The 140,841-nt window shown below is 52.1% G+C and overlaps 1 protein-coding gene and 2 long non-coding RNA genes across 3 annotated transcripts in view; 2 read left to right on the forward strand and 1 right to left on the reverse strand.

Moving 5' to 3' along the window:
• LOC144371188 (uncharacterized) overlaps nucleotides 1–11,391 on the reverse strand; it is an 11,701-nt gene extending 310 nt beyond the window's left edge. Inside the window, exons 1-5 of the long non-coding RNA XR_013431354.1 lie at nucleotides 11,023–11,391; nucleotides 10,692–10,913; nucleotides 7,921–8,645; nucleotides 1,139–5,960; nucleotides 1–59 (exon numbers count right to left, since the gene is read on the reverse strand). The exon at nucleotides 1–59 is cut by the window's left edge and continues 310 nt beyond it. This is a non-coding gene — a long non-coding RNA (uncharacterized LOC144371188). The remainder of the gene's footprint in view (nucleotides 60–1,138; nucleotides 5,961–7,920; nucleotides 8,646–10,691; nucleotides 10,914–11,022) is intronic.
• On the forward strand, nucleotides 11,362–12,163 carry LOC144371189 (uncharacterized). Its single transcript, XR_013431355.1, has 2 exons — nucleotides 11,362–11,496; nucleotides 11,618–12,163. It is a non-coding gene; the product is annotated as an uncharacterized LOC144371189 (long non-coding RNA).
• A 23,178-nt stretch (nucleotides 12,164–35,341) lies between these two features.
• Nucleotides 35,342–105,785, forward strand: Rybp (RING1 and YY1 binding protein). Its single transcript, XM_078033588.1, has 5 exons — nucleotides 35,342–35,470; nucleotides 35,965–36,090; nucleotides 101,351–101,527; nucleotides 101,615–101,713; nucleotides 102,005–105,785. Exons 1-5 carry the CDS (start codon nucleotides 35,439–35,441, stop codon nucleotides 102,255–102,257), a joined length of 687 nt encoding a protein of 228 aa, XP_077889714.1. The 5' UTR covers nucleotides 35,342–35,438; the 3' UTR covers nucleotides 102,258–105,785.
• Nucleotides 105,786–140,841: the final 35,056 nt, after the last annotated feature.

The following is a 140,841-nucleotide window of genomic DNA, read 5'->3' on the forward strand; positions in this document are numbered from 1 at the left end:
AATTTGGAAGCAATGAAAATTCAGTTCGACGAGTGGTGGACAGCCAGTTCAACCTGTTCCTGTATTTGCAGAGATGGAGGAATTCTAGGTGTTGGAGTGATACCATCCGGATCCCTCCCTTTTATTTTGTTTGTTTGTTTATTTTGGAACTGGGGATTGCACCTAGGGATGCTTTACCACGGAGCCCCATCCCCAGCCCTTTTTATATTTCATTTTATTTAGAGACAGGGTCCCGCTGAGTAGTTTCGGGCCTCACTAAGTTGCTGAGGCTGGCTTTGAACCCATGATCCTCCTGCCTCAGCCTCCTGAGCTGCTGGGATGACAGGCATGAGCCACTGCGCTCTGCTGTATAGACATTTTTAATAGATCAGATTAGATCATTTGATGATATGGTAGATATTTTTTGGTCTTAGTCATGTTAGTTTTTGTTTGGCTTCTGTTTCTATTACTTTTGGATATGGTTCTGTGTGGCTTTTCTGTGTTTTTTTATAGGAGCCTATGTTTCTTCAGATAAGTCTTAAGGTCTGTACCTTTCTTGTCCTGGCTTATCATTAGAACACTTTTTCATAATTCCCTTTATCCCTCACTTCTTTTGGCATGGCCCGTTAGTTTTCTACCATGAATCAAAATAAAATGTCCTAAAATTTCTCCTACTTCCCCCTCTTTCCCTCTCTCTGACGACCTACTTTGATTTATCTTGTTTTGGGAGGAATTGGGGATTGAACCCAGAGCGTTACAGAGGCTACCCGGTTTCAGATAAGCATCTTATTTTTTTATGACTATCTTTGTAACAAAAAATTAAGCGTCTGCTAGTTGTGGTAGCAAAAGCCTGTCATCCCAGGGGCTCAGGAGGCTGAGGCCGGAGGATCACAAGTTCAAAGCCAGCCTCAGCAATTTAGCAAGGCCCTAAGGAACTCAGGGAGACCCCGTCTCTAAATAAAATACAATATAGGGCTGGGGATGGGGCTCAGGGGTCGAGTGCCCCCGAGTTCAATCCCCAGTCAACCCCCCACCCCCAAAACCAGTTAAGGTTCCATTTCTTCCCCACGACACGTGGACATGTCAGCTTTGACTGGCTTTCTCTGGTCTCCGTCTAGTCAAAGGAGAGAATCACCCTATTGAAATGTTTCTGTCCTACCTTCTCCACGCTTCCGCTGGTCACATTTCCAATTTCCCAGGTTTCTCTCGGGAGAGTCCCTTCCGGAACCTCATCGTGTACTTGCTTTAATCTCGAGTGGACGCGGGGTTCACCAATGGTCTCGCCACAATTCACTCCAGTTATTTCTTCATTGGACTCTGGGTCACTCGGCTTTGGGTTGCTGGGACTCAAATGCCTCACGAGAACGACTCAGAGGAAGAAAGGTCTCTTTGGGGGTACACTGTATTCAGAGGTCCCAGGCCAAGGCCCAGGGGCTCCCACTGCTCTGGGCCGAGGTGAGGCAGGACAACACGGCGGAAGGCGGGCAGAGCAGAGCTGCGTGGCACAGGGCCACCAGAAGCTCTGCCACAGCACGTGGCACAGGGAGCTCCCTCGGCCTCTCTCTCCACGTACGTGAGCGGTCGAAGCTCTGGCTCCCGAAGCCAAGGCTCACATGCTCACAGCCAACTCGCCCAGGCACAGGGTGAGAGGCGGAGGCCGGGCTGAGCCTCCTCCCTCCATAGCGTCAGCATGATGACAAAGGTTGGCGACCTTCACCTCCTGAGCACAGAGGGCACGGCTGGAGGAGCCGGGGAGCACGTGACCCAGGGGACAGGTGGAGGGAGGTCCCCCACTTGAAGAATCTCAACCTGGTCCCCGGGAACGCGGACCCCAGGTCGGATCTGACTTTCCAAACGAAGCCAGAGCTCCGGACTGGGATGTGACAGGCTTTGCCTTTTTGATTTTGACAGATCCCTTCTGTATTTTTAAGAAGTGTCGGGGCTGCACCCGTGGATGGGGCCTGGGGACAGTGGCCATGTCCCGTGGTCTTTGCACGTCGGTTAGCTGGAATAGTCCAAAAATAATCAGGAAGGGAGGGAGGGAGGGAGCTGGACCCCTGGACTCCCAGCAGTGACCACGGTGCAGACACGGCCTTCGAGGGGGGGGGGGGAAGGGGAGGAAGGGGTCCTCGGTGGCTAATTGTCCCCCGGGGCCTCAGCCTTCCCTGGGGAGTCCCTGGAGCCTCCGGATTCCACCGAGGGCCTACCCTGCTAATCAACTTTTTATTCCATTTTTCCAAATCACCTTGGAGGCCCGCTCGGTCTTTGTGCAGCTGTAATCTTTCTTAATTAGATAATTGAAATAATCATCCCATTAAGCCCTTCCCTGCCCCTTCCCCCCCCCCCCCCCAGTGCGGCTGGATGCAGCTGGCCTCTCTCTCGTTTCCGCTGACTCTGGCCTCGGCCTCCCGCAGGCCCCGGCAGGTTCCACGCTGCTGCTTTCTTCCCTCTTCCTGAGCTCAGAGCGGCGGGAGCTCCACTTCAGGTCTGCTAACGCCCAGACGGACTCCACAGGCCACTGACTGTCAGTCCCGAGTCGCAGCCCGCGCCACGTCCTGGTGGAGGAGAGTCTCAGATGCTGAGGACCTGAGTCCCAGACCTACCCGTTAGGAAGCCCATGACCTTGGATGTACCACAGTGGCTAGGAACATGGGCCCTCGATGTACCGTGACCACCTGGGACGTGGGCCCTTGGCCGTGACATGGCCACCTGGGACATGGGCCCTTGGGCGTACCATGATCACCTTGAACAGGGGTCCTGTGGCTCCCACTATGACCTTGAACAGGGGTCCTTGGGCTCCCACTAAGACCTTGGACAGGGGTCCTGTGGCTCCCACTATGACCTTGAACAGGGGTCCTTGGGCTCCCACTATGACCTTGAACAGGGGTCCTGTGGTTCCCACTATGACCTTGAACAGGGGTCCTTGGGCTCCCACTATGACCTTGAACAGGGGTCCTTGGGCTCCCACTATGACCTTGAACAGGGATCCTTGGGCTCCCACTATGACCTTGAACAGGGGTCCTTGGGCTCCCACTATGACCTTGAACAGGGATCCTTGGGCTCCCACTATGACCTTGAACAGGGGTCCTTGGGCTGCCACTATGACCTTGAACATAAGGCCTGACTCTTGTTTTTTTTTTTTAATACTTTTTCTTTTCTTTTTACTTGTTGATAGACCTTCATTTTATGCATTTATATGTGATGCCGAGGATGGACTCCAGGGCCTCGCACAGGCCAGGCAAGTGGGCTCCTGCTGAGCCCCAGCCCCAGCCCAAGACCTGACTCTTTGGAGCTGCGGTTTCCTCATCTGTGAAGGGTGTCAAAGGAGGGGCTACCTCCAATTAAGTAGTTGCCATGAACTTAATTGAGATAATTAAGTGAGGCTGTTGGCCCGGTGCCAGGCACCGAGGGCGCCCTCCCTGGGCCAGTCTGTGGAACATGGAGACGATGGATCCTTGAGCAGTCACACTCGGATGAGTGGCCCGTGGCTCCGGGCCCCCATTAGCCGTCGGGTGCCACGACGCGGTGTTTCACCCCACCTGGTGTCTTGACGATCCAGTCCTCCTCCTAGTTCATTCTAAAACTGCGCCCCTCCCTGGTGCTGGGGATGGAACCCAGGGCGCTCTACCCCTGAGCTGCGGACCCTCGTCCTTTCTATGTTTGAGACCGGGTCTTGCTAAGTTGTCCAAGTTGGTCTGAAACTTGAGATCCTCCTGCCTCAGCCTCCCGAGTAGATGGGATGATGGGCGTGGGCACTGCACTCCCCTGGCCTAAAACCACTTCAGAGAATGCACCCTCAGGTGCGTTTTCCATAAGTGATACTTCAAATCAGCTCTGCCTGCACCAGGCATCGAAGAAGCATCCCCAGGGATTTACCGAGAAATAAGCTGTTAAATAAACAAGCATCCCACATGGGGGAGTATATATATATATATATATTTTTTTTTAATTTAATTTTGGTACTAGGGACTGAGCCCAGGAGTGCTCTACCACGGAGTTGCATCCCCAGCCCTTTTTAATTTTTTATTTTGAGACAGGGTTTCACTAAGTTGCTGGGAGCCTTGCTAAATTGCTGAGGCTATCTATCCTCCAACTGGCGATCCTCCTGCCTCAGCCTCTCAGGTCGCTGGGATGACATGTTCTAAAAGGAGATCCAAACCAGTTTCAAGTAATGACACACACACAAAAAAAAAAAAAAAAAAAAAAAATTAAAACAGGAATACAAGGTGTCCTTGATACGCTAACTAAGGATGGACAAGAATCCAGGAAAGCCTACTATTCCCAGGATTGCAGAGGAGAACAAAGGTCAGCTGTGATTCCAGAATCCAAATCCCCAGTCCCTTCCCTATCTGCTTAAAATTCCCACGGGCTCTGGCCCGGGACCCCTCCTGACTCAGCCTGGGCCACCCTCCTTCCTCCACGGTCCCACCCACCCCCAGAATTTCAGCTCCATCCTCTTATTTCCAGAAGCGTCCGGGATTGAATGTCAGCGGTAGCGGACTCTGCGGAGAGGATATTTTCTGTGTGCTTTTTAATCTTTTAAGAATTATGCAAGTCATACATCACTTTTTTTAATGCCTACCAAAAGGAAAGAAAAATGCCTAAATATATATATATATATATATATATTTTTTTTTAAAAAAGAAATCGTTTCTCAGTGGTGTTTTCCTTTCTGGAATGTGCTTTTGAAAAGCGGGAACCTTCACCCCCTGGGCGAGGAAACAAGTGCTTCAGAAGCAGTGCCTTTCTCAGGGTGGAAAAACAAAGCGTTGAGAGGCGCGGTGGTGGCACACACCTGCGATGATCCTGGTGACTCGGGAGGCTGGGGCAGGAGGATGGCAGCTGAGGTCGGCCTGGGCAACTCGGCAAAAACCTGCCTCAGAATAAAAAGTAAATGGGGCTCAGGGTGCAGCTCAGTGGTAGAGCACCCCGGGGTTCAATCCCCTAATATGCAGGCTGGGGATGCGGCTCAGTTGGCAGAGTGCTTGCCTCGCATTCACAAGGCCCTGGGTTCAATCCCCAGCGCCACCAAAAAAAATAAAAAAACATCAAATGCACAGAGGCTCCCGGCTCCCCAGCCCTGCGGGGTTGGACTTTCCTAGAGAGGCCGGTCCTTGGGTGCAGAAGGAAGTCAGAGCTCCGGGCAGGTTTCCAGCACCTGCTGAGCCATCTGGGCCTCTGCTTTAGTGCACACTAGTGGCCCCGAGATGCCACCCCTCTCAGTGGCAGACTTGGGACACTGGTGAGGGAACTCACAGAGAGGGAGTGGGACTTCAAAGCTGTCACTATGTCCTTGCTGACTCTATCCTGCTGTCGCATGGGCTGCTCTGGGATCTGGGGAGGCCACAGCCCTGCCAAGGTCCACCTGGGAGCAGCTCCTGTCCCCAGCCACCCCAGTGCGCCCTCCTGCACACAGATGGGACCACCAGCTCGGGGGAAAGACCCCCTGCCCGTCACCTTCCAATTCCTGAACCACAGAAACCTGGGAGATCGGGTTGACTTTCATTGTAAGCCGCTAAGTTTTGCAGCGGTTTGTTATGCAGAAATAGACCATTCCCAGACCGGCCTGGCCCTCCCATCTCCTGCTTGGCTTTGCAGCCCAGAGGGGTCTCTCCCGCCCACCCCGCCCCGTCCCGTCCCTCTCAGGCATCCACTGGAGCTAGAGGGAAGGACAGCTCCCCAGAGCTGGCCTGTGCTGTGACCATGCCGTTCATCATCCACCCTGATCCCCGCCCCAAAAGGGAAGCAGGTGCTGTCCGCAGAGATCCTGGGGATGAGTGAATCCAGGACAGTTCCAGGTCCCACTGCCACCCCGTCGTCACCCGTCTAGGAGCCGTGCCAACCCCGCCCCAGGGCCGCCAGAGGCAGCAGGCTGCTCCTGGCGTCCAGCTTTGCCTGCCTGGCGCGGCCGCCCGCCCAGGGAAGAGGTGGCTTCTCGCTTTTCTTATCATAGATCTCTCTCCAGGCACGTCTGCACCCAGCTGGGGAGGAAAAGGCAGAAAGGATATTTTTGCCCGTCTGGTAATTTCAACAGTCTTCCGTTACGACGTGGCTGAGGAGGGGGAGGGGCTCCCAGCTCTAAGCCCACCTCCCACCCTCCCCCAACCCACCCGCAGCCCCTAGGATGGTCCCTGGGGAGATGGGGACACACACACACACACACACACACACACACACACACACACACACTCAGTGGGGATACCAGGAAGTGGACTGGGACCCCCTGAGGCACTCCTGCTGCACACAGCTCGGTGCCTCGTGTTCTGGAACTACGGCCGTCTCTCATCACCTGGGTGGGGCTAAGGCTCGGGTCAGGTGCGGCCACTGAGGAGCCCGTGGACTGTAAGCGTGAGTCACCAAGTGATCCTTTCTCTAATTTGTGCCAAGGCGGCCCTGGGCTGGCACGGGCCCTGGCAGCAGCCGGGTGCCAGGTTATCTGCCCCTGCGTTGTATCCCTCACCTGCCGCAGCAGCCCGTGGGTCCTGACCACAGACTGCAGCTCTTTTGGCCTCTCCCTGGTCCTGTGCCAGGCCCAGGGGCGATTCCGGGTACCTCACGGCTCTGCAGAGGCCACAGAGGGCCGGGCATCGTCCTACCTGCCCACCACCAACACCACCCGTGCCAGCCAGCCACTAGGTCCCCTCCGGGGGCTAGAGACTCCCTCAGATTTCCTGGGGGGAGGGGTCCTCTTCCCCGGTGGCCTCCCCCCTCCCCACCACTTCCAGCTCGATTCTGAATCCCCTCCCCTCCAGAGAGACCCCCCCCAGCTGTGGGTGGGTGGCCTGCAGGAATTTCAGAATTCCACGCCCCTCCCCCAGCTTGCAGCCTCCCTGCAGAGGAGGACACTGACCATCTACATGGTCACTTTCCCGCCTGTTTCGTGGGGTGGCACCTACAGAAAAAGCCACGTTTACGATAGCTGTCGGTCCTGGAGGGGGCCTGGTACCCCAGAGGCGGCCGCCCACTCTGAGAGTAGAGGGGGCCGATCTCCCTAGAGTGGACCTGTCGTGGTGAGCTGGGAATGGGTCACTCGAAACACCTCTTCTGCCTCCTGGAGCCTGCTTTCAAGGCCCGTGTCCCTCTGCGGAGGTCAAGAGCGGCCGCTTGGCTGATCAATGGCCCCTTTCTTCTCTGCTATTTCTCCTTCCAGGGACAATAAGCTCCTGGCTCAGTCCTGGGGCTGGAAGGAGGGCAGGGCAGTTTGAAGTGGGAAGGGGAAGCCCACAGGCGTGACTTGGGTGAAAGGGGACCCTCCTGCCGTTGGAATGATGACACTCCCTGGGGGAGGGGGGTGGGTGGGCTTGCTGGCCAGTCCCCCAAGAAGCCACACGCTCTAAGACCTGCAGCAGCGGCGGTGCTTGGTGGCCCAACAGCCCTCCACAAAGGCAGGATCCGGTTACCTCCAGGGCTTTTCTTTTGCTGAGTGGCTTATGCAAATGTGGGGCCAGCCTGGTGACTCTGGGCAGGAAGAGGAGAGGGCACCGCCCCGCCTTTCCAGCCACCCTGAAGGCTCCTCGCTAATCTCCAGGGATTAACTCAGCTTGTTCTTGAACTTGATGTAAATACAATAATGCAGGATGCCCCCCACCAGCGTCAGGTCCCTGGGGTCACCCGCGGTGTGGCGGACAGCGGCCACACACCTGTAATGGATGAAAGTGCTCGTCTGGGGTCCTGGGGGTTGAACCCAAGGCCTTGTGCGTGCAAGGGCCAGCGCTCTGAGCCACCGAGCCCCATCCACAGTCCTTTCTTTTTTGGGGGATTGAACCCAGGAGCGCTCTACCACTGAGCTAAACCCCGGCCCTTTGTATTTTTTATTTTGAGGTCGGATCTCCCTAACCTGCCCAGGCTGGGTTTAAACCTGTCATGTTCCCACCTGGGCATCCGTCAAGTGGTGGGGGATGTGGGTGTGCTCCGCCCCCCCCCGCCCCCCCTCCAGCTTACCTGAAATTTACTTGGCTCTCCCAGGCTCCACCTGGACCATGCCCATTTTGGCTGTTGCCCACAAGGAAGCTGCTAGAACTTTCTATCCAAGCCTTTTCGTGGACATCCTTCCTGTCTCCTGCTACGTGGGGATTTTTTTTTTCTTTTATACTCTCATTAAAGTATTCTTTGCTTCTCGTGAAAGTAGCACAGGTTCCTTTGGGAAATGGAATGTCTAAAAGTGCAGTTTCTAAAACCCCATCATCCGCGGACACCCGGTTTGGCCTCCTTCCTTGTCTTGGGAGGTTTTACCCAGGACGGACAAAGAGGCCACTGGCCCCCATCCTCTTCTTCAGCCCACACAGATGCAGCCTGACGAAGAAGTGCTGGACGGTTGGTCGGAGGGCAGTGGGTCCCCCCATGGCCGGCCGACCGTCACCAGCCACAGATTGAGTGTGTGGGGGGTGGGAAATTGGAAAGCAGATGTGGTGAGGGTAAGGAAGAGGTGGGCGGGAAGCGGCCTCAGGACGCACAGGCCGCTGTCCAGGAGGGACTAAGCAAGGCCCTCTCTCTAAGTAAAATATAAAAAGGGCTGAGGATGTGGCTCAGTAGGTGAGCACCCCTGGGTTCAATGGCAGGTACCCCCCCAAAAAGATCACTGCTGTGGAGACACCGTGGGTATCACGTGAGATGAGACATGGAAGGAGCTCCATAAACCTCTGCCATCGCCATCTCTGAGGAGGTCCCTGCTGAAGGAAATGGAAACTTACAAAACCCTCAGGGAAACAGGGAGCTCAGGACTCTGACCTGTTGCAGTCTCCCTCATCTGCCCCAATCCCCCTGCCTGCCCCCAAGGTAATGGCCAAATGGTCCCCTGACCTGGCCCTGCTAAACCTGTAGAACTCAGACCTGTGTCACCCACCGCCATTTCCCTCTTGAAAACGTGCCCCTCTCCTGCTTGATAAAGCAATACTGATCGGATGAGGTCTGTCTGTTTCTGTTTCTTTTTCTTTTCTCCTTCATTGGCTTCTACCTGAATGGCATGGACTTGTGGCCAGGGTCCTCCTCTTTCTTTCTTTCTTTCTTTCTTTCTTTCTTTCTTTCTTTCTTTCTTTCTTTCTTTCTTTCTTTCTTTCCTTCTTTCCTTCTTTCTTTCTTTCTTTCTTTCTTTCTTAACAACAAAAAAAGGAGGAGCCCTTCTCTGTAGGTACAAGTATCAGAAATGCAGCTCAGAACTCCCGGCATTCACAAGTGCCTTTTGAAAGTGGAGAATGTCAAAGACATGTAAATCATACTCTGTGACACCAGAGCCAGTCTTTCTGAAAGCTTTTGCAACCGGTAACTCATTGGCTGCTGACCAAGAGTCCCAGCAGTTCCCAAACCCAGTCGTGAGCCCAGTGTTTGCAGAAGGTCTGGATGGTGAGACCACACAGTTGGAATGCTCGGGGGCGGGGGGGGGGGGTTGTGGTTCGGGTACGTGGTGTCCCCCAAAAGTTCGTGCGTGGGACCACGCAAGGACATTCAGAGGCGAAATGATTGGGCTAGGAGAGCTGACCTTGAGCCAGTGGATGAATCCACTGATGTGGATTAATGGGGTGGTAACTGTAGTCAGGTGGGGTGTGGACATGGGTCACTGGGGTTTCCACCGGTGAGTGGAGAGCGCTGTCTGCTTCCTGGTGGCCATGTCCTGGGCTGCTTTTCTCTGCCACGCCCTTTGCCATGATGGTCTGCCTCACCTTGGGTCCAGGCCTACAGAACTGGCTGACTGGGGTCCAAACCTCTGAAACCAGGAGCAAAATGAACCTTTCTTCATCTTCGTTGTTCTTGTCGCGTCTTTTGATCAGGAGACCATTCTGTGAACAGGAAACCCTGGGAAGGGCCCCTGAGCAGGGGGCGCCTGCTGGGGGAAGGACCTTCCTGTTGCTAGAGGGCCCAGCTGCAGAGCCAGGGGGGGCCAGGGGCGGTCCTCACACCCCACTCCTGCCCTCCGCTACAGACAGGCAGCTGGCTGCCCCCGCCCAGGTCTCCTCCAGACAGAGGTGGTTCCAGGTCGCCCTCATGCATGACCACCAGCAGCCACAGAGAACACCACTGTGTGTGACCGGGACTTGGTCCCTGACTTCTTCCCAGGCTGCTCAGGGCTCTGGGCCCAGGTAGATGCTCTCGCTGTCTTTGGCTCAGTTTTTGCCCTGAGTCTACCTGGAGTCCTCGCCGTGCTGGGGAACAGGGACTTCAGATCTTTGGGTCCTGGCTAAGTGTCACTGCGATGAAACCAGTCAGTAGTTCATCCAGGGGTTAGCACTGCAGAGGTGAGGCTGGCAGCCACGCCCACGGGCCACAGCCACGCCCACACGTCTGGCTACAGCCCTCCCATGGTCCAAAGCCACGCCCACGACCCAAGCCACGCCCACACTCCTGACTACAGCCACGCCCACACGCCTGACTACAGCCCTCCCATGGTCCAAAGCCACGCCCACATGCCTGACTAAAGCCATCCTATGGCCCAAAGCCACGCCCACCTGCATTCCCAAGCCACGCCCACATGCCTGACCACAGCCACGCCCATGGCCCACAGCCACGCCCACACGCTAAGTGCAGTCTTCTCAAGGTCCAAAGCCACGCCCACAGACCTAGCCTCAGCCACGCCCCGCCACCCAGCCAAGGCCACAGTCTCTGGCTGCTCTGAGGCCCCCGCGGCCACACCCTCTGCCGCTGCCACCCCGCAAGGACATTCCTTCTCACAGCTGCCCTCCGCTGAGTGGCTGCCACCACGTTCCAGAGAAATGACTCACCGAGACTGTAGCTTTTGGGGAAATGTGCTGCTAGTCTGTTTGGATGTCCCCAAGGCCGGTGTGGCCAGAGGCCAACAGATTGGCACCTGGACTCCAGAGCGCTCAAAACTCCACATTCAAGCCGGGCAGGGTGGCCACGCCCTGTACCCCCAGGCACTTGGGGAGCAGGGCTGGGGCAGGAGGATCACAAGTCCCAGTGGCCAGCCTCGGCAACTTAAGACCCTGTCTCAAAATAAAAAAGGGCCCAGTGGTCAAGCACCCCTGGGTTCCATCCCAGGTACAGCCAAAGGGACAAAGAAAAGGAAACTCTACATTCAACTCAAAACCGTACCCTCAGGGACACGGAGCCACGCTGGGTGACCTCTGGGCCTGGAGCCCTGCGCCTCCCCCAGCTGCCGGGCACTGCAGTGGGTCCATCTCAGCAGGACATTGGAATGGCCCTCCACGTTTTCCTGTGCAGCCTAATAAAGCCTCATTTTCTCTCCTGTCCCTCTGCCACTAGGGTTCTTCACTCAGGGAAGCCGAGCAGGGGCCCCATGCCCCTCGGCCGCTTTCCGTGTCCCTCTGGACTGGCCGTCCGGCTCCTCCCTCTAGAACGTGGGCTCACCAAGGTCACAGCCTGCGTCTGCCCCTTCCTTGTTTACAGGACAAAAACCATTCGTCTGGTAATGTCCTCATTTCTTCTCTCTCACCCCACCACGCTCAGCCTCGTGATTGACAGCCGTCCCCTCCCCCTGGCTGCCGAGGAGGGGTGGATCCGGATCACGGAGGGACGGAGGAGGGGGAGCGAGGGGAGTGAATCAGAGTGAGTCTTCCACTTCAAGTGTGCGGAGCCACCTGGGATCCCTTTGAAATGCAGATGGATTGGAGGGTCTGGGCTGTAGCCCGAGGTCCTGCATTTCTAACCAGTTCTTCTGGGAGGCCAGCACCCCTGGTCCCCAGGCCACGCTTGGCTCCGCAGGGCTGTGAAGGACGTGAGCCTGGAGCTGGGTTCTGTGGAGCAGCTTCGGCCCTGAGAGAAACGGAAGAGGAAGGGGGACGTTTCTGATGGGTGTTGTCACAGTCTCAGGATTTGGTTGTCCTCCTTCGGGGAACGTGAGCCTGTTGGCTGTCTGTCAGCGCCCAGCCGCCAGCCCGGCTTCTGCTACCCGCTTTCCGCTCCCGTTTGGTCGAGTGGGAGCGGCTGAGTCCCCCTCCCCTGCGTGTGACACTGCAAGGCCTGAGGGAGCTCCCTCCCTGAAGCTGAGTCAGGCACTCCGTCCAAAACGGAGCTGCCGGAGATTGTCCAAGAACCTTCTGGAGCTTCTGGGTGCCTGGTGGCTTCCAGCCCGACTCTCCGCCTTCCCTTTGCTGGGCTGAGCTCACCCGAAGCCTTCCAGGAATCCTGTTCTTGCCTAGATGGGCCCGAGTCAATTTCTGATGCTTGTAATCAAATCAACCAGCGTAACATCTTGACCTGTTTTGAAACAGTGTTTCATTTCCAGATTCTGTGTGTGTGTGAGAGAGGGAAAGAGAGAGAATCATCAAACTCCTGCACTATTCTGAAGATGGGGCTGGCTTTATAGAGGTTGCACATGGTATCACTGCCTAGCACTGTGCCTGGCAGACAGACAGTAGGTGCTCAATTAATGGTCACAGAAAGAACATTTGACCTCCAGCATCTGTCAGCTGCCCCTGTGCCTAGGGACACATGAGTTGGCCTATCTGTCCCTAAGCACTAAAATAGCAACAGTTTCTAGGCAAGTGGAGACAGGCTCACGGAACTGAACCCAGCGACTCTCTGCCACTAAGCTGCGTCCCCAGCGCTTTTTGAGACAAAGCTCTCACTAAGTAGCTCAGGGGCCTCATTCAGTTGCTGAGGCTGGCTTTCCCTGTGCTTCTAAAAAAACCAAACGCGGCACAAGGGTCAGAACGCAGAAGCGTGAAGTGTGTTCCCGTGAGTCTGTCCTGGTGGGATTCCTACTCCCACCCAGCCTAGCGGGTGGTGCATGCCTGTAGAGCCAGCTATTCCTCCAGAGGCCAAGGCGGGAGAATCACTTGAACCCGCCGCATGTTCAGGATCCGCCCAGGCAACGTAGCAGGACCCTGCTTTAAATCAAATCCCGTTGTAACACGGTGGCGTTTCTAGTGGACTATGGAGATCAATACCCCAAACTGTGGGGTAGTTCAAATCCATCTTGGCCGCCGGATGACCTCACTGTGCTCGGTCATGTTCTCAGAGCCTCGGGGTCCACATCTGGGAAATGGGATTGGTTTTAACATCTCCCTCAAGGGGGGCTTCTGTGCAGATTCAATAGGACGCTGCAAATGAAGGGCAGCACACACCCCCACCCCCCCCACCCTCGCCGCACTTAACAGGGTGCATAGAGCTTTCCGGCAGCTGACAAAGTCAGAATCTCGTTTCTTTTTCCCACTCCCCAATAGAAGATGTTTAGAAAGCATTTGGTCTAACGGGGATGAAAAATAGATGCACAAACGGAGAGAAAACATACTACAGTCTTTGAGGCTGGTCTCTGTGACGTCATCTATAGCTTTAAATTTCTACCTGGGCCTCTCTTTATTTCCCAGGTTCTTTTGCAGTGACCTTGCACGTTATTTTTATGACCAGAAGACAGCCCTGACAGACGCTATCTTTAAAGAGATGAAAAGCTGGATGGGATGGCGCTCCACCGCCATCCCAGCGGATCCGGAGGCTGAGGCAGGAGGATTGCGAGTTGAAAGCCAGCCTCAGCGACTGGAGGCTGAGGCAGGAAGGTGGTGAGTTCAAAACCAGCCTCAGCCACTTAGCGAGGCCCTGAGCAACTTAGCGAGGCCCTGTTTCTAAACAAAAATATATATATATAAAAAAATGGCTGGGGATGTGGTTCAATGGTGAAGCACCCTGGGTTCAATCCCTGGTATCAAAAAAAGATTTTAAAAAAAAATGAAAGATATTGAAACAAACTGGCAAACCTGCAGCATAATTTTGTAGGGACTGAATTTTTTAAAAAAATCCCAGTTAGATGAAGAAATAGATGTTTTCTGGTCAAGAGCATGTGGGGAGGGAAATGACATCAAAACGGGTTTGTGTCAGCTCGGTGACAAATCATAGCGAAAACCGAAAGTCTACTGGGGGGGGGGGAGGGTGGGGCTGACCCCACGGCGGCAGCATTTGCCTGATGAATCATCACGTTGGAAATGACCCAGGAGGGCATGTCCCCCGCCACCCCGGGAAGGTGCCCTGTGACAGATGAGCACGGCCCTATTTCTCAGCCCTCTAGGGACTCAGTGCCCACCGTGGCCTTCCTCCTACACTCCTGGGCAGCTGCAGCTGACCCCCACTGGCCTTCTGTCTGGAGGAGCCTGCAGTTATCCTCCAAGGTTTCCACTCACCCGGGGCCTTGGACAAAATCGAATGCACCTGGAAGGCAGCGTGGTCAACTGCCAAATCAGGGCAGGACTGGCCGAGCCCGAGGAGGGCTGGGACTTACAGGGTGGGGGGCACGTGCCAACTTGGGCCTGCCACCCTGGTGTGAAAGGGGGGAACAGGCAGAGGGACCCCGTCTATGTGGAGTCAGAGGCTGTGGCCAAGCGAGGATCGTAGGTTTGGGAAGCAGGGAGGGACGGAGAGGTGGCCTCCGAGCAGTGGTCAGCCAGGGTGGCCCCGGGCAAGCCAGAAGCCAAGAGCCCGGAGGCCACGTTGAGTTTCGATTCACCTGCTCTGCAGGACCCTTGCGGCCCTTGCAGTTGTGCACAGGGACTCCAGGGAGCAAGCCTTGTGCTCGCAACCGGGTGGAATATGGGAGCCAGGGGACGGCTGAGGGCCAGGGGCTGCAGCCCCCACTGACCAGGAGAAGGGACGGCTGCTTTCTGGAATTCAGTGCTGTTTTGAAGCTGATGTGCAGACAGGGCCAGCCCCGCGTTCTCTGTGGATGGAGGGAAAGGCTGCCCGCTGAACTCGGGGGACGGCGGGACTCCCCGAGGGGGCGGTGCGTAACTGTCAGTGCAGTGTGACACCTCTGGATGCGACGGCGCTGGTGTTGGGATTTGCCTTTCTGCGTTTGTATTGCTGTAACGAAATACCACAAACCCGGTGATTTATAAATAAGAGGACTTTAGTTCTCACACTTCTCAGTTCTGGGAAGCCCAACGTCAAGGGGCCAGCAGGTGCATGACCAGGTTTCTGCTTCCAATAGGGCACCTTGAAGGCCCCGGTTCACTGGGCAGACGTGAAGCCCTTCCCGGGACACAGCCTGCACACCTTCTAGAAAGTTCCACCTCCCCACACCTGGATTGCTTTTCCAATCCAGGAATGTTGGGGACACGGTCAGATCACTCAGTGTCCTCTTCTCCCCCTCCCTCAAGGCCTGGAAAGCTCTTGCACCCCCCCTGGGGGCCGGATCAATGAACCACTGCTCAGCGCCCCCACCCCCCCTGGGCCTGGGAGAGAGTGGCATGTGGTATCAAATTAAAAGCCCTCCCGGGGCGCGGAGACTCTTATTGCTTCCTCGCCCACAGGCCAGGCCACTTCATCACGGGAGGAAATTAAATCGGCGTAGAGTGAACTGTTCCTTCCCCCACACCGTGCTGGTCCCTAAGCCTTCCTAGATGGCTACCGAAGCCCAGGGGCCGCCCACGGGTGGTGGCATAGCACGTGGGCCCCACACTGACTGGCAGCACGGTTTCTGCAGGTCCGCGTAGGGGGTGGCTGGCTGGGTGCCTCCAGTTGCTCCTGAGGTTGAGTCCTGGTGCCACCCGGGCCACCATCTTCTAGAGGTCTGGAGGTGGCCTCCAGGTGGCTCGTTCACGGGACGGGCACGCTGGCTCCACAGATCCCTCCGTAAGGTCACTGGAGTGTCCCTGTGACATGTCAGCTGGCTTCTCCAGAATGAGGGGTCCCAGAGGCAGGATCCTGTGCCCGGTGGCCCAGCCTCAGGGGACACGCTGTCCCCTTCTGCAATATCCTACTGGTCACCCAGGCCAGCCTCACTCACGCTGGGCAGGGCCACCCAGAAAGGGCTCAAGAAGAGTCACCAAGAAGAAATGATCAAGGAGGACGGAAATAGAAGGAGGGACGTGGCTTCGAACTCCATTACTCTAACGGCAGCTGCAGGGCAGGCCTCACCCGCAGGGAGGAAGGCTGTGAAGCATGGTGGTCTCCTGAGTGTGTGCAGGTGTGCGCAGGTGTGTGCAGGTGTGCGCAGGTGTGCATGCCGCGTACCTGGACGCTCCCAGAGCTTCCTGGCCCAGATGCAGAGGCCAGCAGGGCAGCAGTCAGCCCCGTTGGCGGGGAAGGTATTAGGAGCTTGGTGGGGTGTTTCTGCTCTGGCCCCAGGTGACAGACACCGCCCGCCCTCTGGTCTGGCTCCAGCTCCCTGCAGGTGGAGGCTGAGGGAGTTTCATTCCCTCCATCTGGCATCCTGAGTCCCAGTGGAGCGTGGGTCCCTGTGTGCTCCCAGGGCACCCCGAGGCCCCCTTTGATCAGGTGCAATGTCACATCTGTGGCTGCCTCTCCTGCTGCTCGTCCGACCAGAACCTCAGCCCAGAGATGAGGAGGCTCTTCTGCCTGCTCACCTGTAGCTGCCTCTCAGCACCCGCCCCGTGTCTAGAAGTTTGTGTTTGTGAAAAGCTGTTTGAAGTAGGAAATTCACTGCACGGTTTGGGGTGCTCATCTAGGAGCCAGACCCCCACTGAAGCAGGGAGGTCAGAGGCCAAGGCACCTCCTCTGATATCTAAAGGTAAGTCGGGACCCTGGTGCTGGGCCCCCCCTGTGTGCTGATAGAGGGAGTGAGGTTCCATGGAGCTCAGCTTCCGTGTCTGAGACAGAGTGTTAGGTGCGTCAGACTTGGAGTTGGGAGAACTGAGAACCGTGTGCCAGGTCACCTGAGGTCCAGTGGGGTGAGCCGGGGGACTTTTGTCGCTGCCTCTGAGCCTCCGTTTCCTCATCGGGAACATGGGAGTCCTGGCATGCCCCTTGCAGAATGGTGGTGTTTAAGTGAGGCGGGAGAGTCTTCCAGAGCCCCTGCATGTCTGTGCCCTTCCCCTTGGAAGAACCTCTCCCTTCCCCCTGGAAATCAGAGAGCAGTGCCGGCGAGCGAGCGGCCCCAGGGTCCTTGTCCGTGGTGCCTGGGAACAGCTCTCGTGGACCGGCCTCCCTCGTCAGTGGTGCCCCTGTGAGATCAGGACAGGTGGACGCACCTCCAGGCTCTGGACAGTCCCAGGGACACACTCCTGCTGCACCAGGCTGGAGAGACTCCCGGGGTGCAGGTCACACCTCCACGCTCTGCCCTCCCGTTTCCTTTCTTCTTCAGCTTGGCCCGGGCCACGGGGTCCTTCCACAGCCGGGGTCCCTGTTCTTGGAGCCACAGCTGAAGCCGCAGGGAGGCCGAGGTTTTCGGAGGGTGAGGAAGAGGGTGGCGCTGTGCCCGGTGGCCGGCTGGCCCTCCTGCTGCCCTGGGTGGTTCCTCCCCTGTTCGGGAGGCTCCCTGTGCTGGGGCTGTCCCCCCCCCGCGGGGACTTCTTCCCCATCAGAACCGCCCGCCCGCCCGCCGTCTGGATCCTGGAACCCTAACCGCTTTGCCAGCCAGCCCCGTGTTACGGGGACACCCCATGCTCTGTGTGACAGCTGACAGCTACTCAGGTGCTTTCAGAAGGATCCACCTGCATTTTCTGGGCTGAAGGTCTAGAAATCATTCCTGTCCCGACTCCGGGGTCCTGTGTCTCCCCGAGGAACAACCACAGGCTTCAGGTGGTGCCATCTCTGACCCCGGGGCCCCTTTGATGGATGAGCCACCTAAAGTTCTAAGGGGTGAAGGGACTTTCTCAAAGTCTCAGGGTGACTTGGCGGCAGAACCTGGGGAGGGGGGGCCAGATATTCTGTCCTCTGTCCTGTGGCCCATCCCCAATTCCGGAACCTCCGGAGGCTGAGGCAGGAGGATCGGGAGTTCAAAGCCAGCCTCGGCAACTTAGCGAGGCCCTAAGCACCTCAGTGAGACCCTGTCTCTAAATAAAATACAGAACAGGGCTGGGGAGGTGGCTCAGGGGTCCAGTGCCCCTGAGTTCAATCCCTGGTACAAAAAACAAAACCCCAACCAAGGCAGCGCAGCGGAACTGAAGAGCCTGCTGTTTCTCAGACGCTGAGTGTGGGCCGTTGTCGGGGCTGCAGTAGGAGACTGATCAAGCGTCTGCCTCTGCTGGTTTCCAGAACCCTCCTCCCACGGCCACGGCCGGCCGTGCAGATGTTGCTCAGAGCCGTCGGCCACCCCACCCGCCCTGCAGGGGCCGTCGCTCGGGATCTGGGAGCCTCTGTGTCCAGCCGCGGGCTGAGGGCTCGCTGCTCTGCCTCGGGGGCTCTCTGGGACAGGCGGTCCTGCCCTGGGAGCCTGGCCTGGAGCTGAGCAGGCCCCAGGGTCCGCTGCCTGCTTCTGCCGGCTGTTGGGACGCGTCACTGAGCCCCACGCACCGCTGCACTCTGAGCCCTGTGCCCCGCAGCAGTCCCGGGTGCCAGCGGAAGCCAGGCAGAGCGCGTCCTCCAGACACCGGCCCCCTCCTCGGGCTTCCCCCGGTGGCCGGGCAGGGGCCTTGGCGATGGCCACACAGTGCTGCCGACGACCCCCCTGCAGGGCCCCTGTGTCGGACGCGTCCGGGCTTCACAGAGGCCGCTGGGCGAGGCTGGCCTTGCAAGGTTGAGCAGATGTCCCTGTGGTCTTCAGCACTGACATCAAGTGTCCCTTAAGCCACCGTGAAAGCGTGCCCCTGGCTGTAGGTCCAAGACCCAGGAGCAGGCAGGTGTCCCCGGCAAGCACAAAGCAGGCCTCCAAGCAGTCGGCCTCCACCCGGGAAGGCCGGGACTCCACTCCCACAGGCAGGTGTCTGTCAGGGGGCGCTGTTCTCGGCGTCCAGCTTCGCATGACCTCCTGGCCTTTCCAGGACAAGGTCGTGACTCTCCAGTTCTCCTCGGTAGGGTCACATGGGACCAAGGGACCAAAGGACAGTTGGAGTGAGACCAAATGGGCCGTTCACTCAGGCGTTGGAGAGGCACGTATTTGATTAAAGGGACCGGGTCTAAGTGGCCTTTGCTGGTTTCCTATGTCCAATCAGGGCCGACCGCACGCTCGGCCTGGGTGGACGCAGGGGCCATGGCTGGTCCAGGGAAGAAGGGGGTTAGCAGAGGAGAAGACCCGTGGAACCCACTGAGGAAAGAGTGACCAGGACTCACAACTAAACAGCCACGGGGAAGGCGGGCACCGTGGGGCACACCTGTGCTTGGGAGGCCGAGGCAGGAGGTGGTCTGGGTAGGCTCAAGTCTCATTTTGAGGATGGTTTGAGGCCGTCCTCAGCAAATTAATGAGACCCGATCTCAAAAGAACCAATTAAAAGGTCCGAGGACAGGACGTAGCTCAGTGGTAACGGGGGTGAAGCACCCTGGGTTCTATCCCAGCACCCAGAAGGAAAGGAAATCGGAGCCTGGGAAATGAGAAGCCTGGAGCTGTCCACTTCCTAACGTCCACTTCCTAATTACTGGCATGTCTACACTTGCAGGCTCCACCCCCCAGAGGCTCCGGACTTCATCGGTTTGATAGGAGAGACTTTGAGAGAGGCCTGGTGCTGGGTGCTGAGGGCCGGGGCGGCCTTTCGGGTTGACCCCGCCGTCCGTGTTGAGGACGGCTCCTGGTCATCCCCTTGTGGCGGATCACGGCTGCAAATTCTGTAAGTCGCTCCCATGGGACCTTCATCCCCTCCCCGGCCACAGGCCCCGCCCCCCCGTCCCACCTGCAGGGCCCACCTTGGAAATGGCAGGGGAAGAAGTGGGAGCTGGTGGTGAAACGCACTGGGAAGACCGCGGTAGCCCTGGCTGGTCTCCGGGCCTCCTCCATAAGGAGGCAGGGCCTCCACCCAGCCCAGAGCCCTGCGGCCGGCCGAGGAGCAGGACTGTTGGTGGCCTCTTTACTGCGACTGCCCAACACGTGACGGTGGTTTCAGTGGTGCTCGGGTGGAATGCAGCCGAGGTGTATTTGGAATCCATGCTTTGGACCAGATTTGGAACAGAATTAGGACTTGAAAGAGAGAGAAAGGTTGTGAGTGTCCGAATCTCCTTCTTCCTGCTTCTCCAGGGATAGAGTGAACACCCGGGTGCTCACGCGGTCCCTGGAGAGGTTTGTGGGTGACGGCACCTGGGTGCACCTGGGCGGGATACAGGGCGCTGTTTAGAAATGACCCATCTGGAGGGACTGGCTGGGTGGGCCCAAGTCTCATCTCTGCCACTCACTGACCGAGGGACCTTAAACAAATTGCTTAAATAGTCCCAAGTCTCAGTTTTTTTTTTTTTTTCCCCCTGGTACTGGGAATTGAACCCAGGGGCACTTAACTACGGAGCCACATCTTCAGTCCTTTTTATTTTATTGTTTTTAATTTTGAGGCAGGGTCTTGCTCCGTTGCTGAGTCTGGCCTCCAATTTGCAATCCTCCCACCTCAGCCTCCCGAGTCTCTGGGAGGACAGGTGTGCACCACTATGCCCCGCTCAAAGCCTCCCGGGAGGGCTGGTGACCTTGGCGATTGGACACCTGTGAGCACACTTAGCAGTCCCCTTCTCCGGGTCCCAGGGACACTGGGTTGGAGAGGCCAGCTTGGTAACAAAGGTGCAGAGCTGCAGCCGCTTTGTTCGCAAATTTGTGTGGGGAAATGAAATATCGAAAGGCAGGACAGAGGACCCCCCGGCAGCCGGACCCCAGGGCCCCAGCGAGGAGGTGGAACGTGGCCCACGTGTTCGCAGACGCGGGGTTTGGGGCTGCCCAAGAGACGCTGGGCAAGTTAGGGAACCTCCGTGCGCCTTGGCTTTCTTCTACATCAAATGGGGACATAGGGGACACCTCCCTGTGTTCGGGGGATTGAGCCGACGAGGGTAAAGTGCCCGGCAACGGTAAGCCTGTGTCCCGTGCGCCTTATCACCAGCACCATCGCCACCATCATGAGCAGCCTGTGGTGCTGCTGAGCGAGAGGCGGAAGATCTGAGGCCAGCCAGCGCGGGAGCGTGTGCCCGTCGAGGCTGGGGGGTACAGGGTTTCTATTTGGGGGTGGGGTGGGGGTGGTAGTGAGATACCAGGGATTGGACCCAGGGGCACCTGGCCACTGGGCCACAGCCCCAGGCCTGGTTTGTATTTTAGAGACAGAGTCTCACTGAGTTGCTTAGGGCCTTGCCATTACTAGCTCTGAACCTGCGATCCTCCTGCCTCAGCCTCCCGGAGCCGCTGAGATTATAGGTGTGCGCCACTGCGCCCGACTGGCACAAGGGTTCTGTCCTGCGTGTCAACTCCGGAAGCCGACTCTCCTCTTCAGAGCCCTCTCTGGTTCTGGGAGGCCTCTGCTTTCCCCCGGGGCTGCTGCCACCCCGTGAACGGCGGGATTCTCCACGCAGACGCTGGTGGTGCCCTAGCAATGCCGCTCCTCTTCTTCCTTGTGGGCAGAGCGTGGGTTTGGCTCTGACAGCCCTGTGCCTAGCCCCAGGGCAGGAGTCATGATCAGTGCCAGCCACTGGTGACAGACTCACTTTCCCGTTCCTTAATCGGCCTCCGGGAAGGCCAGTGGATTAGTCATGACCCGTGAGAGAGAATGTGCCCTGAGAAAAGGAGGAGGAGCCTGAGATGAGCCTCCTTTTGGTCGTGACCCTCTTCCTTCCTGCTTTAGGTACTGTCCTGGGAGGATGTGATGCGTGGATCTGCAGCTGCTATTTTGTGACCATGAGGACATGTGTGTTCGAGGACAAAACCCAACACATTTAAGATGGCAGAAGTGAAAAATAAGAACAAACCCCGGTTCTTAAAGATATGGCTAAGCTGCCAAATCAGCTCCGAGGCTGCTTGTCTCCAGACTTTTCTCTTTTAGGACACCATGACTCTTCTCAGGCTTTGAACTACTGTTAATCAGCTTTTCCGCTACTTAATTGACCTTCTCCTTTTTCTTTTTTGCCGATCCTGGAAAATGACCGTATGCGAATTCTGCCTAGTTATGAAGACATCCCCTTCCCATTTTCTTCCTCTACGCTGGGATAATCAAGAGGCTTTAAGTAAATTCCTCCCTCACCCTTAGAGTGAAACTGGTCTTGAAAAGGTCACCAACCAACTCCTGATTGACACACGCAGCCGCTTCCTGTTCTCATCCATCCTGCTCAGCCTCTGCTCCACTGGACGCCTCGGCCATCTTCTCTGGCTCCCCCCCCCCCCCCCCGCAAGAATTCCTGCTGCCTTTGTCCCTGTCTGGTCCCTGCCCGGGTCCCTTCTCTTTCTGCTCCCTAAGTAGCAACAAGCCCCGACCCCCTGCCCTGTGCCTTCCTGTCTCTGGCTGGACACTTCCTGTGACTGCTGCCTGCATGTCCAAGACTGGTTACCCTCTGGGGCCACGGTGACCTCCCATCGTCACCCCAAGGCCGACCTTCAGAGTGGATGCAGGTTCCCGGGGGCAGGACGCGCTCCCTGCGCCGCCCCCACCGGCCACATCTGCGGGTCCTACAAGTGCCTTCTCTGCCGGAAACCTCAGCGTCGTGCCACGGAGTCCCTTGTCCCCGGCGTGCCATTAATCACCACGCGCAAAACTTTATTCTCAGGACGCGGCTGCTGCGTCCTGTGTCCCCGCGGCAGCCCCCATTTGTCACTTCTCGACTGTGAACGGGAACCTGGCCCAGCCTCGTTGTGCTGCGCTGCTGTCGGGTGGATTTGCTAAATGCTAATGGCACCGTCCCCCAGGGCGGACACGTGCAGGAGGCAGAAGACCACGAGGGGTCAGGTGCCCTCCAGCCCGCCACGCTGAGCCCCCACGTCATGCAACAGCATCCGAGACCCTCCCCTGCTCCTCTCCCGGGTCACCCTCCGTCCCTGCGCTCTGGGGACAGGGGCTCTGAAATGGTGCTGGATGCCAGTTCCCGGCACGGCCACCACCCGATCTCCCATCCAGAGCACTGTGGACCCTCCGATTAGGCCAAGTTCTGACCTTGACACTGGTGGCCTCCAGGACCGGAGGCCGGCAGCCCCTGCCTTGCCCAGTGGGACAGACGCGACGTCTCCATTGCCGAGTGTCCCTGGGGACAGAGCTGCTCCAGTTGAGCTAGACCTCGTCCTCCTCTGACCGTCCCATGCACACGTCGTGGTTTGGACGTGAGGTGTGCCCCCCAATCTCCTGCGAGACCACACGAGAGAGTTTGGAGGTGGAACAGCCGGGTTGACGGGCCTTGGCTCAGGGCCACTGATGCCCTTGCAGGATTTCCTGGGTGGCCCCTGGGGACAGGGCCGGTGGCGGAGGAGTGGTTCCTGGGTGGTGCCTTGGGGTCTCTGTTCTGTCCCTGGTGAGCAGAGCTCTCTGCTTCCTGGTGCCCTGTCCCCCCTCCACACCCTCCGGCCATGGTGACCTGCCTCTCCGGGGCCCAGAGCCGAGCCGTCGGCCCTCTGTGCACTGAGACCTCTGAAACCAGGAGCAAAACACACTTCCCTCCTCGAATGGTTTCTGTCACGTCTTCTGGTCATCGCGACGAAGAAACTGACCCAACCAAGTCGTGACCCGTGGGAGGGTCTCCTCCACCCTGACCGCCTCTAAGAGGCCTGCCCTGGCTCCGTGGGAGTGGGCTCCTGGTCGTGGCCACCTGGTCTGCCGTCTCCGATGTCTTCCCGGGACGCGGCTCGGTGCTGGGGTAGGACTGGGAGCACTAGGCAGCTGGCGGGGAAGGAGTCACAGAAGGTCCCACCTGACACTTTCACGCAGTGTTGACTCTCGGTCTTGGGCCTTGTGTCCTCTTAGCCCCTCCTGCTGTCCCCTGTCCCCCAGCACTCGGAGCCTCCTCTGTCGACGCCCATCGAGGTGACATGTGCGCTGCCATCTGAGCCATCAAACTAGGCTCCACCTTGAGGCCTTTTTCCAGAAGCAGAAAGTCAAGGTCAGGGGCAGGGATCTGGGGGCCTGACCTGTCCCTGTGCTGCCACATCTGCCCAGTCCTGGCCGCTCTGAGCCACACGCACCGTACCCCCTGGCCCAAGAGAAGGGGTCACCCAGACCTGCCAAGCCGAGGGACCATGGCCTCCGCTCCAACTCCCTGGGCCCCGCTGTCCTCTGACTCTGCCCCAGCCCGGCACGGGCTCCTGAGAGGTGCCGGTGACAAGGCACTTTGTCACCAGCCTGTTCTGGTGATGGATACGCCACCTCTGCAGCATGCCACCACCAGATGTGACCAAAGGGGCAACAGGCGGCTGCGGAGCCGAGATGTCATTCAAGTCAACAGCCACTCAGCCTGGTGGGTGGACAGGAGAGCCGCCTGCTTGGGGGACCAAGTCAGCGGGGGCTGAGAGTGACCTGCAGCTCTCTCTGCCCAGCAGGTGGTTAATGTGCACCTTGGTCAGGGGACCCTGTGCATAAATAAAAGCAGAGCCACCGAGTGTTTGGGGTGAGGTCAGCTCCGTGTAAATAGCTGGGCCAGGTGCAGACACATGCTGGGGACCTTTGAACTCTCCGTGTCGCAATCCAGATGTTGGGCAAAGGGGACGCACTCGGGTCCTGGCCGGTGGGAGGGGGTGGGCTGCTGCCTTCTAGCATCTTCCAGGGGGACTCTGGACGGTGGGGCTGGCCCCAGGCCCGCTTTCCTGGCCAGAGTCAAGAAACGGTAGCAGCAGGTTGTTGCCCGGGGTGAGGGACAATCCCCTGGGGGTTGGGAGAGTCGGAGGTCACGGAATTGACCAGCGCTGAGCCGCTGCCCACGCTGGGCTCCCGGGGGGACGTTCTGCCGCGGAAAGACATGGGGCTTTTCATGACAGTCCTGGCCGATCCGATCCGGAGGCCCAGACCAGTCTCAAAATCAACCGCTCTCATTGGCCAAGGGAGGACGTGCCAGATCGCACGGTTCTTCTAGAACTTTCCTGGCCGCACACTTGGCCTCCAACATGCACGCAGGGTGTGGGGTTCAAATGTCTTTCTTTTTCTTTTTTTTCCTTTGCATCGAATGCCAAACGCATATGTTGTTTGGGTTTTGTTTGTTTGGTTGGCTTTTTTTTTTTTATTTATTTCTGCAAACTATGTCGTAGGAAGAAGAACCACACAGCAACGAAACGACAACGTCCACAGAAAGCCCACGAAAAGATGCCACCTATTTCTAACACGGGGACCGCCACCTTGGCCTGACGAAGACTGAAGGACAGGGGCTTCGGCCGCGCGTGGCGGGGTCCCCCTGTGACCGTCCCCGGCCACTCTCAGAACCAGCAGCTCCTGGCGTACAGAGGCACGGCCCGTGCTGGCAGCCGGGCCACTTGGCCCTGCTCCCTGGCTCCCGCCGCCGCAGTGTCACTCAGAGAGCTCTGACAAGGGACCCAGTGACCTTCTAATTGCTAAATGCAAGGGGCCTTCTGCAGCCGTCTGCCCTGACCGCCTTCACTAGAGGACATGACTGTCCACTCTTCCTCCTGGAGGCTGTCTCCCCGCGGCTTTGATGACCCCACCCGCCCCGCCACCTCTGGCTTTCCCCGTCGCTCCTTCTGAGCTCTCTGGGGCTGTCCTGTTTACCTCCCAGAGCTGGGTCACAGCCACCGCGAGGCCACGGGGCCGGTCAGTGTGCGTCTTCACGGCAACCCAGGCACCAAGACCCCGAGGGACGGACAGACGCTCCCGCGAGGTCCTACAGCTACCTGCCCTCGGGTCCTTCTTTCCAGATGTTCTCAGCGTCTTTCCACTGACCACGGGAAGTGGACGCGCCTGCCATCCCAGCCGCTCGGGAGGCTGGGGCGGGAGGACGGCAAGTTTGAGGCCAGCATCAGTGATTTAGCGAGGGGAAGGACGGGGGCGTGGGAGGAGCTGAGGCCTGGGCACTGCAGAGAGACAGGGAGGGGTGGGGTCGGAGCTGGTTCCCCACACCTTGGCTGATGGCCCTCTGGGGGCCGCGATCCTCAACCCCGTTAGACGGCACCTCCCCCGCGGCTGGTGCAGGGCTTTGGTTGACGTGTTCGGTGGCCCCCGTCTCCTGCAGCCAAACGCAACCTGCGCTCGCTCCTGGGCCCCTCCCTCTGCTCACCCGAGTCCCGTCCTGTTCCCTGTTTGGGGTTTTCTTTGCGGGTTTTGGTCTCCCTTTCCTAGCCAGACCCCCAGTCACTGCCATCGACACTAGTCCCAGAGGTTTCTAAATTCATCACAAGCCCCTCCCCTCCCCCGACACCCGGTGACCCGCCTGCCACTTGTCATGCAGGTGAGCCCCGACCACCGCTCTCCTTGGGAGGGCCACGGCTCCCGTGTCCCTGGACCTGCTGTCCCCTGCCCTGGGCTGCCCTCTGGCAGGCCCGCCTGGCGCACCTTGGTCCCTCTTTGCGGGCGGATTCCCAGGTGCCCCAGATCCCCCGGCCCCAAGGTCCCTTTCCTGATTTCCCTGATCCGGCGACTCCCCCTGAGAGCGGGCGGCGTCCACCTGGGGCCAGGGCATCTGCCTCCCACCAGTTGCCATGGAGACGTGCCTGGCGTTCTTCTCGGCCCCCTGAGCCCCAGAGCCATCTTGGCAGTGCCCACACCCGTGGAGCCCCTGGGGGTGGCCGTGGACTTTGTGGGCACAGGAGCCAGGCTGCTGCGCCTGTCCAGGGCCTGGTGGCCGGGTGGGCTCCCTGCTCCCCGCTGAGGCCCTCGGTCCCCCCTGCTCCCCGCTGAGGCCCTCCGTCCCCCTGCTCCGGGCGTCTTCTCTGTGCCTGCAGAAGCCCGGCCTCCCCTTCCGCTGCCTGGCCTCTGGCAGTGTCCCTCTGGGAACGTGGAGTCCAGCTCCAGCACCGGAGACAGCCGGGGCCTTCTCTCCTCCACACACAGAGCGCAACCCAGCTGCCCCAGGGGAGGGGACAGTGCAGATAAGCTCACACGCTGCTTCTCCCAGTTGCAGAGGCCCGCAGCGTCCTGTACCCGGCACCTTTCCGCTCCTGGCCTCTGGTACACAGTAGGGGCCTCATGTGTGCCTGTCGAAACTAAAAACAGAAGTCAGAAGGGAATGCACTCCTCCGGAGTCGGGACCCGGATCCTGAGACTGCCCTGGAGCTGTGTGACCCTGGGCGAGAGTCTTGCCCTCTCTGTGTAGTGGTGCAGCAGCGGGGTGCCGAGGGCCCTGAAGAGGAGGCACGTGCCAGGATGGTCAACACGGTCTCCTCTTCGCCCTCCCAGATCCCGGCCCCCCTCACCAGGTCCTCCCACCCTTCAGGTGGCCCTGTCCCAGTCAGGGACGTGGGTCTCCTGCAAACCACGGCGTGCACCGACAGGGGTTTGCTCTAGTTTCTCCAGGTGGGCTCCCTCCCTTCCTCCAGTGCACGCGGGGTTCTCGGGTTCCGGGGATTTGGTTGGTCGTGAAGCCCAGAGAACCTGAAATTCTGGTTCTGCTACACCTGGCGGCTGCGGGAAGTGGGACGCGCTGTGGGTCCGACTTGCCTCCTCTGGTGCTGGGCGCGGTGCTAGGTACTGAGCTCACTCCTACCCCCAGGCCAGGGCTCCGGAGCCCAGGCTGCTGGGTTCGAGTCCTGGCCCAGGTGCTTTCCAGATGGGTGACTCTGGGCCAGGGACTGACCTTTCTCTTTCTGTCTTAGTTTCTTTATCTACACCGAGCACACCCTAGTAGGATCCATCTCGCAAGGTGATCCCTGAGTGGGAACCCCTCAGGTGCTTAGCACCTGGCCTGAGCAAACGCTCCAGACCTGGGGGTCACTGTTATCCGGGGCAGCCTCTCTTTAGCCCCCACAGACTCATGACACCAGTGTTGGTTTGCGAGGGTTGCTATAACAAAATACCCCAGGTGGGGAAGCTTAAAGAGCAGAAATGTGTTTTCTCCCATCCTGGAGCCGGAAATCCAAGACCACGGCGTGGGCAGGCTGGGTTTCCCCTCAGCCTCTCCCTGGCCTGCAGATGGCTGCCTCTTCCATAGGTACGTTGGCTGTTTCTGTGTATGGGCAAATTTCTTCTTAAATGGGCACTGGGAGGATCCAGCCCACCCCAGAAGCTCATTTTACATTAATCACCTCTTTTTTTTTTTTTTTTTTTCCATAGCAGGGATTCAACCAGGGGCACTTAACCACGGAGCCACATTCCTAGCCCTTTTTGTATTTTATTTAGGGACAGGGTCTCGCCAAGTTGCTTGGGGCCTCGCTGAGTTGCCGAGGCTGGCTTTGAACTTGCGATCCTCTTGCCTCAGCCTCCCAAGCGTCTGGGACTTGAATGACCTCTTTAGAGATCTCCATCTCCAAATACAATCACCTTTTGAAGTAGCAGAAACTCTCTCTTCAACAGAGGGATTTACAGGGGACACAGCTGAGTCCATAACGTGTTAAATAGATCCCAACCCTGGGGTGCCTGCGGGTGAGTCTCCAACAGGTAGGCAGGCCTGGGGGTGGGGGTCGGGGTGGGGTCGGGCTTGGCAGGAAACAGCAAGTTCCCATGGGCCTAGAGCTGAGTTGGGGGCCCAGAAGTGGGTGAAATTCGTGGCCCCTGAGCGCCCAGGTCAAGAGTTCAGATGGTCATCTAAGTATCCAGAGAAGTACTTGGAGAATTTTGAGCCGGGAAGTGACCTGGTCCTAGACATTGTTATTATTATTATTATTATTTTCGGTGCTGGGGATCGAACCTAGGGGCACTGGACCCCTGAGCCCCGTCCCCAGCCCTGTTTTGTGTTTTATTTAGAGACAGGGTCTCACTGAGGTGCTTAGGGCCTCACTTTTGCTGAGGCTGGCTTTGAGCTCGCGATCCTCCTGCCTCAGCCTCCCGAGCTGCTGGGATGACAGGCGAGCGCCACGGTGCGCCTTCTGGTCATAGACATTTTTAAAGGATCCCTCTGGCCATTGTTTGCAAAAGAGACTTTGAAGCGTCGTGGTCATCACTAGCTAATGGCCGAATACTTCTGGCTCTGCACCTTGGAGGCACAAGTGGACACGTGGAATGAACTTCCTGCTGACTGTGACCTTGAGGCCCAGATCCTGGTGCCCACCAAGCCATTCCAGGCCCGGCTGCTCACTGCCCTCAGGAGGCCCTCCAGAGCCCCTTCTCAGTGACCCCCTGGGTTCCAGGTGGACGTGGCTCCGCTGGCTTCCGTCTGGGTCTGTCTGCGAGCCGCTGTAAAACCCCTCTCCGAGAACAGGACCCTGGAGGCTGGGACTCTGGGGTCAAGGTGCTGGCGCGGAGACAGCAGGGGACACCTTCAGACCACAGCGCTCTGGGGCCCAGGGTGAGGAGATTCGGGGTGGAGCTGCGGCGACCTGCAGCGCGTCTTTTCCGACAGAGATCCATCAGAAAATTCTGGAAGCTGTCGCCATGGCATATCTAACAGGTGCAGGGGGCAGGAGGGCACCTGGGGAGGCCACTCGGGGGTTGCTAGGTGAGCCTCGCTCGGAATGGAGTGGCTGCAGCGGAGGCCAGGAGAAGGGGCCAGGTTCAGGACGGACCCTGAAGGTCAAGTGCAGATGGACTTAGGGGGGGGGGGAGGGGGGAGGGAGGAGTCCAGGGCACCTCCCAGGACCGTGGCCCCGGGATGGCCCTTGGGACAGCGCAGGTCGCCCAGGGCCAGGCCCACAGCAAGACCACGCAGTGCCAGTTCTCAGGGCGACCACTTTAAGAGGGAAAGTGAGAGGGAATGTACGGGTTTGGAGAACTTCTCGACCCAGAAGGACTGGAAGTGACAGTTACTGAGGTCCAACTCACGTTCACTGAAACTTAGCCTTTTTGGCGCACGAGGTTCAGTTTTGGCTGATCCATTTCCTTTCGTAAGGAATTCCACCATCCAGTCTGCTGCGCACGCCTGTTATCCCAGCGGCTCGGGAGGCTGAGGCAGGAGGATCTCGAATTCCAAGCCAGCCTCCGCCACGGCGAGGCCCTAAGCACCTCAGTGAGACCCTGTCTCTACATAAAATACAAGAATATAGGGCTGGGGATGGGGCTCCGTGGTCGAGTGCCCCTGAGTTCAAACCCCGGTACCCCCGACCCCCCAAAAAGATTGTGAGTTCAGGGCTAGCCTCAGCAACTCGGTGAGACCCTTTCTCCAAATAAAATATTGAAAAAGGGCTGGGGATGTGGTTCAGTGGTTGACGGCGCCTGGGTTCAATCCCTGGTACCACACACACACACACAGGAAAAAAAAAAATTTCGAATTGAGATGTATTGCATTTCTGTCTCCTTCCCAAATCCTCCTCCCACACCAAGCCCTGCACCGGCCCCGACCTCTTCTCCATCTCCATCGCTTCTCCTGTACCAGAAAGCTACATCGGTGCCATCAGTCCCACGGGTGGCTGTATTCTAAAGCCTGGCTTCCTTCATTTCAGAGAGTGCATTTGGGATCTGTGCGTGTCCCCTGGGGCCAGGCCAGCAGTCGGTCCCTTTTAATCGCTCAGTAGTACTCCATGGCGTGGATGTACCACGATGTGCGGTCGTTCGCCAGCCGGAGGGCATCTGGGTTGTTTCCAAGTTTGGGCGCCCAGGAGGAAAGCCACGGCAAGTGTCTGCCGCGGGGTTCTGCGTGAGCATATGCCTCCGCTTCCCTTGGTGGATCCCGAGGAGTGGGATTGCTGGCTCATATGGTAAGTGTATGTTTAACTTGATAAGAAACTGCCAAAGTGCTTTTCCAGAGGAAATGTACCATATTGCACTCCCCCTCGCCATGTGGGAGGGCTGCCCCACTGCCTCCCCAGCACTTGGCACGGACAGGTTTTTTGATTTCAGCCATTCCAACAGGCAGAGACACCACCTCGCCGCGGTGGTACGCGTGCGCTCCCTACCCAACAGGGGCGCCGGGCCTGGTTTCATGTGGTCACCAGCCACACGTCTATCTTTGGGGGGAAATGTCCGTTCACGACCTTGGCCTGCGTTTCCTGAGGCTGCTTGCCTTCTCCCTGTCCACTTCAAGTTCTTCTGACGTTTTGGACCTATGCTTCCACTTCTCTTGGTGGATCCCTAGGAGTGGGGATTCTGTAAGGTACGTGGTCTGTAAATATTCTGACACCCCCCCACAACAGACTTTGACTTGTCTCTTCATTTTCTTAACACTGTCTTTCAAAGAGAAGTTTTCAGTTCGGATGAAGCCTAAACTTTGTTTTTTTTTCATGCATCAATTTTTTTTGGTGTCATTCTTAAGAAAATCTTTTTTTTTTTTTTTTTGGAGGGGGTGGGCACTGGGTATTGAACCCAGGGGTGCTTAACCACCGAGCCACATCCCCAGCCCTTTTTATTTATTTATTTATTTATTTAAAGACAGGGTCTTGCTAAGTTGCTTAGATCCTTGCTAAGTTCCTGAGGCTGGCTTTGAACTTGCGATCCTCCTGCCTCAGCCTCCCGAGCTGTTGGGACGACAGACAGGTGTGTGCCCCTGTGCCTGGCACCTAAGAAATCTTTGCCTACCCAAGCCCATGAAGGTTTTTCTCTCAATATTTTCTTCTGGAAGTTTTAAGGGTGAACACTTAGGTCTATGATGTCGTTTAAGTTTTGCAAATGGTGGGCGATGGGGCCCAGGACAATTTGGATTGATATTTCCTGCTGCGGAAGAGGCAGGTCCATAAAACTGCACGTTCCGGATGAGCACGTGCACAGGTGACGCTGTAACTGGTTCCCTGACATGCTGGTCACGGAAGCTGGCCTCCTTGCTTCCCTAGGAATCCCTCCAATCTGCAGCGTCCCTCTCCAGAGTCCACCCAGGGCAGCCCGTGTGTGTCCTTAGGGAGGACAACTAACTTAGAAGTGAGATGCTCCAGGAAGCAATTTTCTCTCTTAAACCACCGAAGCAGCGTTCCCGCAAAGCAGCGCGTTAATTCTCACCAATTAGGGTGCAAAGCCTGGCTTCCCCAGCTCCTGCCCTCCGTGGGTGACCTCTCTGGTCATCCCGAGATCCGGTTTTCTCCTCAGTCACACCGGCTCTGAAAGTTCCCTCAAAGTCATTGACATCTTGGTCCCCTGGAAACGTCAAGGATGACGTCGGTGAGGGGAGGGGACCAAGGCACAGCTGTCAACTGTCGATTTGGCTGATTGAGGACATTTTAAGAGAGGCACATGGATTGTGGGGGACACATTCAGACCACAGCGGTGATGAATGCCACCTCTCCATTAAAGACAGGATGTTGTGAACTGGAAGGAGATAACCTCAGAATGAAAAATACTGTTTCCCAGGAATCAGTTGTCAGGTGATTTACTGGGTCAAAGTATTCCTTTATTCGCTCCCGATTTTCCTCCTTTCGCTGCAAACTAGTGAGAGCCTAGTGCACGGTGCAGGGCTCAGACCCTCTGGAGGAGCAGGGGTGCGGCAGGGTGAGCCCTGAAATACCTGAAGAAAGGCTAGCTTTTCTGTCCTAAGGACAGAGTCTCGGGCGTGGTGGGTGAGCAGGGCTCCTGCCTGGGGGTGGCAATGTTCATTTGAAGGCAGGAGGCTGCTGAGCTGGACACTCTGCAAACCCTTCCTCTGGCATGCACAGGGCTCTCTCCTGAGCCAAAGGAAGGAGGGAGGCCCACCCACACTGCCCCTCCTGGCCCAGCTCCCTAGCCATTTCAAAGGACCCTCCCCTATCTCCCGTGTTCCCCCGGGGGTCTGCCTCTCCCAGCTCTGCAGGCAGCCCCAGGTGGAGGTGCCTCTTGGTGAGTCCTGAGTGGTTCCCAGGCACTCAGGGGACAGCTCTCTCACCTCACTCAGGCTCCTTCCCTTGCCACAGGGCCTAGCCGGGGCTGCCCCTCCAGCCTCGCCCCTCTTCCAGAGCCTCAGCCACAGCCGTGAGCCTTAGCTGCCCAGAGCTCTGGCCTGGTCTTCTCCTGGGCAGCCTTCGCTTTTCCAGGGAACCAACACAGCCCTACCCTCCCTCCCTCTGCATCCCCTCATCTGGCATCTGGTTGGCCTCTGTGGCAACTTGGGAGGCTGAGGCAGGAGGGTCGCAGGTTTTGAGGCCAGCCTAAAATGAGAGAGGCCCTGAGCAACTTAGGGAGACTTCTGTCCTAAAATAAAAAAATAAAATACAATAAAATAAAAAAGGGCTGGGATCTGGCTCAGTGTGGTTCAGTGCACCTGAGCTCCATTCCCTGAATGCCCCCTCCACCAAATAGCCCACCAAAAGCAAATGAAAGGTGACAAGGAGAGGCAAGATTGGAGCCCAGAGGAGCTGTCACCTCTTACTTGTCCCCCCCTCCCAACTGGTGCATGGCAACACCTTGGGACAACCTGGGGAATGTGGTTGGTCTCTGAACTTGCCACCAGGCTCATCGTGACATTCCCGTCTGGGCAGCCGTAGGTGTCCTCTGCTATCTCCGGTGGCACACACACTCAGAAGAGTCCCATCGGCCGGCCCCGTAACTAGGTAAACTAGGAGGAGACCATTCACCTCCAACCTCTGAACCCAATCAGGGCCTCTACAGTTCCGGCCGCAGGGTGATCTGTGGACCTGATAAGTTCCTGGTGACTAGCTCTGTATTCTGGAACCTCTCTTTCCCTTGGTATCTATATTTTGAAAGACGGTTTATTTTCTGGAAAGTTAACAGAGACAAAGGAGGGGAGACTGAAAAAAGTCAACGTCCTATGGGCAGATAAATCGTGGTGCAACTGAAACGGGACTCCACACACTTAATTAAGCAAACAAAGAAGAACGCAAGGCGGATGTAGGTGACAGCCAGGATGGATATCACCTTGAGGTGCCGGCCAGATACAAGGGCAGTTCCCTGTGGCTGTGGGTACGGCACTCTGGAGCGGAGGCTGGAACAGTGGGCAGCTCAGGGGGAGGATGAAAACGGCTTCTACCTTCCCCTGGACGGTGGATTCACGGGTGTCACAATACGCACCAAGCCACAGAATGATTTGTGTATTTTACTTTTTTTTTCTTTTCTTTTTTTGGTACTGACACTCCATCCCAGTCCTTCTTATTTTTGAGGCAGGGTCTTGCTAAGTTGCTGAGTCTCCTGGAACCTGCCATCTTCCGGGCTCAGCCTCCCAACTTGCTGGGATGGCCGGCCTGCCCTGCCCCATATCCGGTTTGTGTATTTTACTTTACAAATAATAATAACAAAGTCATTCTCCTTTCCACGAAGGATTGACTCCCAGCAACCGGGGGCATTTCCTCATGCCCAGTACCTTCCCACCAGGGGCATAGTCCTGGGAGCATGCCAGGCAGACGCCAGAGGCCAGGGCGGCAGGCACTGGGCCATGGCTCTGTTCCTTGGCTTCGGTGGCCCCTCTGCCCCAAGGGATCCAGCCTCCCTCTTCCTCCTCTCCTCCTGAGGAGGCCGCTGAGCAGGCGGCCAGGAGGTTGCTGACCCTTGTTAAACAGGCTGCTCCTCCTGGCCCTCCTGGGCGTGCCTGCCTGGAGAGGACATCGCGTGCTGATGAAGCTTATCGTGGTCACACTGCCTCCCTCTTTCATTCTCTCTCTTCTGATCCCTGGACTGATCCTAGGACTTCCTGCTCCCCGGGTTCTTGGCCTCTCGCGGCGTACCCTCCGCAGGCCAGTCTTGATAACCACCCACTCTGTGTGTCCACGGGGCCTAGGCCCGTCTTATCTGGCCCCCACACCGCACCCAGCCGCCACCTCCTGCACGTCCTGTGGTCCTGTGTCTCCCCGACCTGGGGCTTGGGCCCGGCCTGCGCGGCCTCTGCCTCTGGGGTCTGGCCCCCAGCCTCTCCCCAGCGCCCCTGGGCAGACGTCCCTTCCCAAGTCCCGTCGGCCAGGCTGGCGCGATCCGGAGCCGGGCAAAGTGAGGGGCGCGCCCGTTCCCACCCCCCGAGGTGCACGGGCAGGGCCCAGGCGCGTTTCTGCGCGCTTCCCACCCATTGTGTCTCTGAATTTTCGAAACCTCCGTAGGAGGAGGGTTACGAGCCTCATTTTGGAGGCGAGGAGCTGCGGCACCAGGTTGGAAGGCAGGCATGTGGTCGCCGGGATCGGAACGGCAACTTCTCGGGGGAAACGCCCTATTGAGGCTCTGGGGGAGTCGGAGGGGGAGCCGACGGCCCGCAGCCGGGGTCTGGCCTGGGCCATTAGTTGCACCACACCCTCTCGGCAGAGTTCCCTCCCGCGACCCGGCCGGGAGGGCTCGGGGGCTGCCGTCTCCACCCGAGGCCGGGACTTTGGAGGAGGCGGCTCCGGAGCTCCGCGTGGCAGAGGAGCACAAGTGCGTCCGGGCACGCGGGCCAGAGGAGGCCCTGCCCGCCGCCGGGGAGCTGCAAGCCTCGAGGCGCTGCGAGCGGCGCGGCTGTTGCCAGCCCCCGCGGCGCGCGCAAACTGCGCACAACTACTTCTCGGGCGCCGCTCGGGGGGTCGGGGGCTGGGCGGCTGCCCCGCGGGGCGGCCGTGCCAGAGCCCCGCCGCCGGTTGCCCGCCCCCGGGCGCGGCCACGTGCGCCCCGCCGGGCTCGCACGCTCCGCCGCGCCGGGCCGCTCGGGCCCCCGGCAGGCACGCGCGCCCCCCGCGCGCACACGCTCCCGGGCACGCACGCCGCCGGCCGGCCCACGTCCGCCACGCCCCGCCTCCCCCGCGCCCCGCCCCCGCCCCCGCGGCGCCGGCCGCCGCGCTCCCATTGGCCGGCCGGCGCGTGACGCGCGGCGCCGGCCCCGCCCCTCGTCAGTCACTCGGCGGAGGCGGCGCTGGCGGGGACTAGTCTCGTCCGGAGACTGGCGGCGGCGGCGGCGGCGGCCGAGCTCGAGCCCCGGCGGCTGAGGGCGGGCGGGCGGGCGGGCGCGGGGGAGGGAGGGGGGCCGGTCCGCGACGACTCCCGGGCGGCGTTTCTCCTGCGGGCGGCGGCGGCGGCGGCGGCGGCGGCGGGGGGGCTGGGCGCAGCCCGTCCATGACCATGGGCGACAAGAAGAGCCCGACCAGGTACCTGCTCGGCGCCGCGGGCGGAAGGGAGGCCGGGGCGGCGGGGGCCGGCGGCGACTAGGCCCGAGCGGCGCGCGCGGGGAGGCGCGGCTAAGATGGAGACCGGCGGGCGGCGGCGGGCGGCGGCGGCGGCGGCGCTCCGCGCGGGCCGGGGCCGTGCGCGCCGCAGCCATGGCGGCTCCTCCTCAGCCGCCCTCCGCCGCCGCCGCTCCTCCCAGACAAAGGAGATTTGCCCAGGTGGGGAGGAGGCGGCGCGGGCGGGCGGGCGGGCGGCGGCGGCGGCCCGCGCCCCGCCGCGCCGCCCCGCGCCCCCCGGACGCGCCGCCCGCCCGCCGCGGCCTCCGGTCGGCCGCGGGTGCGCGAGGCCCCCGGCCGGGCCGGCGGCCGCGCGGGGTGGGCGGGGGGCGCCGCGAAGTTTGCCGCGCCGGATTCCTGCGGCACCGCGCCGCTCACGCGCGCCTGTGTTTTGCTGTGCCCTGTCCCCGCTCGCGCAGGCCGAAGAGGCAAGCCAAGCCCGCCGCGGACGAGGGCTTCTGGGACTGCAGCGTGTGCACCTTCAGGAACAGCGCCGAAGCCTTCAAATGCAGCATCTGCGACGTGCGGAAAGGCACCTCCACCAGGTACGCGGCGCCCGGCCCCCTTGGTCGGGCACTGGGCTTTAAAAAAATTTTTTTGGGGGGGTGGTGGGGGGAGGGCGGCGAGCTGTACTTTTCTGCCCCGGCTCCAACTTGTTGATCGCGGCTTTTCCTGCGCCCTGGGGGTGGGCGACGGGCGTGGGGTCGTGTGTCTTCGGCGTTGGGTGCAGTGCCTCGTGTTCGCGGGATGATTTATGGGAAGGAATTTTCCCAGGTTTTCGTCTTATTTCATACAGACGCCGGGTTTGACACTTGTATCCTTTTGGCTTATTGGTGTTGGCTCGGAAAGAGAGGAAGCAGTGCTCTTGCTATGGATTGTAGGACACGAGACCTTTTTTTAAAAATTTTTTAAAATTTTTTAAAAAAATTTCTGCCATGTGCAGAATGGTTTTAATTTGCCTGTCTTGAGTTATTTTCTCTTCTCTTTGGGAAATTTAATGGTGGTAGTACAGAAAGGCTGGTTGTGCTTTTCTTGTTGGAGCTGCAAATGTCTGTTATTTTCTTGCACTTGAAAATAGACGTTGGGGGTATGATAAAGAAAGTGCATGTTTTGGAAGGCCGAGCTGTCAGGTTTTTTTTTTTTTTTTCCTCTTTCCCCTGCTTGATTAGCTTATGCAGAGTGGTGATGGGGTTTTGCAAAATGTGAAGTGAATGGGATGACTATTTTGAAGTTTGTGTTTTAAGCTTCATTGTGATGAAAATAATGTTGGTTGAAAGAATTCCTTTTCATGTAAATGAAGGTGGTAGACTCTACCGTACCTAACGGAGTTGAACTACTCTAGATCCACTGGGAGGAAATGTCAAGACTGATTTTGTGGTCTTCTGGTCATCCTTAAACTTTTATCTGGAATTTCAGTCGTGTTTGAAGTGAAACTGTTCTTGGTATCATTTAATGGACAGACGTTGGGGTGTGTGTCAAAGGAAGACATTGAGTTCTTGGTGTATGCTTTAGATCTTAAAGTCGGTGGCCAGGAGTCTCATTGCACTAGCTACCTGTTTTTGATTGGTGGTGTTCCAATGTGTCTGTGTAGTAGTGCTCCAACTGGATGTACTTGTTTGAATGTGTCCTGTTGAGGGTTCCTTGCTGTGTTTATACCTGGGATTAAATAGGATACTGGACAGCCTAAAAGCATGTAAGTGGGGTTATTTGGTCCAATCACCGGTAGAACTATTCTGTGATTTCCACTAACTCTTAAGTAATGAAACCACTCAATAAAAGTAGTATAGAACTTGAGGAAGATATTTCCCCATAAGTAGCTTTCCTAAAAGTAAGTTCATGTCACCTTTTTGTATCATCATAGATTTACTTAAAATTCGTCATAGGCTTACTTAAAATTAAAAAACAAAACCTTTATTCGTGGTTTCATGGATTTTGTTTTGCTATCTAAAATAGGGGATTCCATCAGATGGCATGAAACTTTAGAAACATATGTGTTACTTAAAGCAATAGTGATTGTATATTATTTATGAGTAATGTTTTTTACATGTAGAATCCCTCAGAGGCCAAACCTCTTTATTGTGGTTTTGCTTTGAGTGTTACTGTAGATGGTGTTCAAGTAAATGACTAGGAAACTCCTAAGAACTTGAGAATCTCACTGGTGAATAGAAACTTAAGTCAAACTCAAAAGTTTACATCTGATTTATTGCTGGGAATAATTATCTCATAATGAAATGCATTTCAGTTTCTACAGAAAAGTTTTTTAAAAACCTGACTCATCAAGTTTTTGGAAGCACGTGGAAGGTTTTGACTTTAAAGAATAAGGTTTTTTTAGGGCCACAGATGATGACAGTGAAATTCATTTTTTATTTGTTACTGTGAAATATTTCAGAGTAAGTTCAGGAAAAGTTGCTTGTGTAGTACCTTTATGGATCCTCAGGCAGTTTTTTGATGTCTGTCATTGAGTAGTATTGGAACATACATTTCACAAGTCTGAGAACTTGAACTCTCACCAAGTTGTGATACTCTTATTTGACTGAGATTTCTTTGACTTTGGTTAATTATCACTATTTTAGTGTTTTAGATGTTTGCAGAAGGCATTAATCAGAATTCAGTTAACACCTTGGCTTTCCTCAATTACGGATGGGCGTCATGTGGACAGTGAGTTTTTGACAGGTTTCGTCTTGTCCTTCTGTGCATTAGCTTGGTTAATTTCTCTGTGATACTTGCCACTGCGCTGTTTTTTTCTTGGGTCTTTTTTTTTGGTACCTCACAGGTTTGATATGAACTTGAGGTTTTCTGTCTTGTTTGGTATTAATCAGACTTGGTATTGACGGCCGTACAAAACTTTTTTTTTCTTTTCCAGTCTAGGGGGGATTGAAGCCAGGACCCTGCACATACTAGACAAGTGCCCTACCCCTAAGCTGCAACCTAGCCCTGTTGTTCGGTTTGGGAACTGGGTAGTAGGCAAAAATCAGGGATTTTAGAACAGTTTGTTGACTGACATAGAAATTGTTTTAGCTGTATTTTAACAGTCTAGTCAAGTAAATGACTAGGAAACTCCTAAGAACTTGAGAATCTCACTGGTGAATAGAAACTTAAGCCAAACTCAAAAGTTTACATGGTTATTTTGAAGTTTTTGGTCATTCTTTTCTTTATTGTCACTGTCATCTACCAGTCAGTCCGGGAGAACAGCTTTGAATTAGTGGCAGCCCAGCAGGGAACAGAACTCTATTTGCCCTATGAAGACAGAGTTGATGTTCCTAAATATGATTAGGAAAATACTGCCACTCTTCCTAGGCTGTGGAAGATACTCTTGAAGGCATTGGGTAGGAGAGGGACATGTGTAAAGGATGGCAAGACATGTATCCAGATGACTGTAATTCAAGTTGTAAAGACTCTGAGAGGCAATAAAAAATGGGATTGAAGCAGTCTGGCTTGGGGAATCAATCACATGGTTCCCTTCCCCCCACTTCTTTTGGACAACTAGAATTGATTTCTCTAGAATCACCTGCCAGCTTTACACTGTTATTGCCATGTGCATCAGATGTTTTTAATTCTGTAGGTATAATCATGAAGGTGATTCAGAGTGAGGGCTTCTTTTCTTTTTTTTTCGGGGGAGCAGAATGAAAGGGAGATAAAAAGGTCATAAGGAATATGCTAAGGTCCTAAGGAATTTGTAATAGTCCCCTTGGAAGGCTCAGGGGCAATGGAGATACATGTTTTAGATGTATTATTAATTACGTGTTGGGTCTCTGGTTCTTTTATGAAATTCTTTCCCAAGCACACTATCCCACTCTCTAGCCCTTGGTTGTTATTTGTTTTAAAAACTTTTTTGAGGTTCTGCTTGGTGATGCACACCCATCATCAGTAACTCTGTAGGCTGAGGCAGAAGGGACCAAGTTGGAGGCTAACCTCAGCAACTTTGCTGGATGCTGCCTCATGATAAAAGAACTGAGAATGTGGTTCAGAGGTAAAGCACCCTTGAGTTCAATCCCCAGTATAAAACAACAACAGCGAACCCATAAACTTTTGTTAAGGTGTAATTTACATATAGCATTCGTCCATTGCTTTTGCTGCAATTAATTATTTTTTTTTTTTGGTCATTTTAAAGAGTTGTGATGTCATCACCACAGTGTAGTTTAGAACCTTTCATCACCTAAGCTGGTTACCTTATGCCTATTCTCTGATAGAAAGTCTCTGACCCTGGAGCATGGAGGAGTCAGGGGCTGCCAGAGAGTTGCTTCGTGGTGCTGCTGGATGGAAAATAAAGAGGGGGGTTCAGTGTTAAGAGAGGTAGCAGGTGGGTAGGAAGAGAATCCTATCTCTTCCTATGTGATCGCTGTAGTAGTGCTTCTCTTCCTGCTTTGACAGACACACAAAAAGAAGAGGCTGCCTTAAGAGAGGAAGGGAAGCAAAGCTGAATGTTGGGAACTGCCTAACTGTTCTCTTAAGTTGCACTTGCAGGTGTCTGGTAGGCACTTCCTAGACTGGTGAAGAAGCATTTTGCTTTTGTGGTCTTAAGACTGTGAGTGCAGCGTTGTCTTTAAAATTAAAATTACCAAAACATTGCTCCATGCTCTTATTAATGAGTGTTTCTTTGCTAGTAGGGCTGTAATTTTCGTTTTCAACTGCTGTTTACGTTGCATTCACCTGAAAAATTAGAAAAGTTTTGTTTTGGCTAATTGCCACAGATTTAGAACTTTGCTCTTATAATGTTGAATTGAAATCACGCTTTATTTAATTCCTGATCATTTGACTACTGCACCTCTGAAAAGTTCACTGTTTGGGGATCCTTTATAGACAAGTAGAAGCGAGGAAATGACTTTGGCTAGTGCTGTGGTGTGGGAATAAATAATTTGCTTTAGAAAAAGCTGGTACTCAGGATATTGGAGTGCAGGGAGAGGCAGCAGCAGTGTTGTGTGTGGTTTTTCTTGTTCTAGACTCCCTGATTCTTTGCATTTGTACCTTTGGAATCTTCCCCCCTTAAATGCAGATATCTTGCCAACTCAAAACACCTTAGGTGATTATGAACTGTTGCAGACTTTTTGTGGGAAAACACAACTTAGTTATGACTTTTGCTGGAAGCTTTGTAAGGGTGTCACCTGGTGATGCTTTTTAGGAAAGAAAACCCCCGAAAGAGGAGGAGGTACCTGCACTGGGACAGAGGAAGGCCAGGCTAACAGTGCTTCCTAAGGATCCAAACCGTGGCTTTACACTTTAGGTACTTGGTTTTGTTGTGTTTGTCTTTTACAGGAAATACTCCATAAAATACATGGAAAAATTGCCTCTGTCTTCCAAATCATCAAACCTTATCAAACCTTTCAACCTCAGAGCTGGTACAAAAGCTGGTACAGTTTCAAGGATTACCTTACCAAGAGTGGAGTGACAATTTATTTTGTGTTTGCTGTTGCATTGGACTTAACTGATTTATTGGTACTGACTTGATCCTGTGTGTACTTGATGACCTTAAAGTAAATTACCTGGGTAGTTGTGGTCATTTGACATGTTTTTATTGAGCATACCGCCATCTGGGCTCTGGGTATACAGTGGTGTAAAGACAGACAAGATCTCTATCCTCATGGGATTTGAAATACTGTGGAGAGGAAGAGAAGAAAAGCAAGTGGACAGAAAAATGAGATAACTTCAGCTGGCCACAAGTGCCGTGAAGAAATTGGTAGGATTAGGAACTGTGGAGTGAGGAAGATCAGGCAGAGGCCTCCTTTGGACCAGTGTTGAGGTATGCATTTTCACTGTTAGGAAATGGGCTACTTTTATTTTGATGCTTGAGGATAATTAAGGTGTAGTTTTACCTGTGCAGGTTAGCTCATTTCGTAGAGCTGCAGTATTGGTGCAGAACCTACTAAAGTGAGTTGCATGCTGTAGACTAGGCTCAGACTAACCAGTTTCTATTAGTCATTGAGTTGGGAGGGTGTGAACGGATTCATTTATGTATTATTTACATGGCATACATTGGTTGTGTACTTCAGTAGGTGTGAAGAAACTCTAAGATTTAGAAAATTGTCAAACAACCGTAGTTATTTTTTTTTTTTAAAGTTGTAGATGGACACAATATCTTTGTTTTTATTTGTTTATTTTTATGTGGTGCCGAGATCGTATCCAGGGCCTCACATGTGAGGCAAGTGCTCTACCATAGAGCTAGAACCCCTGCCCCGTAGTTTTATTTTTTATTTTTTTAAAGAGTTGTTTGAATTGAAGGTGCATGTATCGTGAGTTTAAAGATTTGCTGCTCTTTCACAAGGTGATTGTGTGTTTATAACTGGGACCAGATTCTGCATCAGATTCTTAAAGAGAACATTCCCAGAAGCCCTTGTACTCTGCCACCTGCCCCTGCTCTCCTGACTTGTAGCACAGGAGATAAGGCTTTGCTTGTTTTTGAATTCTCTTTGAATAGAATCTTAAAGAGTATACACAGTGTGGTTCTGGCTTCTTTCAGTCATAGTGGTGTTTGCAAGACTCCTATCTGTTGTGTGCAGTTCTGATTTTCCCAGTTTTATCCCTAAGAATCTCTTAAAGCTCACTCTTGGCATGCAGACCCTTGTTTACACATTGTAGCGGGGGTGGGGGGGTGGGGGGCCCCTCCCGCCCTCTTCACTAACCTACCTCCTGGCAGCACAGCACCCAGTGTGAGAGGAGCGGGGCCTGGTGTGTAAGACTTTGCAGTGGTCATAAAGGGAGTCAGTCATGGCCTCTCATCAGTAGTATGTTCATCAGTCACTTCAGTTTTAAGGCATTGGTTAAATAAGTGGGAAACTCCTGCTTTCAGGGAACTTAACAAACTTGTTGGAAAGTTAGTGTGTAAGAAGATGGCCAGTGGTGGATAGCACCCTGGATGAGAGTGGAGCGAATTGAGTCCAACGTAGAGACAGACAGTGCTTTTTTTTTTTTTTTTTTTAAAGTAAGTGCTTTTTGAAAGAGGGCAGAGAGAAACTTTGGGCCTCCCTGATTCTTGCATGTCAGATTTGTTCCGTAGGCAGATACAAGTTACATAGTTCTTTGCCCATTCCTCTCCCGTACCTTCATCACTCTATTCAGATGACATCATCCACACTTTTTACTTCTCCCGTGTTTGCCCAGGTACTACTTACCATCCACCCATCACTACCTCCGCCTGTGTACATAGGGTTAGAAAAGCCACTGCGTCCTGGGTTTCTTACTTGGGCCACTTAAAGACAGTTCTTGCCCCACAGGTTGAAAAGCTGAATTAATGTAAAAGTGTTTTCTCAAGTGCCAACCAGATCATTCCAGTTCCTGGTTAAAATTTTGACCTGGTTCTCATTGTCTTTAGGATAGAATTCAAATCCTGAGTATCACGAAGAGCTTTGGGATTGGGTTCCTATCCTCTGTCTTTGTTTAGAATTTCTGTGAGCAGCCCACCACTACCTCATTTGCCCTCCACATACCTAGTATGGTGTGTTCTGAGTGTGGACTGTGGGGTCTCACTTGCATGTCTTCATGCTCTTCTGTGGTTTCTTTTGAAATGCATGCACGCACTCCCTCCCTCCCTTCCTTCCTGGATTGAACTCAGGGCACTCAACCACTGAGCCACATCCCCAGCCTTATTCTATATTTTATTTAGAGACGGGGTCTCACTGAGTTGCTTAGGGCCTTGCCTTTGCAGAGGCTTGCTTTGAACTTGAGATCCTCCTGCTTCAGCCTCCCTAGCTCCTGGGATTTCAGGCATGCGCCTCCACGCCTGGCCTTTTCCTTTCTTCTTGTGTTCTGACTAGATGTCTCTCTGTCCTCTCTCAGGCCTCAGGAAGCCTTTCTTTCCCCTGCAGTCATGCATACCTCTATCATAACACTTGAACTATATTTATGGGATCTTCAGTGTGCTTCTGTTGTGTTGTCTCATCTTGAGGGCAGGACTTTTCTTTTGTGTTTTTATTTTCCTATGTTTATTACAATGCCTGGCATTTGGTAGGGGTTCAGTAAATACATACTGTACAGAATAAATGAGGACTGGAAGAAAAGAGTTCCAGAAAGAAATCTAATGCTATGGGGGGATGTACCGCCCATCCCAACTTTTGGGGAGGCTGGGGTAGGAGGACACATTGAGCTCACAAATTGGAGCCCTGCTTGGGCAATATAGTGAGACCCTGTGTCTCTCACCCCCCATCCCCCCAAAGTTCTATTAAACGTTCTTATATATCATATATTAGGGCTGTCATTTTGTGTGTTTGTTTAATGTGACTGGGTTAGGCTCAGGTGGTCTTTATGAAGTCTGGGTAGTATTCCTGTTTTTCTGATTTTGTTTTCTAAACAAGTACTTGAAATTAAAACAGGATTACAGATGTGGGGGCTGGAGACTGTGCATTTAACTCACTTCCTGGAGTGGGGTTTTTGAACTTCAGATCATTGGTGTGTTTACTAAGTAACATTAATTGTGAAAAGCCTTATTTCTGGTTGTCCAGTTTGTGGTGTCAGTAGCCAGAAATCACGTTGGAAAGTCTGGTTGGTAATAATGAAGCAAGGGATTGATCGTGTGGTACAAAACCTATTTTGACGGGTACTAAGGAACTGAAGTTGTATTTTTTTTTTTAAAGAACTTTTTAAAAATTTTTTTTTGAGAGAGAGAGAATTTTAATATTTATTCTTTTTTTAGTTTTCGGCAGACACAACATCTTTGTTTGTATGTGGTGCTGAGGATGGAACCCGGGCTGCACACATGCCAGGCGAGCGCGCTACCACTTGAGCCACATCCCCAGCCCTGAAGTTGTATGTTTGTAAACTGTCACCTTAAGGGGACTTAAAAATGTTTACAAAACATACTAAGTAGTGTTGGAAATGTTATGCTCTTGTTCTGCCCTAATAACTTCACTTGATAGCTGGACCCTTTGTGCATGATAGTTGGACCTTGGACACTGTGGACATCTGTCAAGTAATTTGGATTATTTCTGTTAAGTTGAAGTCTTGACTCGTGCAATTCATTCATTTATTTAGCTGTATTTTCATTTCCGTATAGTTAATTGACAAAAACAGTCAAATGTTGCCAAAATGAATTCTGAGTAAAGGTAATGCAGATGTACCATTGTACTACTCAGAAATCATGAGAGTTTGATGCTACTATCTCCTCTGCTTTCCTCCCTCTGTTTAAATTATCTTGTGGTTGGGAAGAGAAACTAGCAGAAGGGATATGTTTAAAAAAAAGTGTCTTAAAACTTTCCAAAATATTTCTCTCTACAATTTAAGAGCACTAGCAATACAGACGAAGAGAAACTTTGGCAGATTTTAGAGGGGACAAGAAATGAAGAGTGGCATCCTCCAGTTTCAGCAGCATATTGGGTCTTCCACTGGGCATGGTGGTTAGTCATGGGCTACAGTGAACCTGGTGACTGCTTTCTTCTAAGAACAGATGAGATGTCACACGAGGGTTTATAGCTACCCTTTTCATGCTTTTACAAAACTAAACCTGATTTAATATCAAAAATGCTGCAAGAATGATCAAAGTCATAAGAAGTAGGAATCCAACTTCTTTCAGCCAAAAGACAAGACAGTTTATGGTGTACATGGCCAGTAATGAGGAGGTCCATATCCATTTGGACTCAGGGAATCAAAGGAAGAACTACAAGAATCAGGTCTGCTGTCACTCGCCCAGTCCCTGGGTCACTCTTTGTTGCCTAGAGGTGGGGATTCTGTGACCAAACCACCTTACTTGTCTTCAGGGTGAGGGAGCTGGGACACTTGCTAGGTGGATGGACATTCCCACCACAGCTGAGCGCAGGTCCTCCAGGGTGGGAGCTGGATTCCTTTTATCTTGTATCAGCCCGGCATCTTTGTGAACTATTTGTATATTTTTATTGTATGGGTAAAGGAAGAAGAAATATCAGTGAAGGCTGGTTAGAACTCAAAGAAGGTAATGTTCCATAGGTCATTTTATTTTGTAGTTACATTTAGTAAATGATTCCTTGTCCTTTGTTTTGGTTATGAAGGTAACACATTTATTTTAGGAAGTATGGGGACAAAACAAAAAAAAATAAACATCACTCATAATCCTGCCATTGATAAGTATTTTTATTTATTGAGTAATTTATTTATTCACGAGACTACAAATATCTGAGTGATGGCAGTTGAGTTTCTAAAGCAGTAGGTATTCCATGTGGGAATGGACGGGTCAGGCTATGTGTGATGTGAAACAAATTAAGTCTGATTTGAAGACTTCTGATCTGGTTCAGTCTGGATTCTTTAAGGAAGAAGAAGTTTGTGAACATTTTACAATTTTAGGATTTCTTATTTGTAGAGAGCAAAGCAGGAATTAATTTTTTTTCAAGATTGTTTCATTTTGGGGGGAAAACTGAATAGTAAATTCTTAATTCAAAGGCATAATAATTTTGTCCAAACCCTTCACTAAAGAACAATTTTGAGTATGCGGATTTAATGTTTTCATTTTAGATGTGTTTAGAGTGCTAGTTCTGGGACCTTCCTGTGCACCACAATCACCTGAAAGCTTTGGGCTTCGTTGTTATGTGTTTGTACATGTGCAGTTGGGCAGTTTCCTTCTCTACATCTCTCTGTTCCCTTCCTCCTTCTTCCCCGCTCCTTTCTTCTATTGGTCCTCTTCTGTTTTCAGGAGGACCCCCCCCTTTTTTCCTCCCTCTCTTCCACATTGTCTCCAAAAAAACATCCACAGCTTGACCTTCTGAGTTTGGCTTATTTCTCATAACATAATGTTTTTAGTTTTCCATCCATTTCCTCGTGAATGACATAATTTCATTCTGTATGGCTAAATAAAACTCCATTCTGAATACCGAATTTTCTTTACCCATTCCTCCATTGACAGACACCTAGACTGGTTCTGTATTTGGTTGTTGTAAATCGTGCTGCTATAAACATGGATATTCGTGTATTGCTATAATAGTATGATGGCTTTAATTCTTTAGGATTAAATATGGAGGAGCGGTGTAGCTGGGTCATATGGTGGTTCCATTCATAGTCTTTTGAGGAACCTCTATACTGATTTTCATAGTGGTTGTACTAATTTATGGTCCCACTAACAGTTGAGTATTCTTTTTGCCCACATCCTCTCCAGTATTATTCTCTGTGTTCTCCATTCTAACAAGACTGAGATGAAATCTCAGTGTTTTGATTTGCATTTCTCTGATTGCTTTGAACATTTTTTCATATTTTTGTTGGCAATTTGTATTTTCTTCTTGTGAGAGGTCTGTTTAATTCATTTGCCCATTTATTGATTGGGTTTTTCTTCCCTTGGTGTGGTAAGTTTTAGAATTCCTTATATATTCTGAGTATTCTCTGTTGGAAGAGAAGCTGGCAAACATTTTCTCCCTTGTTTCGCTCATTTTCTTTGCTGTCAGAAGCTTTTTAATTTGATGCCATCCCATTTATCAATTATTGTATTAATTCCTGAATTTTAGGAGTTCTGTTGAGGAAGTTGATACCTGTGCCTATGTTAGAGTTGACCCTCTGGTTTCTTCTAGCAGTTGCAAAGTTGCAAAGTTTCTAGTCTAATTCTTAGGTCTTTGACCATTTTGAGTTGACTTTTGTGCAGAATGTGAGGGATCTAGTTCATTCTTCTGCATATGAACATCCAGTTTTGCCAGTATCTTTTGCTGTCTTTTCAGAGTCTTGTTGAACAGACATTGCTGAATGTCACCTTGGAATTTACTGGTGTAGGGTCTGAGAATTTGCATTTCTAGTAAGTTTGCAGGTAGTGTTGATTCTGCACTTTGGGAAACTACTGGTTTACATGACCTTAGGCTCTCCTAAAGAGCAGCCGGTTTTTCCAGGGAAGTTTGTTTATTTACTTGTTTATTTTTTTGGTACTGGGGATTGAACTCAGGGGAACTTAACCACTGAGCCACATCCCCAGCCCTTTTTATATTTTATTTAGAGAGACAAGGTCTCACTGAATTGCTTAGGGCCTTGCTAAGATTCTGGGGTTGGTTTTGTATTTGTGATCCTCCTACCTCAGCCTCCCTAGTCGCTGGGATTGCAGGTGTGTGCCACCATTCCCAGCAAAGGTTTTGATTGTATGGAAACATGATGTGTTGGTATTTCAGAGTGAACTTATTTAAGTGGTCAACATTTTAGGACCATATGATTGACCTAGGTTGGCATAGGAGGTGATACCTTAATGAATGAATATTCTGTGCAAAGTATAGGAATATAAATTGGGGGGCCATATCAGTTCTACCCTGGTGTCTTTTCTGCATTGTAGAGTCAACTGTTACCTTACTTTACTAACACTTTGATTTCAGATAAAATATATTTTTTAACAAATCCTGTTTCTAGATGGAACCAGGTTTCATAATCAGTAAACTGACATTCTAGTAAAAATCTGGCAAATAATCTGAACAAGTAACCATTAGGAAAAAAAAATACAAAGTTGAGAAAAATATAACTTCCCCAATTATTCAGAGAGATACAAAATAAGATTAACATTTTGGCCAATCAGATTGTAAAGAGTAAAAAATAATTTTAGTGAGGTTTGGAAATGGGCATTCTCACCTTCAATGGGTACATAAATTGATTAAGTTTTTGGAGGTCTGTATGGCAGTTGGTATCAAATGCTTGTAAAATATTTGTACCCTGTGACCCAACAAAAAATGATTTCTAGGAATTTGTGTGACCACATAAATTCCTCAGTATATAACAACAAATTGAAAATTACCTAAATAAGGATCAGCACAGAGTTGTTAAAAATATGGAATATTCATGATAGAATATTTTGCAGTTGTTAAAAAATGTTTGGAGATTTGTCATACATGGCTGATGAGAATGTAGAACAGTATGCTTTACATTCTGGAAAATAGTCTGGCAGTGTCTTAGAACCAAACAGTACTTACCACGTGACCCAAGTGGTCACACCCCTGGATGTTTATCCCAGAGCAGTGAAAGCCTGGGTTCACACAAAATCTGGTCAATTTTTTTTTTTTTTTTGTCATAGCCCCAAACTAGAAGTGACCTAGGTGTTCTTCAGTAGGTGACTAGAACATCTGTGCTGTGGAATGCTATTGAGCAATACCGAGGGACATGTACTGATTATTAGTATAACTTGGATGGATGGACCTCAGGGGTCTTTTGCAGAGTGAAAAGAGCCAGTCGCAAAGATTTTGTAGGGTGCCATTGCCATTCTTGAAATGATAGAATTCCCAATGCTCCGGGCTGGTGGAGGGACTGGGAGAGGTGGGCATGAGTTAAAAAGGCTGGCGTTCACGTGATATGTGTCTTGGTTGTGGTTGTAGTTTTGTGAATATACAGGTGTGAAGAAATGGCTTGAGTTGGTGAGGACGGTTGAGAGGTTGGATGCAGGTAGCTGAGTAAAGTCGGGAGGCGTGAGCTCTGGTGGTCCACCATGGTAGGGGACTGGTGTTCATCACTGTTATTTCCAGAGAAGTGTAAGAGAGGAGTTCAGAGGTTCTTAGTAAAGAAATGACATAATTTGAGGCGATGGAAATAGTATAATCACACTGACTTGCTCATTGTACATTGCACACAGGTGTCAAATTATCCTCATATCCTGTAAGTCTGTAAAGTTATTGGGTCTAAAATTATTCTTGAGATGGTAAAGCACACATAAAATGGCAGAGAATTATTTACACACATACCATAGTCAGTTTCCTGGTTTTGACATTTTACTATAATCCAGAAGGTGCACATTGTGAGGAAACTGCATGGAGGTTACATGAGACTTTTCTGTATTATTTTTGTAACTAACTGTGAGTCTGATTATTTCAAAGTAAGTTAAACTGTTTAGAAAGAATATGTAATGATGGAGGCAAGTATTTGTAGTATAATAATTAGAAAAGGCAAGCTTCAGAATGGTAAAACTATGGTCCCACTTTAATCTCAATATTTCGTACCATTCAACCTAATATGAGTATTAGTATTCCTAATATTAGTATTAGGAATGATTGATCAAAATAATAACTATCATCGAGAGAAACGGTGCTCCCCCCCCATAATTTCTGTTGGTATGTCTGTATCACTTTTGTAGTTGGGAAGAAAGCAGTTATCAGAGATTTTTAAGAAAAGTATTTTGAGACATTGAAATTTAAGTAAAACTGTTTCTGCCTGAAGACTAAAATTGTTTTTATCAGTTATACTGAATTAAACTATAAAACTGGGTGTGGCGACGCACACTTGTAATCCCAGCTACTTGGGAGGCAGAGGCAGGAGGATCATAAGTTTGAGGCCAGACTTGGAAATTTACCAAGACACTGTCTCAAAAAATTAAACAGAAAAATGAGGCCAGGCATGGTGGCGCACACCTGTAATCCCAGTGGCTCAGGAGGAGGTAGAAGGATCGCTAGTTCAAAGAGCCGGCCTCAGCAACTTAGCAGGAACCTATCTTTAAATAAAATAGAAAAAAGGGCTGGGGATGTGGTACTCAGTGGCTAAGTGCCCTTGGGTTCAATCCCCAGTACCAAAAAAAAAAAAAAAAAAAAAAGCCCACAAAAAAAGTAAAAACAGTTGGGGATATAGCTAAGTGGTAGAGCACTGCTGGGTTTAACTCCCTGTACCATGGAAATAAACCATTAACATTGGAAAGTATCTGAATGAATCGAATATGTTGTATTTGAGTTTGAAATTTCATTACAACATATGTAGATGATGTTCTGAATCAGTGCTGTCCAAGTAGACATATTGCAGACCATGCATGATTTTGAACTTTCTAGTAGCCACATGCAGGAAGTACAAAACAGGTGAAATTTATATATTTTGTTTAGTCAGTTATTTCCAGAATGTTATCGTTTCAACCTGTAACCAGTAAAAATATCATATTTTATAGTTTCATAAAAGTCTTCATAATCTGGTGTATATTTTGTAATTACAGCTCTTAATTCAGACAGGCTGCATCTCAAGTGTTCAATGGGAATGTTTGACTAGTGGCTGCCATATTGGAGAGGAAGAGTAATAGTCGAGAAAAAGTGTTTTGGTGTCAACCTCAGTTTGAGCAACAGTAGCTCTGCTGTTGGCCTACTGGCCTTGGTCAGGTTACTTGAGCCTTTTCTTTCATTTTTCATTTATAAAATATGGGCATCAACTTCTCTGTAGGGATTATGTAAAGATAAAGAAGGCTGGGCATAGTGGTGCATGCCTGTAATCCCAGACTTGTTGGGAGGCTGAGGCAGGAGGGTCACAAGTATGAGGCCCGAAACAATTTAGGGAGACTTTGTCTCAAAATAAAAAAGAAAGGGGCTGGGGATGTGGCTCAAGCGGTAACGCGCTCGCCTGGCATGCAAGCACCACGTACAAATAAAGATATTATGTCTGCTGAAAACTTGAAAATAAATATTAAAAAAATTCCCTCCCCCCTCCCTCCCTCCCTCCCTCTCTCTCTCTCTTAAAAAAATAAAGAAAGAAAGAAAAAAGGGCCGAGGATATGGCTCAGTGATTAAGCACCCCTGGACTCTCTCCTCTGTAACTCCCCCCCCCCCAAAAAAAAGAAAGATTGAATGATTGTAGTGTACTTAGCATATGACCTGGCACAGAATACATACTGTAAACAATATGAAGCGCGATTGGCGTATTTATTTACATATTTATTTATTTTTGCTGTTTTTGTGAGTGAACTGAGGGCCTCCTTCATGATGCTGGACAAGTGCTCCACTGTTAAGTTACACTTCCTGTCTTTTCAAAATTTATTTTGAGACACTATCTTGTTAAGTTACTGAGGCTGGCCTGGAATTAGGATCCTCCTGCTTCAGCTTCCTGAGTAGCTGGGATCCTGGGTGTGTACCACAAATGTGTGGTGCATGACCTAATTCTCATTTTCCAGATGTAAAGCTTGGGGCCTTAACTTGTAGAATATGACTTGACTGAATGGCCCTTCAGCATTTAGATGGTTAGGCCATCCCGAGATGCTTTGTTTGCATAGTGCTTTACATTTTGCATGCCAGCTGTGTGTATTCTCCCAGTATAATATTCAGAGCCACCTGAGAGGTAGTAGTTATTAATTTTAAATGGAAGAAGCGGAGGCTCAGAAGTGTCAACTTTGATTTCTTACTAGGTAAAGTAGAAAAAACTGACTGAATTAAATGGACAAGGGAGCTTGATTACCAGTGTTCTCATCTTCTTTTCCTTCCATTCTTATCCTTTCAAGGGAGAAAGGATCGCCCTCTTTCAGGCCCATTTGAATTAGAGGAGGACAATAATATAATGCCAGTAGAGTGGTTACTTGCTCAGATTTTTAGCCTAATTGAATCGCTTGTAATGTATAAAGTGAGTGGAGGCTGTCTATATTGACTTATTTTGCTTTTTGCTGTGTTTCTCTTTATAAAGTTCAGCGTTTCTCATCCTATCTCTTAGATTTACCCATAAACACAGACTGAGAATATGGAATATATACTCACTGTCTTAAATCAGGTTCTTTGAAGTGTTGTTCGACACTTGACTACTTTTAAAATTATACAACTTTTTGAAAGAACATTACATGTCACCATGAAATTCCTGGGCAAGTAGTGATTTTGAATGATTGACTTTGCCCAGGCCTTGTGCCAGAGTCAGATGGAGCAGGTATCACTGGCTTTCAGACTCTGTGTTCCAGGAGGAAGGCTCTGCACTCCTTTGTATGCAGGACTTAGCTTTATTTCCAAGCCCTTCAGTTAAAATATTGAGCAAGCCATAGCATGTCTACTTTGTTCTTGGGTACCGTGGGACATTGCGTGTCAGTGAACAGCTCGATGTTGGCAAGACTTGGTGTGCACCCTAGAAGCATATTTGTAAGAAGGGGAATCATACTTTGATGCCCAGGGTGAGAGTGATAATAGGGAAGGTAGGTAGGTAGACTGTTATTTATTTGATGCTTGGTATTCAGATTTACCCCCTTTTGGATCTGTATGATTGGCCTGGCAACACCTCCCTTTCTGCCTGTTCATCCTTTCTCTAGGTTGAGAACTGGAGTTCTTACATGGAGCATCCATAAGATCCTCTACAAAGAATTCATAATTTCTCATCTTTTTTAATCTTAAATTCTGTTTTGTTTTTTTTTAAACTAAAGGGTATAAGAACTGTGAAACATGACTATCCAATGGGCTTTTGGGGAGAAATTTTATATAATGGAATCATGTTTCAAAGATTTTTGAACACGGGAATCTCCGTGTTCAAGATTTCTTGTAAGTTTCACTATGTACAGTTTCTGTTACTGCAGTCAAGTTGTGAATAAAAGCTTTAAAATACCACTATTGTAAGATGAAACTTTTTATATGTACAGAGGTATATGCTAGGTTGGGATTTAAATTTGAAATGAAAAGAACTGGTTGATTTCTGTCTTTCCCAGATTTGAAATACTGAGATTTGTCAGTTTTGGCAATTTATAGTAAAATGAATCTTAAAATACCATGGTGCTAAATTACTTGTGTAAAAACATGTAAAAATAATTTATTTGTAGCCTGGTATGGTGGCGCGTGTCTGTCCCAGTGGCTCAGGAGGCTGATGCAGGAGGATCACAAGTTCAAAGCCTGCCTCAGCCAAAGTGAGGCCCTAAGCATCTCAGTGAGACCCTGTCTCTAAATAAAATACAGAATAGGGCTGGGGCTATGGCTCAGTGGTTGAGTGCCCCTGAGTTCAATTCCTGATTCCCCACCCCCCCCAATATATTTGTAATGTAGTCCACCCAGTGATGTATAAATGGATATTTATTTGTACATTTTGGGATCACTGAAAATTTTTGGTAGTGTTGAGTTTATATGTAGCTGAATATATAGTTGTAGGTAATGTTTTGTTTTTGGAATTCTTGTCTTTGATTTTCCCATTCTAAGAAATTTAACTGATTGTGGTCTGACTCAAAGCTAAGAATTTAGCTTTTAGGATCTCTGAGATGGGGGAGTCACGGCAGAGCAAAAACCTGGTGTGGAAGGCAAGTGTGTTTTTAAATATTAACTGGTGGATTGCAGCCCTAAGGCAATGCATATATAGAACTTTGTTACATTATTTAATTAAAAGAATGACACTGATAAATTTTTCTTTGAAAAGAATTTTTATTATTGAAATAGTTAATACTGAATTATGCCCACAGCAAAGCTTGGTTCTAATAGAACAGGTGTACATTACATGTTTTTCTTGCTTAGCATTTATTGAACCTGTTTATTGGGTGTCCGAGGTGCTGTGAGTGTAGCCGACTAGGAAGGTGCTCTGCTCATTAAGAACAGTGAGGCACAGTTCATGGAGACCTCAGCAGTGATCTTGCAGCCTGGCCATTGCTAATAAGGGCCACAATTTAAGGGCATTTAACAGAATAGACACTGTTTCATGCATTTCTCATTTAATCATTAGAAGAATGAGGTATGCATGGCTTGGTCCCCATTTTACAGATGAGAAAATGAGATTTGGAGCTCACATTCCTAACCCCAGATCAGTAGAGTTGCACTTGACTTGGTCTTTTCCAGCTTCATAGGATCACTTGTGTCATTTAGTCTTTTTATCTGATAATGACTTTATCATCCACACAGTGGAACAATTTGTAGACACCTGTAGCAGATACCAAATGTCACTGGTTTTTATTCCTCTGATACTATGGCTGCTACTACCTTATTTTAGGTCCTCATTATTTCACTTTTAATTTCAGTACAGTTCAATTAATTTTAAGCCTCTGTTGACCAGATCTGGACCTGTCCTGTTGCAGTAACCTTGAGCCTGGTCTGCTACGGCCAGTCTTTTGTGTTGCCCAGAGATAACTAAAGAAAATGTAAATCATATCACCTGTCTGTGCAACTGCTGTGGGTGCTACCTCACTGCTCAGCGAGGTCTTGCTCTTCTTTGCATGCACTTTTTGGTCAAGCTGATGATGTTCTTGGGTACATGTGCTTTTCTGCCACCATGCTGCTTGCCACTTAGGTGTCTGTGTGAAAACTGCAGGTAAACTCCAGCATCTGCTCCAAGACCCAGCTCTTATTACACTGTCTTTGGATTCTTCTTTCATCATTAACACTTTTTTTTGGGGGGGGGCAGGGGTGCACTGTCTCCAGCATGGCCTGAAAATCATTTCTTCCTGGAATTTCTTGTTTACATTTGCTGCCCCAGAAACCCTCAGGAACAGAGACAGTGACCTATTTTTGTTAAATCTCCAGTGCTTACTGAAGTGCTATGTTTTGTATTCTTCAATATAATGGACAATCTATTTCTCTGATTTCTTTAAGTACTCTTTTTAAGAAACTAAAATTAAGGCAGATGTTGATTTAGCCTTCTCTGCAGATGGGTTGTGGTCACTTAGAAAACCTGAATGCCTTGGAAATACTGCCACTAGTTCCTTCCTCACTCGAGGTTCTAATTTTACTCTTTGCTTTGACTCTAAAGATGGTTCCCATGATCAGTTTCCCTTCCACCTTCATTCCTGCTTTTCTGCTTTCTGCTGAGATGCCTGTTGGTTGTACAGAGGACTCTGTGAAGCATTCAGGGAAGATGATCTCTCAGGAGGACTCTCAGAGAGAGAGAGTGTGCTCCTGAAGTTTTCTCTCTGCTTTTTGGCTGAAGGTTTTAGAAACACAGAAAGTGGCTTAAGAAGGCAAAGGTAGACTAAAACCAACCAGATCAAGCAATCTGTGTTTTTTTTCTTAGAGGTTTTGCAGCTGAATAGGACTTAGAATAGTTGTAATTCTCTTGGGAAGAGATTTTCAAGAGATGGACTACAGATTTTTTTGAACTGTGCATACCTGTGTGCACCTGCAATCCCAGGGATGGGAGAGGCCAAGGCAAGAGGAATGCAAGTTCCTGGCTAGCCTCAGCTGCTTAGCAAGACCCTGTTACCCCTCATCCCCCCAAAAAAACCTTCGCAATGAAAGAAGCCACACCTCCCTGTATACTGGCCGCAAGAGGTCAGAGAATGTGAAGCAAGACATAACGTCATAGAAAAGAAAACGTTTGAACCAGATATTGGGGTGAGGATATCAGTAGAAACGACAAATAGCATGGGAACCCCAAAATACATGAAACTGCTCCAGTGTGAACAGCCAGATTGAGGATCACTTCCCTCTGTCACTAAACCACTTGATTCCTTGGTGAATTCCTCGCAGCATGGGTTGTTTCTGAGAAGATGGACTTCAGAATGTATGTGGTGTGTTTCCTGTGTGCAAAGGATGGTAATGAGGGTACTGATAACTAGAATACATTGCTGTGGCATTTTGAAGATACAAGATAGTGGGGTTTGTCATACAAAAATAATTTGTAATGATTTTAGAATACATTCTCAAATAGCACTAAAGGACTAAATTTTACTCTTTTAAAGGTGACAATAAAACTTGACTAAGGTAAATTTTGTAGATTGATGTACAATTTCAGTATTGCTGAGTCTCTAACTGAAATCAAGAAGTATTTTACTGCAGTCAGTAAAAGTGCCGCATTTACCTTGCTTGTTTAATTGTTTTCAGCCTCATTAAAGTGTAATTAGCATATTAAGAAACTTCACATATAAATATACTCTGGAAAACCACCACAGTGAATGCAGTGACCACAACCATTACCCCTGACATTTTCTTTCCTGCTCCTCTCTGTCCCCAGGTTCCTCTGCTTTCTCTCACTGTAGATCAGTTGGCACTTTCTTGGTATGGAAACTTGGTATGGAACTCACATGCCTGGCAAGAGTTCCACGCTGAGCCACACCCAGCCTTGTTTCAGTTCTGTGTGAATGCATGTGTTCTTTTCCGGGTGGGGTGCCTGACTTCCCTCAGCGTGCTGGTCTTTAGGTCATCATTGTTTATTCCTCTTACTGTTGAATAGTATTCCACTGGGTAACCTGCAGGGTTGTCTGACCAATCACCAGATGGTGGACATTCGAATTGTTTGCATTTTCTGGCTCTTAGAAATAAAGCTGCAGTGTATTCCCAAACAAGTCTTTGTGTAGAAACATATGTTTTTATTTCTCTTTGAGTAACTACCTAAGTTAGGTTTTGCTTTTTTTATTTTTATTTTTTGAGGTACTGGGGATTAAACCCAGGGCCTTGTGCATACAAGGCAAGCACTCTACCAACGGAGCTGTATTCCCAGCCCTAGGTTTTGCTTTTTAGGAAATTTACAAACTATTTCTTTTCTTTTCTTTTCTTTTTTTTTTAAAGAGAGAGTGAGAGAGACAGAGAATTTTTTTTTTAAATATTTATTTTTTAGTTTTCAGCGGACACAATATCTGTTTGTATGTGGTGCTGAGGATCGAACCCGGGCCGCACGCATGCCAGGCGAGCGCTACTGCTTGAGCCACATCCCCAGCCCACAAACTATTTCTTAAAGTGGTTCTATCATTTTAAATTCCTGCTAGCACTGTAGGAGAGTTGTTGTTTTTCCGCATCCTAAGTTCCTATAGTTCAGTCCATGGTTTTGATTTTAGGCTTCTACTGATCTCTTATTGTGGTTCTAACTTGTATACATTCCTAATAACTAAGAGTATTGAACATGTAATCACATGCTTACTTCCCATCTGTGCATTTTCTTTTAAGTATCTGTTCATATTACTCATTTTTTTTTAAAGAAAGAGGGAGAGAGAGAGTGAGAAAGAGGGGGGGGAGAGAGAGAACTTTAATATTTATTTTTCAGTATTTGGCGGACACAGCATCTTTGTCTGTATGTGGTGCTGAGGATCGAACCCGGGCTGCACGCATGCCAGGCGAGCGCGCTACCACTTGAGCCACATCCCCAGCCCAATTACTCATTTTTTAATTGGATTTTAGTAAATTGTGAGATTGTGGTTTTTATTTTTTTTTATTTTTGGCCGGTGGGGTGGGACTGGGGATTTAACCTAGGGCTTGTAAATGTGCTCTGTCTACCACTGATTGACATCCCCCGCATTTTTATTTTTTATTTTGAGATAGTATCTTACTAAGTTTCAGTTGCTCAGGCTGTCTTCAGACTTGGAATCCTGCCTCACCTTCAAGAGTAGCTGAGATTAAAGATTAAGATTGCCTGCCTGCCTGGCAAGATTATTCTTTCTTTAATTGGTTGGCATCTTTGATGGAAATTAGTGAACTATATATGTGTGAGTCTGTTTCTAGACTCCATTGTGTTCCATTGTTCTATTTTTTTTTAACATCTTTTCTGTGGTCTTAAGTAGCTTTATAGTGAATCTTGCAATCCGGAAATGTAAGACCTCCAACTTTTTTGTTATTATTTAGCTATCCTAGATCCTTTGCCTTTTGAAAAGTCTGTCAGTATCTACATAAAAGGCATGCTAGTGTTTGTATTAGTATCTGCTGACTTTAGTTAAGGTGGAGGGAAACTGATGATCCAAAACATTAGATTGAGTATTATAGTCCATGAACATGGTATATCTATTTATTTAGGTCTTGTCTTAGCAGTGTTCATGGTTTCATTCTTCCACAAGTTTTACTTCTCTTCCATCAGATTTGTCACTAGGTTTTTATATTTTTAAAATTTGCTGCTAGTTGTTGAAAATACAAGTCATTTTTATTAATTGTGTACCCTGTAACATTATTGAACTTGCCTACTAATTTCAGTAGCTTTTTGGGTAGATTCCATAGAATTTGCCCCATTGGCAATCATGTTTGAATTAACACACTGCTGCTTCTTCCTTTCCATTTTGGATGCCCTGTATTTCTTTTAACTGCTTGTCATACTAGAAAGACTCCAACACAGTGTCAAAACTGTTGGGCAGTAGTGTTTTTAAACCATTAATTATGCTGTTTGTTGTAGGCCCCTGCCTCCTGGTTTAGGAAGCTCCTTTCTATAGTAGTTTGCTGAGAGTTTTTATTAAAGAGTAGAAATTGAATTTAGTACTAAATTGGTTGATTTTGAAATTTTAAACCCAATTTGACATTCCAGTGGTAAAGCTCACGTTGTCAGTGTATTCTCATTTGTGTTCATGGAGAACATTGGCCTACAATTTTTTTCTCCCTCCTAAAATATTTGTCAGGTTTTATATTTAAGGTAATACAACTTTCATAGAATGAGTTGGGAAATGTTCCTTCCTTCTTTTTCTAGAAGAGGTTGTATAGAATTGGTAATTGTTTCTACTTTAAAACTTTTAATGAATATACTGGTGAAGGCATTTGGGTCTAGAATTTTCTTTATGTATATATATATATATATATGTATATATATATATATATATATATAAACTACAATTTGAGTTACTTTGTAAATATATTTTTAAAAGATATATTTTATATTTATTTATTTTATTTTATTTTATTTTTTAAAGAGAGAGTGAGAGACAGAGGGGGACAGAGAGAGAATTTTAACATTTATTTATTTTTTCTTAGTTCTTGGCGGACACAACATCTTAGTTGGTATGTGGTGCTGCTGAGGATCGAACCCGGGCCGCACGCATGCTAGGCAAGCGTGCTACCGCTTGAGCCACATCCCCAGCCCCAATATATTTTATATTTAAAATATAAAATATATTTTTTAAAATTTAGATTTTTCTCGGGTGAATTTGGCAGTTCATATTTTACAAGAAATGTAGGAACTTGTCTGTTTTATTGAAATAAAGTTTAAAATATTCGTCTATCTTTCTATTATTTGTAGAGTCTGCACCTGTTACCTCATTCTTTACTGATAATTTGTATTCTCTTTGAGTCTCATCAGGATATCATTGATCTAAACAATCTTTAGCTTTCACTTTCTTTCTATGTGTTTTCTGAAGGTGTCAGCTGAGGTTCTTGATTTGGAGACCTTTCTTTTCCAAGTGCAGATGTTTGCTGCTGTTAATTATTTAGTTGTTACCCTATACTATATTGTTTTCATTTTTATTCAGCACAAAATACTTTCTTATTTTCATTAAAGAAATTTTTTTTTTGATCAGGTAGGTTGTTGAAGAACTTTAAAAATTTCTACTGATGTGAGGATTTTTCAGATATACCCTTCTGGTTTTTAAATTTAATTATGCTTAGTTTTGCAATTAGGCTCCTAAATATTTAGAACGTTAGGTTCTTCTTGATGAATTGAAACAACCCTCTTTATCCCTAGTAATATTATTATTTGCTCTGAAATTCATTGTGTCCTCTGTCTACCTATCCATACCAGCGTTCTTCTCAGTCCTGTTAGCATGGCATACTTTTTCCTGTAGTTTTGTCTTATATTTGAATTTTTTTTTTTTTTGGTAGACAACATATGGTTGGGTTTTGCTTTTCTAATCGGATACCACAATCTCTGCCTTTTAATTGCAGTGTTTAGCCAATTTACACTTAATGTGTATATTTGAATGGTTTTAAATCTACTATTTTGCTGGTTTTCCCACACATTTTTCTCATTCACTTTGCTTTCTTTTGGTTTAACTGGGGGTTTGTTTCCTTTAATAATTCTCCTTAACTTATCAGCTATACTCTACTTATTTGATTTGTTGCCTCCCCATTTTGCTCACTGCAGTCCATCTTCAAGTAGTAACTGTATTTCACACACAGTGTAAAGGTGTGGTAGTGGAATAACCATTTTTCCTCCTGGCCTCCGTTCTGTTATTGTCATACGTTTATGACTTCTGTTGTGATCCCCACCATATGTTGTTAAAAATTTTAAGAAGTCAATCTTTTTTAAAGGTTTAAAAATATAACACAGTAGGGTTTTTTTAATGTTTTCCCACATTTCACCATTTCCTGGGTTCTTCATTCCTTTTACATAGATTCACGTTTCTATCTGGTAGTACTTGACTTCTGCTTGAGGAACCTCCCCATAGTTCTTAGAGTACAGATCTGCTGGTCATTCTTCAGTGTGTGTGTGTGTATGTTTAATGTATCAGGATTAAACTTTGCTTCTTTCTGCTAACAGCTTTATTAAGATATGATTCACATAATCATACAGTTCATCTATTTAACTTTGTAATTGGGGGTTAATATATTCAGAGTTATAAACCATGGCCACATTTTACACCCCCCTCCCACAGCACACGCACTCAAGAAATCAGCTGCCTGCCAGCCTACCCTGCCTCAAGACTTCAGGGAGTCTCTGATACACTTTCCACCTCTAAAGATTGGCCTAATTGGGTATTTCATATAAATGGAATCCTGCAGTAGGTATTCAACCTTTTGAGGAACTACCTTCCAGTTCTAGTTTTGTAAAAATAACTGCACCATTTTATTTCCCCAACAGTGTATGAGGCCTCCAGTTTCTTGTCCTTGTTAAAAAGATTTTTCTAATGGGTGAAAAACTCTAGCTTTAGGTTTTCACATTATATCACAGAGATTGACTATTGTCTTCTGGTTCTCCCCTCCCCTCCCCTCCCCCTGAAACCCAGGGCCTTGGCCATGCTAGGCCAGCACCCTATTACTGAAGTACATCCCCTGTCCTTTCTGTTGTATTTTGAGGCAAGGTCTTTCTAACTTGCCCAGGTTATCTTTGAACTTGGAATCTTCCTGCCTCCCCCTCCCTATTAAAGAGCTAGGATTGGAGATGTGTGCCACAGTACCTGACAGGGTCACATCATTTCAGCACTGTATTATTCTTTATTTCTCTACAAAATGTTTTGTTTTCTCTGCTTTAAAAAGTTTTTCCCTTATCACTGGTTTTTAGCAGTTTGGTTATAATGAGGCTTAGTAAAGGGTTTTTTTTTTTTTTTTAAGTGTTTCTTGTGCTTGGGGTTTGTTGAGCAGCATTTTACCTTTTTATTTAAAGCTTGTTTGCATCCTATTGCAAAATAACTATGAGTTTTATAATATGCTTTAAATCCTCACTTACAGTAAGAAATATGCTATAGCATATCTAGCCAAGAAGAGATAGAATCCTTTAAATTGCCCTTGATTACACTACAATTTCTTCCTTTCTTGGGAAAAAAAAATCTCCTTATACATAGGCCTTGGAGATGATTTCATCTAACCATTGTAGGACAGAAAGAAACAGTGGGCTTCCCTCCCCCAGAGCCAGCCTTTCCCTGTCTGTCAGATCTGTGGTGGACACGAGGTTCCATCATACAACAGGGACATGTCTTCTCAGTTCCCAGCTCTCCCATTTCTCTAGCTGGGTGCTGCTGTGAGGCACTTCTGGTTAGCTCACAGTGCCTGAACTGTGGGACCCATCTCACACTTGAGTTCTTCCGTGCTCTTTTAGGAAGTCCATGATTGGCTGGGCTGGATAGGTAAAGCTTTGTGTTAGATATGAGGGAGAGCTCATTTTCTCTTGACATATGTTTCTCTCTTTCTGCCCACCTCATTTCCCCCAGTGGGAAGTGTGTATGGATGTAGGATGGTCACCATCTGTAGCATATCCACAGTGGTTCTTTGCCTTGGTGAAGTTTGCTTTGTGTTTAGAAGCCCTTCATATTGACGGTTCTTTTCGGGGTCATTCTGTGTAGGTGATTGTGGAACATCTGGAGCATTTTGGCAGCAGTGGAGGACTCACATGTCCTCATCCTTCGTGAAGTTTCATTGGTTGCCTGTACATTCCCATGCATTAGATGCAGGTTGCCTGATTTGGAACACCCTGCCTTCTTACCTTGCAGGGTACAGGGTTAATGCAGGTATGTGAGGTTCTTGGAAAACTATTTGGAATTACAGGAGGAGTTTTTAAATGGAAAACTGAAAAATTTTTGTCCTTTAATTTTCCCCAACCCATTCTTCTCCTTTATTTTCTTTTAACTGAATTTATTATTATTATTTGAATTAGGTTTATTGAGCTATTTCTGTCTAGTAAGATAAGCTCTTTCAGGTTCACAGGTCTGTACATTTTGATGAGCTTATCCTGAAAACACTAATCAAGAAATAGTTGTTTCTGTTCTCCTGGAAAGCCCCATTTTATATTGTCACCAGTAATGTATGAATTTCCATCTCTTTGCATCTTCCTTAGTATTTAATATTTCCAGATCGTTGTTTTTTTCATTTTTAGATTTTAATAGCCATCATAGTGCCTGTGCAGTGGTAACTGTAGTTTTTCCATTTCCCTTGTAACCAACAATGAGCGTCTTCCTGTGTGCATGTGTAAGTCATTGTATATCTGGTGAGGTGACGTCAGATTGTTTTACCTGTTCTTAAATTGTGTTCATTCATTGTTGTTGAGATATTAGAGATTTTCAGATACTCTGGATAACAGTTCTTATTTTGGTATGTGTTTTGTAAATATTTTCTGGTCCGTGGCTTTTCATTTTCTTAATATAGTCTGCTTGAAAGGCAGAAGTGTTAGATATTTATGAGATCCAGTAATAAAGTTTTATCCAAGAAAGCTTTCCTTAAACTAGGGACATAAAGATTTCCCTTGAATTGTCTTTGAAGTTTTATAAGTTGAAGGTTTTACATTTATTCTGTGGTCATTTGGGGTTAATGAAGAAAAGGTAGGGGTAGAAGTTCTTAATCGGACATTATAAGTTTTCTGCTCCATTTGTTGAAAAGATTTTCCTCCATCAAATTACATTGACATGTCAAAAATCAGATGGGTGACTATATTTCTGGACCTTGTTTTGTTCTTTTAATCTTTGTACCTGAGTTTTTCTCAGTATCACACTGTCTTGAATATTGTAAATAATCAAGGTAAGTCATGAAATTAAATATCTTTAGCACTTTACCTTGGTTCATTTTCTTAAATTATTTTGACTGTAATAAGTCCTCTTTTCATGTAAATTTTCATTAGCTTGTCAGTTTCTGTGAAACTTACTGGGATTTTGACAGGATTGTACTGAGCCTGTAATGTCCAAAAGAACTTTCTGTTTTGTTTTTGTGGTTCTGGGGTTTGAACCCAGGGCCTTAGGCATGCTGGGTAAGCACTGTACCACTAAACCACACCCCCTAAAGGAACTTCTGGTAATGATGGAAGTGTTCTCTGTATTTACACTGTCCACTGTATCCTAGTCACTTGCTGTACATGACTGTTAACTACTTAAAATGTGGCTAGTGAGATTAAGGAAATGAATTTTAAAGTTTCTTTGATTTTAATTAAGTTCAGGTACAATGATGTCGCTAGTGGTTATTATATTGGATAGAACAGCAAAAGATGGCAGAGTGACTTCTTCATAGCGAGTCTCTCCCTACTCACAGGGGTGGTATGTAGTATCAAGTGTAGGTTGAGTATCCCTTATCTAAAGTTTCTGGGACAAGATGCATTTCAGAGTTCAGATTATGGAGTGTTTGCATACTCATAATGAGGTGACTGGGGGATGGTCCCCAAGCATGAGAACAAAGTTTGGATGTCTCATAAACACCTGAAGTTATTTTATACAATATTTTAAACAGGTCTCCCTTTTGATGGGTGGCTTGTTACATGAGGGAAGGCGAGGAATTGTTCACTTGTGACATTATGTTGGTGCATTTTGGAGCTTTTCAGAGTAGGGGTGCTCAGTCTAAAATTTGGATCCATCTCACTGAGATAGATTGCTTTGTAGTTATCCTTCTCCTTTTGGAAGCCCAGTTCCTTCCTCTGCCTCCTCTTTTTCTTGAAGATCCTGTAGAATTCTTTCTTTCTTAAGCAAGTCACTTGGCCTTGAGGGGAGGGGTCACACGTTTTTCTTATGTTTTAAGTGCTGAGGATTTGGGGGAGTGCTAATTGGTTTGTTGGGGAGGCTTCTTGATCTGCTGTTAAGTGAGCTGTGGTCTTCTGGAAGAACTTGAGATGACTGCTTGCTTTTGAAGCGCTTGAGGCTTGAACTGGGGTGACCCTGCAAGTGCTTTACCTCTGAGCTGCATCCCATCGAATCCAGCCTGTTAGCCTTAGTAAATATGGAATTGTTCATAATCTCTTCCTTACCATTTTCAAATGTCTGTAAGAATTAGTATCTTTTTTTTTTGATTTTTAATATGCTACTCTTTCTAGAAATGTGAGAAAAAGCAGAATACTTCAAAGTACTAGAAAAGCCTAGAGAAGCAACCTAAGAGCATTTGTTCACCACCTAATATTAATAAATGTTAACATTTTCCACATTTACTTTTTGATAATTTCTTAAACAGAGCACATCATCTGCTGTTTTCAACAACCACCTCTTTCTGACTCCTTCCTCCTCAGAGTCTTGAGGAGGCCTGTCCCTGCAGTAGGTACACTGCACTCCTGTTACCCATAGCTTCCTATCTTTCACACCCGTGTTTCTGAACCCACTCTCAGCATATCCCTGTTGTGAGTGTGTTGAAAGTCTGCTAAATGGTGTGCTGTACACAGTCCTGGGCATCTTGGTTTTTTACTGTGCACTGTTGAGACGTAATCATATTGACAGTAGGTCTAGTTTGCACATTTTAATTGTTGTGTAGTGTTTCATTGGGTAAAACACAGCTTGTCCATTGTTTCAGCTACATAATAGTTGTCTTTTCCCGTAACACGCTGTTACGTATGCCTTTGTAAATATGTCCTCTGACAGTTGGCAGATTTTTTTCAGCTAAGATACTTCCAAGTGGTGGTGCTGGTTGCAGGCTGTGGGCTTCTTCCATTTGTCAAATGGCGCAGAGTGTCTGTTCCACAGTGGGATTCCCATTTTCCTACAAGATACCAACATCGAAGCTGTCAGATTTCACGGGGGTGGATCTAAAGGGCGGGGAATAGTATTTCATTGTGCTGATGTATCTTCCCTCACCAAGAAGGCTAAACAGTTTTTATGCTTTTTGGAATGCTCCTGAGTTGAGCTGCGGGGATTAGGACATGGCTGGGTGCACTTGTCTAGAGCATCCTTCCTGAGATCTAATGTGAACTTTAGCAACCCCTCCTTCCTCATTTCATAGTGTCTCCTCTTATGTCCTTCATCCTTTGTTTTTAGTTACCTCTTAGTTTAGGGGACAAAAGTGTGAGCTCCTCTTGTTTTTCTCTCTGTTGTAGTTGTTAGGTGAGGTTGCAGTTTCTCCAGTGGCTCCTTTCTCTGATTAGAAGGAGTGCTTCCCCACTCTGTTCCCTGTTCTGGTGGCTGTCCTTTGCAGTCTAAGATTTATAGGCTCCGAACAGCTGAATTATAAGTAGAATGCTCAAGTGCTCAAGGTGTCCTATCAGATCTCCTTTGTTAGATGTGAAGTCTTTAGAAGCCTGTTGGATAGAGAGCTTGGTAAGTCTGGCATTCAGAAGGACAGGTGTGTTTGTTTGTGTATGGACTTGAAGGCATGGCTCTTTTTACCACACTAGAAAGAGAATACCTTTCCGATCAATGGGATTGTTATTGTCCTCTGTGTCCATTTTACAAGTACAGCATGCTAACCAGTTGTACCACTGGAGCTCCCCTGTGAACATCGTAAATCCATTTCCAGAGATCGTTAATGCACCTCGGTGTGAAAGTTTTAAGGGTTAAATTTTTTTTCCAGACTTTCCCCCTGGTTTTTAGGAATCAATAATGTTTGATTTTTATCACAGCATTTCTTAGATCCGTTTCAATTCAAGAAACGTTTCTGGTCATTAAAAGAAAAAAAAAAGGTATTGCAGATAATTCAACCTTAGGATGTCTTGGTCTTCCATAGAACTGCAAATACATTGCATTGATCTATTCCTGTCCTCCCCCCCTCCCTTCCCTCCCATTTTTTTTTTCTTTTGGGAACAGTGGTGCACACCTGTAATCCCAGTAGCTTGGGAGGCTGAGGCAGGAGAATCACAAGTTCAAAGCCAGCCTAAACAATTTATTGAGACCCTGTATCAGAAATAAAGGGCTGGTAATGTGCCTCAGTTGTTAAGCACCAATCCTCGTGTTCAATCCCTGGTACCTAAATAAATAAATAAAACAAATCTTGAAATAATTGTAGATCCATATGTGGTTGTAAGAAATACTATAGCAAATTCTCATGTACTGTTGATTGTTTTTCTCAGTGATGCTGTCTTACACAAGAGTAGTACAGCATGCCATCCAGGAAGTGAACATTATGCAATTCATAGGCTTTTTCAGCTTCCCCTGGTTTTACCTGTACTCTTAGTATGTGCCCTTGTTTCTGTGGGTACTGTCTTGTATAGTTTGTCAATATACAGGATAGTCTTTTCATAAGAGTCGTTTATACTGCTCTTATTGTATAATCACTGGGTAGTGCATGGGTTCTCCACTCGCTTAGACCTTAGTGATAAGAATGAATTGTGTCAGAAATTTCTGATCATTATGTTCTAAATGAGAAACTTACTCTCTTGATTTTCATTAATCTGACCTACAGTGCGTGCTTGAAAATGAAACTTGTACAGAAAAAAATGGGTGAATCTTTTGAAAATTAAAGTAGCTTATGTATTAATTGAAGATTGAATTTAAAATTTTTATTTAATGGCTTCATTCTGGTATATTTATATTCCATAAAAATTGCTTCCTACACAATTTAATGGTTTTTAGTGATTTTATGTAGCTGTGCAACCACCACCACAATCCTTTCCAGCTCCCCAGAAGGTTTCCTGGTGTCTGTCTGCAGCCAGTCCTTTTCTCTCTGTGCAACCAGGGACTGGCTTGTAGTCTCTGTAGGAACCACAAAGCATACAGTCTTTTTCTGGTCTGGCTTCTTTAACTCAGCATGGTTTTTATATTTGCCTGTATTATTGATACTTCCTTCCCTTTTTTTGCTGTGTAGCATGTTTTTGTATGATGACCACCGCATTTTCTTTGTCTTCTAGTTGTTAGATATTACTGTTCTATCCCATCTATTGCTGTTGTGAATCATGTTGCTGTAAACGTTTGTGCAGCAGTGTTTGTGTGGACATATAAGGATTTGGCTTTTTTTTTTTAATTTGTCTATTTTCTGGTATATACATCCTTTAAAGACAGATGAGCCTTTTCATTTCCCTGTTGGTGTTTTCTGAAGAGCAAAAGGTATTAATTTTGGTAGAGTCTGTTGTGATTCGAGCATGTGTGTCCCTCCAGAGTTCCATGTGTTGAAATCTTTAGTGTGTGTAATGGGGCCCTTTAGAGGAGTTAGGTGAGGTGGTGAGGGCCCACTCTCATTAGTGGCGCGTGCACTCCCTTACCAAGTGCCCATGCAGGTCATTGCCTCTTTCCTCGTGTGAGAACACCCAGCACAGAAGACTCCACCCTCACCAGACCCAGCCCGCTGGATCTTGGATTTCTAGCCCCTGAATTGAAAGCTATCCATTTTTATTGTTAGTGACCCAATCTAAGGTATTATTCTAGTAGCCTGAAGGGTCTAAGACAGAGTCCAGTTTATAATCTCTCCCCCTTATATAGGACTACACACACACACACACACACACACACACATGCACATACATATATATGAAGTTGTAGGTGGACACAGTATCCTTATTTATTTTTATGTAGTGCTGAGTTCCGAACCCAGTGCCTCACTTGTGCTAGGCAAGTGCTCTGCCACTGAGCCCCAGCCCTAGAACTATTTTTAAAGGAAGAAATTTAGGTAGGAAAGAATGATATATACCTAAATTGCCTTCTAAAAGTCTGTTTCTAAACCGTGTTGGAATATCACCTTTACTCTTCTTGGTGTTTAGTTCTCTTACCCACACAATGAAGAAAGAATCTGCACGCCTCTACTTTTTGCTCCAAGACCTTTTTAGTTATATTATAAACCTTATGTGGAAAGTTTGATTTTTTTTTTTTCCATCATCTTATAGTGAAAAAGTGATATTCTTAGCCTAGGACTGCTGTGGACATTTTTATGAAGAGTAAGCAAGTAATTAAGCTTGATTGAGATACACTAAGTATATTTATTTTTATACAATATTTAATATGTTTGTAATACATATTTATTCTAATGCCAATACAATCCGGTTATTAGAAATGTAGACTTACCATTGTCTCGATGAGGTCTGTTTTCTATCTTTACTCTGTTCAGACACTGATAGCAAAGGAAATTTTTTAAAGTCTATAATTTCTCCATTTAAGACTTCCAAGTAAAGACGATATTGTTGCTATTTGAGTTTCTTTTTTGAAATTGCTGTCTGAAGATCAAGTACAGCAATGTAGATCTGACATGAGATTTGCCAGATTTTTGTCATCTTTTTCTCCCTTCATGCTGAATATCTCAGTGATGTCCCACTTTGCTTTTAGCTCACTAGTACTAATTATCAAAGTGGGAAATAGATCTTGAGTACATACTATTTAAAACAAGGAGAAAGTCTGTTAAAGGAAGGAATACAAAATCTGCTCTTATTATGGCGTGGGGACTGACTGGATTTCTTTCCCCTCTCAGCATCTGCACTTGCCTGGGAACACGGAGACACTGAGTTTAAAGTGAGCCTCTGGTGGGTTTCAGAACAAGGAACAAGCTAAAGAGAGCATTTAATTATTTTTCCTGACTCCTTGGCATTTCTGTGCATCAGTTGTCTTCTCGCCTTCAGTCTGCTCTTTGCAAAAGTGTCCTGGTCTTTTGAGCATTGTGTAAACATGTGGACCACCTGCCATATTCGCAAATCTGACTGTAAGAGGTGAGAATCTGTAGGGGTCTGAGATCATCTTCCAGATGGCACAGGGTAGTATGAACTCTGGTGTTATCTTAGTTTGTGCTGCTATAACAATTTCTGAGGCTGGATAATTTTATAAAGAGTAGAAGTTTATCTTGGGATGTGGTGCACACCAATAATCACAGCTATTTGGGAGGCTGAGGCAGGAGGATAGCTAGTTCAAGACCAGCCTCAACAATTTAGCAAGACCCTGTCCCCCAAATAAAGAAGAAGGGTCAGGAATGTAGTTCAGTGTTTGAACCCAGACTGTCTGGATTTGATCTCAAGCCCAAAGTAGGGAAAACTGCAGGGTTTTTTTTTTTTTATTTTTTAACCTAGCTGAAAGGTATAAGTCATCTAAACTTTGGTGATATGGGGAAAAATAATATGAATTTCATTGACACTTCACTGAGAAACTAATAGTGCAGCTTTCAAGGACTGGTTGGCTCCCTTTGTAATCTGTGCAGAGTGAAGAGCAGCCAGCCTCGCCGTGGCCTCTGCAGACATATGACTTCTCAGGTGCTTTTGTGGTCCTCGTCATCTGGGAGGTGGTTTCAGTGGAATATTGGAGATACTATTTTTTGTTACTTTCCATCGATTAACATTGGGATGGCTTCTTGCCATGGATTTAAAAATTGGCAAATCAATAATCTTTGCTATTTTGGGTTTAAAATTTGTCATCCTTGCTAAGGGTGAGCACTCACTCTCCCTGTGTATAATGTGCTTACTTTTTTTTTTTTTTTTTTTGCTTGAGCCATGTGAATTCAAACTTTGCTTTATCCCTTTTGGTAAAGCAAAGGTATAATGGATATGAGATGCTATTAAGAAGTCAGTGAAAAAAAGTGGGAGAGAATTTCATTAAAATAGAGGAAAGATTAGTAGAGTAGAAGAAGGGGGTTAAGGAGGAGGAAGAGAGGACAGGAAAAGGGAAAGACAGTGGAATGAACTCAGTCAAACTTCTGTGTGTGTGCACGTGCCGGGGTGTAGGGCACTGTGGGTCCTGGCATCTGGTGTATCCGCAGTATACTAATTAAAAAAAAAAAAAAGCAAAACTGAACTAAATAGATTGAAGGAGAATCTGTGGAGTAGGAGGAGGGTAGTGGGGAGTGCTCGGGGTAGAATTGCAGCTGGCTGTGTTCCATGGTTTTGTGATTATGCCAGGGAGTATCCTGATGTTGTGTATAACCAAAAAACATTTTTAAGATTCTATTGATGTTGAATTTATAAAGGTTGGGATTGTGGCTCAGCAGTAGCACATATGAGGCACTAGGTTCGATCCTCAGCACCACATAACAATAAATAAATAAAAGATATTGTGTCCATCTACAACTAAAAAAAAAGTTGAATTTATAAAATATGTTCTTATAAGGCTTAAAGATTGAAGTCATTTTTCATTTAACTTCAATTTTTTTGAAGAAATTACTACATGTATACTAGGGTACATCTGCATTAGGTGTCCTTTGCACCATAGAGTATTTCTCCTGACAGTAACAGGGTCTCCCACTGACCAAGGCAGGGCCAGTGACACAGTAAACAAATTTGAATGTAGTTTCAGACTTGAAGAAGTTGAGTCTGCAGTGCACCCAGAGGAGGTAAGTTGTGCTGAGCTAGGGAAGTGTTGTAAAGCGATGCCCCTGCACACCATGGCGCTCCATAATCAGCTGTTGCTGATCATCCTGGGAGACCTCAGCTAGCTTCCTCCGACTTTTTTTCTGAAGGTAGTGTAGTGAATTGAGGGTACAGATAGTACCTGGCAAGGGAGTGTAGGGATCCTTGGGCTCTCTGAAGGCTCTGCCCCAAGCACCCTGTGTCCACCAGCAAGTTGCCTGAGCTTCTCTGGCTTTTTTCTAATCTGTAAAACAAAAGGGTCAACTCCTGCCCTTTGGTATTCTGTGGTTCAGGCTGAGAAATGAGAAAGGCTGTGACACTCCATAAATAGGCACGGATCCAGTCAGTCCTCATGTGAGTTTACAAGCGCTGAGCTTGCAACATTACCTGCCACTCACTTTTCATTTTTTAGTGACCACACAGTTAGTAAACACCACCGTTCTTTCTTTCACTGATGGTAATGTGCTTTGCCTACCCAAATTATTTGGAGTTTTCACGTTTCTTTTTGGTCCCTCACTTTATACATACATGTAATACGTATTATTTACATGTTAGATTTGGTATATAATTTTTAAAGAAAAAAAGCGTACATGTTCTGTACAGATGGGATTTTTTTTAAAAAACATTGTTGATCTGCAGTTATCTGAATTCATGAATATAGAACCTATGAACAGGAAGGGCCAACTGGATGTATTTATAACAAAGCCTTTTTTTTGTACTGGGATTTGAACTCAAGGGCACTTAACCACTGAGCCCCATCCCCAGCCCTATTTTGTATTTTATTTAGGGACAGGGTCTCACTGAGTTGCTTAGGGCCTCACTAAGTTGCTGAAGCTGACTTTGAACTTTCGGTCCTCCTGTCAGCCTCCTGAGCCACTGGGATTACAAGCACGTGCTTGGCTATACCAAAGCTTTTCTTTTTTGTGTCATGTGGGGAAAAAAAGAGGCTTTAGAGCTAAGTATGTGTGAAATGGTGTTAGTGGAGTGCCACTGAGCTTGACTTCCTGGTCAGGTCCTTTGTGAAGTCCTGTCCTGTTTGCCAGTACAAAGTTGGGAGTCCCTCTTGTGACACCCTGTGTAGGCTCCTGACATAACTCTTGTCGCTCATACATGTCTTAAGAAGTGCCTCACGTTCCTGCCCCTCCATCCCTGGAGAGCAGGGCTTGTTAGATAGTCAGTACCTAACGCACATGGGTGAGAGTAGAGTGGTTCCTGTGCGCTCTTGCCGCCTGGGGACGGGCATGTACAGTGAGGTTGTGCTGTTGGAACGGCAGCTTGGTATTGGGCCCCCAGACCTTCACGGGGAGAGGAATATAGTTGTGTCCTCACTAACTCCAAGCCCAAACCAGCTGAACCCACGAGCACCACCTGACTGGAGCGCAGAGACATCAGAGCATGATCTGAGTGGTGGAAGACCTAGGTGTATATAATTGCAGAGAATGAGCCAGCACAGTATTTAAAAAGCAGGGGGGAGAGCTTTGAAGGAGGGGTGAAGCTCTCAGCAGACCTGATTGGGAGTGCTTGCATCTTCACTGGCTGACATCTTAAAAGGTCACCGTCATTTCTGAGCCTCTCATGCCATTTTCTCTTTTGTGACATTGTCCTTTTGAAAGGACTTCTTCAAAATAAATGGGGGAGTGTGGAAAATGAGAAAACAAAATAGATGTGTCAAGTGTAGAGAGAAACCTCACAGATCCTAGGTTTGAATTATTGAGAGGTATCTAGGGGCTAATAAAGCTTGGCACAGTGGTGTTGGGGTAAATCTCCATGAGTCAGTAAAAGAGGCTTCAGGATGTAATTAACAAGATTGACAGAAGGAGTGGTCTGGGCAGAAGGTGCCCTTAAAGGAGGACTGTAGCACCAGTGGTACGCGGCGACACTGCACTGTGAAGGTCCGACTCGTGAGGTCTGGCTGGAAGTGCTTGTGGGGACCTTCCTTTTGAAGGAGGTTAGTCTGATCAGTGACCATGGAAGAATGAACTTTGCCCCTCTTTCTGATAAGTAAGCACAGGTGAGGTGTACCTTGATCTATCCCAGGAGGTGCGATATTAATCATTTATTGACGTTTTTAAAAGCCAGGCCCAAGGCAAAGCATTTGAGGGGTGTTTTTTTTTTTTTTTTTAAACTTTACAGTAACCACTGTAACCTTAAAGATGAGAACGGAAGCAGCCCATCCAGAAATACAGATAGTAGCCCCACACTGTGACCCAGGAGGCAGTTCCAGGAAGCAGAGCAGGGTGGGCAGCTAGTAGTTATGGATAGAGGTTTACTCCTTGCAACAGAGACAGAGCTGGTCTTGCTTACTTTAGCAATGAGTACCTTGTTTTTGTTCTGATTGTTTACTGAAGAAGTTAGACCTTTAAGTTTGTTCTGTTGTGTGGAATAAGTGGTCTTACTGTTAGGAAGGATCACACTTTACTAATACACATCACCTGTTTAAAAAAAGAGCACTTGGACGGGGTGGTGGTGGTATTGTATTGAGAAAGCTGGACTTTTTGAGTAAAATAGCAGTTAAATTACTGGACAGAGTACTTACTTTACCTTCAAAAAAGTAAGTATATAACTAAAGTAAGTATATAACTTTTTGAAGGTAAAGTAAGTACTCTGTTCAGTAATTTAACTTCCCGCTTCATTGAACAACTTGATACTAAACACCCAAATAAGAAATGAGATAAAATTTTTATCATGTATTTGTACCCAGTGCATCTGGGTTTTTTTTTTTTTTTTTTTTTTTGCGTAGATAAATGTTTTGCTCTAGTGTCCTCAAGTCTCTGCTTACATTCTGGCAGTTTTAATAGTTGGTTGACCTGTATTTGACTTGCTTTTTGGATTCTTGTAACTGTGACATGGTTGCAGCTTGAGAGATTCTGAATGCACTCCCCATCCTGATGCCTGGGACCCTGTGCCTGTCAAATCCTCAAGAGCTTTCTGCCTGGGGCGTAACAAGCACATGTGACTCCAAGTACTTTCTCTTGTTCTTTTTTTTTTTTTTTTTTTTTGAGGGGGGGATGGGGATAGGGATGAAAAGATGTGTCTCTTGGACAGATGTCACTCATTTTGTTTGATGCCAGTTTGAGGGATTTTACCCAAAAGCCCGGGTTTCAGCTGGAAAAATGCAGGGCCAAACTGCTTACTTTCAGGGTAGTTTTATTATCTGTCCCAGTACGCAGACCCGCTTGTGTTTTGACACCAACATCCTTGTCTGGAAGGGTATGACTACAGTGAGGGTGGCTCCTCACCTGTGTGGGGACTCCAGCAGCTGGGCAAAGTCCAGGAAGAAGAGGAGGGAAACACACCTGGTGTGTGAGGAGTGTTGCAAAAAGCAAAAGGCAGTTTCTGAGCTGCTCCTGCTTAGGAGGCTGTGTGGAGCAGAGATCTGTCTTCCCCAGGATAGTGTGAGAGAGAGTCCCCTTTTCTAGGTGTGCCCTCTCTCACAGCCCATTAAGTCAGAATTTCTGTGGATGGGCCAGAGCATCCTGGCTCTTCTAAAGCTTCCCCTGCTGATCCCTGCCGATGTGTGCTGTTGGACTTGCAAGCCATTGCTCTCTTAAGGGTGAGTGTGGGATCCTGTTGGATTTCCCACCAGTTTGCTTATTTCTTCAGTAACTTCAGAGTTTTGTTCAATAACAGGTGGTGATTTTCCTTCCTACCAGGACCCTATTTCCATGTTTCCTTTGCCCCAGATCTCCCATCCTTGACACTTCCCTCCCCCTTAAACCTGGGCTTAAACAGGGGAGGGGAACACTTTCTTTGAATGTTGTCTTGTGTTTCTATCTTCCCTTCAGAACACTCCTCAGGTGCAGTCTTCTATGAACTTGCAATTACTGGCTTGCTTGGCTCCATTATTAGATCAACTCTACTGAGAGCAAGGTTCTGCCAGTTCTTACCTCTGTGTCTGTGTTTCTGGCAGCTCCACAGTGCTTGAGTCAGAGCATATGCTGATTGATGAAAAGTGCAAGGTTACTGGACCCATCTCCATGTGTGTGTAGAACAGAACTAGCAGGCTGCTGATATATATATACAGCCATAGTGCAGAGGCCTGGGGCAGGAGCAGAGTGGGAGTGATGGCTAGCAGGTTGGTGAGCAGGAGCTCCTCAGAAAAGAGTCAGGCAGCCCCATCTGTTTGTTCTGGGTAAAGGGACCTTGCCGGAAAGGCAGGTGTTGGATGGGCAGGTGTCAGGTTAGGCATGAGTTAAAAGATGCAACTGTGGGATGAAAACTGGAGGTGGAGTAAATGAAGCAGTGTTGACAAAGAGTTATTTTTCAGAGGAATTGTTATCAAATGAGAGCCAATGCTTGCTGTTACAGATTTTACCTGACTTACATAAGCTAGTTAGGGTTGGGTTTCTCCTTCTTGTTTTTCCAAAAGGAAGGGCTAAGCCAAGTTCTAAATGCCAGGCAAGCCACTTGTTCATTAATATGATGCTTGCTAATTAAAAGCAGATCAGTCGTAGGACAGATTTTTGATACTTTAGCACTTATCTATGACCATAATGTCAGGATGTTTATATGAATGTTATAAGAAAAGCAGCATTATGGAATTTAAAAGCAACACCAGGGTTTTGATACACAATAAATATCAGCTAACCCTTTGACAAATCACTGAGCATCTGGATTTCATTTCCTTATAGAAGTGCACTGAATATATTTCAGCAGAAAGAGGCAACTGAACATGGTCACTTGTTGTCTTGTTATTTATTGTCTAGATTGACCTCACAGCTTCAAGAGAAAGATCATTGTGGCTGGCAGTTTTAATTGTGGATGGCCTCGGGCTCAGAATGCCTGGGATTGGCCAGTGTTCATCTCTGATGACTACCCTTGCAAGAAGCCTAAGCCTATTTAGCGGGCTGTCCTCCACTACCAGGTTTGGAGGCTTTTCTGTGATCCTGGTGGGCACCTGCTCTGAAAATTTGCCATACAGAAATTTAAGTGGCCAGGTTGTGGTTTTTATACATACATCAAGGTGGGCTCTCCAAATAAAATTAAAAAAAAAAGTAGTAGTTCCACCTGCAGTCTGCCCCGTGATGGGCAGGTGAGAGACCTGGTTGGAGTGCCTTCATGCACCTGCCTCTGTATCTGGTTTCCCATCTCTAGGACCTCAAATTCCTTCTTCCACCTGATCTATTCAGCTTTTTCAAAATCGTCAAAAAATGATAAGAAAGATTAGAGGCTATGTAGCACATTTGCCCCAAGGATCTCTTTCCTTGGGGATCAAGTGACTCTGCAGAAGCTGTGTAAAAGCCTGGTGGGTCTCGGAAGAGTCTGCAAGGACCAGTTTTTTCTTGGGTTAAGGAATGCCCGCCCCCACCCCCTCCCTCTCTCTGTCTCTGTTTTCATCAGCTACCTGCAGCCAACCTTGAAGTTCAACTACATTTAGCAGAAATGTTGACTCCAGCCCTAGTTTCTTGGTTTTAGGCTTTCTTTCGTTGGTCGGTTTGGGTAAACCACTTCATCCTTTGTAAAACAATGGATAGGAATATTGGTTGGATTACATTTTAAGTTCCAAATAAGCTCATTTAAATATTAGTTTCATTTCCACTCTTTGATACATTTAGATTCTTTTTCTCTTTCCTCAGCTTCATTAAAGTAATATATAGAATAAATTCATTGGAGGAGAGGTGATTACTCATGTTGAAATACTAAATTTATTTTTACGTTAAGAAAATGTGACTTAAAGTATTGTTTTCCTAAGGTGCTTATCATTCAGTTTTTAAAAACCTTTACTTCGGTATGGACTCAAATACATTCACAACTTCATGCTGAGTATGTCTGAAATACTGAAGACGTCTAGCAGTTGGCATTACTCCGTGCACTTAGGAACCATCTTGATCTCGTGCTAGTTATCAGATGCTACACCGGAGGGAAGTGCGGTCTTCCCCAAGTGCTCGCAGCCACCATGCAGGAGACTGCAGCCCAGTGAATGTGAGACTGTATGGGATTTCACAACCAGCACCTGGTTCTCCATTTGTGCTAGCTGTAGCTGTTCCTGTTTCTTGTCCTGTGGGTGTCTTCATGGTCATTGGTTGGCCCACCAGACTGATTTCAAGGGCCTTCAGTGATATTTTCACCTGAAAAGGGACATCTAATGGGAAGCTTTTATTGAGGGGAAAGAGAGTTCTGTTAAGATGATTAATGGGTGTCTAATTTTAGAGACAAAGACAAAATAAATTCTAAGGCAAATTAAACAAGGAGCCTTGTATTCTCTTTGGAAATACCTCACTGGTTTCTTAGACTCGTCCTAATGTGAAAATCAAAACACAATGACATTTCCTAGGCCTTAATTCTTTTCATTTTCTTGCCCTTTTTTAGTATAAGAATACCTGCTCACCACCCGGTATCGGTTAAGGAGACAAAATTAAGTTATTTTAGGGCCACGGATTTGTGGCATTCAAAGGAGTCAGATATAGTAAACTGGAGCTCCATCATGAAGCCTCTGGATCCCAGAGAAACCAGATGAGTGGGCAGAAGGTCACCCACTAGTCACGGAGAGAGGGCTAGCTGCTGGCTGTCCATTTCCCGACTTTACTGCTGTAAGAACTCATGTAATCTGATTAACCTCATTCTAGACATCCATTGATTCAGATGCAGTGAGTTTACAGAGCTCGGTGCTCTTTGAAACAAACAAAAAGCAAAACAGATGAACAAAAAGTTAACTCCAGAGGATGTGGCAGTGTAGGTTGGCCTTGCTCCTCTTGCTTGGTGCTAGGTCCATGGCTACAAACAAGGCCACCTCCACCCCTGTCTCAGTCTCTTTGTGCTGCTCTCACAGAATGCCATTGGCTTGGTGGTTTGCAAACAAAAAATGATTCCTCAGAGTTCTGGAGGTGGAAGTCCAAGATCAAGGTGCCAGCAGATTGATTCATTGCCTGGGGAGGGCCCATTCCCCCACTAGTGGTACCCTCTCTTTCCTTCCATGCTGGAAGGGGAGAGACTAATCTCATTCCCGAGGGCTCTGCCTTCATGACCTAGGCACTTCCCAAAGGTCTCGCCTCCTGTTTGACTGCTTGGGGGGTAGGGTTTCACCCTAAGACTAGGGAGGGAGGAAACCTTAGACTGCAGTAGTCCCCTGACCCCAGCTTCCTGGCTGAAGGAAGCGCGCATTTAAGGACTGCCTTTAAGGACTGCCGTCTAAGAGAACACATTCTTGTTGTAGTCTGGACTCTAGAGGACAAACTATGGTCCACAGCCTAAGAACGTATTTTAATTTTTTTCTTTTACGTAACAAGCACTTAATATGTGAATTGTATACGTACTATTCTGGGTTTTGTCTCTTGTCCTTTAGAGTTTAAAGGAGTTATGTCTAGTTGTTGCAGAGAAACCTTTTGATCCCTGATCTAAAGGAATACAGAAAATTTTGATGACAAAGCAATTCATTTTCTGAAGTTGGACTATGAACTCTGAGCTGGGTTACTCACACAGTCATGTGCTGCCTGGTGTCATTGTGGTCAACGAAGGGCCCAAATCCACAGTGAGAGCCTCGTAATATTGTAAGGCAGCTGAAAAAACTGCTGTTGCCTGGTGACATCCTAGGTGTCAACTGTGGAAGCACAGTGTGCTGTGTTTGTAGGGATATTGGTGTAAGCAAACCCAGGGCACAGCCACCATGTGTAGTACAGCACAGACAGTTATGATCAGGTCAGAACACTTGGCAGGTTGATACAGACAGCACATGAGTGTTACTGCCTTATGTGCTTAAGTGTACTCCTTTTTATTAAAAATAGTTTTCTGTAAAAGAATATGTTGTGTTATTTATGTCAGCAGTAGCCGTGTGTCTCATGCCTAGTTGTGTTTTAATTAATTAATTTGTATACATGATAGCAGAATGCGTTTTGATTCATAGTACCCAAATGGAGCACAGGTTTTCATTTCTCTGGTTGTACACAAAGTAGAGTCACACCATTTGTGTCTTCGTATATATACCTAGGGTAATGATGTCCATCTCATTCCACCATCTTTCCCACCTCCATGTCCCCTCCCTCCTGTTTTCCCAGTCCAAAGTTCCTCCATTCCTCCCATGCCCCCCACTGCATTATGGATCAGCATCCACTGAACTTTCGGCCTTTGGGTTTTTTGGAGGGGATTGGCTAACTTCGCTTAGCATGATATTCTCCAGCTCCATCCATTTATTTACCTGCAAATGCCATGATTTTATCCTCTTTTATTGCTGAGTAATATTCCATTGTGTATAAGTACCACAGTTTCTTTATCCATTCATCTATTGAAGGACATCTAGGTTGGCTGTACAGTTTAGCTACTGTGCATTGTGTTGCTATAAACATTGATGTGGCTGTGTCCCTGTAGTATGCTGTTTGTAAGTCCTCTGGGTATAGAGTGGGATAGCTGGGTCAAAAGGTGGTTCCATTCCCAGTTTTCCAAAGAATCTCCATACTGCTTTCCATGTTGGCTGCACCAATTTGCAGTCCCACCAGCAATGTGTAAGTGTGCCTTTCCCCCCCACATTCTCACCAACACTTATTATTACTTGTATTCTTAATAATTGCCATTCCAACTGGAGTGAGATGTAACCTTAGAAAGTAGTTTTGATTTGCGTTTCTCTGATTGCTAGAGATTTTGAACTGTTTTTTTGTATATTTGTTGGTCGATTGTATATCTTCTTCTGAGAAGTGTCTGTCCAGTTCCTAGGTTCTTTATTGATTGGGTTATTTGTTTTTTTGGTGGTAAGGTTTTTTTGAGTTCTTTATCCTGGAGATTTGTGTTGTATCTGATGTGCGTGTGGTAAAAATTTGCTCCCATTCTGTAGGCTCTCTATTCACCTCACTGATTGTTTCTTGCCGAGAAGAAGCTTTTCAATTTGAGTCCATCCCACTTATTAATTCTCGATGTTTATTTCTTTGGAGTCTTGTTAAGGAAGTAGGCCTAATGTGACATGATGAAGATTTGGGCCTACTTTTTAGGTACAGGGTCTTTGGACTCATTCCTAGGTCTTTGATCTACTTTGAGTTGAGTTTTGTGCATGGTGAGAGATAGGGGCTTAATTTCATTTTGCTGCATATGGATTTCCAGTTTTCTCTTTGTTGAAGAGGCTGTCTTTTCTCCAGTGATTGTTCCCCAGTTGTGGCCCTAGGAGTATAGACTGTACGCAACACACCCAGCCTGTGCAGCATTGAGGCTGGCAGTGTTTGTGTCACTGTACGTTCATGTTCACACAACGATGAAATGGCCTAGTGGTGTGTTTCTCAGGATGTAGTGATGCAGAAATATTAAGGTCTACTTGTAGCTTCTCAAATTAAACACTGTTCCCTCTAGAACAGATCTGCTCAGTGCATAGAACTTTAAAGAAAGGTTTGGGGGAAATAGCTGGGTCATGATCTGGACCCTGTACCCTCTTTTCTGGCATTCTTCTTAATAAAAAGGAGTTGCATATTTGAGGTATGTGGGTGTTTTTCTGTATGTTAGTTGCCTGTGGCTGTATAAAAATTATGTCCAAATTAGCGATGGAAAAAAGTATTACTTGACACTTTTGGAGAGTTGGGGATCTGGAAGTGTCTTAGCTGGGTGGTTCTGGCTCAGGCTAGTGACATTGTAGCAGTCTCTGAAGGCTTGACCTTGGCTTCCACGGGGAGCTTTCAGGGGACTGATTTATGTGTAAGGCTTTGCTGAAGTCCTCAGAGCTGCACTGGCCCTTGGAGGGTCTTGTTGCTCACTGGGTGGCCTCTCCATAGGTGTTGTGAGTGTTCTTCTTTGCTGAGACTCTGGCCCCCAGTGACCCAAGAGAGAGCAGGCGGAGAGCCAGCGTTCCTTTCAAAATGTAGTTACTGGGCGAGCTCTTGTTCTGTTAGGTGAGAGTCACTTAAGTGTGGCCCACAGCAGAGGAGGAGAGTCTTTGGCTCCTTAACTTTTCTTTTCCCAGAGGGAGGAGTACCGAAGACTCTGTGGACAAACTTAAAGGCTGTGGCAGTCTGCTTCCCTGGGGTGGCAGCGTAAGCGTAGTTGGAGCACCAGCTGGAAAGGGTGTGGATTAAAGGTGGGTTGTGTTGCATGTTGTATGGTCAGCAGCTGAAGGCCGGGAGCGGGCTGCTGGAGCATCTGTGTTTTAGGTGACATTAGGGACACTGGTTTATGCAGTGGTGGATTGTGTGTATTTTGTTGGTCTTGGTGTGTATGCCTGGAGGGTAGGTATTTTGAGGGGCACACTTGTGTGGAGTGTGTTTTGGGGTTGCTCACAGGCGTGGGCAGGGATGTGTGTTTGAAGGAGTGTGTACTAGTATGTCTGAGGTTGGTGCAGAGTCACGCTGGGTGCTCTGTCCTGTGGGAGGAAGGCTGGTTGGTGGGAAAGGGGTAGCTCCTCACTATCACCAGGCAGGTCGACATTTCATTTGGAGACATCTACTTTTGGAAACTTCCTTTACCTTTACTTTTGCTATAACTGGAATTAATTTATTACCCACACATATTTGTACCAACACACATCTGTGAATTCCCTACATGACACAGATCTGTGGACTGTGCTATACAGACCTGTGGAATTAATGTTACCCAAGTCACCATTTTAGTCGACTTCCATCGACTCAAGGATGTGCGTGAGATATCTCCAGACTGTCTTAAGCTTCACATTCTCAAGGTGGGCCCAATAAATTCAGTTAGGAAGGAGACTAGTGATATACCAAGAGTTATTTTTTCCTGTTGGAGCACATTCCAGAGCATCTGTGTCCTGGGAACACTTTATAGTACGGGCTTTCCATTTATCAGTGTTGTTCAAGGTTCTCGAGGAGGAAAGAAAGACAGCTCTTGATTCTTTAATAGTGGGCGTTGATATCTTCTTGTCTTCAAGGTCTTTGTTACAGAGGTGGGTGCAGGTCTTAATGGTAAAAAGGGAAAACTACAGTCCTTGATTGTGGGGTATGCAAAACTGAGAGAAATTTAATGGCCAAGTGCAAACTCAGTTCAGGAGTTAGAAAACTTCCCTCTCTCTGTTAATCCTTCTGTAATCAAAAGCAGTGATGGGCCAGAGGTTGAGAGGGAGGGTGGGCATGATTCTTGGATGTACATATTAAGTTGTTCCTCAGCTGTTGGGCACATAACAGTTATGAAGGTCTCTAGGAAAGAGGTAGGATGATGTTTGTGTGTGGCCATTTTCAGTCATTTTAATTTACCATGTTTTGAAGTTCTCAGAGTTGAAAAACTGAGAAAAATCAGACATCTTGAATGTGACATAGTGAGATTCCGAAGATCCCACATGGAGTCTTAACCTGTTTTCTGCTTGTTTTTTATGTAAACTTGTGTCCACTGGACCTTAGATTCATGACCTGGAACCCACAGATCCTGAGAATCTTTTCAGGCGCCAACTTGGGGTGCCTTATGCACAAAGGCTTTTAGAAGAGACCTCACCCAGCCCCCAAATCAAGACCAGTGAAGGTTTTATTTGTGATATAGATTGTGTTCATCTATATTCTCGGCACTTAGCACAGTGAATACATGTTTCCCAGGGACACAAGCCTGATATTTTTCTGGAAAGATAACTGTAGATGCCCCATATTTTCCCCCAGAAACCTGTATTTTTGCTTCTTGTTTCTACTTGTGTAAGCCTGGAACATCAGAATTAAATGCAGCACATATTAAGAGAGTTGTTTATTTTTGTAAAATATTCTTAGTTGTAGATGGACATAATACCTTCACTCTTTAAAAAAAAAAAAAAATATGGTGCTGAAGATTGAACCCAGTGCCTCATACATGGTAGGCAAGAGCTCTACTGCTGAGCCTCAGCCCCTGCCCAGGAGTTATTTTTCTAGGATAATTTAAGAAGTTCTTTGTTTTGTGATAGACATGGTGACTTCCTAAAGGGTTGGATTAAATAGTAGGAAACGTAAACTATTTTAAACAAAGAAATCCATCTGACTCAATACGTTGGTCCCCCATATCTTTAAAGAGCATGTTCCACAACTGTCCAATTGTTGCCTGAAAGCATGGATAATACGATTTTAGAAAAATTATAACAGTCTGATGGAATAAAAAGAATTTAAAGCTTAGGAATTGTTTATTCTTGGAACTTTCTATATAATATTTTCAGGTCATGACCGGTTAACTAAACCTTGGGAAGCAAAACTGGATAAGGGGAAATGACTGTACCAGTCTTTTAAAATTAATTTGTCATATTTTGCAGTGGTAACTAAGTGCAGAGTGATCCACACAAGTAAAGCATCCCCCCATTTGAAATGTCATTTCCACATTCCGCCTTTCTGAAATTGTGACATGTTAAAATGGTTGGCACCAGAGTCAGAAGTAGAAAGTAGGAGTGTGAAGTAATTGTGTAAAAACTTCCCTTTGACATTTGGGAAGTTTAAGAAGATGGGACATCAGATGCAGCTTAGATAGAGGAACCAAGGATTCTATTTAGGCTTTGGCCCTTCTGTTCTAAACTGGCAAAAATGTGGGGAGTCCTGATGAGGTGCTTCGCCTGTTTGCTGGTTAATAGTGTGTAGCAGGTTAAAGGTGAGGCTCTTGTGAAAATCACTGGCTCACTCTCAGCCTGTCCACTCCTGTAGATGGGCGAGTTCTTCAGAATTAGGAAGTGACAGCAGAGGAGGGAACACCTCCAGTGTCCTGGAGGCAGCGCTGCAGGTGCGTCCCTCCTGAGTGGCACTTAGCAGTCCTGTCCTGGGAGTGGGGGTGCTGTAAACTCCTCACCCAGCTGGGCTCCTTTGATGAACTTTGATTACTGGAAAAGGGGAAAACAAAGAACCCCAAGTCTTCAGGGTAGTAGGGAATACCACCACCGTCCCACAGAAAGCCAGCAGAGCATCAGCCTGCACAGCAGGAACTAGACGGAGGAAGGCCCCGAGCGCACGGGTGCAGGCTCATTGGGTGAGAACCGTCCTGCAGATGTCATGGAGGATCGCTTTTCAGCCTTCAGTGCTCACTGGACACTGAACCTTACAGAGGGCTCTGTGACAGATGACCCTCAGATTTCCTTCTTGAAGACACAGCACCTTTCCACACCTCACCAAGCACTACTGGAGATGGCTGGTTTTCTGTGAGTCACCTTATGGCCACAAGGCTAAGCTCGTTTTCAGAGGTTTGCAGATTGTGCAGTTCCTTACAGTCCACTTGAAACTGCTTCTTAAAGCTGGCTTTCATTGTCCCGACAGGACGTGTTTTACACTTTGCTTGAGATTTTGGTCCAGTTTGTGTTCTTTTTATGTTCACCACTGCACATTGCACTAGTGCCCATCTTGTGTTTTCTTGCAGTGTCAGTGTCAGGCCGCCTCTGTATTTAGGAGATCCTTAAATAAGCCTGAACGTGAAGCCCCCACCCCCGGCAAGGAGCTCAAGTGAGGGTGCTTCCATTTGTATTTCCCCTTGGTGCTTTGCTTTGCTCAGGCAGAACTGAGGTTTCAGACAGGATCTGACTGCCCAAGAGTTAGCTTTTTGGTCACTGTGACTAAGATACCTGACAAGTACAACTTAGAGGAAGGAAAGGTTATTTGGTGCTCAGTTTTCAAAGTTCTCAGTCCATAGAGAGCCTACTCCATAGCTCTGGGCCCAAGGTGAGGCAGCACAGGGAAGGGCACAGAGGAAGAAAGCAGCCGAGGACATGGCAGCCAGGAACAGAGAGCTCTGCTCATCAGGGACAACATGTGTACCCCAGAAGCAGCCCCCACACCCCAAGACGCATGCCTGTAGCTATGACCCAGTTAACCCATACCACCACATCAGCCCACTGATTAGGCCCCATCCACGATCTAATCATTTCACCTGCACATTCTTGCAATGTCTCACATGTGAGCCTTTTGGGAACACCTCATATCTAAACTGTAACATCCAGAGATGGGCTTTTTAGGAGTCGTGCATATTGGAGAGTTTGGTTGTCAGCTCTTGTCTGGACTTATTGCAGCTTGTAGATCACAACTCAAAATTAGGGTGCGGGGGCCTTTTGCTGACCTTTCCCCCCACAACTCAACTAAACTGCTTGTCTCCTTATCACTATGTGTGTTTCAAACATGACCATATTTTTCCCCTTGAGTCTGGAGGGGTCTGTCATCTTCTCCAAGAGTTGATTTGTCGTTAATGTGCATTTTTTGTGTGTGTTTTAATGGGAATTTGAATTTTGTGCTTTTCTAGGATTTAGGAATGTGAATTTTCTAGTTCTTTGGATAGACACCACCTCTTCTATGGTTATGAGTTTTTGTTGATGGTTTCTGGTGAGGCTGGCTTCAAGCACTCGGCCCCCAGCAGTAGCTGGAATTGCAGGCACGCACCACTGCGCCCTGCTTATGGTTGAGATTTAGTAGTCATGAGAGGTCCTGGCTTGCCACCCCTGTGAGCCAGGAACTTGTTTCCTCCCTGCTGTTTGAAGGAAGGAAATGGTTTGGGCCTGTTGGCTGTGACCTGCGGGTTTCATGAGATAGTACTTCACATTTACGGATGAATAGGACTTAGATGTGTGTGCCTCTTCTTGAGTTTCTTAACAGATTCAGTTTGGCATGTGGATACATGCGCAGATAACATGGCCGTGGCTAGTTTATTAATAATATTTAAGCATAAGAAAAATTTGACTGGAGTTCTATGAGCAATAGATTGAATGCAGTAATCTAGCATTGAAGAGAATGAGACTCTTAAAAAGACACTGAGTTAGTGGTCAAAAATGCTGAGTTAGTGGTCAGAAAATGGAACAAAACTGTGGTCTGCTTCTGAAGGAGCAGCATGTTATTTTAAATGCATTCCAGTCTCCCAGAATGACGGCTGGGTGCCAGTGTGGAAGATTTTTAAAATAGCAGCAGGGACCATGGACAGCTGCTGGTGTAACAGAGGTGGCACAGCTGTGCCGTGCACTCTGCTGGACCCCGTGAAAGCAGTGGTACGACTGTGCTGGCTGGATAGCAGCCTAGGCCATCGGGAAGGGGCCGGTGGCGCTCCCTGTGGTACTGGAGCAGCAGTGGATTAACTGCGGTGGCCGATGGCGCTTAGTAAGTCTGGCCTAGCTGTTAGGCTTGTCTCCCCACCTCCCTTTCCTGCTACGGAATTGATTATGCAATACCAACCCTTTAAGCTATTTGTCTGAGTGTGGCAGAAATGTTCATTTGGTTTCACTAAAACCAAGAGGGGACGTGGGGTGTGTGGGTGTTGGGGGTAGTTAGGTGGTACTGTGGGCAGAACCCAGGGGTGCTCTGTCACTGAGTTCCACCACCAGCAACCCCCCACCCCCAAGAGGTTCTGGCCTGGAACTTGAAATCCTCTTGTCTCAGCCTCCCTAGTTGCTGGGATAACTGGTATGTGCCACGAGGACCAGCAAAAGCAAAGATTTTTTCAACTTGAATTTGTTTCATGACTATATATCCAAAAATGGGGGAAACAAAATTGTCCTTCTGTATTCCCTCAAGGATTTATTTCGTGAGTCCCAACATTTCATCCTCAACCCTAGGTGAGACTAATGTAGGACTTCTGTTTTCTTCTTTTTAACAGCTAGGAAAACCAAGACTGAAGCTGTGGTTCCTGTTGTCATTCATGTGCAGATTGCTGAAAGGCCAGGGCTGAACCTCCGTTTTCTTAACATCCTATTACTCTTTCCAGTAGACCATTTACATTCTGAATGGGAATTACAGCAAGCAGATTATCTCCATAAATATTGCTGTCCTGTGAAATCTTATTGTCTGATCGAAAATCCATTATTCCAGCTCACCGAGCCCTTCAGTTTTGATTCTGGTATCTAAGTGTCCCTCCAGCCATCCTTTTGCAGCCTTGTCACTTGTCCACTGAGTCTACATCTAACTCACTGATTTTGCAAACCTTCGTATAAGTACATGTTCTTACTCAGTGGAGTGGCGGTGCTGGTACTGGGGTTGGAACCCAGAAATACTCTACTCTGAGCTATACCCAGTCCCGTCCCCGTCATCCGTCTCCCCCTTCCCCTGCCTTGTTTTTTTTTTTTTTTTTTTTTTTAATTCTGAGGCAGGGCCTTGGTAATTGCTATGGTTGGCCTTGAGCTTGTGATTTGCCCTGCTCTGTGGGTTAATTTTGAAGACATTGTTGATTGTAGGGTGGTGGTGGTGGTTCTTGTGGCGCTAAAGATCGAACTAAGGGCCTCCTTACGTAGGCCAAGCAAGCGCTCTGTAACCGAGCCACATCCCAGCCCGATCTTAGATTCTTGTAAAGCTGTTCACCCCAAGTCAAGAAATGCTAAATTCTTTTACTCTCTCCCTCCCTTGGACAGGTGTCATTTTAACTGTTTAGAGCTCTGAAGTAAGACATTAATTTCTCTAGGCCTGTAGTCTAGCAGGCTTCTTGTGGCCTGTTTATTTTTGACTTTTAAGAATGGATCTAATTGAAACTTGGACAGTATCAGCCTCCTGTTCATGGCTGGCCTGACCGTTGTCCGGGTGGTCTTGTTGGTGTTCATGAATGGCGTACAGGCCCTGTGCTCTGGAGGCCAGGCTTGTGCTGTTTGCATGGAGGCAAAAGGTGGCACCTCATCGCCAGTCACCAGAGAATCGCCAGTTAGAGCACACTGAGACGCTGCTGCATGCCCACTTACAGGGCTCCGATTGAAAAGACTGACAGTACCCAGTGCTGTTGAGGAAGCGCAGCCTTCGGAATGCTCAGGCTTTGCTGGAGGGACGAGAATGGCATAATCACTCTGAAAGAGCTTGGCAGTTTCTTAGAAGTTGAATATAGACTTGCCGTAGATCTTTTAGCCAAGAGAAATGAAAACATATGTCCACACAAAGATTTATACTTGAATGCTCATCTCAGCTTTATTCATGATTGCTTAAAATTGGAAAAAGCCTAACCGTCTATCAGTAGGAGACTGGATAAACAACACACGCAACATGAATGAATCTCAGGAACATAGTGCTCTGAGAATGTAGCCATCACAAGGAGCGCATATTGTGTACGATTCACATGTGAAGTTGGAGGAAACACATCTAATTCATAGTGACAGAAAGTGGATCACTGTCCTCCTGGAGCTGGAGTGGGATTGTCTGGGATTGGGCACAAAGGAGGACTGGGGTGGCGGTTCAACTGCTGTATACATTTGTCGTAACAACTTCTTAACGTGTATACATACAGTGCATATGCATGGTCCATAGTTTCAGCTGCCCAGAAGTCAGAGTCGGGAGGATTGCTTGAGCCTAGGAGTTCAAGGGCAACATGGCAAGTCCCTGTATCCTTTCTGCCACAAACAAAACAACACACCAAAAATCCCCTGCACATGTAAATTGGACCCTGTTATAATTTGTCCTAGGCACAAGTGGTGCGTCTCTACGCCACGTACAACTAGAGAATTGAAATGTTGCACTCCGTTTGTATATGAAGAATTGAAATGCATTCTGCTGTCATGTACGGCTAAGTAAAACAAAAAATTAAAAAAAATATCCTAGATAAAAATGAGCCAAGTCAAGCAGGTCAGTAAACTGCAGCACCTGCTGGTCTTGCCCTCAGCTTCTGTTTGAATGGCCATGTTTGGAGGCACCTCTGAGGGGGGAGAGAAGGGTATTTGCCTCAGTTCTGTTAGTGATGCCCAGGGGCTGCGCATGAATGAAGGGCACGCCCCCTCTCTCTCCTCTGCTTCCCACACAGCAGGCTGCTGGCTCTCTCCAGACCACGTTCAGTTTCTTGAAGTTTGAGATCTTCTCTTTTTCCTCCCGAGTGTCTCAACTGTATTTTACGGCTTAGAGAACACTTCATGTAATTGGAATCTGTCCTTGATTCTCTCAGCACTCTACTGCTGGCCACGTATTGTTTGATGATCAAGTGTCTTTCAAACCCAGCAGTTTTTCATTAGTAGAGGCATTACATTAGTGGTGTAACTTAGATTAAAACTCAGAAGATGGGCTGGGGTTATGGCTCAGCGGTAGAGCACTTGCCTCGCGCCTGCAAGGCCCTGGGTTCAATCCTCAGCACCACATAAAAATAAATAAAATAAAGTTATTGTGTCCAATTACAACTACAAAAAATAAATATTTAAAAAAAAAAAAAAAACCTCAGAAGATGTGGCTGTGATATCCCAGGACTGAGTGAGGTACGTAGACACTTGCCTGCTTTTGATAATAGTGCTGTTGTCAGGACTGGGCTGCATGGAGTGGTGATTTACCACCGTGCCGAATTGACGAGCTTAAAAAATGTTTTATTTCTGTCTATATGGTCTGCATTAGTTTTCAAATACACTGCTCATGAATGGATCACAGCGCAAGGATCATTTGATCCAAAAAATCTTAATGGCCTTCTAAGCCCTCTAACAATGATGGGGGTTTTCTCTAAAGGAAGACCACAGGGGTCAGCCTGAGAAAGGAGAGCCAAAGCCTCAGAGCCAAAGCCGAGCAGTTTGAGGGGGAAAACACATAATGATAGTTTTGGGTTTTGGCCCATAGAATAAAATAAGTACATGGGAAAGAAGAAATGGATCTTAAGAAAAATTGCAGTCATGAATGTGAAAGGAAAGAGGGAACTGGAAGATCACTAGTAAACCACGGAAGGAAATAAGGAAGGAAACCCACTGACTTAAAAATAGTAGTCACTGTGTGGAGCCAACATTTGGATTCTAGAATTAGTGGCTGAGAGTTTAAGGAGAAAGTGCTTTGTACAGTTAAACACATCTCCACCAAGATGTTTATTTGAAAGAAACTTCAAGGTGGAGAAGTAAGACTTAGCAGCACGGAACCCTAGAAATGTGGCCCTATCCCATCCCAAGAGAACACCAGGCCCCCGGGGAGGGGCTTTTACACAGACAGACTGAACAGCAGGCTTCAGAGGCACCAGCCCAGGGAGGACTGAGAGGCTGTCAGATAGGAGGACACTGAAAGAATGAAAGCAGTAGCCTGTGGTGTGACAGCCTAGGCCAGACCCTGCAACAGACAGGACTTCAGAGAGAAAACTGGGGACATCCTTAAAGGGCCTGCAGTTTAGGTGACAGTATGGGACAGGTATTCTGGTGTGGGTTGTTGTGCAAGCCCCTAACACTACGGGAACTGGGATGAGTTTGTGGGAACTCTGTTGTTTATGAAACATTTAAAATTTCTACTCCCAGGGCTGGGGCTGCCGGGCGCGTGTGAGGCACTGGGTTCGCTCCTCAGCACTGCATATAAATAAATATTTTAAAGGTCCATTGACAACTAAAAAATAACGATAATTCTTTAAAAAATGCATTTGGAAAAGATCTATTTTGTCCTCAAATTTGTAAATTAAAATTTTGGCAAATCTTTGCAGAAAGTGTACTTGTAGAAATTTAAGAAGGGGAAGAGTCCTTCTCAGGCCTTGAGTCATTAAGGAATACAGACTCCTGGAATGGCCAGGAGCTTTGCAAGGAATGGAAGTGGAATTGCTGTGATGCCAAAGGCAGATGCTTAATTTGAAAAGTGGAGGCCAGGTTGACAGTCTTGTTTGTCTGTCTGTTCTTAGGGTACTGGGAATAGAACCCAGGTGTGCTCTACAGCAGAGCTACACCCCAGCTCTTTTTAGTTTTCATTTTGAGACAGGGTCTTGCTGTATTACCCAGGCTGGCCTTGAACTTGCAATCATCCTCCCTCACTTCCCAAGTTTCCAAATTACAGGGAGTGCCACCCTGCCTGGCTGTCGGGGTGAGTCTACCCATCAGGTGCTGTGGTGAACGCAGTCTGGGATCAGCCCAGTTGATCTCTACGTTGCTTTTTTATAAGCCAGGGATTTGAAGAAGTCTATAATGGGAACCCCAGCTGATGCCAGAGTTGTTGCACTGGTGACAGTGTGAGCAGGTTTATTCATGTGCTAGGCTTTGTGTTTAGTATCCCCATAGATCTTTCTTACTTGCATGAGAAATAGAAAGGAGTGAAGAGCATTCCCAGAAGATCACATTCTAAGAGTCTTCTCCTGGCTCCTTGGCCCTATGTGTTCACAGTTGCAGACATACAAAGCAGATTAGGGACGTCACTTTCTTCACATTTTACTGTGGTATAAGTGGAGGACGTTAGGTTGGGGTGTGGAGATAGCACTAAAGGGGCATGTTCCTCATCTAGTGCAGGGGTCAGGAAAGCCAGGGTTTAGAAGTCCCCGCCTTGAGGTCAGACCTGAGGCCTGCTGTCCTCCGTGTTGCACTCTGAGCACTCCCATTCTTCCCTCCTTTCTGAAGTGGTGCTCCACTCTCCTTCGCTTCCTTTCATGGGCTTCTGTTTATTTCCCTTCTCAAGGTACAGTTTTCTGCATGGGCAGAGTGGTTTAATGGAAGGAGTAAAAACTTGGTTCAACTCAAGTTAACTTTGACAAGTCTGGTGCTGGATTTCCTATTGGAGCTCCAGCCTTTGTTTCCTCTAATAACTCCAGGAAGAGGCTGTGTGTAGACACTCGGCAGGGTGCCTCCTCCCTTGACCTTTCTCATCTGTGGAGTTGAGAACCTACTGTGTCCCAGGCTTTTTGCTAGGGAATGGCAGTATAGAAGATGAAGCAGCTGTATAAAATCCCTGAAGGGCTCTGTTCTGAGGCTCAGCCAAACAGTTAAGTACAGCATTATATTGCGATGTTATGCCACATGCTGACATGGCATCTGCTAGACAGCAGCCACATTATACAGAGGATGTACATACTTGCAGCTAGCATTAACTGAGCTACTATTGTCAGGAAACCATCATTTTGAAGCAGGTTTATGGAATATAGCATAACATTGGAAGGGTCAGTGTTGCCTTGGAGATGTTCAGAGTCTAGAGGGGAGACATAGACACATAAGTGGTGAATGATAATGAGAAGTGTTAAGTAGTAGACAGATGTCAGGGTGTTTGGAAACTCTGAAAACCTGGCCATAGTCTGCTCCTTGCCCAGGAGTGTTTGGGAAGAATGTGGCATTCAAGCGTGGTCTTTGGGAGGTGAAGGCGTTGCCGGTGAAGTATGGAGAAGGGTGTTTAAGAAGCTAAGGATAGCAGTGCCTTGGGAGGCAGGGGCAGGAGGACCGAAGTGTGAGGCCAGCCTGGGCAATGCAGGGAGACACTTAACAAAAAAAAAAAAAAAAAGGAAGGAGTAGCAGACAAGCAACACGGCGAGTGGCGAGAAGTGTCTTGTGAGAGGTATGGAAAAGTCCAGTGTGACTTTTAGCCAGTGTAGACTGGTGGTGGACAAAACCCAGGAGCCCAAGCATGTCACGCTGGGGATGGAGATGGCCTTCTGTATGCAGCCTCAGTGGCCACAGAGGTGTTCCTCAGTGGTCTCGGCAATCAGATCACCTTTTCTTTTTAGGATCCGTGATCTGGTAGCATGAAAGACAGATGGAAGCTCAAAAGGGACCTTGTGGAAGAAGCCGCTAGGTCCTTTCTAGGATGGAGGAGAACCTCGGGGTGGGGTGCGTTGGAAAGTCTTTTTTTTTTTAAGGTAATTTTTTTACATGTATTTATTTTTTAGTTATAGGTGGACACAGTATCTTCATTTTCATGTGGTGCTGAGGATCGAACCCAGTGCCTCACACATGCTAGGTGAGCGTTCTACCACTGAATTAGAGCCTCAGCCCTTGGAGACCCTTTTCTGTGGTCCCCTTTGTGTGCTCAGAATGAGGAGGAGGGCAAGAGTTGGTGCGCCGAAAAAGGTGCACAGGAACGCAGGTGCCCCGTGTGAAAACTCGGGCCGGCACCCTACAGAGGGGCATTTGGCATCAGCTTGCTACACTTACTGCAGGCAAGTTGCTTTGAGAACTTTGCTTTAGGCAAGAAAAATTCTTGAAGGCAGGGGGTACAGAGAATTCACTTTTTGTATAGATTTTTTATTATTATTTTTTTTAAACCACTGGGAATTGAACTCGGGGCCTGACGTGTGTCAGGCAAGTGTTCTACCATGGAGTTACATCCTAGCCCTTTTATTTTGAGAGAGTGTCCCATGCAGTTGCCCAGACAGGCCTTACTTGGCATCTTCCTGCCTTAGCCCCCTATAGAAATACTTGTTAATGTTAAATGCTGCTTCCTATCGTCCCTCAGGGTCAGTACAGCCTAGAAGGAGCTGGTTACAAGATTCTCTGAAATGCCTTCTTTAGCTGCAGCGGACTTCATACTTGTGGCTTTCTTAAGGCGCTGAGGCCTAGTGTGTGCTTGGGCATGTTGGAATATATGCATGGTGAGCGTATTGATGTTTCCATCTTGACTTGGGTTTCTGTACTTTAGGCAAGTAATTATTTTCATCGTTCTGAGAAGTAACTTGCCCATGTGTCATAAATGTGATTGACCTTGTTAACAAAGATCACACTGTTTGAATTGAAGTGTGAGTTCCCGTTATCTACCTGGCCACATCCCCCCCCGCCCCCCAACTTGGTGCTAGTGTCTGTCTGAAGGGTTTTGCAGTGTTGGCCTCCATTCACCTCTGGTTCTTGAACCATTTGAAGTAAAGAAGCCCTCCGAGTCTCCTCCTTCACTAGAAGTGAATATTGTGGCTGACCAGGAGTGTCTGAAGTGCAGCTGGTGGTGACTGGGGAGACGTGGCGTAGCCTGCCCTCCAGGGCCTGGGCTGAGCAGAGTGTGGCCCAGTTTGATCTGCGTCAGCCCCTGTGGTGTCTTCCTGTGAACCCCAGGGCGTCTGGTTGGGGGACAGAGTCCTGTCCCTTATGCCACTTCTGTGGTAGGGGTAGATCCTCACCTGGGTAAGATGAGAAAGGTGATTCTCACCTGGGTGTGGTTTTGTGTCTGCAATTACCACCCCCTCCATTTGTCTCTAACCTGGGGTGGTGCTGCTGCTGGCATCTGCAGGGCTGCTGAACATGTGATAAGGCCACAGAGCACACAGGCCCCCAAATGTCACCTGCTGCCATTGAGTGGCTGTGCAGGTGAGCTGCTGGTCCTTCCTGGGTGGCAGTGGGAAAACCATCCCAACCTGAGCATTTATTTGGTCAGGAATTAATTTGTTTCTTACAACTGTTATTTTCTAGTACCAAAGCTTTTGTTTTCTTTTAAAGTTTAGATTTGAAGGAGACCTTATGTTACCTTAGGCATACAACCCTTGACTTAATAGGTGGGTGGGGAAGCATACTTGAGGTCAGCTAATTAAGTATTTGTTAGAGCTTGAATTTCTTTATCACAGTTTTTTTTTTTTTTGATTTATTCTTCTGTGGTTTACAAATGCATTTGTAGCATGAGCTGTACTTTGAAAATGGTCGAATACATTTTACATGGGAACACTGGCAACTGTGAGGTAATTTGCAGACCATATTGAATTGCTTTGAATGGAGTATTTCATGGAGAAAGAATTGATTTTACTCTCCTACATCTGAAACTATAGTTAGCTTAGAGATTTGTAGTTTCTAGGATTCATTTTGGTCACTGACCTGGTTCATAAGGTAATTTTGTGTATCATTTGGAGGAAGGAGGAGAGGTCATGTCCAAATAATTGTAACAGCACATAGTTTGAAGCATGTTTGTAACATCCGATATTTTTGTTTGACTTGAAAATAGGCACACCAAGTTACTAGCTTGAACAGCAAACTCTCAAGAATAAATACTTCATAGCTGGGTATATTGGCCAAGCATGTAATCCTAGAAGCTTGGGAGGTTGAGGCAGAAGAACCTCAAGTTCAAAGGCAGTCTCAGCAACTAGCAAGTCCCCAAGCAACTTAAGGAGACACTATCTCAAAAAGTACAGCTGGGGGCAAGCCTGTAATTCTCCATCTTTGAAGAGGAGTGAGGGGCCGAGACAGGAGGATCTCAAGTTCATAGCCAGCCTCTTCATAAGCAAGGTACTAAGCAACTCAGTGAGGCCCTGTCTCTAATAATAGTTTAATAGGGCTGGGGTTGTGACCCAGTGGCCAAGTTCAATCCCTGGTACCCTCCACCCTGCCAAAGATACAAAGGTCTGGGAATGTGGCTCAGTGTAAGAGTGCCTCTGGGTTCAATTTCAAGTACGAAAACAAAAATAAACATAACTTTATTAATATTAAGTTGTCTTTCTTAAATATTGAATGCAAGTGTCTGACTTAAAAGAATCTTAGAGCTCACTTCCATTGGTCAGTGAGGAGTCAGGTTTGAAGTCTGTGTGAGTTATTCAAAGTCAGAGTGAGGGCACCAGAGTTGAGTACAGACAGCAGAGGGGAGAGCTGGGGCCTCTCACCTCAGGTATGGGCACCGAGATCCCGCTGAGCTCTGTCCGTCCAGGGTGTTGTCCCATGTCACCCAGTCTTGAGGAAGCTTCTTGTAAACTTGTGAGATAATGAAAGGGAGAAGACATGATTTTAGAATTACTGCGAAAGTAGTTTGTACCTTGTAGATCCTTCTGAAAAGTCTTGGGGACCTCAAGAGATACCAGGCTGATATATTTTTTTTTTTTCCCTTTTTGGAGAGCCACCACACTTAGGATATTTGTGAGTGGCTACCAAACTGCTTTATGAACTAGGTGTTTTGTTTCCAATAATCCAGTCCACTCGTCATGCTTGCTGTGTGACTGTGTGTTTCTGAGTTGCAGGAAAGTTACAGCGCCTTCCCTTCCTGGCACTCAAATAGTGAGTGTGTTCTCAGGGCACAGGAGAGGTGTCAGTATGCACGGGGACAGTTTTGAATCCAGAGTTGAACACTGATCTGCTGCTGGGATGCCTGCTAGTTCTGTTCTGACCAGCTGCCTCCAAGTGAGGCTGTGATAGATGTGAGTTGTTGAGGTGGCCTCCCCTGGAGGCACTCTCGTTTAAGGGAGAACCACAAACCAGGATTCTCTCTGAACACGCAGGGAGCTTGGCAGCTGGGCTGAGGCGGCTTCCTCAGCGCTGCCCTCGCAGTGGCATAATTAATTAAATTCAGCACACTGCCATGCGCAAAGGATCTGTGTCTCCATTTGCCTTCCAGGATCTGAGCAAGGGCTGTAGACATCTACAGCTAGAAACGCTGGAAACATAGTGCTTTCAAGTGCTTCTACTAGTCTCACCAGGAGTCCTCTTGTCAGATGTCTCCATGTGCTCTGACAGGAGTGCGGTGTGTTGTGGGGCCCTGCCGGTCACCTCTTTCATCTCAACTCCAGCCCTGGGAGATGAGGTACAGCCCCATTCCCATGCCAGGGGACTTGTGTGCACTCAGTCCAGGGCCTGGTGGTCCAGAGGGCAGTCTCCTCCAGTCTCCACTCTCCCTTTCTGCTGCCTTCTCCCTGCAACAGAAGGAAGGATATGGGGTAAAAAAAACGGGTGTGGCCTGGGCTTTTAAATTTGATAAGCAGGAGTCGGGTTTGTGGGAGACATTTGGTGGATCCTCCCCTTTCCTCCCCTTTCCATTCCCCCTCCCATCCCCTCTCCTCCCCACATCTTCCCCTTCCCTCCCTCCCTCCCTTCCTCCTTCCTTCTTTTGGTGCTGGGGGTTGAACCCAGGGCCTTGTGCATTTTGCACTGTACCAAGTGAGCAGTACGCGGTCCTCGTTTAATTTCTAATACAGAGCACACTCGGAGATGTGTACTTGTGGGAAAGAGTAGCCTGAAGTGGACTGAGTTCTCTCAGGGTCACCCAGTGGAGGCTTCTTAAAGATGAGCCCAGGGAGTAGAGGCATGGAAGACAGTATTTCCTTGCAAGAGGAAAGGCTTAGGAAAGAAAGAGCCCTGTAAAAGAGGCACCGTTTGGGAGCCAAGACATTAATGCTATCCCACCGAGTGTGGTCTTAGTGGCCGTTGAGGTTTCAGATTGTCCATGTGGTAATGATGGCTGGGCTGACATGAAATCACCAGGCCACAGAGCCTCCTTGATACTTAAAAGTGCAATGGCACAGGAGCCTGGTGGGCTCAACTGACAAGACGAGTTGTGGTCACAGGAGCTGGGGGGCCATTGGTGTTTACTGGATGCTGCTGTTGTGAACGGGCACATTTAGGTTAACACCTGATTGCCTTAGAGGTCCATGTAAGAATTGCCCATTTTAAAGAATGGTTTGTAGTCCAGAATGTATTTGTAATTTGGTCACTTAGAACTTGGGAAACATTATATAGGCCAGTCCAACAGTGATCGGATTCATTTAGGTCCCGAGTGGCTTCAACAAGACACTTTTGTGGTTTATAATAGCATGTTCTCCTGCTTGGCCTACCAGTTCCCTGAAGTCAAGATTTACTGTCCCCCACCCAAGATACTTTCATTAGCAGGTGCCACCAAATAATAGCTGTACACAGAATGCTTTGGGATGTTTCTTGCTGGGACATAACAGATTTGGGGGTGTCAGTAATACAAAGACCTAGTTAGTGTTGATGGTCAAATGCATCCTAGTCAAACCCTGTGCGTGGGTGTGACCTGAGCACTTGAACACAAGGAAGAGAGTCCCCAGAGGAGGCTCCTTTGCAGTGCAGTGCCCCCCCCCCCATGCCACCTATTCTTGCTAAGAGAGTGCCTGTTCTGGAAGGGCCCTCTCCTAGCTAACCATTCTTCACTACAAATGTGCAGTGCCAGGGAGGACACAGAACTCAAGGTTGATGGTGAAGATGTGAGTTTTCAGGATGGTAAAGCACCCCCTGCACACACACACCCCACACCTGCCTGCCCCGCAGTTGAGCTGATGGTATGGGTCCAGAGCCTTTAAGGTAGTTTCATTGAAAGGTGGCATTCATTCATTGAAAGGTGCATTCAGTAAAGGATGCACAGAAGACAGTTCATTGAAAAAATTCTGACTTTGTGTTGCTGACACCAGAACGTGGCCTTGTGCTTGTCACTTCCTGTGGCTGAACTGTGAGAGGCACTTGAGTGCACGCAGGAGTAAACACAGATCCAGGCCGTCCAGAAAGGCTTCCTGCGCTCACGGGCACTCTCTGGGATGCTGCTGCTTCAGAAATCATGGGTGTCCCCAAGTAAAGATTCGCTTTAGTTTTTATGGAATGGACTCTTGTGAAATAAAATTTGTTGTTTAAATGCAAACAAATAGACATGTTTTCCTCACGATGCCTGTTATTGAAATTTCATAGCACATTTTAATTTCAAGAAGGTGGTATTTTTTCATAAGAAGTTGTCATCTTGAAGAAGATTCCGGAAACTTGCCTGTGCCACACTTAATGCGGGAAACGCGTGGTTTTGGTTTTGGCCGGTGGTGGTTGTGGTTGCTGTGTTTGGTTTCAGTTTGAGGCAGAGATGCTGGGAGCTGCAGCCATGCCGACGGCTGCACACAGCTGGCTTGGCTGTGCGCTGGGAGCCCTGGGCTCTGAAGCAGTCGGCTGCAGATGTGAGGAAGCTCTGCCTGTCAACACAGCAACTTAGCTTGTCGCTTGTGGGGACTCCATGAAGCAACCTGGGTTGGTCAGAAGTTATTTCTCACTGATCAGCAGGGTTCACTGTCGGGATGGGATTCATTTCTTAAGGGAATGTTCCAAGTGCAGTAGGAAGCAAGGAATGCACCCTGGCCAGCTTACCATGCCCTTTTCTCTTCTTCAGGGACAACCCAGCAGCCCCCTCTTGCCCGAGTGTGGTGAGGGGAAACTAATGAAGGCCCGGGGTTTCAGGGAGGTGTCCGCCTAAATTGTGCCTTCACCAGAGCCTTTCATCCCTAGTACCTTGTGCCCAAGTCACCCCCTCACCCAAGACACACACACACACACAGTCTGCTGGGATGTCTCAGGTGCCAGGCCAGTTTGTGGACACCTTTTTGAGAACAGTTGCTGGAGAGTCTGGGCAAAACTGGGTTTGAACGCCTCATTACTGAACCATGGCCAAATTTAACATTGTCCTCCTGCTTTCTGAATTCATAAAAGGAAGTGGACAGTCCTTCTCTGGAGCATGCTGTGCTCAGTCTTGTTCATTGTGTGCCTGCCCTGTGATGGCCTCTCCTGCTCGGGCACAGTTGGCATGCCTTGTCTGGAGGATGGCCCCCAGGACTGATGGGCCGGGTAAGGACTGAGGCTCCCTCCGTCGGGGCTGCTCGTCCTGCTCTGCTGGCAGCCCGGAGAGTCTTGGCCTGGAAAGAAGGGAGGGGCAGGTGGCAGTGCTCCCAGAGCGCGTGCTCGCAGGAGCACCTTTCCTCGGAGAGTGCGAACCCGCTGGTGGCTTTCCTCCCCCTTCCCAAAGGTGTGTTTCCTCTTAGGAAAGTGCCCCTGATCCTAGAAGTACTGTCGCTCTTGCTGAGACACCTGGATTGAAGACAGTTAATTGGTCAGAAGTAATGAGTGCCTATGTGCTTTGCTGTCAGGGCATCAGAGGGCCCACAGGACGCCACGTTTATACAACATCCGAGCAAGAGAGTCTCCAGACAACACGAGGGCCCGCAGACGTCCCATTCTTGGTGATGGTCAGATCCCACACAGCCTTGGGTCCTTTTCTTTTTGGGAAACTTTGGTGTGTGTGCAGAGGAAGGAACACACACTTTGTCACTGCTCTGGTCGGAAGTCTCAGGGGCGGGCAGGGCGAGGCTGGCAGCCCTGTGGCCACTGTTTACCTGGGCAGGGCTGGAGCTGACTCTGGGAGCCTCCCGGCTGCAGTGCGCAGCACCTCCAGAGGCAGAGCGCTCACCAGCGGGCTGCTGCTGGGCGAGCCCTGAGCCCTGGGGAGCTGAGAGCGCCCTGTGGCCTTGTGGGCTAGGTAGCCGCCTCCTGCTGCTCCATGTCCAGCTCCTCCCACGTACAACCCGGCAAGCCTGGTGCCGCTTCCATCTCCATGGTTTCCAGGTCCCTTCTCCAACTTCCCCAAATGCTGCCCGCCACCCCACCCAGCTCCTCCTGTTACCACTTCATGGGTGGGAACAGCTAGCCGCGAGGCTCTTCGGACCATCCTCTTGACGGCAGAAGTGTCCACTGGCTTTCCCTCAGAGCCCTCTTGACTCATTGGAAGGGACCAAGCCTTTCCCCAAGATGGACTGTCCTTTGCCCTACACACCCCTCTCACCTGGCCTTGTCCCTCTCTGGAACTCATGACTCAGGAGCTGGCCTGTGCAGTGCCTGCCGCTCAGCAGCAGACCACCTCAGTCCTGGCCCCACTCTTCTCAGGAAGAGCTCGGTGACAGCTCTGTGCTCTTTTTGCTGTCCTGTCCCTGGCTTCTGGTGACCCCACGTGCCTGGGTCTCCTCCCAGGACAGAGCTGCACCCCACATTGCCTTTCTGTCCCGTGCTCACTTACCTCCTCGGTTGGCCTAGCACTGTGCTGAACACATGCACTCCTTGCCATCGGGGTGCATGGTGGCTTGGCAGTTAAGGCGTAGCTTGTGATGGCCCGATGTCCCAACTCAAGCAGCCCCTCAGACTCGGGCTGGGGAGGCTGGTGAACGCTGGGGGACTCTCTGTGGCCAGGCCCTTGGCCTCTGATTCTCTTTTGTGGGAACCCATGCATCAGGGTCGGCCACCCTCTGATCTTTGAGTGGCCTTTCTCTGGAGGAAACTATCCATGGTGGCTTTAATTGAAAATCTGCCTCGAGGGGTTCTTTGGCATAAAGTTCAAGCCGCTTTTTCACTGAATGGGCTGAGGCACTTTGTTTGAGCACCTGAGGGTTGGCTTAAGCATGGCAGTTTGTTGGGACCCTGCTGGGACTCGGGGTGCTCCCTGAGGCTCTTGATAGGTCGCATCCCCGTGCAGGCTGTGAAGAATCATACAGTGTCACTGTCATCTCTGAGCTTTAACAGGCCATCCTCCTCTAAAGATGGTGGCATGGGTCAGAGTAGCTGCCACTTCAGTTGTTAGACTGTACGAAGAGATGGGAGAGGCCTAGAGGACGTGCTAGTGTCTGCAGGGCCTTGGCTCCCCTCCTCTGGGGGCCTCTAGGTCCATGAGTGCTCGCAACTGGCCGTGGTGCCCCGTGGTCTGGGTGCCCTGTGGCCTGCTCTCCGGCCAGCACACCTGGAGGCTGGGTGGCGCCAGCAGAGAGGTTGCAGCTGTGTACTCAACACTGAGCCCTGTCACAAGCAGCACCCAGGCTCCCCTGTCCTCCCCGCTACACCCCAGGGAGAACAGCAGAGTCTCCTGGGTTTTCCCAGCCTCTTCTTTTCCTCGCAGACCAACTCTGATGCTGGTCCAGGCGCCCCCTTTCTTGGGCCAGCCATGCTTGTCTGTGCTGGAGGATGGAGGGTGGTCCTTGTCTGAGGCCCCCAGCCCCTCAGCTTGTGGATGGCCCAGTTGGCTCGCACCTGGGGAGCGTGTTCTCTGCAGGGCATGTCTGTGTCGATGAGGGGGTCTTTGGAAATTAGTATTACATAGTCCTCTTACCCTAGGTTTCACTTTTCAGTTTCAGTTACCGTGGTCAACCACAGTTTAAAAAAAAAACTCAAGTGGAAAATTCCAGAAATAAACTTTTCATGGATTTTTACTTGCACACTTTCCCAAGTCTTGCAAAGAACTTGCACCGTAGCATGTTGTCCTGACCTGGACACAAGTTGTCCCTTTGTCCAGCATCCCCACACTGTGTGAGCTGTTTGGCCTGAGATCAGTTGGTAGTTGTGGGGGTATCGGGTCTGTCTCCACACAGCGAGTGGCTCTGGCACCCGTGGGGAGCCTTGGGATGTCTCGTGGCAGGTGAGGAGGGCCGCCCAAGGAGGAACTGCACAGGTGTCCGCTCCTCTCTCCCTCGGGTCCCAGTGGTCACGCGTTGGAAAGCGCCCTGCACCACGTGGATTCTGTGAGCATAGTGCTGCGCACCAGTGTCAGCTGGAGATTGGCACAGACGTGACGGCTGATGGCACAATGAATATGCCACTGTCTGACTTTCCCATAGTGACTTCCAGTCTGCACCCCTGGGAGCTGGTGTGAGCTGCAGTTGCAGCGTCCCCCGGCTCCTGTGGGTCATCCCTGTCACTCATAGCTGCAGGGAGCACCGGAGCAGTTAGACGGAGGAGTGGATGTCACACTTTTAATTTCATTCTTTTCAAGGGATTACTGATGTCCATTTAATAAAACGAGATTAACCTTGTGCTGCAGGAGTGAAAGATGTCAGTCAGTATAATCTTGACAGCTCAAAAGAAGTAGTGTTCTCGGCACTCTGAGAATACTGTCCTCTTTTATTGGCCACACAGCAGTGAGTGTGTCAGCTCCTTTGAACAAGGAGAAATTCTGTGCCTCATCTATCTGTATGGAAATGAACGTTCAAGCAGCACCACAGAATCTGGCTTTGAGTCTCCAGATGTCTGTAATGAAATACCTAACAAGGCAGCAAAGCAAAAGTGAGCATTTAAAATACTTAAAACCACTGAAGGCCACCTTTCCTTGAATGTTTCAGGAAACCTCGCATCAACTCTCAGCTGGTGGCACAACAGGTGGCTCAGCAGTATGCCACTCCACCACCCCCGAAGAAGGAGAAGAAGGAGAAAGTGGAGAAACAGGACAAGGAGAAGCCTGAGAAGGAGAAGGAGATCAGTCCTAGTGTCACCAAGAAGAACACCAACAAGAAAACCAAGTGAGTCGGGGCGGGGGGTTGGGGGTGCGGCTCCGCTGGGGGGTGCTCCCTGGGGTGCACACAGCTAACGCCCCGCCTCTTCCCCAGACCAAAGTCGGACATCCTGAAAGACCCTCCTAGCGAAGCCAACAGCATACAGTCTGCCAACGCCACGGCAAAGACCAGCGAAGCGAATCACACCTCGAGGTAGGCGGGGCAGGGCCAGGCGCTGACCTTAGTCACAGTGCAGAGCCCAGGGCCGCCCTGGGGGTGGGCTGAGGAGCTGGGTGGGGACAGAGAGGAACAGGATTATGATGGGCAGAGCTCACGTGGTGGGTGGGTGGCAGGCAGCGGCAGTGGCCACTTTGGCATCCCTGGGCATCTGTGACAGGCCCCTGGAGCCCTGGTGCCAGCAGGTCCTGGTGGGGTGACAATGTGCTGGAAGCTGCTGTTAAACCACACACACCTTTCTTAACCGCTCTTCCCCTGGCATTTCAGGCCCCGGCTGAAAAACGTGGACAGGAGCACCGCACAGCAGTTGGCAGTAACGGTGGGCAACGTCACCGTCATTATCACAGACTTTAAAGAAAAGACTCGCTCCTCTTCAACGTCCTCGTCCACAGTGACCTCCAGTGCAGGGTCAGAACAGCAGAATCAGAGCAGCTCGGGGTCAGAGAGCACAGACAAGGGCTCCTCCCGCTCCTCCACGCCAAAGGGCGACATGTCGGCAGTGCAGGACGAGTCCTTCTGAGGCCGCACGTGGGGCAGTGAGGACCTCGCATCAGGGTACAGGATGCAGCCCGCCACCTGCCCGTGCGCCTGCGCCTGGAGTCTCTGTGGACGGCCACCGCCTCTCTGCAGGATGCTTCCTGCTCGCCACGGGCATCTGGCCACCCAGGAATTTCGCACCCTGACGGTTACTCGTGACACTTTTATGTATTCCATTGTTTTATATGATTTTCCTAACAATCATTTATAATTGGATGTGCTCCTGAATCTACTTTTTATATAAAAAAAATCTGCTGTGCACAATTTTCCATGTACATGACAACTGGTTTTTTGTTTTTGTTTTGTTGAGGGGGCGTTGGGAGGGGGGGGACTTTTATTTATTGTGTTCACAACTCCATCCTTTCAGCATATCCTTTAAGTTTAGTTCTTTCTTCCAGTTATACTATGTACTATCAGTTTTGATATAACTATATATATATAAATATAAAATTATATATAAAGGGTTATTTGAAACCAATCCACGGCAGTGCTGGTGCTTGATACACTGTGAAGACAACATGGAACAGTGCAGATCTGGGACAGTCCCTTCCAGAAAGTGCTGAGACTGAGTCACGGTCGGTCTCGCGTGGAGTGTCCCCCACCCACGTGGGAACCTGACTCTCATCTGTCTAACGAGTCCTGACGATAGAAAGATTCTCTATTTTTTAAACAATGTGATCTCAGAGGTAAAGACTGCTCCAGATGGCCTTCATTGGCAGGGGTAATGACAAATCACAGGTGGTGCAGTGGGGGGCTCTGTCACCCAGGAGTACCTGAAGGAGCTCCAGAATGCCACGTGTTGGCGTAAGTCACGGCCGCACGCTGACGTTGCTGTTCTGCACAAGCACCCGGCCTCACGGGCTCTCCCTGGGTCCACCCATCTTCCAGGCCCACCCTGGCCTCCACCTCCGGGGCCTGGCAGTGGGGGCTTTACAGTTGGACTTGGTTGCCTCACGTCCCCGTCACTCAGACCCTCGCCCTGCTGGTGCAGACGTGAGACTCCCTCCCTGTTCTTTCTTAAAACCTACTGTGGTTCACTCTCCTCCCGAGAGGCCCCCAGCGGAGCCCATGCTGGAGACCAGGCTCGATCCCCCAGGGCGGGGACTCTGGCGCTGCCTGCCCCGCGAGGGCCTCCCCTGGCAGAGACCCCTGGCCAGAGCGCGTGCTCCAGAGTTCTCTGTCCTCTCTTGACTGTCCTGGGGGGAGGAACAGCCACTCATCTGATCTAGGACACCATCCTCCTTGATTCACGGCCTTTGCTTGCTTTGCTTTGCTTTTGTTTGGATTTGGGGGTCTCTTCTCCCCGACTTTCCCATTCACATCCACTGAGTTGGTAGTACACCAGAGTCATTTTGGGCGTGGGAACTTGATGTTAACCTTCCTTTATTTGATCTTGCTTTAAGGACTCACGGGAGGGTGTGTGATGTAATGAAGCACCACATTTTGGTGTTAAGAACCTGGTTTCCTTAATAATAGAACTAATTTCTATCTGGAGGCAACAAGTAAAAGGAAAAAAAAAAATTTAACAGCTTGAATTGAGTAGCCAGCAGGAAAGGTTCCTCTCACATTTACATTAAAACGATGCTGTAGTCACCAATGTACCATAATTTAAATTTTGTCCTCAAAGGTATAGATTATAAAGCAGTGCCATTCGTTGCTGTGGTCCTATTCTCAAATGCATGGACAATGTTCCCTTCTTTTTAAAATAATGCTTGTATCTGGGATGCAAGCTGTGCTTATCTTTTTAAATACCTTTTTAAAGTATTTATTAATGAACCAAAGGAAATCGGGTGCTTTCTATAAGCATCAGAATATATAATACATAGTGATTTGACTATGAATTTTAAATCCACCTTTTAATATTAGTGGGATATTGCAAAGACATTCCTTCTAAAAAGTTTTAATATTCCTTTTATTACGGGTCTCAGGGAGGGTAAATTAGTCAGCCATATTTATTTTCCAGAGGTGTAAGGAATTGCTAAGTTTTTTAATTAACTTTTTTAAAAAAATTAAATGCCACCAAACTCGTGGGTTGCACTGCTTTTGGAACCAGTCAGTGTTGGCATGCACTTTGTTCACGAACACTGTGTGCTTTCGCAAATCAGTTTCATGTAAAGTGATTGGACCCCTAATGAGTGGAAAAGCTGATGATCCAGCTACTCAGAGGCTGCTCAGTGATCCATCGCCAGTGTCTTGGTTTTTTGGTTTTGCCTCCGTGATCAATTAAAGAATGGGGAGAGGTGAAGGAAGGGGTGGGGGTTGGCTTTAGGACGAGAGGGCCCAGCTTGCCGTTGGGGCAAGACGAAGGGCGGGTTGTCCAAGCACCAGATGTCACAGGGCCAGCCCGAAGCTGCCGCGTGCCTGGGGCAGCGAGGTGGTGGGTACCCCAGACCTTGAATTTCCAAAATTGGTGACATCCCTCAGGCATGATCTCTGGAAACGGGATTCCTCCCACTTCCCTCGGCTGCGGCCCGCCTGCGGTTCCTAGGCAGTGCGTCTGAACACTAGCTAGCGTAGGTGATGAGGATGTACCTTGAAAGGACCAGAAACACTCGGTATTCAGTGGCACAGAAAGCAGGTGAAAAATCAAAACAAAAAGCACAGTGTTAACGCAAGTTTCCCTTTGTTTGGACACCACACGGTCTCCCACGATCTCCCTCGCGGGCGGCAGCTGACCTGTCCGCTCTGCTTGCGTCGCGCAGTTAGGACAGAGGTCAAGACCTCCGACTCCCACTAACTATTTGAACCCAGACCTTTCCGTTCCAATCTGGATATTCAAACACAACGTCGGCAGGAGCTTCTGTGAGTCCTTCCATACGATGTTCCACCTGCCTTACCGAGACCATTCTCAGTCTACTTTTTTAAGCTACCGTATCTTAAATTATTGAAAGTTTATTAATTGCTGAATATATAATAACCTTTGCTTGTATGTAACCGAAAATGGTGTAAGAGCCGACATTTAGAGTTGGACGATGGAGCCGGACAGTTTCTAATGCGCAAGCAGTTCTGTTCTTGTGTATGACTCGTAACCTTAATTTACTGTGTAAAGATGGTTACATTATTTCCTTAGCTTTGTTTGTTGGAGACAAATAGAGAATGCTTGTTAAGTATGTCAAAACATAATCTTACCTTGTGAATTTTTGTTCATGTATTATACGAGCTCTATTTTCCATTTGCCCAGAAAGACAGCTTGTATAACGCTTTTGGAAGTTTCTGCTCTGTAAGGTCTCTAGAGCTGACGGTCTGTTAGGTTTGTTTTCTCTTCATGCTAAAGTGTCAGTTGGTGGTTTTGTGAACTGGTCAGAAATTCACAGGTCTTAAATGTTTTGGGGAAATTTATATTGGACACTGCTCTTTGTCTAGCAAATAAAAGATGTTAATATATTCCTGTTACTGGCATGTGCACGACTATGTTATTAGAAGCCACTTTATCATTTTCCTGCTTTAAATAGAAATGTCTATTTATGAATTCTGCTTGTAGTTTTTTCACAAATAAAATAGTAAAAATTTACATCGGAAATCTTTATTTCTGTGTCGCGCAGAGCGCCTGCCCTTAGGAGATGGGCTCCCCTCTGCCCCTACGGGGTGAGCCCGGGCAGGATCACCGAGGCCAGGGCCAGGGCCTCTGAGACGCAGGTGAAAATGCAGCTGAGCTGGGAAATGTGGAAGAAAGGGTGTCCAGCCCCGGGGGATGGGGCTGGGCGGGGTCACCGGCTGCTGCCCTGTTGGTTCCTTTTCAGTACTGGGGATCGAACCCAGGGGCGCCTAACCACTCACTGACCCGTGTCCCCAGCCCCCTTTTTTTTTTTTGAGACGGCGCGAGTTACCCAGGACCCCGCTAAGTCTCTTGAAGCTGGCTTTGAACTTGCAGTCCTCCTTCCCCAGCCTCTGGAGCTGGGATTATAGACGTGTGCCACCACTGTGCCCACTGGGGACCCTGATGGGGGTCCTGAGTGGCAGAGGTTCTGTTGGAAGGAAACCTTACAAGCGCTCTCCTGCCAGCTTTAGATGAGGGGTCATCTGCAAGCCCTCCCCTCGCTTTCCTGCCAGAGGCTGGCCTGGCACCAGTGCTGGACCCCCATGGTGCAGGTGTGCGTCTTAGGAGAGGGCCGGCTCCTTGCAGCCCTGGGATGGGAAAGGAGGCCTGGGCTTCTGGTCTAGTGCTTCAGTGTTGAGGGCCAGCGTCCAGGCCCCTGCTGACGTGTGGGGCCAGGTGACATGGTCAGAAAGACCTGGCTGAAGCCACGCTGACTAAAGGAAGACCCTTCTCCAGCTGCGGTGTGCATGGGCCGGTGCCAACCATTTGCTGCCACGGTCCTGTGAGTTGGCCACCTCAGCTGGGGCAGGAGGCAGGGTCAGCGTCAGGACCTGGGCCTCTCGCCCTGACCTCTCGGCAGTAGTGCAGAGAGAGCCGCTCAGAGCCTTGAGGTGGTGTCCAGGTGGAGTTGGAGCTGCCCCGTCCACTGGTGGTTGGAGGGAGATGTGCTGCCCAGCTGGGCCCTGCAGGGAAGTCCCCGACTTCCCAGAAAGGACACAGGATGGTCAGAAACAGGAGGGGGCTGGGGCTGGGCAGACCTGGGTCCGGGGGACGGCAGGGGTGGTGTGGGCCGGGCTGAGCACAGGAAGGCAGCCAGCCCCTGAGCGTGTCCCTGGTCCCAGCCATGCTCCAGGGCTGCCCCAGTACAGTGCACAGGGTGGCTGTGGTGTGTGCAGGGGGAAGGGGGCGGGACAAACGGCCCTCCCTGCAGGCAGGGACTGGTGAGCTGGACCTGCAAGGCCAGTAAGTGGCATAAAACGTCCACCCGTGGGCCATGTCCACCCTCGGGCTTGTGCCCAGCATCACGGAGCAGAGTGCTCCCTTCCAGCCGAGTCCAGACTTGCCCCCGCCCCCACACCCCGGCCACACGTTAGCCATTCCTGCCCTGGGAGAACCCACCCGAACAGCGGGGGACCCGTGAGGAATCTGGGAATGCAGTCCTCGGTCATGGACACTGGAAACCAGGGGAGTCAAGTCACTCTCAAGAGCTCAGCTTCCTGTCCAGAGCAAGGCCAGGGTGGAGGGGCCTCCGTCCAGTCCCGGCTGGAAGGGCAGTCCCCAGCCCCAGACCCCAAGGCCCTGTGGACAAGGCCCTGCCCAGGCTGGCCCCCCGCTCTGTCGGCCCCAGAAGTCACCACAGGACACAGAGGGATGTTGTTCAGGTGGTCGGAGCCCCAGGCCCACCTCAGGCCCCCAGGAGTGTGTCCCTGGCCTCTGCTCAGGACTCAGGACCCCGCAGTGGGTGGTGGCTCCAACAGTCTCTGGAGCCCGTTCTTCCCATTTCCCCCGCCCCCACCCCGCACTTTGATTCTGATGCTTTATTGATACCACCAGAGATGAAAAGCGTTTTGGGATTGTCTTAGGCTGTGGCCCAGAGAAAGAAAGGAGCAAATCTGTTCGGGCCACATGCAAAACGAAATCCCGTGGGGTTTTTGTTTTTAATGTTTTTTACTTGTTGACGGACCTTTATTTCATTTATCTATAAGCAGTGCTGAGAGTTGAACTCAGTGCCTCACACAGGCCAGGCAAGCGCTCTGCCACTGAGTCCCAGCTCCCAGCCCAATCCTGTCATATTTTTTGACAGATACTTGAGGTTTCTGCGTTTACAAGCAACATGGGGACGAATGTTTTGTTTCAGTGATGTTTACTGTCTCTCTTATTTTTTGCAGTGTACGGAGTCGGTGGGAGAACTCATTATCCCTGGTCGCCCGCCACTGTCTCAGTGTTAGCAAGCCTTAGTTCACGCTTAGCAATCCTAGTCCCTGTTGTTAATTGAGAAGAGGATTTTCTCGTGCCCCTGCACAAATCCCCAAGCCCCCAGGAAAGAGACGGTGGAGCTACCGCCTCTGGATGAGCCACCAACAGTCTGCAGAGTGGACGCTGGACAAGGGGCACCTGTGCAGCCTATATCCTGCCATTACGGTGGCCCAGGGGTGGAGCGAGGCAGTTACAAAGGGACGCCCGCTGGCCTGTGCACAGAGGGACGTGCCCACTTAGAGGGGTCGGCAGGAGACCGCCCACTGGCCACAGGGGTGACAGTCTGAAAAACTGATACATGATGCCGTGAAGTCCAGGGGACGCCTGCTGCCCGGATCTCGGTGGCAGCACCCACGGAGCCTGGGGACAGATCGGGTAATGGGAGGGACAGGAGCCGGGCGGCCCCCACTCACCCTGGAGCAGGCGGCCCATCGCCAGGCCACCAGGCAGGGGGCCACTTCTGGGGGCTGCTAAGAGGGGACAGCCGGGCACATCGCTCCTCCTAGAGGCAGAAATGTGCCCCCGGGAAGAGGTGCCACACAGAGAGGGTGTGCTGGGGCCGAGTGGTGCAGGACCTCCCTGTGACCGCTGTACCTTCCCAGCCCTGTGACAGTTCTGCGGAACGCGGAGGGGCGTCCCCAGAGCCCGACTTACCTTAGCAACAAGGGAGGCAGCTTTATGGGTTCTGTCTCCGTCCCTTACGTGTATCGACTCATGGAACCCCACAGTGAGATCAGCAGGCCGCTGCATGGACAGGACTTTCACAGTTTCAAGTGGTTGAAAATCTTTATTTAATATTTAAATTTTTTTGTTGTTGTTGTTTTGGTGCCGGGGATTGAACCCCAGGGCACTTGACCACTGAGCGACATCTCCACCCCTTTTTGAGACAGGTTCTTGTCAGCAGTTGCTTACGGCCTTGCTGAGTCGCTGAGGCTGGCCTCGAACTTGCAATCCTCCCGCCTCAGCCTGCCAAGTAGTTGGGATGACAGGCGTGCGCACTGTGCCCGGCGTGAGTGGCTGAAAATGTTTTTAAAGAATAATAGGTGTGATTCGTGAAAATCATATGACATTCAGATTTTAATGCCTGCACATCGTTTTATTGGAACGGTGATTGAAAAGTCTATGAAAGAGACGCACTTGACTCTCTTTGCTATGGTGGTGACACGTGAGTACCTTCTACCGACAGATACGACTTGGAGCAAGGCTTTAGTGAGCAGAGCGAGGGGCTTGTAGTTGAAGCCTACTAGGTACGAATGACGTTTCTGATTCTGAGCTAACCATGGAGCCTCTCTGAACCCCGTCTCTTTCTCTGTAGAATGGTAATTTGTAAGACTTTGAGCTGATAAATTCCTGCCTCCTGGTGGGTACACGGAAACTTCTTGCCCTGGGGGAACTCTGGTATCCTGCAATCTGCATTTCCCACGGAGGGGCCCCTTGGGAACCAGGGGAGCTTGCCAGGTGATAGCTCATTTGGCATCCTGGGCCTCACGGGACTGACGGGGGCCAATCTCAGGCACCAAACACGACCTGGCTGCAGAACGGAAGGTTGGGCATCCGGACCGCAGACCCAAACACAGCGTGGCTTTGGTTTTGGCGTCCCTGGGAAGCCAGAGCGTCACCAGGTCAGGGGCCCTGACACTGGTACTTCATAGCTATGCCTGGGACTCTGGGCGGCCGCTGGGGCTGGCTCAGGCTGGCTCCTTCCCTGGGTTATCTCAGCTCTGTTATTCAGATGTGGCGTCTCCTCTCACCTTCCTGTGGCTGCTCTTTGGTGCTCTGTCATCTCTTGGGGGTCTTGTTCTTCTTGGAAAGAGAGTTCCTGGTGACTCGTCTTCAGTTGTGCCTCCCAGAAGATGTTGGCATCCCCACCCCAGGGCCCGTGAACGTGCCCTTCTCAGAAATAGGCTCTTTGGGATGAGCAGGTTAAGATGAGGTTATTAGGGTGGCTCCTGATCCGGTAGGACTGTGTCCTCGTAATAAGGGACACTGGATACAGGGACACGCACAGGGAGACTGCTATGTGAAGGTGAAGGCAGAGGTCTGGGCAGGGACTCCAAAATCACCAGCCACCCCAGACCCCAGGAGGGCGGCCTGGCATGGACTCCCCGTCAGAGCCTGCGGGAGGGACTCTGTGGCATGGACCTGCAGTGTCCCACGAAGGCCCCTGTGCCCAGGGCTGCAGCCTGTCGGGAGGTGGGGCTTTGGGAGGTGAGTGGATTACAGGGTTTCGACCTCCTAGGTGGATTCATTCACTGGTGCTGGAGGTGGGTGGAGCCTGGGAGGCGGGCGTGGCCGACGGAGTGGGCGTGGCCTTGGAGGTGGGTGTGGGTGAGGAAGTGGGCGTGGCCTTGGAGGTGGGCGTGGCATTGGGGACGAGTGGGCGTGGCCTAGGAGGCGGTTGTGTCATTGGAGGTGGGCGTGGGTGGCCTAGGAGGTGGGCGTGGCCTAGGGTGGGCGTGGCCGAGGAGATGGGTGTGGCCAAGGTGGTGGGCGTGGCCTTAGAGGTGAGCGAGGGAGTGGGCGTGGCCGAGGAGGTGGGTCACTGGGCTGTGCCCGGGAAGGCTCCACTCACCTGGCCTCCCCTCTCTGCTTCCTGGCTGCCGAGGACTGCGTGGGCCTCCCTCCCCACGCCTCCGCCATGATGCTCGGCCTCGCTGACCCCGGACAGGGGGACCGGCCAACGGTGGACTCCGAAGCCGTGAGCCAAAGGAAGCCTTTCTTCCTCCACATTGTTTCCTCGGGTGTTTCCCCAGCGATGAAACCCTCTCTCCCACGAGAAGGACCCTGCACCCGCTGCGCTGGATGTCCCTTGGTGAGCCACCCCGTGGTGGCAGCTCTGGGGATGGCCACCTCTGCCTTTCACGGCTGAGCGTCCCCTGTCTGCTGTCCTGTTCCGGCTTTCCCACGCTATTTTCTGTTGGGCTCATTTCCTCTGCGTTACACCCTCTGCTTTCGTTCCTCTCTGCAATGCGTTCTCTCGTGGCCCTGAGAGAATGGAGGCTGTACCTATGTGGAGCCGTCTTTGCCCGGGCTGGCCCCTGGGATGGTTGAGGTTCTGGTTAGTCTGTGCCCCGGGCTTTGCTCAGGTCTCTGGAAACCTCCTGTTGAAGGATGGAGGAGGAGAAGAAGCACCAACACCAAGCCCCAAGTGGGCAGCTCTGGAGGATTTGCTGGGCTGAGCTGGGAACCCAAATGCAAATGTCTGTGGGTGTCTGGCCTCCATTGTGCGGAGCCTCAAGGCCTCCCAGGGCTGCTTCTCCAGGCATGAAGCTGCCCAGCAGTGGGCGGGGAGGACAGGGCAGGAGCACAGAGCCGCCTTCTCCTTCTTGGACAGCTTCCAACCAGTCCTGGCTTTCTCCTGGCCACCCTTGACCTCCCTTTTGGAATTACAAGAGCCATCAGTTCCTGGCCTCTTGGAAGATTTGGTTTCTTCTTGGTTTTCACAGGTTGGCTCAGGACCGGGCTCTCTCTGGTCAGGGCCATCTGTTCTCCATCTTGTTCTTTTTATCTCCTTCCATTTTCCACAAAGCTGTGGTTATTTTGCAGTAGGGGAGGTTCACCTTTATCTCAGGTCTGTTTATAAGACTGTGGTTCACCCAGCAGAACAGCTGGCTGGGATGCGCCTGCAGGGCATGGCAGACCCAGGGTGGAAGGGCAAGTGTGACCTCCCGGTCAGGAGCAGGGCAGGGGTGTCCACCTTGCTGTTCCTCCTCACCTCGGTCCTGGGCCTCCAGCCAGGGCTTAGTTCAGAAAATGAGATAAGAGGTGTGTGGCCCGGAAGGGAAGGAGTGACATTTACAGATGACGCAATCTCGTCTATAGCAAATCCAAACGATGCTGCTCCCCAAACCAGGTCTCAATGACCAGGTTCCGGAAGTTTGCATGCGAAAAGATCAATGTACAAAATCAATCGTCTTTCTGTACACTTGCAATGAGCCATCGGAAAATGAAACTTAGAAAACAATTCCATCCCGTAATAGCATCCTAAAGAACAAAACAGGAACAATTTTAAGAAAAAGAATTGCCCTAAAGTGGTCAGAAGAAATAAGGCAGAGACACCCCGAGTCCATGGGCCAGCGACTCCCTGATGGCCGATGTTCCTCAGTGGATCTGCAGGCTCAGTGTAACCCCTGTCAGGATCCCAGGTGGCCTCTGTGCAGAAATTGACAGGCAATCCTAATATTCACGTGGAAACGCAAGGGACCCGGCGTAGCCAAAAGCATCTTGAAAAAGAACGCAGTTAAAGGTCCACGTTTCCTGGTTTGAAAACTTCATGCAGAACAGCAGTAATCAGGGTGCCTACGATGGTGCCATCTGGGTCGACGTGTTGGTCGGTGGGACAGAATCCAAAGTCCAGAAATAAATCCTCACGTACACGGTCCATTGATTTTCGACAGGGAAGGCCAAAGCCATTAAACAGGGAAAAGAAGTCTTTTTTTTTGACAGATTTTGCTGGGACCACAGTAGAACCACATGCAAAATAATGGAAATAGACCCCTACTTCATACTAAGTGCAAAATAACTCAAAAGACCTCGCTGCAAGAGCTACAAACATAGAACGCTTAGAAGAAAACCTGCAGCTGTATCTTCGTCCCTTTGAGGTGGCAAGCTTTCTTACGTGAGGCCAAAGGCAACCAAGGGACTGGGAATGCTTCGGACGCCATAAGATGGAAAGCTTTTGCACTTGAACAACAGAGCGAGGAGACTTGGGTTGCTAAGGATGGTTGCTGTGGTCTGGACAGAGTGGTCCCAGCCTCCTGTGAGTGCAGGAAATCGGCAGAGGGGAGAGGACTGGACTGTGAGGGCCGAAACCCAGTCCATCCACCCCAGGTGACTGGAAGGACCCGTGGTGCTGTGGGCAGGTGGGCCTGGCTGGAGGAGGTGGCCACTGGGGGCTGCCCTGGAGGGTGCATCTTCCTGCGGCCCCTTCCCCTCTCTCTCTGCTTCCTGGCTGCCATGAGCTGAGCAGCTGTCCTCAGCTGCCCCCGCCCCCCATGATGTCCTGCCTCACTCAGGCCCAGGGCCGTGGAGTCGGCCGTCTATGGACTGAGACCTCTGAAACCTACCGCGAGCCAAAATACACCTTCCCTCCTCTAAATCGTTCTCGTTGGGTATTTTGATGAAAAAAAAGCTGATTAAAACTATAATGTAAAATGGTCCGGCCACTCTGGAAGGCAGTCGGGGACTATTCTCAAAAGTTAACCGTAGAATTACCGTGGAACTCAGAAACTCCGGGATTCGCAACCCAAAAAGACGAAAACCTAAAAATGTGATTCATGAGGGTCCCAAAGTGAAAACTCCGATCTCCCTCAACCGATGAATGAGTCAATAAAATGAAATCTTTGCCCGATTATTTCCAGTGTGGACCGTAACGAGAAGGAAGCCCCAAGACAATGCCGTGTGTCTACACTTGCAGGAATCCAGATGCAGAGTTCCCACGGCGGGGTTTTATTTTATGGGACGTCTACAATGGCAGAGTCAGTAGTAGTGTGCCGGTCGTAGCTTGGGGCCTGGGAAGAGGTCAAAGAGAAATGGAGAGAGCTGCCCAGAGAAGCTCAGGGGCAGCGTGTTCAGGGTGAGCTGATTGGGTGACCGCGGTTCTGCCCTGGGGTGTACTAAAAGCCACCAAGTTGACTTTAATGTATGAATTGCAGGATCTGTGAATCACCGACTGGTTAAGTCTGTTATTATTATCTTTTTTTGCAGGGGGTAAACAGGATTGAACCCTGGGGCACTCGACTGCTAAGCCGCATCCCAGCCCTATTTTGTGTTTTATTTAGAGACAGGGTCTCTCACTGAGTTGCTTAGGGCCTCACTAAGTTGCTGAGGCTGGCTTTGAACTTGTGAGCCTCCTGCCTCAGCCTCCCAAGCTGCTGGGATTACAGGCTCAAGCCACCACACCCGGCTGTTGTTATTATCTCTTTAAAGCCCCATTTTATCTGCTGCCCTGGCTTCTGGGCCTCTGTGGGAATCCTTGATGCCAATTTTTGGGGAGGTTGGGCTGTGCCTTACAACTCGACCTAAGGACGCTCTGGATTCTAATGGAGGAGGTCAGGGTCAGGGACATTTGGTCAGGCAGATTCGAGTGGACTCCGGCCCACCTGTCACTGATTGGCTGCATAGTCTTGGATGAGGAGCTTAATCTCTTTGGCCTCAGTTTCCCAGGGCAGGATTAGTAGTAGGACCACAGGAAGAGGTGCTGTGTTCATGGGCAGAGCCCTGTTACGTGGACATCCTTTTCTCCCATCTTCTGCCCAAGCAGAAGGTGTGAAATCAAGCAGCTTGAGCCAATGGGAGGCATGGATTGGCTTGTATTGACTGTGAAATCTGGGGACAGCTTCAGGCGTGGCTGGATTCAGGGGCTCAACCAATGTCCTCCCCTCCCGTTTCCTTTGCTTGCTCCGCGTTCGTGGTCAGAAGACCCTGAACCAGACGGCCTGGATCGGCGCGTCTTACCCGTCACGTGATGTTGGGTGAGTTCCTTAATCTTTCCAACGCTGCGCTTTCTTCATCTTTCCCGAGTGCTGGTGGTTTCCAGAGTGCTGATCTCAGCTCGGAGGAGTGTCTTGGGAATCCAACAAGGTGATGGGCTTTGAGAGTCCGCCCGGTCCGTGCTGGGTACGTTTTGTCGTGATCATTACTAGCATTGACTTTATGATGGACCTGCTGTCTGGACCATCCATCAGGGAAAGACTTGATTCTTGGTATCCCTAGTGCACAGAGATTAAAAAAAAAAAAAACAAGCAGAAAGCGTGATCTTGACCCACCAAGTGCAAGTCCCAGGGGCCATGTGCCTGTCCTCTGAACACAGATCTAGGATGGTCTCCTCCTGCATCAAGGACCTGCCTCACCAGGAACTGGCCACCGTCGTGACAGCCTGGTGAGATGCCAGCAGGCGGCGGAGGGGCCAGGCAGACAGACCCAGGGCCCTCTGCACCCACCGGTGAGGCTTGGGGGGCAGGGAGGGGCGTGGCCACCGCTGGAGGCCTGCAGGACCAGGCCAGGCCTGTCCAGCTCCTGAGGCTGAGGGGTACCCGCGGCCCAACTGTCCCTGGAGCTGGAGCAAGCGCCTGGGCCTGGTTGGAACAGCCACCGCGGCCCTGTGACTCCCGCTGTGGGGCCAGAACTTGAGACCCTTTTACGTTCACAGTCAGGACCACATGTGGAAAAGATGGGGGTCTTTTCTGTTCTGGAAGGAAAAGAAAAGGCATCAGCCCCCCATTCGGGGTGGTGGGAGGTCTGAGGTGGTTTCCGGGCAGCCTGCACCCTCCACCTGTCGGGGAGGTGCGCTCCGTCTGGGGTCTCCCGGAACGAGGAGAGGTCCTGCTCAGCCCGCTGGGGTCTGTGTCCCCAAATAGGGGGCTCCAGGAGTCGTCCTGAGAAGATGGGAAACAGCGCTCGGGGACCTGTGGTCAGCCTGTGCCGGTGTGCGGGGTGGGGCTGGGGTGGGCCGGGGCTCAGGCAAGTGGCTTCCCACTGGGGCTGTGCCGGGAGGACCTGCTCCAGGCTGCTGGCCCTGGCTGTGGCTGCCCTCTGCCCTGAGTCCCCACATCCTCTTGCCTTTTCAGGTGTCCCCTGGGCGTAAGGACCCCAGTCCTGTGGGCTTGGAGTCAGCTAACGACCTGCTGTGAACTGCTTCGGTAAAGAGCCCGTCTCCCAACGAGGCCACCTTGGGGGCCTGGGCCAGCGCTCCACCTGAGTGCGGCCACCGTCCCTCCCACGGCACCGCCCTTCTCCTGGCCCTTCTCCTGGCCCTTCTCCTGGCCCTTCCACGGCCCCTCCCAGGGATCTTGTCACTGTCCCTCCCACAACACACCCATGGCCCCTCCCACGGACCCACCCACAGCCCCTCCCACTGTCCCTCCCACGGCCCCTCCCGCGGCCCCTCCCACGGCCCCTCCCTCAGCAGAGCGGCTCAGCTCTCTTCCCTGCGCTGGGTTGGGGGGGAAGGTCACTGGATCCCTCTGGCTCTCCAGGAGGAGGCTGAGGAAGAGGAGACTGGCGTGGCCAGGTCCAGCCCTTGTTTGGCAGCTGAGTGTCCAAATGGTCTGAACAAGGAAACCACTGACCCAGTTGTGGCCCGTCTTGTAGCCAGGGGAGCCGAGGTCCCGGGCGGAGGCCACACAGCGGGGACAGGTGGCGCTGGCCGTGGGCTGTGGCTCTGCAGCTCCTTGCTCAGTGCCTGGTGTTGGGGGGAGGGACACCTGCTTCCAAAGCGCTGGCCGAGGAGCTGGCTAGGAGGGCAGAAGGTCTGTGCTCTCCCGGAAGTGGCCAGGGGGGGCCTCGGAAGGGGCAGCAGCCTCCTGGTCATCCACACCCCTGGAGCAGGTCGCCGGAGGGGACGGCAGGTGCAGAGAGGGAGTCAGGCCCTCAGGAGGCCAAGCTACTTCTGGGGCTGAGATTGATACCACTGTTTACATTCACACTTCACATTCACACTTCCATGTCCCCAAGTGCTGCTCTGCTTTCCTGGACTCCATTCTCCATAACGGCCCCCATTCCATTTATCTTCCCACACTGAGGACCTACAAGATGACCTGGCGTCCACTGGGGTGGACAGACCCAGGGCTTTGCTGTGTGGCCTCAGCAGGACCCAGGGCTCGGGCTTCGAATCAGAGCCAAGTTCAGGTGCCGGGTTCACCCCAGCTGGCTGTGGGACGTGGCACCTCGTGGAGGGTCCCCAAGTGTGACACACCTCAGCCAAGATGGCACGCAGCAGCCACCTCCCAGGGCAGGAAGGGCAGGGCCTGAGCAAGCCTCGACTGGGCGGGTCTGTCCACTGGCTTGAGATCCAGCCTCACGTGGAGGCGTGGGAGCTCCGGGTGCCCCGCCTGCTGGACTGGGTTCTGTTCCAGCCACGGCCCTTCCCAGGAGCTGAGGGTGACAGAGGCTGTTAATCTTCACACTTCTATTTTCTTTTGTTGTTGTTACTAGAGATTGAACTCAGGGACACTTGACCATTGAGCCCTACCCCCAGCCCTGTTTAGTATTTTATTTAGAGACAGGGTCTCACTGAGTTGCTTAGGGCCTCGCTGTTACTGAGGCTGGCTTTCAACTCACGATCCTCCTATCTCGGCCTCCCGAGCTGCTGGGATGACAGGCGCGCGCCTCCGCGCCTGGCCTCTTTGCACTCCTTGTATGTCATCAAAGGGATCAACTCCCTGAGTTTACCTGGAACAAAACCCAGCAACTAACAGAAAGAAAAAAAAAATTAACCCCAAACAAAACAGATCACCGTTGCCTCTGGAAGGACCCGATTCCCCGGCTCCCAGGTGCAGGGCACAATCCTGGGCCTTCCCCTGCCTCTCTCCAGTCCTCAGAGCTAAGAGCAGAAACGAGTGCTGCCAGAGGGCACAGGCCTGGCCTCAGGTCACGCAGTGTCCAGATCCTACAAGGGGGTGGGGTGGGGGACGAATCCCAGGGCTTCAGAAAAGTCCCAGAAGCCCCTCTGGGGACGTCCTCTGTCGGGACTGGAAATGTGGCTGCTGCGTTTAATCACTGTGCCTGTGCGGGTCCCCCGGGGTACCCAGGAGGCCCAGATGGCCACCGCTCAGAGATGACCAGCTACCAAGGGCAGAGTCCCTCAGGCAGAGCTCCAGGGTCCAAGGGTCACCTGTCACGGCCCTGGGAGGAGGCCCCAGCAGTGCCCCGCAGGCTCTGGGAGCTGTGGCCAGCACCGGGACCTGCCTTGCCCGTGGCTCTGGGCCACCCGGGGCAGCTGGGCTCCAGGCCCTGGGGTGAAGGGTGCTTCTTCCTCCTGGAATCCGAGGCTGTGCAGAGAGCGCCTCCCGGGGACCAAGGTCCACGTCCCGCCCCAGGGGCACAGGCGAAGCCCGTGCTGCCCACGCACCTGCACTCTGGGCCACAGGAGCCCGATGGCCATACCCACACCAGGGACAGGAACGTGCAGGGCATTTCCCGCCATGCACAGGCCATCTGGTCCTGCCATGGTGGGCAAGGGCCTTGCTGCCTCTGTCCATGACGGGGGGCTGGACGTTTCTCAGGGACCCTAACTGGAGAGGAGTGGGAGAAGCAGAGAGGCTCAGAGTGTCCAGGGTCCGCTCACTGGGACCCTCCTCTGCTGGTGGCCTGGCCAGCTCCCCTCTGGTGACCCTCCTCCTCCTCCTCCTCAGTCCTGTGATCTGGAGGTGGGAGGTTGTCATCAGGCTGGACACCTGGTCCACTCCTGGACAATGAGAACACTGACCATTGATCCTCTGGCTGCCTGCTTTTTTGCCATTGTGATCAAAAAGGACCGACAGGGACATTCAAGGAGGAACCATTTGCTGCGGGGCTCATGGTGCCAGCGGTCGCAGACCTGGTCAGCTCTGGGCCCAGGTGAGGCTGGGCATCCTGGTGGGAGGGGCCATGAGGGAGGACGTGGCACCAGGAGGCAGAGAGAGACGAAGCTCAGCTGACGGAACATCAGCCCCACAGGCTCTCCCCAGGGACCTGCCCTGGTCACCGCCCGGCCGATCCCACCGGGAGACTGACCGCTGACCAGGCTGGCCTCGCGTAGCCCAGCCACTTCCCCTCTGAGGTTTCTTGCCATCTCGTGCACTGGCTTTGGGGGACACCTCACATCTAAACCATGACGCCAGCCCGGCTCTTCGTCCACTGAGCCCATCTCCTGGACACAGTGGACAAGGAGGTTGGGTTGGGCAACGGTCAGGGGAAGGCGGGTCCCTGTGGCACCTGGGGATGCAAACCGTGGTCTCCATGTCCACCATGCTCCCACCCCAGCCCCCTCCTGGGGGCACCACCCTGTCTGGGCATCACAGATGTAGGCCAGGTCAGGGGACTTGGCTGCTGTCCGGTCCATAAGAGAAGTCGTGACTCTTGGAAGCAGCTTCCTCGTGGGGCTGAAGGAAAAGGTGAACTCCCTCTTCCTCGGCAGGTGAGTTCCCTGACTGCCCACACTGGACAGCTGACCGCCAGGAGATGTCCTCTCCACAGTTCTGGGGACACTGCAGGGTCAGCTGGCTTCAGGGGCAGGGGCAAGGGCAGTGAAGCTGCCTTTTGAGACCCTTAATTTAATGACATCTTGTAAAGACCTTCTCCAGCTAAAGCAACACGCATAGGTCCCAGAGGTCAGGGACTCGAATGTGCCGCTCTGGTGGCCTCCGGTCAAGGCACCGCGCCTGGGATCTGAGTCCCTGCTCAACACTGGACCCACAGTGTGCCCTGCCCAGGGAAGCCCAGCCATAGCCCACAGCCTCTCGAGGATGCATCCTGGGGACACTGAGTGGGCCCTCGGGTCAGCTTGCTCACCGGTCCCTTTCTCTGGGTGGCCATTTCTGAGGAGGGAGGAAGGGGCTGGGTTTGGTCCCTGGAGATCTGCCCGGCTGCTGCTGGCCTTTTAAAGACTCTGGTGGGCACCAGGCAGAGACTCAATGATCAGACAGGGCAGCAAGCTGTCTGTCCAGGGGTTGATGTCCTGTCCATGGGGATCAGGTATCTCAGTGCCAGGGGCAGGCTGTGAGCAGCGGCCGGTGCCTGAGAGATTTCATAAAAACAGGCGGGAGCTGGAGCCGCTGCGCGGTGGCCTGCGGAGCCCTGTTGCAGGGGACAGAGTGGACAGAGGCGTCCTGTGACCCTGAGGTTAGCAGGAGCCACCTGATCCTGCTCCTGCCACTTTCCCTGCACAGGGAGCAGCTGGCCCCACGGAAGGGCCATGTCCAGGTGCAGAGCGCGGGGCCTGGCCTCGTGGGCCCCCGACCCCTTGGCCGCGACTGCAGGGGCCACTCTGATGACTCCGTGCCCGGCCAGGACCATCTCGCCTGGAGAGGGGCCTGGCAGCTGGCCCCGGGGCCGGTGGCTCCTCTGGCGCGGAGGGCCACCAGCCGCCCTCTGCCATGGCCAGCCCAGGACCCTGGCGCCTCTCCCCTGGCCCCGTCTTTGCAGGGGTGGCCACGGAGGCCAGGGATCCCCGCCTTCCTGTGGCCTTTTTCTTCCCAAGGAGGGACAGCAAGTCCGCCCTGCAGTGTGGAGGGAGGAGGCCGGGAGACGTGCCAAGTGTCTGCTTTGGGTTTTCTAAATTCCGGGGGAGGGGGGCTGGGGATGTGGCTCAAGCGGTAGCGCGCTCGCCTGGCATGCGTGCGGCCCGGGTTCGATTCTCAGCACCACATACCAACAAAGATGTTGTGTCCGCCGAGAACTAAAAAATAAATATTAAAAATCTCTCTCTCCTCTCTCACTCTCTCTTTAAAAAAAAAAAAAAAAAAAAAAAAAAAAAAAAAAAAATAAATTCCGGGGGAGGGAGGACGCGTGGGGGAGGACACGTCTGGCCAGAGTCTAACACGGCACGTCTGTCCTGCTGCCTGGCCGCCCAGCCCAGTGCAGCGGGGAGGGCTGCCGTGGCTGTCACCGGCCCCAGGCTTGGACGGCGGGGCCTCAGGAGGGGGGGTCCCTCTCAGTACTGCTGGGTGGACCCCGTCACTAAGGCCAGGGGCACCGGGGGGCCATGGGCAGGGGGGCCGGGGATGGGGCCGGGACCTGGGGGCAGAAGACGGGGATCGCCGAAGGCCACTTGCTCCCGAGTCTGCTCACCCAGACCCCAGGGTCAGCGGGCAGGAGAGGGACCCGCCACATACCCCAAACCCCCGAATTCCCAAGACTGTGCTGACAGATGGACGGCTAGAGAGATGGACGGGTGGACGGGTGGTGAATAGATGATGTGTGGAGATGGCCCCGAGCGTGATGGCCCGTCCCCATGCATGGCCTCCTGCACCCACCCTCAGACCTCACGAGCGTGGGTGCCAGAGCAGGGTCTGGCCCTGGCCATCCCGTGGCTGGCTCTCAGGGTGACCATCGGCTGCGGTCCTGCTCCAGGAGGCAGGGTAGGCCCCGAGCTGCGCCCACAGCTGGACGGGCAGCCCCAGCCCGGTCACCGGGCAGCCAAGGGCAGGTCCCCGGTTTCCGCTGCTGGCCTGGGCAGCTCGCCCCACCTCTGTGTCCCTGATCTATCTTGAGTTCCTGCTGCGAGCTAGGTGCTGTGCCGGGCGCTGGGATCCGCAGGACAAGGCCCACGTAGGGCCACCCACACTCTAGAGGACACCCACAACCAAGACGCGAGTCTCTAAGATGCCCGTTGGAGACCAGAGGAGCACAGAAAAGTGAAGCCCTGTCAGAGGCAGGAGGAGAACTGGGATGGGGCTGGATCCTGAGGAGGTGAAGGGAGGAGCCGTGTGGGCCTCGGGGAGAAAGGCCCCGCGGGCAGGGAGGACAGCTGGTGCAAAGTCCCCGGGGCTGGAGGGACTTTGCAGATGTGTTAAGGATCTTGAGATGAGCAGATTATCTCCAGGGACGAGGCCATCAGAGGGCCCTCGTGGGAGGTGGCAAAGGTCAGAGGACCAGCTGGCTCGGGCCATGCATGAGGTTAAAGCCACCTGGGAGCAGAGGCAGGGAAACCCTCCCTCCGGGGCCTTCAGAGCTGAGGCTGCAGAGCTGGCTGAGCAGCTGCACCCGCCCCGGGCAAGGTCTCAGGAGCCGCCGGGTGCCTGGGAGCCCAGAGCGCCTGCTCAGCTGGCCCCGCCCCAGGCCAGAGCTGGGCACCTCTTCCGGCCTCATCCTCCTGGGTCCAAGGTGCCCCTAGATGCTCCCCCTCTCTGGCCCCAGGCCTGAGCAAGGCTCCCTGCCCAGGAGCTCCCACGGGCTCAGACCCGCCTGGGACCCTCTCCCCTTCTGCACCTGCACCCCCCCATTCCTGTGCCCCCAGATTCCTGTGCCCCCCATTCCTGTGCCCCTGGGTTCCTGTGCACCCCGCCATTCCTGGGCCCCTGGGTTCCTGTGCCCCCCATTCCTGTGCCCCCGGGTTCCTGTGCCCCCGCTGAGCTGTGTCTGTCTGCATCTCAGTGTTTCTTGCCCTCTCTGCTTCCCCCCCCTGCAGGGGAGAGGCCAGGAGCGCCTGTCCACAGCCCCTCTCTGTGCCCCTCAGGGCCACGTGGACCTCCCAGGGGGCAGGTCTACCAGACCTTCACAGCACCTGGGGAGCCAGGGGAGGAGGCCCAAGGCTGCTCATGACCCCGGCTGGCCCTGCCCGCTCTGGAGGCAGCAGGAGTGGACGGGCGCCAGTACTTCTAGGCCTCGGCCCTGGGAGGGAGGCCACGTCCCTGCTGCAGAGGGGAAGAAGCTGGGCAGGTGTGGTCTGTGGCTGAGCCGGCTCACACTCTGGGGTCTCCTGCTTCTGCTGTGCCCCAGGTGGGGTGCCCTGTGGGGTGGGCGGGAGCCTCTGCCCTGAGCGCTCAGCAGTCTCCCTGCAGGCAGGACGGCGAGGGAGGGTTGGGTGGCCGAGGGAGGGTCGGGTGGGAGGGTCGGGTGGCCGTGGCCTGCAGCCGTCCTTGGCCCTGACCTTGAGGGCGCTCATCACCTGGCTGGCTGCCTTTCCGCCTACAGCAGGTGCCCAGGTGCCGTCCTGAGCCCCCTCCTGGGCAGCCCTTGGATGTGAGGGATCCCAGGTTCCCAGCCTCCCACAGGAAGTGTTCCTCCTGGGCCTCCCTGCCTCCCCTCAGCTCCAGAGAAGCGCCTGGCCTTTCCCCTGCCCTGCAGGGACGGGGACCCTGGGCCTTCCCTTCCCCATCCCCACAGGGCCTTTGGTCCTTCCCAGGGGGCCCTGGGGAATGACCTTGTGGCTTCCTGCTCTGTCCAGGGACAGGCTCCGGTGGCTGAGTGGCAGGAGCAGCGGGGGTCCTTTGGGGGAGCAGGGCATTTTGGGGTGCTCTGCTGGCCCTCTGATCAGCTTCTACCAGCTGCCTGGCCGCTCCCAGGGGCTGAGGTCATGGGTCCCCTGGACGTTCGCCTGGGAGGCCTTGGTGTGTCCTGAGCACCTCCCGAGAGGCCAGTGCCAGTGGTCACTGGTTGTCTGTGGCCTCTGGGGCGTGTCTTCTTGCCTCCCAACGAGCTTACGCCAGAGGCGCTGTCCCGACCCCTCCCTCTGGTGGACGAGGAAACTGGGCACCAGGGTCAAGCCTCCCTGCTGGAGCCCACCCGTTCATCGCGTGCCCTCGACGCCTGCGTGCCCGTCCCCTCAGCAGTGTCCCTCCAACAGGTGGGGAAACCGGGCTCAGAGGGGCAGAGGGCTAGCCAAGGCCGTCCCCTCGGTCCCCAGGCCTGGAGCTGGAGAGGGTCCTGGGGCCCACCACCTGTGGATCCCTGCGGTCACCCCGAGGGCCAGGTCTTAAGGGCTGCGGGCCTCTGCTCCCTGGGCTACAGCGTGGCGGTGGCCAGGGAGTGTCCGCTCCTCCCATTCCCCCTGCTCTGCCAGGGTTCTGCAGGACAGCGCTGGCCCCCGTCCAAGCCCATAAACGCAGTCCCACCCGCACGGTTCCGGCTCCCGGCGGCCCTCTCCCACACCGCAGGCGGGTCCCCACCCCCTCCCCACCTTCCCCCCACAAAGGCCCAGTGAGATGGCCAGCAGCCGCAGAGAAGGCCTGCCAGGGCCCGGCCGGGGGCCAGGCGGACAACTTTCCATCTGGGCCCGGCCCTGGGCAGGGCCTATTCCTGTTCCCCTCGCCTCCGGCCTCCCCCTTCCTGCCCTGCCACTCCACAGAGGCCACTGTGTCCCCTCGAGCTGGCCAGCTCCCACTCGGGCCCTGTAATGGTTCTGGGAAGGAGACCGGGAGGCGGTCAGCCAGGGAAAGCCAGTCCGTCTGCCATTGTCCCCGTCAGACTGCCAGACACAGCCAGGGCCACCCAGCATGGTGTGGCCACATGCAGGTGAGTCACAGCCACGGTCAGCCGGTCAGCACGCTCGGCCAGTCAGTTAAGTGGCCGCTCTTACGGCCACACTTGTCAGGGTCACAGAGGCTCAGGGGAAGTCACAGCTGTGGTGGGTCACCTGAGAGCCCAGCCGATCTCGGCTGATGGGTTGTTGTGGAGCCACCGTCTACGGTCAGCTTTCGGGCACTCTGCTTTAGTGACCAAATGACCCCACGAGCCTGATTTTAGAGGAAGGAGAGTTAGTTTGGCGCTCCTGGTTTCAGAGGTTTCGTCCATCGATGGCCGACTCCGTGGTTCTCTGCCCGAGGTGGCCCCTGTTGGTCTCCTCATGGCGGAGGGCGTGCAGGAGGAAGGCAGCTCAGAGGGTCACCTAGGTGGCCATCAGCCGTCACGGAGCTGAGGGAGCTCCGCTCACTGGGGACAAAGTGCGAACCCCAGCGGCAGCCCCAGGGGCCACCTCCTGCACCCGCCCACTGCCCACAGTCACCGTCCAGCCAATCCCCAGGTGGACTAACCCATGGACCAGACTGGGCCCCCACAGCCGGCCATCTCGTCTGACCTCCTTGCACTGCCCCCACGGAGCTGCTGGGGGCCACCTCATACCTAAGGTCAGGCACGGCCTCCCCCACTGGAGTCACGGCCTAGCAGGTCTCGGGCCACCTGGTCACCTCAGACCGCCCACCATCAGTCCATCAGCCAAGGCAGGGTCAGGTGGTCATTGCCAACAGCCAGTTGTGGCCACCAGTCCGCCACAGCCAATTGGATCAGTCTGCACGCTCCACCCGCCGTCCAGGGGAGGCCGTCACAGCTGTCCCGTCAGAAACCACCGCTCACACCACGGGGCGCCAGCCCTCTCCCAGCAGCTGGTCCACCTGGGCAGTGGACAGCCAGGTTTCAATAACCAAGGCAGAGGCCAGGCCTTCTGTAGGCCTGTAGTGGACAGGCCATTAGTCCCAGGCAGCCACTGTCCACAGCCCTGCCGGGAACGGCCACAAAGAAGCCCCAGGCAGCCAGCCGCCCCTCCTCGGGAGCAGAAATGCTGTCCAGGGGTCACGAAGCCACCCAGGCACCCTGAGGGGCAGCAGCCCTCCAGCCAGCCATCGGGCTCCTCAACAAGCCCTGGGGACACTGTCACTCAGCACTGGCAGAGCTCAGCGGGTCACCCAGGCGGTCATCAGCCTGTGTCCACTGACCAGGCACACCGACCGACTCAGCCACAGTGGGCAGTAGGACAGTCCTCCCCAGGGAGCTCCCTGGCTGGTCGGTCTGGAGGAGGTGGGCAGCCAGCCTCGTGTGGCAGGGAGCCGGTCAGAGGTCACCTGGCCAGCCAGGTGCCATCCCTCGTGTAGCTGCAAGCAGCCTAGGGGACAGGTTCCCATGCCTGACCGGCTCCTCGGTACCAGTCACTGGTCACTGGAAGGGAAAGTCACTGACCGCTGGCCTGTGGGGACGGGAGGGCCGTTGGGCTTGGGAGTGTGAGGCCAGCGAGGCAGACCGTGGGTGCTGACCTGGACACCTGTGCCCACACTCCATGCTCCTCCCGGACACAGGCGCAGAAGGTGGTGGGGGTGGAGTGCTCCGAAGTCACAGTGTCACCCAGGGCACTGTGCAGGCAGGAGGGGCGGGCGGAGTGCAGCAGTGTGACTACCCCACTGTCCTGGAAAACGGCTCCTGTGGCCACCGCGCCCCAGGTCAGAGGTGCCGTCTCGGCAAGGAGCCACCGCTCAGCTGCGAGGCCTCTGGCTGCTGGGAGAGCAAGTCACCGAAGCAGAGAGCTGGACGAGTTGACCCAGGCGCCCTCCTCCCTGGCCTGGTCAGTCCCACCGCCAGCCCATCTGTGACAACCAGCCTGTCACCCCACCCCGTCAGCAGCACCAGGCCCCCACAGGCTCCCACAGGAGCTTCAAGTCACGCCCTGCCTGCCTTGCGGCCTTCAGGGTGCCGCCCTGCTCCTGATTCATCAGGCAGGATGGGGCGGGGACAGGTGGGTGACCTGCTGGAGAGTTCAGAGGACTCCACCACGGGTCAGCTGGGTCGGAAGGCAGGAGGCACAGGGGCAGGCTGCCCACCCACCTGGGTGCCCCCTGCCAGGAGACACAGGGCCCTGCCGCCCACCCACCTTGTTGCCCCCAGCAAGGAGACACAGGGCACATTGCCTACCCACCTGGGTGCCCCAGCAAGGAGACACAGGACACGCTGCCACCCACTGGGTGCCCCCTGCCAGGAGACACAGGGCCCTGCTGCCCACCCACCTTGTTGCCCCCAGCAAGGAGACACAGGGCACATTGCCCACCCACCTGGGTGCCCCCAGCCAGGAGACACTGGGAAGGCTGCCCACCCACCTGGGTGCCCCCAGCCAGGAGACACAGGGCAGGCTGCCCACCCACCTGGGTGCCCCCAGCCAGGAGACACAGGGCCCTGCTGCCCACCCACCTTGTTGCCCCCAGCAAGGAGACACAGGGCACATTGCCCACTCACCTGGGTGCCCCCAGCAAGGAGACACAGGGCACATTGCCCACCCACCTGGGTGCCCCCAGCAAGGAGACACAGGACACGCTGCCACCCACTGGGTGCCCCCAGCAAGGAGACACAGGGCACATTGCCCACCCACCTGGGTGCCGCCAGCAAGGAGACACAGGGCACATTGCCCACCCACCTGGGTGCCCCAGCAAGGAGACACTGGGAAGGCTGCCCACCCACCTTGTTGCCCCCAGCTAGGAGACACAGGGCAGGCTGCCATCCAACTGGGTGCCCACTGCCAGGAGACACGGGTGCCTGGCTGCCCACCCACCTGGGTGCCCCCTGCCAGTAGAGAGGGGCAAGGGTCCTGGGGAGATTGGCCTCGCTTCCTCCTCCTTCCTCCCCCTCCCCCTCCTCCCTCTTCCCTCCCTCCCCCCATTCCCTCCCTCCCCCTCCCCCTCCCTTCCCTCCCCTCCCTCCTCCTCCCCTCCCTCCTCTCCCTCCCCCTCCCCTCCTCTCCCTCCTCCTCCCCTCCCTCCTCCTCCCCTCCCTCCTCCTCCCCTCCCTCCTCTCCCTCCTCCTCCCCTCCCTCCTCCTCCCCTCCCTCCTCCTCCTCTCCCTCCTCTCCCTCCACTTCCTCTCCCTCCTCCTTCCTCCCCCTCCCCCTCCTCCCTCTTCCCTCCTCCCTCTCCCCATTCCCTCCCTCCCCCTCCCCTCCCCTCCCCTCCCTCCCCTCCCTCCCCTCCCTCCTCCCCCTTCTCCCTCTTCCCTCCCTCCCCCTCCCCTCCGTCCTCCTCCCCTCCATCCTCCTCCCCTCCCTCCCTTCTCTCCCTCCTCCTCCTCTCCCTCCTCCTCTCCCTTCTCCTCCTCTCCCTCCTCCTCCTCTCCCTCCTCCTCCTCTCCCTCCTCCTCTCCCTCCTCCTCTCCCTCCTCCTCTCCCTCCTCCTCCCCTCCCTCTGCCTGGAGCAAGGCCCAGGCTGCCTCTTCCTCCTGGCCCTGCCCTGATGCCCACTACACACCCTCCCCCCCTCACCACACACACTCACAGTCACACCCCATCCACACGCCCTTGTCCCCCCCATGGCCACACTGCGCCCTCTCCTTGGCTGCCTGCCCACTTCAGGACGTCCTGTCCCCACCTCCCCCAGCCCTGCTCCCGGGGCTCCCGCCTGCCCAGCAGCCAGCCCTCTGGGCTCCTTCCCCAGGCCTGGTGTCCTGGACCCGCCTGCTGGGCCTCTGCTCCTTCCGGCTCCTGGGGCCAGGGTTGGCGGGAAGCTGGGCAGGGAGGCGTCTCTCCAGTCCCCTGGGCGGAGGCTCTCCCTGGGGCAGGGGCTCCCTGGGGCTCTGGGTACCAGCAGCACTAGCTGGAGTCCAGCAGGGAGAGACCTGGGTCCCTGAGGCTGGGGAGCACTGTCCACCTCAGAGGGCAGGGGGCCTTCCACTGGAGGGGCCTTGTTCCTGGCAGAGGGGGCCCTGACCCCTTCCGACCCCGGGGCTGCTCTGCCAACACGGGCACGGTGAGGCTGGGGTCCTCCCGCCCTCCTCTTTAAGGTGGCCCTGATGGCAGACCACCAGCAAAGCAGGCCTCGTGGCCTCTGTCGGGTGACCCTGCCTGTCCGTGACGGCCTCCTCTTGCAGCCTGGGGTTAGACCTCACTCAAGCTTCTCCGGAGAGCCTGAGGCCTGGGGCGGGGCCTCATCACGGCCCCCCTGGGGCCCAGCGTCTGGGCTGTCCCGGTGGTCACCTAAAGCTGGTGGAGGACAGTGTGGGAGCGCGGTGGGGGGAGGCCGAGGAGCTGGGGTGGGGAGTCCAGCCGGGGCTGCGGGCACTCTGGGGACTGGCCTGGCCAGGAATGCAGAGGGACAGAGGCAGGAGTCCACGTCTGGCAGAGGACGGGGTGGCAGAGGGCATCCTGATCTGGGGGCAGGACTCCCTGGTGACAATCGCTCTACAGAGGACCGGAAGTGTCTCACCTGTGACCCTCCTGGGAGCAGCGGGGTGGGGCAGGGCTGGCCAGTGCCCAGGGCTGCCTCCCCGCCTGGCAGGCAGCCCCGTGAAGGAAGCCCTGTGTCTTTGGAAACATGCCGGGCAGTGGTGACACCCTCGAGGGCTGAGGACGGTGGGGGGGATGGCCATGGCAGCAGCAGCCCTTAATTTGCAGGCCCGAGGGCCCTGGAAGCCTGTTCCTCTTCTGCTGACCACAGACTGGCCATTTCCTGCTTCCGAGGAAGAGGGCCAGCTCTCAGGCCACCCTGCTGGGTGACAAGCCTGGGAAGAAAAAGGCTCCCCATGGCCAGCACGGTGTCCAGAGGCCTGCCCATCCCCCCCAAAGGCCACTGTCCAGCCCTGCCCCCAGCCACCCCTCCATGGAGAGCACCCCGGGACCCCTGGCAGGCCACAGAGTACACCTGCCTGCCCGGTGGGGCCCGAGGTGGACCCCTGGGCACTGGAGGGGAAAACTTCCAGGGCCCATCTGTCTGTTTCCCAGATGCTTCTGGAAACTTCTGGAACCAGTTGGAAGCTGCCTGTACCATCAACTTCTCCGGCGTGGATATGTCGCCCATGTGTTTGGGGTACGCAGCCGCGGTATCTTTAGCTGCAGGGTTTGGAGTCTGAGTCCCGATTCTGACGGTCACGGCATCGATTCATAATCAGACTACAGAGAGCCAACTATCACCCCAACCCTCTCCTTGAGATGAAGAAGAGTCTGAGGTTCCAAGAGGTGAGCTGCCTTACCCAAGGTCACAGAACAAATGAGGGAAGGGGCCGGCTCCTGTCTGCTGAGACGGAGCCCTCTTCATCTAAGCTGTCCCAGGGTAGTGCACGGCTGACCACGGATCATGACAGTGGCCACTTGATGGTGAGAGGTGCCGGTCCCCTCCCAGCTCTGGCTCAGGGAACGTGAGCAGGCACACATCTCGAGGTTCAGGTCCAGGGTCAGTCCTCCCTGCACCCCCACGTTGACCCTGAGTCTTTGGAGGAAGGGGCCGCAGGCAGAAGCCAAAGCCACCCTTTTCTTTGGGTCAAGGGGACAATCGCGGGCCTAGCCCAGGTGGGATCTGACGCTTGTACAGGAGGGGGCTGCAGAGAAGAGGTCCGTGGCCGGCACCTGTGCAAGACGCCCCTGTTCGTCTCCAGGACCCCGGTCCTCCTGGATCCTGGGAGGAGGGAGGAGAACACATGGAGACCCCCGTGGATCATGCCGGTCCCAGGGGCTGGCCGAGAGCAGCCGAGTGCACAGGGCCCGCTACACCCCGGGCCAGACCCCGTGCACAGCCATAGTGCAGGTCCCAGACGAAAAGGTTTGCCCAGGCAGGCTGGAGCCCACGGGCTGGAGGCTGAGGCAGGAGGATGGCAGGTTTGAGGCCCTGGGCAATATGGTGAGACCTGGGGTGTAGCTCAATGGCCCAGTGCCCTGGATTCAATCCTCAGTGAGATGGCGCGGTGTGAAGACACAGCGCGGTTACCCAGGCTCAGGGGCCTTCCACCTGTACAACTGCTCGGGCCCTGCTCCCCGATTTTGAACAGCCCTGGGGACAGATGGGGTTCCCAGCAGGGGGATGGGGAGGAGCAAGCTCCTGGGTCAGGGCCCCCGATTCCCAGTTTTCCTGCCTATGACCTTGAGCCACTTCCTTAGCCCTTGGGACCTGACTCAGTCTCTTCATCTGCAAGATGGAGGGGTGTTGGTGTCACGTTCTAGGACTGCCATGGGTGGGTACAAGTGGCGTGGAGCGCAGCTGTGGCTCTGGGACCCACAGTGACGGACGGGTGCTAGAGTCGGTCCCACCGGGAGCCTCCGCCGGGCACAGAGCCCAGGTGGCCCGTTGTGGCCTCCGTGCCTCTGCACAGCCAGAATCCGAGGCTGCAGCCTCCCTGCTCCGGCTCCCTCCCGCAGCGCCTGCCCTCCCCTCCCCCAGGCTCTAATGAGTTTAGTATTTTCATCAAATCATTCCTCCTACAACACAGGGCCAGGGAGGCTAAAAATAGCTCCCGAGTCACGTGACCGCCCCAAATGCGGAGGCTCCCAGGGAAGGTGCAAGCCTGCTCCGTTTCCTAGGAAATGAGAGTCATTGTGAGCCTGACACCCGCCAGCCGCCAACGCAGGGCTCTGGGAGGCCCATTGTTTCCTGCGAGGTCCCCAAGTGACAGGCGGAGGTGGGGAGGGCTGCTTGTCCCCAGAAGGGGCGGAGCCTCCTCCCGGGACCCTAGCCTCCCAGCCGGAGGCGCCCCTCTCCTTGGGAATGAAGGGTCCCCAGGTGAGGCTGTCCCCAGGTGAGGCTGTCCCCAGGTGAGGAGGTCCCCAGGTAGGAGGTACCCAGGTGAGGATATCCCCAGGTGAGGCTACTTCCAGGTGAGGAGGTCCCCAGGTGAGGAGGTCCCCAGGTGAGGAGGTCCCCAGTTGAGGCTGTCCCCAGGTGAGGCTGTCCCCAGGTGAGGCTGTCCCCAGGTGAGGAGGTCCCCAGGTGAGGAGGTCCCCAGTTGAGGCTGCCCCCAGGTGAGGTAGTCCCCAGGTGAGGTGGTCCCCAGGTAGGAGGTCCCCAGGTAGGAGGTCCCCAGGTAGGAGGTCCCCAGGTGAGGATATCCCCAGGTGAGGCTACCTCCAGGTGAGGAGGTCCCCAGGTGAGGAGGTCCCCAGGTAGGAGGTCCCCAGGTGAGGATATCCCCAGGTGAGGCTACCTCCAGGTGAGGAGGTCCCCAGGTGAGGAGGTCCCCAGGTAGGAGGTCCCCAGGTAGGAGGTCCCCAGGTGAGGAGGTCCCCAGGTAGGAGGTCCCCAGGTGAGGTGGTCCCCAGGTAGGAGGTCCCCAGGTGAGGAGGTCCCCAGGTGAGGCGGTGCCCTCCCTCTCCCAGGAGCAGCACCCCTGCCCACTGGACTCGGGACCACCGTGTCCCGTGCTCTGGGCCTGGAGGAGCCTCTGATGGCAGACCCCCCTGGTGTGCCTGCAGACCCCCGTCCACTCCACCCAGCCCCGTGGCCAGCTCAGGGTGCCCAGACTCGGGCCACAAGCCCAGCAGGGCAGGTGGGCGCCATGGACGTGCCCAGCCTGCTTCTTGTCTAGGAGACCGGGGCCTTTCTGCCCCGACCCCACCGTTCCACCAGGAGAAGTACTGACATTGTCCCCGTAGCACAGGTGACAGACTCGACATCTACTGGAAAGGCACAGCCTCAAGCCACAGGGAGGGGGACAGCTGGGGTAGTGGCTTGAACTTCAAGTCCAAGTGCAGCCCGGCTCGCCTGTCCTCGTCAGGAGTCCCTCTCTAGAGCGTCCAGACTGGAGCCCACACACCCTGGGGCTGCCCTGCGTTCCGGGAGGGTCCCTGTCCAGCTGCTGAAGTGTGCAGAGCTGGGGTCTCGGACTCTCGCTTGAAGGTGGGGACTTTGTCCTAACCACCGCAGGTCCCTCGGTCTGCACCAGGGTCCAGCAGCAGTCAGTGCCCACGGCCCCCCAGTGCCCCGGAGGACACACTAAGACAATGGCCGGTCAGTGTGTGTTGGGTGAACGTGTAATGGCCAACGGCTTCACCATCACCAAGTGAGTCCGTAGCGGTTAGTAGGCGCTGGCGGCTGGAAGAACAGGCCAGACCCCACGGTGTAGACACGCTGGCTTGTGGAGTGAGTGGACGGGATCCATAGTGAGGCTTTCTGTGTGGACTGGTGAGTACGTGAGCGGTTAGTAGGTGCTCACTGCGCACATCAGCTGGGGAGGGCGGTGGGCGGGGTGGTGTGCACAGGGGGAATGGGCGAGTGGGTTCTGGGAGGGTGGGTTGGGGTGCGGATGGACCCTGGCTATAGAGGGGTGGACGGGTGGGTGGACAGGTGGAGTCCATGGGTGTGGGGAGGACGGCAGAGGAGTGGGTTGGTTGGCTCTGGGGCACACCCGCGACACGTAAGCCCGCGCCACTCTCTCCGTGTGGTCACTCTCCGTGTGGTCACTGATTCTGTAAGATGACAGTGTGAAGAGTCCACCGCACCCCCTGGCAGGTGGGGTCTGCAGCCAGCAGGGAGGCCAGGCCTGAGGGTCCCCTGGGCCACCAGCTCTGACTTGGGAAACTGGACGGTGATGTCCCTGGGCAGCTGGCCTGGGTGAGAACCCTGTGAAAGGTCGGGGCGTCCCCCGGCTGTGCCACGGGGCTGACGTTCGTCACGTTGCTGAAGCACTCATGACTAATGATTGTCCCTCTGTGGCCGGGCTCCTCGGGAGGGGACGGGGCCTGGGCAGCGAGCTGGGGCCCTGGCTCAGTGACCGAGCTCACTAACAAGCCGGGGTGAGCTCACCGGCTGCCGGAGCCACACCTGGAGGCCACCTCGGGCCTGGCCACGGGCTGCCCGGGGGAAGTGCCTTCCCTGTGAAGCCAAGCCCAGGAGGTGTGAGATCTGGGGAAGGCGGTGGCTGTGGCTTCTGGGCGCTTGATTTTGATCTCCCTCAAGTGACTAACGCTGCCCCTGCAGGTCGTCACCCCGGAGTGGCCCTTGAGGTCACAGGTGCTATCGCATTGCCGCTCTCCAGTTCACGGGTGAGGACCCTGAAGGGCGGAAGTCCCGGCTCCTCCCGCGAGCCAAGCCCAGTGTCCTGTCCCTAGGACACGGGCCTGGACCCTAGCACCTGGACCTCGGAGCCCAGGTCAAATGGTGATCCCGCTCGCTTCCCCCGGCTCTGCCTCCCCTGACCCTTGAGGCCCTCCGGAGCCTCCCCGTATAGAGGCTGCTTGTGGCAGCCCCATGGGGACACACTCGGGGACAGTGAGGGCCCCCAGGGGCCCCAGTGGTTCTGGCCTCTGTCCCCCACCGTCCCTGAGCAGAACTGCGTGGAGGACCTGAGGGAGGACGCTTCCCCCGCGTCCATGACTGGACAGTGGTGGAGTCCAGGCGCCTGCTGGAAGCCCATGGGGAGCCGGGCCCTGGGCTGGGTGGGGACGCGGAGGGACTTCATGGGAAATGCGAATGAAGGGTTTGTGCTCAGCGCTGGGACCCGGGGAGGTCACCGGCTGCGGCTGGCATGGTGCCCACGTCCTGGGAGCTCAGGCTACAAAGCCACTGTGTTGGGAGGGGCGGCCCTTTAGGAGGGGACGGGTCTTGAGGCTCTGTCCCCAGGAGCAGACGGAGGTCATCACTGCAGAGCGGGCTCTCTATGGGGTGCTCCGAGCCCGGGCTCCCAGCTCTTGCCCGGACGCAGAGGCTGGCGCTGCCCCCAAATGACCTCTGTCTGAAGCGTCACTTCTTCCCCTGTCCCCTGCTAATCGAGGCCTGTCCTCACTATCCTCCATTCTCTGTCCTCTTTCCCAGTCACGCTCCCGCCCAGCCCCCGCTTCTACCACGCGTCCGCTGGCTCCTCGTGGCTTGGCCAGCCCCAGAGGACGGGGACTTTCCTGTTGTATGTGCTGTCCCAGGACAGTGTCTGGTACGTAGAATGTGCTCAATAAACAGTTGCAGTGGGTGTTGGTGGCTCTGGTGAGGGGGACCGTGAGGGAGAGGGACAGGACGGTGCACGGTGCAGCCCGGGGAGGGGAGTGGGGCACGGGGTCCGTGGTGCCAGGACACGGTGGGCCTCCCACCCACCCCCGGCCAGGTGGCACACATCAGGGAGCGGCAGGGCCTGCGGGCGAGAAAGCCCGTGTCACTGCCAAAGGAGGAAGAGGCCTCTCGGGGCCTGTGGGCTCCTTCCTGGCCCTGAGCAGGGACGGGCCCCGGCCTGCCAGGCGGCGGGTTGGTGCACGGAGGCCAGAAGCCGGATCCTTGGCTCCTGGGGACGTTCATTCAAACTGCAAAGGCCTGTGCTGGCCCTGTCCCCTCCGTGGGCTGCCCCGGGCAAGCGGGTGGGAGACCAGCCCCAGGACGGGTGGCCTGGCCGCCAACGTGTGGACAAGGCCCGGGTTTCAGAGAGGAGTGAGCAGAGGGGCCCCGGGCCCAGGTCCCCTGCCCAGGTCCAGGGATGGAACCGCCCCCAGGGGTGAAGTGAGGGTGGGGACTTGGGAGGTGGCCGCCCTGCAGGGTGGGGTCACCCAGCACCTTCCCCACGGGCCCCAGGGCTCCTGTGTCTCCCACCCGAGAGGACAGAGGCCACCAGGGCCAGGGGCAGGGCGGCCAGGCCAGGGTCTGTCCTTAGCCTGGACGGTTCTGCACCCAGAGCTGAGGGAGATCACCTGCTGCTGCGGGCCAGCCACCCAGTCGAAGGCGTCCGATGCTGGCCTCAAGGGGACGTGACTTAGAGCAAAGGGGCCAACGTGGACGTCTCTGGCCCAGACAGTGCAGGGCACGGGTGGCCCACCTGCTCCCCTGTGGGGACCCTGCATCGCCAGCCTGGGAGCTACGGTGACGCCAGGAGGAGCAGCACTGCCCAGCGGGACGTCCCCTGGGTGGCCATGTCCCCAGCAGTAACCCCCATGTGGCTGTCCAGGTGAAGTGTCCAGCATGGCCAGGAATGGCGGCCATCATTCCGTTTGTCCTGAGCAGCCCTGGTTGGCAGCTCCGCCCCGGTGCTGGGCTCTGAGCCAGGAAGAAGCTGCCCGGGGACGCTGGACACTGTGACGGGGACCAGGCTCCTGGCCGGCCCCTGCTCCCCAGCAGCTCACTGAGAGCAGGGGGTGAGATGTTCTCTGCCGTCAGGGTCGACCGGGTGGCCTTGGCCGGGGCCCAGATCAGCCCTCCTGGTGGGGTGGGGTCCACGCGCTGCCAAGAGCAAGTTCCCCGGGCTGCAGCCTGCAGGGCCCGCGGGGTGGTCCCTCCGCCTGGCCGCTGCTGGCCGGTAGTGCTCCGGGCTGCAGTTGCTGGCCTCCTGTAGCCAGGGCGCCCGGCCGGCCGGGCCAACACTAATATTTACATTCAAAGGCAGGGCGGTGGCTGGGCCGCTGCCCGTCCCCTGGCGCTCTCCCGGGTGGCTTTCAGAGGTGGGGTTGGTGGGCAGCTTGTGTGGGCTGAGCCGGAGCCCAGGGGATGGCGGGGGGGGGGGGGGAGCCAGGCCTCCGCAGCAAGCGGGATTGCCCTTATCCGGAGCTCCCTGCGACCCGCCAGAGCTTGGGGCCGGCGCCCCTCCGCAGGCATCTGCACTGGCCCCTCACCCAGGGCTCCTAGGCAGGGCTGTCTCAGCTGAACAGAGAGGCAGAGGAGAGCTCAAGGCCACACAGCGGCCGGCGGAGCTCATGCACTTTGGAGATCCTACAGCCGCGAGCTGGGCAGCCTCCTGTGGTGAGCGGGGCCTGGTGCGTTGGGCAGGAGGGACTGTCAGGGCCTGGGCCCACTGGCCAAGGAGCACCACACCAGTGTCCGGCTCTGGCCAGCTGTTGCCACCCCAGGGGGGCCACTCCTCTGATTTTGGAGGAAACCTGGGCGTTTGCCCTGGAATTGGGGCGGGGGGCAGATGTGTGCAGATGTCCAAGTTCTGAGTGTCACTGCCGCAGCCCGCTTCTGCAAACAGTAGGCACCACGCCCAACTGCTCCGGTGACGTCCTGTCCCCAGTGCCGCCAGCTGGGGGTCTGCAGTCTGGACCCCTGCTGACCCATACTCAGGTGGCACCAGGGTGCTGCGTCCCCTTAGATCAGGCCGTCTGGGCCCTGCGGCCCCCCCTGGGCCTCCTACTGGGTGGGCCCATGGAGGGGAGCCATCTGCGGGGCCTGGGGACCCCACGATTCTGGGGTGTGTCCACTGGTCAGTCGTCCTGCTGTGTGCAGGCTCTTGGTGTCACTGTCCCCTCCACCACTGGGGCCTGCTGCACGGTGGCTTGTCTGGGCGGATGTGGCCCGAGCCGTCCCTTGGACTCACCTGTCCCTTGCGCTCATCTGTCTGTGGCTGGGGCCTGGGGGGGCGGGGACCCGAGCTCCTGAGCCCAGGGCCGCAGCCCGCGATGGGGAGCCGGGGAAGGGACCCCTCAGGCCCCGTCCAGAAGCCGCCTGGCCACACTCTGCCATCCGCGTGGGCCCAGGCGGTCCCGGGGCTGTGCCTGGCTGGGGGCAGGCTCCCTGTGGAGGGGCACGGCCACCCGCTGACTCCACGGTGCCTTTGGGAAGTGTCAGCCGGCTCCTCTCTGCGGGAGGCCAGTGGGCCTTGAGTGGACGGTGCTTCTGCAGCCCAGGCCTCTGGCCCTGCCTGGGCTGCTCTGGGCAGTCCCCGCCGAGAGCCTGTCTCAGCTTCCGAGGGCCGTCCCCGCCTGGGTCTCGTCGGCGTCCTGGGAGACGTGCTGGGACGTGACCCCGCGAGTGTGCGCGGATGTGGCTTCTGTCCCTGGAGCCCTGCTTCCCGGCCCTCCTCCCGCGGCCAGCTGTGGTGTGTCACGGCCTCTGGGGACACTCAGCAGAGCCCAGGGCCCCGCGCCCTGAGGGTCAGGCCTGGCCTGGGGGGGACTGACCCTGAGTGTGGGCCAGGGCAGGAGCTGGGGACGGGGACACTCTGGGCCTGGGTGGGGAGGGGAACCAGTGTGACAGAGGACCCAGGGCCCAGTGGGCAGAGTGGACGTAGCACCAGGAGCATGTCGTGGTCACCAGCCCGGGATGCCCCAGGGGCCTGTCAGTGCCAGCCTTGGGTCACTCTCTGGGCCACCTGTCGGTGGCCAGGAGCTGTGTGGCCTGTCCTTCCTGAGGACTGGGGGGCTGCCTTTGAGGTGGGCAGGACGGGTCAGGGCAGCCCCCAGTGGTGAGCGCTGGACTGGCACCTTCTCCTCGTCCCTCAGGGACACCTGTTCCAGTGTCTGAGGACAAGTGGGGATGGACGGGGCCTGACCCCCGTCCGTGGTGGCAGTGACGGGGAGGACAGGCCCTGGGTGTCCCTGCCTGGCCCTGGGGGCCTGCACACAGCCTGTCCCGTGTGTCCACTGGAAACTGAGGTCCTGCAGGGTGGACGGCTGACCCCAAGAGCCAGCCCCACGCCCGCAGCCGTCCCCCTCCTTGGAGGCTGCAGCGTCGGCCCGGCCTCCCTCCCCTCGAGGCCCCGGGTGGCCCTGGCGCTGCTGGCCTCTCCCAGGGGACTCTCTTCCCGGCCTGCTGCCCCGCCTCGTCCTGCCTGTCCCCTCCCAGGTCCCCCACAGGCCTTTCCATGTGAGCAGTCATGGCCACAGGAAACAGATGGTGCGGCGAGGGTGACAAACACCAGCCTCTCCAAGTCCCGGAAGCCACCGTCCCGGCCCTGGCTGGGGACTTCTGAGGTGGCCCTGGCACGCCTGCAGCCTGGTGGCCTGAGCTCCTGGGGTGGCCCGGGGCAGGGCCCAGCAGCCCGTGGCTGGTCGTGTGTGTGACCCTCTCCGCGGAGCTGCAGTGGGCGGTGTCACTGTCCCGGTGACAGGGACATGTGACGTATGGGGCTGGGACAAGGTGGAAATGGGGTCCTGAGTTCATAAAGTGGCCATTCCAGGCAGCAGCAGGGCCGAGCCAGGGCACCTCTGGGCACTGGGCCTGACTGCCTGGGCCACACAGCCGCGAAGCCACCGTCATGGGGCGAGACGGTCACCCACCCAGGAGGCCAGCGAGGGGAGGCCAGGCCGCCTGAGGAAAGCGAGGTCCCTGGAGTCCACCTGCAGGTGGCCCTGTCCCCAGCTGGCTGACACCCTCCAGGTCACGGCCACCTCACACCCCAGGTGGCTGCGGAGGCCTCGGGCCCTTGGGAGCGTGGACACGAGAACCCCCTGGGCCTGCCCTGCCCCCGCGTCCAGCGAGCCCCAGCAGGAAGCGCCCATTTTGAGAGGGACATTCTCTCTTTCCTGCGGCTGACCCTCCCGGGGCAGGAAGACGGAGGCGCTGCGGAGTGTGGGGGGTGGTGTCTCCACTCGGGCCCTTGGGGACATGGAGGGGACCACGGAGGTCCCTGTGTGCGTGGGGTCTGACGCTCGGTCATGGGAACATAGGTTTGCATTTTACTCTGTGATCACAGTGGCTCTCAAGGGACCGAGAGACCCCCCCTCCCCGGGGACACTTGGCAGGTCTCAGAGACATCCGTAATGTCACAGCTGGGACCGGCTGCGACTGGCTTCCAGAGGCCGAGGTCCGGGGACCTCTAAACGTCCACAGGGTCCAGGCAGCCACCAGCTCTGCGGAGGCGGACAAGCCCCAGGAGCTTGTCAACCTGGATGACACAGAGGACAGGCTGGGACCTGTGTGTGGAGCCCTGTCCCCAGGACGCTCACTGTGCGATGCCGTCTGAGCCCGTGACCCCGGCTGGGTCCCCGTCTGCAGTCCACGCACCTCCGATCGCCCCATAGCCACGCCGAGAAATGCCCATCATCACCCTCATTTTGCAGGCGAGGAAACCGAGGCGGGGAGAAGAGACCCCGGGGGAGACCCCCCCTCGGCGGTGGGTCCCCCAGGTGTGATAGGCAGCGCCAGGGGACTTCTTTTCCCCTAAGAGATCCACCTGGCCAGGAGCTGGGGCCCTTCCCAGAGCCTGGGGCGCAGGAGCTGTGGCCGGGAAAGTCTTCCTGGCCTGGTCCGGCCAGCAGGGCGCCCGGCGGGCGGGGGACAGGCCACCCCAGGCCCTCAGCCTCCTGCCCCTGCACAGCAGGCCACCTCTCTGCCGGCCTGGCCCCTTGGAAGGAGCAGCGTCGTCCAGGACCCTGGCTGGCCTCCCCCAGCCCCCCGTCCCCCCTCAGCTGCCCACCTCGGTCTTGAAACAGGCCGCCACACATCTGGCAGCCCTGGAGGCCGGAGGCCGGCCCTCTGACAGCCTTTGATTTAAAGGCTCCTGGAAATTCTTGGGCCAACTGCTGTGACGCGAGCAGCCAGGTACACGGGCCTCCGGGGACCCCTCCGGCAGCAACATCTGCTTCCGATTACCCGGGGGAGGGCCCTGGCTGCCAGCCGCGGCCGCGGGAGCCCCTGGCTCTGATGGATGGCCCATTTGGAACGAGGCCTTGGGAGCAGTTGTTTGCTGGAGCCGCGCGGAGCGAGCTGGCGGTGTGCAGGGATCCCACACCCTGGCTGGCCGGGCCTTCCCGCAGGGGACCTGGCGGGGGGCCATTCCCCCGATGACCAGGCTGTGTTCTGAGACCTTCCTGAATACTCGGTCATTAGCCTCCCCGTGAGTGAGTGAGGCATTGTGACCGTCCTAGGCCCCAAAGATGACATCGCTCACTGCAGCCTCGGGGACAGGAGCCTGGGCTCGGCTGGGATCCAGATGAGGCCCCGGGATCCACACGCCTGCCCCGGGTGCCACCCTGCCGGCGAACCAGGGTGGCTTTCCTCTTTGTTTTTGGTATTTGAGACGGAACCCAGGAGTGCTCTGCCACCGAACTAGGTCCCCGGCCCTTTTTATTTTTATTTCGACATAGGGTCTGGCTAAGTTGCTGAGGCTGGCCTCAAAGTTGCAATCCTCCTGCCTCAGCCTCCCGAGTCACGGGGATCATAGGCGTGCACCACTGTGCCCAGCTACCAGCTTTACGATGCATAAATGGAACACCATGTCCCCCGCTCAGAAATCTGAGCAGCAGAGGCAGCGCGGGTGACTCCCGTATCTGGGCCGCGGCTTGGAGGGTTGGGAAGACAGCCGGACGGCAGCCCGAGGCCCAGGAGGTCCCGGGAGGTGAGGGCACCACTGCAGCCCTGGGGAACCTCCCCTGGACAGGACAGTGGGAGAAGGCCGGCCAGCGCTCCCCTGCTCCCTGGGAACCTTCCCGGCCGCCTCCTCTGCCCTCTTCCCTCGCTGGGATTGACCTTCCCGTCGGCCTGCAGGGAAGCATTAACGCTAATCCCCAGCGGCTTCCCCGCCTGTGCCGGAGGCCTGGGAGCCGGACCTCGGGCCAGCACGGCCGCCCAAGAAGCCCAGCGTGGACAGTCCTGCCCTCTGGAGCCAGCCAGCCCGGGACCCATCTCCTCCAGGCCCGTCCCTCGGAACCCAGCCCCCTCTGGGGACTGGAGCGTGAGCGTCCTGTGAACTCTCAATTTTTCTGGTAGAAACATTTAAAAAGGTGAAGCGTCAATAAGACCCTAGCCCAGCGGATCCCTGAGCAGGGCCTTGGCGGTATCTGATCACAGACGCGCGCTTTGGCGAGGCGCGGAGCCGGCGATTTGGAGAACCAAGCCTTCCTTCCAAGTTCCCGGGCGGCAGGGGTCAGTGGACAGTCCTGGGCAGGCTGCAAGGTACACGGGTTTTAAAACACTCGCAGTGGAGAAAGGCGACTCCCGGCCCGAGCGGTCCAGACCCTGTAAAAGCTGCCGACTGTGGGGTCGAGGGTGGGTTTGAGTTTAAGTGTGAATCAATGACAGTCCAACAGCAGCAGCACCCGGGCTCATCCATCACCCTGGCACATGTGAGGCAGGGCGACGCTGCGGTGTGGACCGGGCAGCTCTGGCCTTTGCACGGGCTCCGGTAACTGCTGCTGCCTGGCCTCCCCAGCAAGGTGAGTGCCCAGTGCAGCCGAACCGGAGGAGGCAGAGGCTTGGCCTCCAACTTGCTGTGTGGCCTTGGACAGGTTGCTTGGCCTCTCTAGGACTTATGTGCCCAGCTCTCCAACCTTCCTATTCAATAAAGCCAGTTCCTAGTCTGAGGCCTGGATGGGGCCCTGGGGGGACACGGACAGAGCCCCCCTGCTGTCGGGCCTAGCACGTCCTGGGTTGCTCTGTGCCCGGGAGTGTTGGGAGCCTTGGGCATCAGCCGACGCCTTTGAACATCAAATACCTTG

The sequence above is a fragment of the Ictidomys tridecemlineatus genome, chromosome 16 (assembly GCF_052094955.1).
Source record: "Ictidomys tridecemlineatus isolate mIctTri1 chromosome 16, mIctTri1.hap1, whole genome shotgun sequence".
In the NCBI taxonomy this organism is placed as follows: Eukaryota; Metazoa; Chordata; class Mammalia; order Rodentia; family Sciuridae; genus Ictidomys; species Ictidomys tridecemlineatus.

Coding starts and splice junctions, on each gene's coding strand:
- Rybp (XM_078033588.1), top strand. CDS start 35,439: ATGACCATGGGCGACAAGAAGAGCCCGACCAG. Junction 101,528..101,614: donor AACACCAACAAGAAAACCAA/GTGAGTCGGGGC, acceptor CCTCTTCCCCAG/ACCAAAGTCGGACATCCTGA. Junction 101,714..102,004: donor GAAGCGAATCACACCTCGAG/GTAGGCGGGGCA, acceptor CTGGCATTTCAG/GCCCCGGCTGAAAAACGTGG.